The following is a 144179-nucleotide window of genomic DNA, read 5'->3' on the forward strand; positions in this document are numbered from 1 at the left end:
TGAGAAGGTGGAGGGGGTTAGAAGCTGGTGAAATGGACAGGAAAAGAGAGTGGAGGGAGAAAGTGGGCTGTCTCATTAGGGGGAGAGTAATTGGGAATGTGTAGCAAGGTGTATTTGGATTTTTGTGTGAGAGAGTGACTTGATTTGTAAACTTGCACTTAAAGCACAATAAAAATTATAAAAAAACAAAATACGTAGATGTTACATTTGGTCACATGTAACAAACCAGACTAGAGCAGCTAACCCAAATAGCGGCTTTATTTTTCCCCTCAAAGAGGAAGTCCAGAGGGAGGTGGTTCAGGACTGGTGGTACAGCAGCTGTAAGTCGTCCTTAGGGACCCAGGTTCTTTAGCTCTTTGCTCTCTGCTATCCCTCAAGCAACTTTGGGCTTCCTAGTCACACCATGGCTGCCCTCCCTCCAGGTACCTCTTCTGTACTCCAGGCAGGAAGAAGGGGATGGGTAAAAGGTGAAAGTTAAAAGACAGCGCCAGCAGTCTCTACTTATCCATTTCATCACATCAGGGAGACAGTTTTCGTGGATGCGCAACCCAGTGGACTTTGCCTACACCTTACCTGCTGGGAGTGACATGGCTCTCCCTGCTTGCAAGGGCATCTGGGTGAGAACTTAAGTGAGCACGTTACCTCTGTCCCCAAAAAGGGGTTTCTGTTAATAAGAGAGAAAGGGATAATAGAAACTTGGTAACTAGTAACTAGTAGGTCTGTCGTGCCTAAAGTAAATTATATGTGCTGAACACAGGGGAAAAAAAAAGAAATTTTCTGGTGATTTTGTGTGCTGTCAGGGATTGAATTATGTCCCCACTGAAATGTGTGTATTTACTCGGTTAGGCCATGATTCCTAGTATTCTGTGGTTGTTCTCCATTTTGTGATTGTAATTTTACGTTAAAGGGGATCAGGGTGAGATTGTAACACCCTTACCAGGTCACATCCCTAATCCAGTGTAAAAGAGTTTCCCTGCAGTGTGGCCTGCACCACCTTTTCTCTCTCAAGTGATAAAAGGAAAGGGAAGCTAGCAGAGAGTTGGGGACCTCATACTACCAAGAAAGTAGTGCCAGGAGTAGAGTGCATCCTTTGCACCTGAGGCTCCTGCGCTGAGATGCTCCCAGATTAAGGGAAGATTGATGACAAGGACCTTCCTCCAGAGCTGACAGAAAGAGAAAGCCTTCCCCTGGACCTGACGTCCTGAATTTGGACTTCTAGACTACCGGACTCTGAGAGAATAAACTTCTCTTTGTTAAAACCATCCACTTGTGGTATTTCTGTTATAGCAGCACTAGATAACTAAGACATAGGCCATTTTTCTCAGTGAGTGAACAAGGGGAAGCTGATGTCTGCTCCTGCCTACCTCTTTTTTATCAGCCTTTAGTTGGCCTAAATGTCAAGCAGCTTTTTAAAAACATGTATTTGTCATACAGAGTCCCTGGGTGGTACAAAGAGTTAATGCGCTTGGCTGCTAACCGAAATGTTAGAGGTTCAAGTCCACCCAGAAGCACCTCAGAAGAAAGGCCTGGCAATCTACTTCCAAAAAATGAGCCACTGAAAACCCTGTGGAGCACAATTCTACTCTGACACACATGGGGATGCCATGAGTCGGAGTCGACTTGATAGCAACTTGTTTGGTTTTTTATTTATCATGCAGCATAGCCCCAGAAACAAAGCCAGCCACTCCATCTGAGACCCGGCCCAAGACACAGATGTCTGTTCTCCAGACTGGAGGGAAGAGCACCCAGCTGTTAGGCCGTAGACAGATGGCATATATGTCTTCAAAGTGGCACATGTTTAAGAGACTTCTGAGAGTAATTTTGACTCCAGGCAGCTTCTACCTAGTACACTGACTTTAGTGTCCAAGACTGATGTATGACAAAAGTTCACTAAATATCTGGGTTAGGAACATAGCCTGTAAACAGAAGCGGCATTCATATTGGCTCACTGAGTTTGGAGGGACTAAGAAAAAGGGATGTGTTAGTTATCTAGTGCTACTATAACAAATACCACAAGTGGATGACTTTGACAAACAGAGTTTATTCTCTTACAGTTTAGTTGGCTACAAGTCCAAATTCAGGGGAAGGCTTTCTCTGTCGGCTCTGGAGGAAGGTCCTTGTTATCAGTTTTCCCCTGGACCAGGAGCTTCTCCACGCAGGAATCCTGGTGCTGCTTTCTTGGTGGTATGAGGCCCCCCTGTCTCTCTGCTCCCTTCCCTTTTATATCTCAGAAGAAATTGGCTCAAAACACAATCCAATCTCATAGACTGAGTCCTGACTCATCAACACAACTGCCATTGCCATTGCCAAATCCCATTGACTCACACACCCCCCCCCCCCCGGCCCACTGCTGAGTTGAAATAGTGCCCTCTCTGCCTGTCTAGGCACTGTGCAAAGGGATGATCCTGCACAAAGTTGTTTCTGCCTGTTATTTTCTCCCCAGACAAATCTAGTGTGTTCTATACAGCAATCTGCTTTTCATGACTGTCTTCTGCTTATCTAAAGTTTTGGACTTAGATTTTTTTTTTGTGAATGACCATTTTCTGAAATAGTTTAGCTTGGCATCTGAATACCATGTAAAGTTAATTATGTTACAGGGAAAGCCCACTGCTGATTGAAATGAATGAAAAATTAAACATCTAAAATTCACTGCTAAACATCTCTTTATTGTTAAGAAAAAAAAGCCTGAGTAGTAGGTCATTTGGAATACCGTACAGGCACACATTTTAACTTCTGGGGATGAAATATGAAAAATTGCAACATGCTTTTAGTGTAAAAATCAATTTATTATACAACAATCATACAGAATGCTTTTTATCTATGAAGAAAAATGGCTTCTCCTGCCTCGCTGTCCATCCTAATCATGATACTATGTTCTTAAGATACAAGTACTTTCAAAGGAAAACCAAACCAAACCAAAACAAAAACTGATATCCGTATTTTCCAAATAAGCCTCCAGAAGCATTCATAAAAAGATACGGTAATACCGAAAAGAACTAATATGATCTCTTACACACTAAATGCTGTTCCGCCCATCACAGGAAATTCCATGTTGCCTTAAATAAAGTGAATACCTCTTTGATGGTGGTGGAGAGGACTTTATACTGTAATATACCTAAATAATTCAATATATAATTCTGATAGGTTGAAAAATTCTGTTTGATTCCAGTCAGTAAACATTCTGTTTTGTTAGTTTAAAAAAACTGGGAAAATTATTAACAGATACGCTTATAGTATTCATTTAAGTGTTTTCATTTTCATGAATAAGAGGAAATTGATTTGGGAAAAATGTTTTCCACTTTTATTTCTTTGCACATATTATACAGATTTGTAACTTTCTTTTACAGTTCTGTTTTAGGAAAATTACATTAAAATAAAACACTTGTTTTTTTAAAGTTGCAACACTTAATGACAGGATAAAATATTAACCTGATTCAGTTTTTGTGGCTAAGATTTCAAAGCTGTGTCTGTGTTTTTGCCAGCCCTTGAATACTTTAAAATTATATTTTTAACTAAGCTTCACTAGAATTAAAGACCAAATTGGAAATAAATTCCTGAAACCTCTAACTAAACCTCTAGCATTAACATGAAGGAATAAACTACCCAAGTTTTTCACTTTGATCCAAGGGGTTTCAAGGTGCCTTAACTTATAGCTGCTTGACTTCGTCATCTGCTGAAGGACGACCTTTGTTCCTTGCTAAACAGAAGGACATGAAGGCACCTGAAATGGCAGGTACAGTGCTGAACGGTGGGACTTGATGGCCTCATGACAATGAAGAATCATGTGAATACAATGAATGACCAGTCCTGTCTGTCTTCTCTCTCTCAAGTCGTTTTTCACTTGGAATGCACTTTGGTGATAGACTTTAGCCCACGCTTAAGACGTAAAACGGAACTAGAGTCTAGGTTCTCCACAGTCCAATCTGTGATTTGCCATATAGGAGCAAAAACAACCATCCTTGAAGCTAGCCTTTGTTTTAAAATGAATTGCTGGGAGAGAACAGTGTACTGACTGCAGTTATAAAGCAATGCAAGATGGCAGCATTACGCACCCCAGAGCAAGTCAGTTTTAGGAAACTGTTTAGAAGAAGAAATACAGGAGTGAGTGTGCATTAGACAGGAAGATGTATGTTCAGTAGAAACGGGTGAACTGTAGAGAAGGGGATACCACAGCTCATTCACCCTGGAGACTACAATAAGAGTTAGTCACCTTTCCAAAAGTCGGCCAGAATTCTGAGAAGGGTAGTTTACATGAATTAAAAGTTAGAGAAGGCAGTACAATCCTTTCTTTACAGGGCAAATAATTTTAAAACTACAGCTCAGAAAGAAAAATGTCAAGAAAGGCATCTCAAATCGACTGCAGTGTGTTAAGACAACGGGAGACACCTTTCTGATGCTTATACATTTGACGTTTGCACTCTGACCTCAAAGCTTACTTGAAAAAGCTAGGAAAGAAGATAAAGTGTCAAAGTTGGCAAGTCTCATTTTATAGGGTGTAAGTAAATATTCATCAGATCTTCAGAAAATGTTTCCACTCTTAATAAAATCTAACATAAATAATAGGGAGGGAGGAGATAGTCACTGCTCGGTTCTCAGTAGAGACAGCAACACCTGAGCAGGGAAGGGATGTGCTGCATTTGCCAAGTTGGCACTTTTCATTGTGGCTCATATCGCAGGGGTGAAATTTTCCCAGAGTGCTCCACCTTTTTTCTTCCTATTTTCAAAACTTAACCTGCAAACCAAGCTAGGCGGACAGAACGGGAGGTAGACGTGAATGTACGACTCACTGAGGAAACCATATTAAAACGGAGGCATTATTCCTATCCAAAGCCCCTGAGTTATGAGGATTTGGCAGAGGATGTTTTCTTTTTAGAAAAACGAATCTTGAAAATAAAAAATAAAAATTTTATCACCACATCACTAAGTTTAGAATCAGGAGTGGTTGTGGGAATTTGACAGACTCTGGCTGAAGAGTGAGTTTTGCTAGATTTTTCTGTCTTCTATTTATGATCCCATTTTAATATCTTCTGAGGTTGACTCCTAAAGGAACAGATGGACTGATTACGCACTGGCAATTATTGCTTAATATAGACTAGAACATACCCTGTATGTAGAAGATAATTAACATTTTGGTGTAAACATTTTAATCTGAACAAAACTCTTTATTTGAAGACTTCCTGTAGGGTGGGGGGACTTAGGACCTGTATAAGGCATCATAAAGAAAATTTTTGGTGAGGGGGTAAGGGTGTGTGGGAAGGTTGGGAGAGAGGAGCTGCACCAGTGATGAGGTCTGCAGAGTTCGGCATCATCTCAGTGCTGTCCAAAGCATTTCATTAACACGCTAACCTAATAGCAATATAGTAATACATTCTAGGTACAAATGCTTTATAAACTCAAAAGAAATTTGCAGACGCTAAAACATATATAACTTCCAATTCAGTCTGTGCTTGAAAACAAGCGAATCTGTCAGGCTATTTTATCTGCTTTTCCTGTTACTGTTTTTATTGCGCTTTCTTGCTCATCACTCCATTAGCTACTGCGAAGTAGGCTTTGGAAAAACCGTTTTTAACTTCTTTCTCTGCAGGCAGCGCTTCCACAACTTTCTTCATTGGCTTTTTGCGGTATGTCTGTTGGATGTGCACATTTTGAAGAGAAAAAAGAAAGAAAAAAGGATTCTTTAATGAGAATTAAATGTTGTCTTTAATGCTGCCTATAGTCTCAAACAACGCATGATTTCGTTGGGTACTGGCCTTTCTAATAAGAATTCTTGCTTGTTTGTAATATGATAATTTTTAAACCTCTGGTTAAAGATAAAAATAGGATAAAACCCAAGGCAAACGCACAGACTTCAGTGAAGGGTGGTTTCTCTCGTCTTATGGACTACTTAGGCTCCAATGGCATGTTATATGATCAGCATTTGAATTATTCTGCATTAGTCACTTGCTTGGGAAAGATTATAATTAAAAAAAAATTCAAGTGACAAAGCACTATTATTTTCAAAGTCCTAGTACCTGGTGCTGAAGAGGAAAATTAATAACAGACGTCTTCACTTTGATTTTAAGATTTTTCTTGTCCACAAAACCAAATATTAACCATAAAAAGCCTGACCTAAACTGCAAAAGCCTGTCAGAAACTGCTCTACAACAATGTAACTGTCTTATCCTGGTAGCAAGGAACAGCTGTCAAACCATTACCTCCTAATTTAAGCCTCAAAAAGCCTCCTGGCTGCAGGTGGGTGGAGACCCAAATTATCAACAGCCAGGCCAGAAGTGACCTGATGTCAGCTGATCTCAGTAAAGGGGAAAGGCAGGGTTCAATCAATCATGTTAAGATTAGCCAAAGGTTGATCATCTGTATTTCTCCCTCCTCTTCTCTTTATAAACCTTGGTAAAAGGTTAGCCTAACCACAGCAGGCCATAATCACAAAGGCCAACTTGTTTGTCAGAATCTAGAAAGCTTCAAACAATAGGAAACTACATTAAAGTAGCCAGACAGAGTGCTCTAACTGGTTCAATGGACAGTGGGTGTGCATACCAAAAACTAAATAACAATTTACCCCAGGAAGTGGTTAAAGATCTACCCGGTATTATGCCCAGCCCATGTAACAAATAATAAAAAAAAAAATCCATCATATGACTGACCCAGGACCTCTGAGGCAAGAAATGAATTGTTAGAAAAGAAAAACAAGAAAGGGTTACCCAATCATGATCTTAGTTCTTTGTAAGTAACTTACTCATAATGAATCAGCACCCATCAAAATTGTATAAAAAGCACTTATAGACCGTACTTCTTTGGATTTTAGTCTGCTTATATCCTGAGTGCTTACAGCAATTTCCCACCTCTGTTTTCTGATATGTCACAATAAAAATCTCTTTGTTGCAGAAGGCTTTGGTCAAAGTCGTTCCTCTACAACAGCCTCAGTGTACCTAGCTTCTTCTAGCCATTTGCTTTTTCTGGAATCAAAATGGTCTCCCTATATGCACATAGGATGACTGCTCAGAATAAGCCTTGTGTTCACATTTTGTTGAGTTTGGGTTATTTTTAACACTGGGATTCAGGATTGGTTTCGTTTTCTGAAGTCTTAAATTCTGGGAGCTGAGCAGGAAGCCTCATTTTTCCTTGGCTTCCCTCCTGAGCTTTTTTTTTTTAAGCAATAGTATCAACAGAGGTCAAGACTTGAAACTATAAATTCAGTTTACAAAGGACAAAGATTCAATCTGAACCAGCGTGTAGGATTAAAGCTTCCAGCGCCATTACCTACCCTGGCTCGGCTACCTGCTTCTCTTCAAGTTTTAACACCAAAAGGATTCCCTTAACACTCATATTTTTGTGGCTTTGTTTCTTTCCATCACTGCTTATTTCTCTAAAAGGAAACTTTTAACTCTTATAAAAGACAAAGCCTAGCCAGTCCAGTTTCAGAAATACAAGAGCTGAAAAGCTGTCAAAAGCTTTGTTCCCACAGTTGTACTTTGTATAAAACCACCATGGATGAACTTTCAGCAGATGCAAAAGAAAAAATAAGAAAGCACTTCCTTGTTTGTCTGAAGAAGAAAATACAGCTGAATACAATTTCCAAAGTCCTGTTTTGAAAATGAATGTACTCATTTTTTTCATGAAGAGTTCTATTTCCCCAGCCCTCAAAGGAGAGCAATTTAAAATCTACAACCATCTGATGTCTGTGTGCTGCTATTGCTTTCTTCAGTTCTTGTACAATAAAGTCAATTTAAGACTGCATTTTGAAACTCTCTTCATGTAAATTGTTAATTAAAAAGGAAATGACCCTTGATAAAAGAAAAGTAAATGTGACCTTCCCACACTGGTTTGTCGAAAGGAATTTTTTCTGAATAAGCAGTGAGTCTCTAGCATCACACAGTAGCTGCTATGGGAGTAAGTTTTTTAAATATTAATTAAGCCCATGGTTTTTTTTTTCCATTCATATAAATTTCCTCGATCTGTCTTACTATACACGGTGTTTAACTTTGAGATGTTAGCCTTTGGTTCCATGATGTAAATACATAATGCAAACTGAGAACTGCATGTCTGACCCAATGGTATATTTGATAAATCTTTATGCACTGAATAATGTTTAAAAGAATACACACTAAACTATTAACAGTGGTTATCCTTTGAGGGGGAAGCCCTGGGGAAAGGACATAGGATTGCCAGTTTCACTTCTTACTTTATGCACCTCTGTTATTTTAGTTGTCAAGAAGCAGAAGATCCTGCAGGACCGGGCAACGTTTGTTCTGTTATACATAAGATCGCCATGAGTCACAGCTGACTCAACGGCACCTAACAACTATAATTTTTAATCAGTAAAATTAAACAAATACGTAATGCAAAAGTACATAATCTCTTGTTAGACCAATGAATATTTGCACTTCACTTACCTGGACATAAAAATTCAAGAACAGGATGACTAAGGTAAGCATGTAGGAAGACTGGAAAATGAGACACCCGAAGGGGAAGCCACAGGGCCTGACAACAGCGCTCATGGTGTGCGTGATGGTGAGCACAAACTGGACCTGGGGGAGCGATGGAGAGCGTCACTAGGAGGGGACCCTGGGCTGGGCTCTTGCAGCCACATAACCATTCTGAACTTTTGTAACAATTTAGAAATCAACTACCATTATGCCATACATTTTGCAGGAATGAAACAAACACAAAAACACTGAAGGCAGCCCACTATTCTATCCATACAGCTTATTTGAAATTATAGTAGTATGTAGAAATGCCCATTATAAATTTCATGGGAAAGTAGAGGTTAAAATGATTTAAGTAAAAATGATTTAAATAGGTAAAAATAGATTTTAAAATGTATTCATCTCCATTTCAAAATAAGGCACATCTTATTACAGTAGTCCACCCTTAACCGTGGGGGATACGTTTGTGCCTGAAACCACAGATAGGACCGAACCCTGTATATACTATGTTTTGTCCTATATGCACATACCTATGACAAAGTTGACTTTATAAGTTAGGTACAATAAGAGATTAACAACAATAACTGATAATAAAATAGAACAATTGTAACAATATTCTGTAATAAAAGTTATGTGAATGTGGTCCCTGGGCTGGACGGTGTGAGATGTCATCACGCTACATTTAACATTTTGGGACCACGGTTGACCACAGGTAACTGAAACCGTGGCTAGCAAAGCCACGCATGGGGTGGGGGGACACCAGTATCCACAAAGGACACTTTCATACACAAAGTTTAATTCTTAAAAGGCCAGTTTTAGAGAAAAATAGGCAGCCTTTATCACACATAGAAAAGCTCTGACTTCTAAGAAGATTGAGATTTCTGCTTCCTCTCCCCCATCCTTGAGAATATTTAGATGTTTCCCAGGGAGAAGAATTGAAAGAAAGGTTAACATACCAGTTGAGCCTGTGTGAGATATTTCTTCCACCAGAGATACTTGTGCATAGATGGAAACACAGAAAGTCCATAGTAGGAATACATGAGAATGTGGATGAAACTGTTCAGTGTTGGTCCAAAGAAACCTATAAAAGAATGGTGTGAAAATTACTAGTCGTTGAAAAAGAGGGATTGTCCATTCTTCTCTGCCAAATGAGGTTCTTCCTGTGCATCGCAGCTGAAAATGGATAAACAAACATGGCACTATCATATAGCAAAGCCATGCTGATTGATATACTCTCCCTGAAGACTGTGCTGTTACTCCAGGATTCAGCAAAAACTCCCCAGATAGGACTAAACTGGGGATGGTTTTTCAGTCAGAATGCCAGCCAAACAGTTAATTCCTGATTTGCAAAGGTTTCACTGTCTCTTTAACTGTCACTACTATCAGCTAATCAGAGGAGAGAGAGAGGGGAAAATGTTTAAAGCTAGTGGCTAACTTTCTCTGAGGGAGAACTGCCTTCTCTTTAGTAGAGCCTTTACTGAGCCATTTTAACTATATAGAGATAGCTTTCAGTACTTGGCTGAACAGGGTACTAGAGAGGCAAAGAAATGTTACTCTTCATAATTAAGTAATTAAATTCTACTGGAAAGGGACCTAGGGACCAGGAGATGCTGAGGAAGCTGAGAGAACTTGGGAGAGAAAGAAGGACCAGGAAGATGGCGGGAGGCTGGGACTGAGAAAGACTGGCCAGTGAGGCCTTCTCAGTGGCCAGTCCCCCTCATGGACTTGTAGGAAAAGGATACCTAAAAGCCAATTTTAGGATATTTGCTGCTCTGAACTGTGCTGTACCACCACCCTTCCCCTGTCCCCGGCCGCCATCTTCATTAAAAGTCTCCACTAGAACTGCTGTCAGTACTGGTTGAGGACACCAAGAAGAAAGGGCTAGGTTCTATACTGGACCAACTGAGAGTCATATGTGAGAGACGGGTTACTTGTTGGAAATATGGAACTCACTGTTTTGAGGATGAAATAATATACTGTACAGTTCTTAGAACAGTGTGTGGCTCAAAGTGTTAGCTTGGGATCTGTGTTGCTGTTCTATGGGCCATCAATCCTATGGTGGAAGAGACTGTGGAGTCAGAAGACCACTAGTTAGCCATGACACCTTGGGTACGTTACTTTTCCTTGGTGAATTTTTCTCATCTGTAAAATGGCTATCATAATAACAACAAAAAACCCCAAACCTGTTGCCATCGAGTTGATTCCGACTCACAGTGACCCTACAGGACAGAGTAGAACTGCCCTATAGGGTTTCTGTGCAGTGGCTGGTGGATTCAAACTTCCAACGTTTTGGTTTACAGCTGAGCTCTTAACCACTGTGCCACCAGGGCTCCAACAGTAACAATAACTACCTCCAAAGGTTGTGACAGGATTAACCCAGGTAACGTAAAACTACATCAACTAAAAAGCACTGCACATATGCTGGTCAACTAATTTAAATTCTCTAGCTTAGTTTTCTAATCTTGGATTAGGTATCTGGATAGATAAATACAAATCAATGACTAATAAACAAAAGGTACCATACTATGCATGTAGTAAGTGCTTAACAAATACTGGCTGGAGTAAGCTGTTAAGGCACTTGAGTTTATATGAAAGCACATAGTACTTTTTTCACAGGAATCCTGTATATGTCTACATAGTGATTACTTGAGACTGAGTTTTACATGCTTAATGATCTGTAATGAAACTGTTGACTATCATAAAAACTACTTAGCCTTAATAGTTTTCCTTTGATATTATCAATTAGTCTTCCTTCCTTAACTCAAGAAACTGAATTCTGCACTTATATAAAAGACAAGAAAAAAGCAAATGCATAGAGACCAAACTTTATTAGTGGTTACTAGGGGTGACAGGGAGGGGATAAGAGGGGCTAACAGTGACGGAAAAAAATCACATTGGTTAAGGGTTAAGGTTGCACAGCCAATTATTGTAATTGCTGTCAATAAGTTGTATACCTGTAAAAAACTGAACTGGTAAAAGTTGTGTAATAGCTATATATACAATGATGACAAAAAGAAAAAAAAAAGAGTAGCTCTGAGGTTGCTTATGTACAACCAAATACCTCATGGGTTTCTAGGTTTGGAGGTTTAGGGTCATGGTTTCATGGGATATCCCAGTTAATTGGCCTAATATTGTATTTAGTGCTTCTGTTCTACCTCCTCGTTCACTGCATAGTGCCTGGGGTCTTAAAAGCTGACAAGTGGCCATCCAAGGCACAACAATTGGTCTCTATTCACACGGAGCAGCAAAGGAAGGAGTGAGGAATAGGAGGAATATATGGAATGTGTTGGTAAATGAGTCTATGAACAACTGCCTCCTTTTCCATCAGACCAGAAGAACTGGATAGTGCCCAGCTACCAGTACTGAACATTAGATCAACCATTCCATAGATGAATCCTGATCAAAGGGGGAAAATACAGAACAGAATTTAAAATTCTCATGGACTCTACACTTTCTAGAGCCACGGTGGGTGAATAAACCCCTGAAACTATTTCCCTGAGGTAACCTTTGAACCTTGAACCAAAACTATCCCCTGAAGTCTTCTTAAAACCAAATAATAGTTTAACTTAACTAGTAAAAAAGGTCTGCCTTGATTAAGCATTATGCTCTTTTTAGAACTATCTGTATGGGATCAAACTGACAATAACAACTCGAAAGACCGGATGGGAATCTTAAGAGGCAATGGGTTTATGTTAACAAGAGAAGGAGGTTGAGAATGGTTGTAGAACTCGAAGAACATAATCAGTGTCACTAAATTGTACATGTAGAAACTGTGACTGATGTATGGTTTGTGTGTATTCTCAACAACAACAAAATAAATAAAATTTAGGAAGAAAGAAAGAAAAAAAAAAAGCCTGGATTCTGTCACAGTTTAGGAGAGGTGCAAAAAGCATCTCTCCCTGCCCACTTCACTCCTGCCAGTTTCCTTCTTCACACTGTGGTTTTAACTGCACTTTCACAAGTACTGGTCTACTCTGAACAGACTACTCTGAGTAGACCAGTACCTGTGAAAGTGCAGTTAAAACCTTAGAGTTTTTCCTAGTGTCATCTCTACAAGATTCTAAATCCTAGGATGAACTCATTTTGACTTAAGTTTTACCTGTTCTGACTTTCCACAGAATATTCTGGAATTCTTGGTTTGAGACAAATACCCAACAGAAAGTACAGCTCTCTCTAGCTCCCTGTTTCTCAAACTGCAGGTTGTAACTGACAGATTAGTGAACTGTGAAATTACAATGTAGCAAGTTGTCACTAGCTTTCAAAAAAGATGAAATAGAATTAAACAACAACAACAACAACAAAAACCCCACCAGAGTGCATCACACAGAGCCAGGGTAAATCCTGTTTCATGAAACTTCTGTTTTGTACAAAACATACACATTATGAATGAGTACACTGGGTTGTCATATAAAATATACTTCTTACTGCAGTTCTCTAAAAAAACTTGAAAGCCACTGCTCTGGTGGATCACACAGAGACATACACAAGATCTCCACATGATGTTCCACAGGAGACTGGAAAAGTAACACAGTCACTTACTTTGTCCACAAGGTATCCAGTTCAGGACACACCACCAGATGTTAAACATAGAGGCATGGTGATATACGTGGAGAAAAGTTATCTGACTGGTTTTTTTCCGCAAAACAAAGAAAATTGTGTCCAGGAACTCTATTAACTTGGAGAAGTAGTACCACCATAACACTTTGGCTACCTATAAGAATTTTAAAAAGAAAAAAAAAAGTGATAAATAAAGATGTTCCGCGTGCCCGTCCCTCTGTGTTTCGATCTCCACCTGTGCCTTGCTGGTGTGCACTTGCTCCTGATACTGGAAAAGCCTCTTCCCTGCTCTCTCTGCCACTGGTCTCCTTACTGGGGGCAATCCACCCCACTGTAACGAAGGATGAGTTACCTTTCTCAAATACCTATCTGATCCAGTTAATCTTCCGCATCTACAGAACTAAGTCTTGATGACTTGCTTGAGTACGTGGCATTTCACTGTCCTGTGCTGGCTGATATTTCCACCATGATTCTCTGAGCACACCGCCAACGTATCCTGAGTGCTAGTGGGATGGCCTGTGTACGCTTCCTCGTGCACCTGTTGCCCTTTCTCTCCATGTCCAACAGTCCTTTCCCACTTCATGTCTGGCGAATTGCCAGCCATCCTTTTATACCCTTTCTCTGGAGTTTTACCTAACTCGTTCAACTGCTTCTTCATTTGTGTTCCCAAGTTAACTATGCACCCATTGTCAACAGCCATACTACAGTGTAGTCAGTGCCATGGATCTGCCCCTCCCAAAGACAGCGTCACGGAAAGGCAGAGACTGTCTCCTACCTTTGCTCACTGCTCAGCGCTGAACAGGAGACCATAACTGTTCGTTACACTCAACTGTGATTTTTCTCTACTACCACGTACCTATTATCTATGTGTTATCTGTAAGCATTATACTAACCAAGGAGTCTGAGTTCTTCTTTTATATATCTTCCTTGGATGGCAAGATTAAACGTCCAGATGATCTTCATCCCTAACAGTGGTCGGTCATGATTAGCACCTCATTTCCCTTCTAAGTCCCTCCTACAGTCTCATCTACACGGAAACACTTCTTCAGTTAAAGGCGCTGTGTTTTTGGCACAAACACTGAAAAGATGCTTTTGGAGACATTATATAATGTTGTTGTTGTTAGGTGCCGCGCACGTGGATCCTGACTCATACCTGAAATTACAGTACAAAGGTCTACTGTCTGCCTCCCAAGCAGATAATCATAAGGTGTCGTGTGAAGTATCCATCAATGTTTGATGGAATAATTATCCTTCAAAAGCATTAACCAATCAATCAATCAATCAATCACAATAATGACCTTTAGAGAACTGTATGGTAACCCAAGTGTGCTGGTCTGTGATAATGGATTATAAATACACCAGGTATACAGAAATCTATATATATCTTACTTTATTTGTATTATACCTTTTTAAAAATGTACACCTTAATAAGGATTTTAATAAAAAAGGTTTCTACCATCTCTCTTAGTAATAACCCATGTTTTTTATGGAACTTTTCAAACATTCACCTGTTTGAAACCCTGTGGTATGTACCTCTGAACTTTAAAAAAATTTAGTAATATTCCAATCTAGTCTCATCAATCCTATTTCCTACCACTGTTTTTTGGAGAGGGGAGGAACGTACAGTATTATAAGCAAATCCAAGGTACCATATTATTTCACATAAAAATATTTCTGATCAGGAAACATTTTTGTTGTTTTAACATAGCTAAAATGCCATTATCTTGCCTAATAAAATTAATGATTCATTAACATCATCTAATAACCCAGGCCATGTTCAAATTTCCCTGAGTGTCTTGAAAATGTCTTTTTATAACTGACTTGTTTAAATCAGGATCCAAACAAAGTCACCTTGCATTTGCTTAAGTCTTTTTTATAAATTTTTTTTTATTGTGGTAAGATATATATAATACTTGCCAATTCAGAGTCCTAAGTCTCTTTTAACCAGTAACAGTACCCTCTCCTTCCTCCTGCTTTTTTCACATCTTTTATTTCTGGGAGAAACTAGATCAACTGTCTAGAATTGGAGTATTAGGGATTTGGATGATGGTTTCTTTGCAGTGTCATTTAACTTGCTTCTCTAACCCCCACATTTACTGTAATAGCAGTGAGGTTAAGGATCTTGGGTTTGGTGGTGCACTGGTTAAAGCACTCGGCTCTGCAGGAGACAGATGTGGCAGTCAGCTTCCATAAAGATTACAGCCTTGAAAACCTTGTGGGGCAGTTCTCTGTCCTACAGGGTCACTTTGTGTCGGAACTGACTTGTCGGCAATGGGTTTCTTTCGGTTTGGCGGCGCAACAATTAAGCGTTGGGCTGCTAACCAAAAGGCTGGAGGTTCCGAACGTGCCCAGCAGCTCCAGAGAAGAAAGACTTGGCAATCTGCTCCTGTAAAGATTACAGCTTGGGAAATCTTATGGGGCAGCTCTACTCTGTTACATGGGGTTGCCATGAGTCAAAATCGATTTGACAGCAGCTAACAACAGCAGCAGCAGTTAGATTCAGGTTTAATATTTTTTGGCAAGAACATTTCAGAGGTGGTGCTGTGTGCTTCGTGTTGCGCCACATCAGGAGTTACATAAATCCTAGTGGTTCTGCTTTAATACGAAGCTTGAACAGTGAGTTCCAGGTGTTAGCAGCCTAACCAAGCCTTGTGAACTCTCCAATCAGCTTCTACCCAACAGTTTTATCGCTTACAGATGACTGCTGCCTAGATCCATTGTTTCACTAGGAGTTGCAAAATGGGCTTTTCTAATTCTCCTGTGGCTTACTCATTTCTTGGGGGGCATTCTCTTCTGTAGAGAAGGACTCTCCCTCTTCATACATTTGGTTACTTTGAAATTCACATATGAAAAGCGAGATAAACGTTTAATTCTTCCCCTTTGTTTTTATTTTTTAGAATAATGCTTTAGTACCCTAGAAATCATTAAAAGGTGATGAGATTCTTTCAGTATCATTTTAAATTCATGGCTTTTTATATATTTAATATGTTTCAACCCATTCTAGTCACTATTCTTTTTGATACTCCAATTTTCCTGCCTTTCTCCACTGGGAGTCCTCTCTGGGTCATGACCCTAGAAGTCTTGGATAGCTTCCTTGCTTTCTGGCACAAGATGTCCTGGCTCATCTTACACATTTCCTGTCCCAAGCCCAGAATCCACCAAATTCTCTAAAGAACTTTGAATTCCTTCTGGTATAAAATTATATTTAGAGACCACAATCTGGGTTTTCATTGCTCATTGCCACTGGGTTACCACTGACTAAGCAGACCTATTCTGTGGATAGTTTCAAAGTAAGTTTTTTGTTTTTAAGAAAGAATAAAGTTAATTCTAATATTTTCCATTTGAACTTTCAATTACAGGGTTTTAGTTTAACTTCTTTATTTTTGTTTTGCTTATTACTAATAGACTATTTTTTCAAGCAATTTTAGGTTTGTAGACCACTGGGTAGCTAGTACAGCGAGCTCCCATAGGCTCCCTCTACCCCCCTCACAGTTTCCCTGTTACCATCCTGCATTAGTGTGGTATACCTGCCACAACTGATGAACCCGTGCTGACACACTGTGATTACCTAAAGCCCACAGTTCACATCAGAGTTCATTCCCTGTGTATGCACCATTACAGTGTCATACAGGAGCGTTTCACCGCCTTAAAAATCCCATGCGCCACCTGTTCATCCCTACCCCCTCTCCCCCACTCCTGGCAACCACTAATCTTTTTACTTTCTCTACAGTTTTGACTTTTCCAGAAAGTCCTATAGTCGGAACATAGCGATGTAGCCTTTTCAGACTGGCTTCTTTCACTTCACAGTCCGCACTTAAGGTTGTTCCATGTCTTTCTGTGGCTGGATAGCTCATGTCTTTCTACTGCTGAAAAATCTCCACTGTATGGATGCATCACAGTTTATCCACTTTTTTTTTCTAATTTTATTGTGTTTTAGGTGAAAGTTTATAGCGCAAATAAACTTTTCATTAAAAAATTCATACACAAATTATTTTGTGAGTTGGCTGCAATCCCTGCAATGTGTCAGCCCTTCCCCTTTCCCTTTACACCCGGGGTTCCCCGTGTCCATTCAGCCAGGGTTCCTGTCCTTTCCTGCTTTCTCGTCTTTGCTTTTGGGCAGGTGTTGCCCATCCGGTCTTCTATACTTGGTTAAACTAAGAAGCACGTTCCTCACGTCTGTTATTATTTGCTTTATAAGCCTATCTAATCTTTGGCTGAAAGGTGGACTTCAGGAGTTTGCTTCAGTTCTGAGTTAGCAGGGGGTCCGGTGACTAGAGTCTTGGTGGTTCTTCCAGTCTTCTGTCAGACCAGTAAGTCTGGTCTTTTTTTGTGAATTTGATTTTTGTTCTACATTCTTCTCCCGCTCTGTCCAGAACCCTCTATTGTGGTTCCTGTCAGAGTGGTTGGTGGTGGTAGCCAGGCACCATCTAGTTCTTCTGGGTTCAGGCTGGTGGAGGCTGTGGCTCATGTGGTCCATAAGTCCTTTGGACTAATATTTTCCCTGTGTCTTTGGTTTTTTTCATTCTCCTTTGCTCCGAATGTGATGGAACCAATAGATATATTTTAGACGGCCACTCTCAAGCTTTTAAAACCCCAGAGGCACTTACCAAAGTAGGATGTAGAACATTTTCTTTTATGACCTGTTGCGCAAACTGACCTAGATATCTCCTGAGACCATGGTCCCCAGCCCTCAGACCCAGTAACTCAAGGTGTTTCGATGTGTCTAGGAACCTTCTATGGCTTTGCCTTGGTCAAGTTGGGCTGACTTCCCCTACACTGTGTGTTGTCTTTCCCTTCACCAAAGTTAACACTTGTCTACTACCTAGTTAGTGATTTCCCCTCCTTCATTAACTTCTTTATGTTTAAGTGCTGTATCTTTTCTTCTGTGTTTCAAATATGAATTCTGAATGAGATTAACAATACTATATACTTACTTTATCTTACAGTGTACCTGTAACAGTCTCAAAAAAGCAATACCCATATTATTATTAACGATAGCAACAAAAAATTACTGAATGTTAAGATATAGCCCACTAGGGGGGATGTCCAGTCAAATACTCCTTTAAAGTCAGTTGAAACAATGCTTCTTATAGATCTTGTAGAGATCTTCTTCATTCCACTTTGTAGAGCCATGGTTTATCCAGTCTGCTGCCTAAAGATGGACGTCTGGAAAACCCATTTTTGGTATCAATCATTTCAGTTAGAGCAGGAACCCCTTCTTATCCAATCCCAGCTCCCTGCTCCTATCTGGAAGGAGAAAGCCTTCTCCCCTTCCCAGTGAGAACCGGTTATCAGGGTTGCTGCTAATGGCTCACCCGGATGTCAGCGTCCCCTGCACTGGTAAGATCCTGGCACTGTAAGTTGTAGCCTCCTTCCCAGCTGGAGAGAATGAGCTGCCCAGGAAACAAGAAAGGAAGAAATCAACACAAGGATTTGGACACAAATCGAATCTCCCGTTCATGTTTCTGATCCGCATCTACTCAAGGTTTGAACAGAACCCTCCCAGAATTTGACTTGATCCTGTCTTCAAACACATAGTATCAAAGGATCTAATTCTTGCTGCTGAACTGAAATCAACAGTTATTCTCCTTAAGTAATGCATGTTTACATAAATATAGTGCAGAATTAATTGAATGTAAAGAAATGTGCAGAAATGACACTAAAATTTGAGTAATATTTTATATTGGCTTATAATATATAAATATCTTATTTGATCATCTCAATTTTATGAAACAGGTATTTATTGCCATTTTATACATATAAAAATCAGGGCTCAGAAAGGTTCCTAAACTACGTTCCTTCATTGTATTTTTTGCTTGATAACTAAACACTCATTTCCCCTTTACTCTTAAAAACCAAAAAGCTCTCTAAAATCCGTGCCTTTTTTTTTTTTATCATCTTTGTACCTATAGCTCCTCGCCCAATGCCTGGCACACAGTAAGCCCTCAATACACATTTGAGGAGTAAATGATTTTCTCAAGATGGTTAGAAAATGGTAGAACAATGACTAGGGTTTAGACCTTCTGATTCCTCATCTAGCATTCTATCTATCCACAGTATCATGAGAAGATGAACATTTTATTCTATGAAAAAATACGAAAGTACTCTTCTCCCTTCTTTCTCATTGTTATTGTAGGAACTTAAAATTCTAGAGAATAAGGCATTTGGCGTTGATTGCCATCAGGTACTATGTGCAAAAAGCCCACTATTTTCTGCTGTCTGTCAGATGTATAAAGTAGAGCTCTGCTAAAGTGCATACACAGAGCAGTGACAGACGGGTGTTAGTTAAACATGAAAAAGAAATCAACTGAAAAATACCATTTACAGTATTCTAGAACCCTTGTGAGTATTCCCTCCACTGTCCTGATCTATTTCTTTTTCCTTCTAACAAAGGCACCTTTCAGTTAACATCATAATTGAAGATAATCAGAATGAACTAATCTAGTAGGAAAAAAAAGCATGCATTTTCCTAATGGGCCCTATTACAAACCAAGTCATCCCCCACTTCCCTGAGGAGCCTTAAACTCTGGGTTCTCCAGTGGGAACCACTGCAGGCTAGGGGGGTACCTAGGAATACCCTCAAATCTATGTAAATTTTTGAGTGTTAGTGTATTTTTTCAAAATAAGAAAGCTGTTGAACTTTCTGCAGAAAAATGAATTAAAAACCTTTATGGCCGGGCTGCAGTTCTGGAGTAAGGGGCTCTAGTCTCTACTTTGTATGCTGAAAATACAGAGGCAGAGGAACCCCTGAGCATGGAGACAGGGCAGGTCCTTGGTCTCCCTGCAGCATTTCCTGCTTTAGTCAGGTGTGTCCCAGCCGTCTCCATCTCTGTGGCACCTCTGCAGAACAACTTGACAGTTTAGTAACTGAAGGGCAGAATTAAGCATGAAGCTAAGGGAGGCCCTGCCTGTCTCACCCTGGACCACCCCTAATCCCATAGCCGGGCTGATGTGCATAAATCATCCAATCTATGTGTTGAAGAGTAGGAAATAAATAGCCTTCAAGAGATGTGGCCTAAATCACTCCAAAATATATCCACCAGCCTGTCCCTGTCTCTACCATCTAATCCAAGCCACTACCATCTGTGCCTGCAGTACTGGAATTCTCTCCCAACTAGACCGGTTTGCTTCCATCCTTGCTCCCAGCTCATTCTTGATAGTGTGGGTAGCAGCCAGAGTGATCCACTTAACTACAGACAGAGTGACAGAGCTGTAACTCAAATTCTGTGTCCACAACACTGAAGGAATACCAGCTGGGTATTAGAGGTGCTGAGGCAGATATACCTTCAGGCTGGCTCCTCTCATGCAGCTGCTACTTCTGACAACAAGGCAGGGAAGAGTGTCTTTTCCTTCGCTGTATATGGAAATTAACCCTGTAAATTGCTATCTATCTTGCAAGTTGACTTAGGAGGGAGTGAACTAAAATTCGCCTTCTAGAGAACTTAAAATAAAAATCATCCTTCCAGCATGGCTTTCCTGACCCCAAATTCCATCTCCTGCACTCTGACAAGGCCTAAAATCCCATTATCAGAGTTTCAGCACATTCTTTTAAGGCAATGTCTATTATCTACTATTGGAATGGTGCATATTAGAATAATTCACAAAATAAACTTTATAGGTGAGAGAACCTACATTTTAAGGTAAGGATTGATTTTCTTTTAGAATTCAAGTATACCAGGAAGAGAGTTTATACTTGTGCCATTAACAGACACTTATACCTTGTAGGAACGATTTTATTTTAACTTTTCCCTAAGAAAGATTCTGGTAGGTTTTTGTTCTCTTTGTCTCTCTCCTGCTCTCATTCTCTTTCTTTGCTAGCAGAGGCTCATTTAACATGTTTAGATTTCTGCTGTATTACAGTAAAATACCTTTGGTTTTATAGGCAGGGCAATTGTTACTTTGTCGTAAAATTACTTGGGCTTGGTGCCTTACAAAGGATGGGAAGTACATGATGTCACGTGGGCGGCTAGAGCCAAGCTGCAATGCCACTCAGACCTCCCGAGCTCAGTCCTGAGAAACCGCTCTGCCATTGCCATGGTGGTCCAAAGATACAGGGATCTACTTTAAGGGGACATATATTTGCATTTTAGTCAAACTAACTGTGTCTAATGTTTAAGTCAATTTAAAAATTACTGTTACTAAACAGCTGTCTATTCTCAGGCAAATGTGTAACATTTCCAAGGCTCACTGTCATAATCTGTACAAGGAGAGAACTGTAACACAGGATCTTTAAAGGCCCTTTCTGATCTCAATTGTAATTCTAAATTACAATGAAAAAGACTAAACATCTCAGAGGAAATTCAAGTTAGAGATAAGGTCTTCCAGGCTTCCTGAAGGCATAAAACCAAACAATGAAACAAGTCCTTGAGGTCTTGAATGGTTTTGATAGCAACCTTGGATAGTTCAGGTATGCTAAATTCACTTACTCCTAAGAGTTGCCCAGTTACTGGCTTGGAGCCACATAAACACTAACCTCTGCCAGCATATATACAGAGAGAAGTGTGATTCCAAGGTTATACAAGGTGAGGATACCCCTGAGAGAAAGAGCAGGTCTGTTCTTCATGTATCTGTTGCCCAACCATATGGAAAGCAGGTACATGACAGTAAGCAAAAGGGTAGGTAGGTAAGAGTCCAACATGAACCATCCTCTGACTCGAGAATCTGAAAAGAAACACAGTCGTGAAAATCCTGAATAATAACAATTGTGTTCAGTCTGTAAAATACCGTCACGTGTATTTTATTTGTACGTACCAAACACAACAGGAACAAATATGGCACATCATTAAGTAAACTGGGTTTAGGTTGTAGGAGTTCAGAGGAAGAACAATGGTGTTGGGGGCGGGGGGCCGCTGGGATAATTAAGGAAGGTTTTGTGGAGCAAACAGGGCTTGACGGAACACAGACAAGGAAAGAAATAAAAGGTGGGAAATGACAGGTCTTGAAGGTCTACTTTGGAACAGTTACTGTGTTCATTCTAACTGAGTTCATATGAAGTAAGTAGCTGCTCTGACGCTCTTTTCTTGTTCTCCTCGGCACTCCCACAGCAGTCTCAGTCTGTCTTCTTGAGCTAGCCTGCCCTGTCTACCAGCAGTCTCTCTTTAAACTGCACCGCCCTACAGATGGCGCGCCACTTCTACAAGAAAAGTGTCTTCTCATGTTTTACCTGTCCAGTCGCTGACACTGTAAAGTTCTTCTGTTTGTGGCAGAGATGGAAAGGTGAGAACGGAGGGCCTGTCTTCACTCATGTGATTCACAGGTAGGACAGGTCATACATCCAGCTATGCACTTGTCATAAACATGTGTCAGTCTCTGTATGTCCATCCTCAAACCAATCTCATCCTTTAACGCCCAGATGAAGACCCCACCTTCTGAAGGGAGCCACTTTCTACTGCTCCTTCATAACTACAGCTCCTCATTTGCATAGCAAAATAAAAATGGCCATTTTACACTTTATTATAACTAACATTTACTGAGCACTGTGCCAGGACCTGTTCTAAAGCTTTTTCCATGTGTTAACTTATTTAATTCTCAAAGCAACCCTGTTATATAGGTGATAGTATTATCCCAAGGAGCCCTGGTGGCACAGTGGTTAAGGCGCTCAGCTGCTAACTGAAAGGTTGGCGGTTCGAACCTACCAGCTGCTCTGCGGGAGAAAGATGTGGCAGCCGTAAAAGTTTACAGCCTTGGAAACTCTAAGGGGCGATTCTGCTCTGTCCTACAGGGTCACTATGAGTCAGAATTGACTTGATGGCAGTGGGTTTCATTTATTATTACCCCCAGTTTACATGTGAGAAACCCTGAGCCACAGAGAATAAAAATTAAATAACTTGGTAATAAAAAGGTAAATAAAGGTAAACACAAAATAACAATTGTGTTCAGTCTGTATTTTGATGTTATTTTGATGATGTTGTGGGTTGAATTGTGTTCCCCTAAAAGATATGCTGAAGCCCTAAGCCCTAGTACATGTGAACATGCCTTGTTTGGAAATTGGGTCTTTACAGATGTGAGCAAGTTGAGATGAGGTTATGCTGGCTTAGGGTGGGCCCCAAATCCCATGACTGCTGTCTTTATAAGACAGGACATAGAAAGTTCTAGAACACCATATGAAAACACAGGCAGAGGTTAGAGCATTGCCCCTACATGTCAAGGAGTGCCAGCAACCACCAGAAGCTAGAAGAGAGGCATGAAACAGATTCTCTCACAGAATCTTACAGAATTGTGAGAGAATAAATATCTGTTGTTTTGAGCCACCCAGTTTGTGGTACGTTGTTACAGCAGCCCTGGGAAGCTCATACACATGGTTTCGTGCTTAACTGCTTCCCAGCAGTTTCAGATGTGTCAGCTTTACCTCCTCAACTAGAGTGTACACGCCAGGACACAGAGATTAGGTCTTATGTTTCGTCTGTCTCGCTTATGACATACCTACTTGGCACCGAGGTGAGAGGAAACATTCGTTAAATGGAGTCAAGAGCATGTTGTAAAACCAATACAACACATAAGCTTTTCTTTTTCTTTTGTCATGGACCTGTAAATGTTGGCTGCAGTTGTCAAGGACGATCAGAATTGTTCCATCCATAATATGGGAGCAAATACTTGCAATGACACTTATCTTTGGGATTTGAAAATTGTTTGCTCTGCCTGTGTGTCAGGCATGTGCCCAGAACAATATCCCTTGATGGTTCTAGTATCACATAGGTAAAATCAGAAAACATTGGCAGCCACCTAGAGGTTTACTTTTCTCACTTTTAAGAAGGAGAGAATGATTCCTGGCCTAGGTGCTAGAAATCCTGTCACTGAGGAGGTCCTCTGATTTGGTTATTAACTGTCAATTTTACAATCTTCTTCCTACAAGGAAACTTCCACAAAAACGACCAGCTGAGTAAACAACTACAATCCCATCGTTAATTGATCCCATATCTGCATAATTCCAGATCTCACATGACCTTACTGATGGCAAAGTTCAGTCTGAACTCAGCTTAGAGATATTGTTGTTTAACTCTCTAATGGAAAGCCAAATTCACAAAGAAATGACAGTTCCTCCATGTATCCTGCATGCCTAAGTTACAGGGTGATGCCTGCTACACCAGGCCATTCTCTTTCCTACCCACTAGAGCTTATAAGGTAGAGAAAATATTAGCATAGATTACCAAAGTAATCTCTGTCTACTTCCCAGAACATCATGACAATAAAATGAAAAAAACAAAAAAGCTATGTGGAAGTATTTAAAAAAAATAAACTTTATCATTACTGAGCATCGTTATATTAAAACTATATTAAAAAAAAACCATTCACTTGGAATAGTTTATGGAGCCTGTCTTGAAACTGGAGAATGGTCTCCACGACCCTAAGTCTCTATGCGAGTCTGTTTGATGATTCTGAGAAACAGGAAAAACTCATTCACAACATCACACTCGACAAACCAACAACAACAACAAAAAAAACCAAAGCCATTGCTGTCGAGTCAATTCTGACTCATAGCGACCCTACAGCACAGAGTAGAAGTGCCCCACACAGTTTCCAAGGAGAGCCTGGTGGATTTGAACTGCCAACCTTTTGGTCAGCAGCCGTAGCTCTAACCACCAAGGTTTTCATAGTGATTAGGAAATAACCTGAAAAGAATTACGGATTTTGCACACTTTTGTGAACCAGCTAGGCTCAAAGTAAAATGAGACATGTGGTCTAGAATCTGTTCATTTATTTGTAAGATATATGGGTGGTACCCCGCCATGCGTCTGTCAGTTTGTCATACCATGGGGGCTTGCGTGTTGCTGTGATGCCGGAAGCTATGCCACCGGTATTCAGATACCAGCAGGGTCACCCATGGAGGACAGGTTTCAGCTGAGCTTCCAGACTAAGACAGACTAGGATGAAGGACCCGGCAGTCTACTTCTGAAAAGCATTAGCCAGTGAAAACCTTATGAATAGCAGTGGAACACTGACTGATAAAGTGCTGGAAGATGAGCCCCCCAGGTTGGAAGACACTCAAAACATGACTGGGGAAGAGCTGCCTCCTCAAAGTAGAGTCGACCTTAATGACGTGGATGGAGTAAAGCTTCCGGGACCTTCATTTGCTGATGCGGCATGACTCAAAATGAGAAGAAACAGCTGGAAACACCCATTAATAATCGGAACCTGAATGTATGAAATATGAATCCAGGAAAATTGGAAATTGTCAAAAATGAAATGGAATGCATAAACATCGATATCCTAGGCATTAGCGAGCTGAAATGGACTGGTATTGGCCATTTTGAATCAGGCAATCATATAGTCTACTATGCTGGGAATGATAACTCGAAGAGGAATGGTGTTGCATTCATCGTTAAAAAGAACATTTCAAGGTTTATCTTGAAGTACAATGCTGTCCGTGATAGGATAATATCCATATGCCTACAAGGAAGACCAGTTAATACGACTCTTATTCAAATTTATGCACCAACCACTAGGGCCAAAGATGAATAGAAGACTTATATCAGCTGCTGCAGTTTGAAACTGATTGAACATGCAATCAAGATGTATTGATAATTACTGGCGATTGGAATGTGAAAGTTGAAAACAAGGACGAAGGATCAGTAGTTGGAAAATATGGCCTTGGTGACAGAAACAATGCCAGAGATTTAATGATAGAATTTTGCTAAACCAACGACTTCTTCACTGCAAATACCCTTTTTCACCAACATAGACGGCAACTATACACATGCATCTTGCCAGATGGAACACACAGAAATCAAATTAACTACATCTGTGCAAAGAGACGGTGGAAAAGCTCAATATCACCAGTCAGAGCAAGGCCAGGGGCTGACTGTGGAACAGACCATCAATTGCTCATACCCAAGTTCAAGCTGAAACTGAAGAAAATCAGAGCAAGTCCATGAGAGCCAAAATATGACCTTGAGTATATCCCACCTGAATTTAGAGACCATCTGAAGAACAGATTTGAAGCATTGAACACTAGTGACCAAAGACCAGACGAGCTATGGAATGACATCAAGGACATCATCCATGAAGAAAGCAAGAGGTCACTGAAAGACAGCAAAGAAAGAAAAGACCAAGATGAATGTCAGAGAAGACTCTGAAACTTGCTCTTGAGCATCGAGCAGCTAAAGCAAAAGGAAGAATTGATGAAGTAAAAGAACTGAACAGAAGATTTCAAAGGGCCTCTCGAGAAGACAAAGTAAAGTATTATAATGACATGTGCAAAGAGCTGGAGATGGAAAACCAAAAGGGAAGAACACGCTCGGCATTTCTCAAGCTGAAAGAACTGAAGAAAAAATTCAAGCCTCCAGTTGCCACAGTGAAGGATTCCATGGGGAAAATATTAAACGACGCAGGAAGCATCAAAAGAAGATGGAAGGAATACACAGAGTCATTATACCAAAAAGAATTGGTCGATATTCAACCATTTGAATAGGTGGCGTATGATCAGGAACTGAAGGAAGGAAGTCCAAGCTACTCTGAAAGCATTGGCGAAAAACAAGGCTCCAGGAATTGATGGAATATCAATTGAGATGTTTCGACCAACCGATGCAGCACTGGAGGTGTTTACTCGTCTATGCCAAGAAATATGGAAGACAGCTTCCTGGCCAACTGCCTGGAAGAGATCCATATTTATGCCTATTCCCAAGAAAGGTGATCCAACCAAATGTGGAAATTATAGAACAATATCATTAATATCACACGCAAGCAAAATTTTGCTGAAGATCATTCAAAAACAGCTGCAGCAGTATATCGACAAGGAACTGCCAGAAATTCAGGCCGGTTTCAGAAGAGGACGCGGAACCAGGGATATCATAGCTGATGTCAGATGGATCCTGGCTGAAAGCAGAGAATACCACAAGGACGTTTACCTGTGTTTAATTGACTTTGCAAAGGCATTCGACTGTGTGGATCGTAACAAACTACGGATAACACTGCGAAGAATGGGAATTCCAGAACACTTAAGTGTGCTCATGAGGAACCTTTACATAGATCATGAGGCAGTTGTTCGGACAGAACAAGGGGATACTGAGTGGTTTAAAGTCAGGAAAGGTGTGCGTCAGGGTTGTATTCTTTCACCGTACCTATTCAATCTGTATGCTGAGCAAATAATATGAGAAGCTGGACTATATGAAGAAGAACGGGGCATCAGGATTGGAGAAAGACTCATTAACAACCTGAGTTATGCAGATGACACAACCTTGCTTGCTGAAAGTGAAGAGGACTTGAAGCACTTACTAATGAAGATCAAAGACCACAGCCTTCAGTCTGGATTGCACCTCAACATAAAGAAAACAAAAATCCTCACAACTGGACCAATGAGCAACATCATGATGTGGAGAAAAGATTGAAGTTGTGAAGGATTTCATTTTACTTGGATCCACAATCAACAGCCACGGAAGCAGCAGTCAAGAAATCAAAAGACGTGTTGCATTGGGTAAATCTGCTCCAAAAAAAAAAAAAGGAACTCTTTAAAGTGTTGAAGAGCAAAGATGTCACCTTGAAGACTAAGGTGCGTCTGACCCAGGCCATGGTGTTTTCAATCACATCGTATGCATGTGAAAGCTGGAAAATGATAAGGAAGACCAGAGAAGAATTGAGGCCTTTGAATTGTGGTGTTGGCGAAGAATATTGAATATACCATGAACTGCGAAAAGAATGAACCAATCTGTCTTAGAAGAAGTACAACCAGGATGCTTCTTAGAAGCAAGGATGGCGAGACTGCGTCTTACATACTTTGGACATGTTGTCAGGAGGGATCAGTCCCTGGAGAAGGACATCATGCTTGGCAGAGCACAGGGTCAACGGAAAAGAGGAAGACCCTCAACGAGGTGGATTGACACAATGGCTGCAACAATGAGCTCAAGCATAACAATGATTGTGAGGATGGCGCAGGACTGGGCGGTGTTTCATTGTTGTGCATGGGGTTGCTATGAGTTGGAACTGACTCAACGGCACCTAACAACAACATGGGTGGTACAAATGGTTAACACACTCAGCTGCTAACCAAAAGGTTGAAGGTTCAAGTTTACCCAGAGGTGCCTCTGAAGAAAGACCTGGCCATCTACTTACAAAAAATCAGCCACTGAAAATCCTAGGTTGTAGTTCTTCTCTGACACACACAGGGTCACCATGAGTTGGAGTCAAACTGACAGCAACTTTTGTTTTTCTTTTTTTTTTAATATGTTCCTAAGACTGTGATAAAATGGTGAGCAAAATGGTCATGGTTCCTGAGCTCACAGGAGAATGAGATAACTACAATAATGAACTACATGAAGAAAATAAACAGACGTTGAGGTAGAGAATAATGAGAGGCCTGCTTTAGATCACGGAAAGCCTATCTCAGAAGGTAATAGTTAAGCCGATACCTGAAGTATGAGAAGGAGGTAACCATGTGGGGGGTAGGGTGCAGCAGGAGATATTAGGGAGGAATTCCAGGCATAGGAACAGCACAGAAAAGAATCTTAACACATTTGAGGTGCTAAAAGACGTCTAGAGCGGCCACGTCAAAGTAAGTGAGGAAGAGCTGAGTTGTAGAGAACGGACGGGGCTCAGTAACACACGGGTATGTAAACAGGCCTATGTAATCCATGACAGGAAGTTTGGTTTTTATCTTAGGGCATCGGACAGGCACCAGTGAGTTTTACGCTAGAGTGCCACACATGATTTCAGTTTCCAAAATATGATTTTGGCTGATGGTTAATAAATGATGACAGGAGGGGAGACTAGTTAGGGGGCCACTGCAGCAGTGTCAGGGGCTGGCGATGGAGGAATGACTGAGCAGCTCCTAAACTGACCCCAATGGCCCTGGGCAGAGAAGCTCGCACATCTTCAGCGGGCATTTAACTAGATAGATAAAGGCAGAGATGTGACGGATGGTGAGGAAGGTGGGTGAATGGGTGGTGGAGAGAGGAAAAGAAAGAAGAGAAATAATTACAAGGAAAGCTACAGCCTGGCTTTAGTAGCCAGAGGAAAGTACTGTAGTTCATTCCCTTCCTGCTTCCTGCTCCACAGAACTTCTTTAATCCCAGGAGAGGGTGGGCAGGAGAATTAGGGGGCCTTCCATATGTTCTGGGAAAAGTACATCAAAGGTGAGGAAACTTAAGTTTCTAAAGGCTAAGTACCATGGTATTTTCAAGACATCAGAAATTACATAAGCCTCTCTGTAACTAAATGTATTCTTGTTTTCCTTCCACCTTAAGCTCTCAAGTAGCTCACTTACCTCGAGGTCCAAACATATAGTCCAAAAAAGCATTGATTTCACCATCAACAGCCTTTAGTTGTTCCTTAAAAGATAAAGAAAAAACGATTTAAGTAAGTTTTTGGAAAACTCTCAAAATAAAGCAACAACAGCATGTAGTTGACAGAACCTCCAAAGGTCCCTGCTCCAAGGACTTTTGACTACAAAGATGTAAAGGAAATGGACAGATAAAGGTGGCCTCACCTTTCACAAGCCTGAAAGGGTTTGCAAGGAAATGACTGCTCTTTCATTTCCTTAGGCAAGAAGAGTCCTGGAAAATAGGCTTGATGCATTTAAACATGCAAAGGTTAAAAAACAAAACAAAACAAAACAAAACAAAAAAACCCACTGTCTTGGAGTCTGACTTAAAGTGACCCTATAGGACATTTTTTTTGGTTTATAGAAGACAGTCGAACTGCTCCATAGGATTTCTAAGGAGCAGCTGGTGGTTTCAAAGAGCTGGTTGACCCAGTTTCCCAGCCAGGGCCCTAGGGCCCAAGGGTGGTGGGATGCACTGTACCACCAGGGCTCCTATTAAATTGTTATTGACCTTAATTCCACTAACTTATAAAATGTTTAGAGCATAAGCTGTTCCATAAGCAACTTCTATTGTTCCAATAAACAGGAGTTGTGTATTTCAAATGACAATTCAGCTGAAACCAAAAAAAAACCCACCCATTGCCGTCGAGTTGATTCCGGCTCATAGTGACCCTACAGGACAGAGTAGAACTGCCCCATAGTTTCCAAGGAGCGCCTGGAGGATCTGAACTGCTGGCCCTTGGTTAGCGGCCATAGCACTTAACCTGAAATGTATTTCAAAAAGCTCAATCTAAAGCTTTAAAAAGGACTTCAAGTGAGGAAAATTGAGCACTACAGGTGTTTTTTCTATTGCCTTTATGTTTTGTTTTCAAAATATCTTTTATACATTAACAAAGACTTAATATTACAGTAAATAGTATCACTTGGGTTGCCAGATTATTATTTTAATTGAATTCAGGCTAGAGTGGAAACTTGCTGTTAAGAATCTTTAAGTTGATAAGGTAGGTGCTGCCTCTTGGTTTAGCTCCTATTTGTGCTGGTCAGCTATTACATTGCTCAAAATACCTGCTAAGGATTTCTACACTCCTGCTACGAAGACCCCTTTAGGCTCCAGGTCTGGAGCATCTCCTTCAGCAAAAGGAGGAGAAGACAAAGCGCGACCCAGGATTCCTGGGAAAGGATCTAATGACGCTCTTGGGACCGCGGATTGGTCCCTGGCTATATGTGAGCTGCAGATGATGGTCCCCCGGACGCTCATAAACAACATGCTCTATATTCAAGACCCGGAGTGCAGGCAAGACACCAAAACCCTCTCAGTCTCAAAGCAAATGGAAGTGCCAAAAAGGAGAATTAATTTACTGCTATCTGAAGAGAATCTGCTCGTTTAGTGACTGGCACATACCACTGAGACCTATTACTGCTTCCTCACTGTCATCCTGGGATAAATTTCAAGGAAACAAGGGTCTCTGGACATTCTGCTTGGGAAGGAGGATGGGGACTGAAAACCAAAAACCCAAACCCATTGCCGTCGAGTTGATTCTGACTCCTAGTGACCCTATAGGACAAAGTTGAACTACCCCATAGGGTTTCCAAGGAGCAGCTAATGAATTCGAACTGCTGGCTTTTTGGTTAGCAGCCAAGCTCTTAACCATTGTGCCACCAGGGCTCCAACATTGATTAAAAAAACGAAAATCAAACCCGCTGCTGTCAAGTCGATTCTGACTCATAGTACCCTATAGGACAGAGTAGAACTGCCCCACAGTTTGCAACGTGCGGCTAGTGGATTCGAACTGCTGACCTTTTGGTTAGCAGCTGAGCTCTTAACCACTATGCCACCAGGGTTTCCAGAACATTGATTAGCACTTACTACTTCTGGCCAGTGCATTGGGGACTTTATTTTCATTATTTCATATCTTTATAAAGTATCTGGGCTAAGCCAAGCCTGAAGTTTTTAAACAGTGATTCTGTCTTTGGTTTCTATACAGGACTTTGCCGGAGACCGCTGGACTTGAGAAAGGTCATTACTAACATCTCAGCGTGGCAGAGTATGATCTGTGTTGCTGCAGCAAAAAATGTTAACCTTACAGAGGTGCCCACTGTCAACCAATGAAATCGTCCTTCCATTGCCACATCTACCCACAAATGTTTACACTTTTTTGGTTTGTTTGTTAAGGTTCAAAACCCATTTTCCAACATCTGTAGAGCTAAGAAAACTCCAATTAAAGGTCACAAAGCTTGTATTACTTCTATAATCTTGCAGAAACTTACAGTGCAAGAAGAGTAGAAACAAAAGAAAGGTAGGAGAGCAAAGGATATTTAAGAGGGAGGAATATATGCAGAGCTGAGAATGAACAGCGAGAAGCAAGAAGGGGCATTCCATTCTTTCATTCATTTATTTATTGGTTCACTGACAAATTATTTCAGCATTACCTGTGCCAGCACATTAGACACTGAAACACAAAGTCAAATGAGACATGGAACTTATCTTCACATAGTTTGCAGTCTAGAGAGCATAACTAAACCAGTTGCCATTGAGTCAATTCTGATTCATGTCCACCCCATGTGTGTCAGAGTAGAACTGTGCTCCATAGGGTTTTCAGTGGCTGAAAAGTACATCACCAGGCATTTCTTCTAAGGCACCTCTGGGTGGACTTGAACCATCAACCTTTCAGTTAGCAGCTGAGCATGTTAACCGTTTGCACCACCCAGGGATTCCAGAGAGCATAATAGACAATAAATAATTATGGTACCAGTGTCTTAAGTATTATGAGAGAGATTTACAGAGTACTGAGGAAGGAACTTTAATTTAGAGGCTTATCTGATGCTGTTGCTGAGTTTTAAAGAGTCTAGGAGGTTGTCTGGATGGAGGAGGAAAGAAGATTCCAGGAAGAATCAGCATATACAAATACATTAAGGCAGGGCTCACCTGGGGAACTTTTATGGCCAGGGTCTCTAGTGATCTGTATGATAAGATGAATAAAGCCAATGCTGGGGGAAAAAAAACTGATAAAAAACTATCTTCCTATGTCTCAGTTATTTAATATAGTTAGCAAGGATGTAGTCTTAAAAGATAATGTGATGAAATCAGATGAATAAACCAAGACTTACACTGGATTAATAAGTACAGAGAGCTTGGTAGTACTAGGCTTCCCAACTGAAAATGAAAACTTAGCACAGGATGAGAGAGCACGGCTCTGGGAAGTAACAGCTGTACACTAGGTTCTATATGTGTAAATGTAAAAAGCATGCTGGAAAATTTCTCCAGACTAAAACCATAGCCTACAAGCTAAGAACAACCGACAAACATCATGCAGCCATTTCAGTTACTCAACCAACGTTTTTAAACAGCTATTGTATACATAATACTTGGTTGTAAATATGAAGAAAAAAGTGACAGAGTGTTTGACTCAAAGGCTTGTAGACAAATGGGGAAAGTGAGACATGTAAGTAGAGAAAGGTAAATAGCATACAACTGCGAGGAAGGAGATATACAAAACTGCCACAATGATGGACGACATCATAGGAGTGTGGACCTCAGATGAATTTTTTTTTTTATAATTTTTATTGTGCTTTTTTTTTTTTTAAGTGAAAGTTTACAAATCAAGTCAGTCTGTCACATATAAGCTTATATGCACCTTACTACATACTCCCATTTACTCTCCCCCTAATGAGTCAGCCTGCTCCCTCCTTGCGGTCTCTCTTTTCGTGACCGTTTTGCCAGTTTCTAACCCTCTCTACCCTCCCATCTCCCCGCCAGACAGGAGATGCCAACACAGTCTCAAGTGTCCACCTGATACAAGTAGCTCACTCTTCATCAGCATCTCTCCAACCCATTGTCCAGTCCCTTCCATATCTGATGAGGTGTCTTCGGGAATGGTTCCTGTCCTGGGCCAACAGAAGGTTTGGGGACCATGACTGCCGGGATTCTTCCAGTCTCAGTCAGACCATTAAGTCTGGTCTTTTTATGAGAATTTGGGGTCTGCATCCCACTGTTTTCCTGCTCCCTCAGGAGTTCTCTGTTGTGTTCCCTGTCAGGGCAGTCATCGGTTGTAGCCGGGCACCATCTAGTTCTTCTGGTCTCAGGATGATGTAAGTCTCTAGTTCCTGTGGCCCTTTCTGTCTCTTGGGCTCATAGTTATCAAATGCATTTTTAAAGATGGTTAGAATTTGGACAGATTAGAAGGTGCCCTTAGATCTGGCAAGAGCAGCTGTTGTTCTGAACTCCACACTTCAGAGGGCTCCACTCTAGTCCTCCTGTAGCCATACCCCGCCATAGAGGAAAAAAAATTTCTTCCAGCCAAGGGAACATGCCTACCCATGGCCACAATTTCTACCTCCCAAACTATGCTCCAGGTTCCCCAGGGCATACAAGTCTCTGCCCAAACAACCCTGAGCCCACATCCTGGACAGCTTTAGTGAGTTATCCTTGCTCACATAATAAAGTCCATGTTCCCTGGCTTCGGATTCAATTTGGTGGCTATGTGTAGCAACTGTTGGAGGATGCAAAAATTGGAAGCTAAGAGGGCCTTATCTGTGTATCCCTGATAACCTATCAGAGCTGGTACAACCATTCTGGAAAACACTTTGGCAGTTTGGTTAAAAATGTAAACATAAACCTACCATGGTGCAGTGAATTATTTAATATGACCCTTCTAGCCCTAGTCTTGGAACTCTGGTGGTGTAGTGATTAAGAGCTTGGCTGCTAACCAAAATGTCGGCAATTCAAATCTACCAGCCGCTCCTTGGAAACCCTATGGGGTGGTTCTACTCTGTCCTATAGTGTTGCTGTGAGTCAGAACCAACTCAACGGCACCCAACGACAACAGCCATAGTCTTTTTAACTCCCACTAAATGACTGGGTGGGACTATGCTAATGAGGGGATTGGCCAGTTTTGCCATCCTGCTAGCATTAAAGGGAGACACAGAGAGAGAATAGGGGCTGCAGCACAGAAGACAGAGGGAGAGCTGTAACACCAGGAGACAAACAGTGGCAGAGAAATGGCAGCAGCAGAACCAAGAGACTAGCAATAGATGGCACAGTGGGGTTCCTGGCCCATGGAGAGAGAAAGCTGAGTGCCTTTGGGCAGGAGGCTTGCGGGCGGAGTAGGGTGCCTTTGGGCACTTGGGGAGCTAGGTTTGCTGATCCAGGTAGCTAGAGTCAAGTGCCTTTGGGCTGATCTTACTGGCGGACTGGGGTGCCTCAGGACACTTACTGGCAGAGCTAAAAGAGCTTTGTAACACTTGCCCAAGCAGGGTAGAAGCCTGGCCAAGGGGCTGAGGGACCGAGGGCCAGAGAGAGTCCTGCCTGCAGGCATGGCTGAGAAGAGGCTGTCCTGATGGAAGAACTGTATCCTGAGCTTTCCTGAACCTGAATTGTAACCTCTTACTTCCCTAATAAACCCCATAATCATGTGTATTGTCTGTGAATTTTGTGTGGACATTGCAACAAATTATCAAGCTCAGCAGAGAAGTAGGGAGTGCTATGTGAGGGATGGTTGGGATGAGAATTGGTAAAAAGGTTGGAGGGTGGAGGCATGTCTGACCTCCACCTCATAGCAATCAGCCTTAGGCTGTTATCTTGATTCTCCTTCCTCCTTGTGAAGTTAGATGAGGTCAGATGCCCCTGCTGTACCATTTTTACAGTTGGAAAAAAAAAATTTTTTTTTTTTTTTTTTTAGTCAGGAGTGGGATTTGTTGCAATGGCTCCAGGTTCATGGAAGCATGAGACTTAGGAAGTGAAAGAATGAAGGGGCTTGGGAAGTGAAACTTTTGATTCTTAGATGGTTACTTTGGTTCTTATTTGTAATGGCTGAAAGGAAAAAGAGATGTTATGCTACAGCTGAGCGTAGAAAGCCACATCAGGAGTGGCTCGGGGCAAGGGCCAGGCCAGTTAAATGGGATGACTGATAGGGGGTCAAGGTCTTCTGGTTCAGCCCAGCCAGAAGCATGAGGTCATATGCATATGGACGAAAAGACAGTCAAGGAGTGGAGAAGATGAAACTGGAGTGTTTAAAAAAGGGTTATATGTTTAGGATTATGTGTACAGTTCAAAGTACTATGGACATTGACCACCACTCATCTGTCAAGTTTGTCATTCTGTGGTGGCCTGTGTATTGCTATGATGTTGGAAGCTATGTCACCAGTATTTCGAATACCAGAAAGGTCACTCACGATGGAGAAGATTCAGCAGAGCTTCCAACTAAGACAGAGTAAGATGTTAAAAAAAAAAAAAAAAAAGATGTTTACCAGTGTTTTATTGACTATGTAAAGACATTCAACTACGTGGATCATAACAAATTATGGATAACACTGCAAAGAAAAGGAATTCCAGAACACTTAATTGTGCTCATGAGGAACCTGTACATAGACCAAGAGACAACTGTTCAAATAGAACAAGGGGATGCTGCATGGTTTAAAGTCAGAAACGGTTTGCGTCAGGGTTGTATCCTTTCACCACACTTATTTAATCTGTATGCTGAGCAAATAATCTGAGAAGACAGGCTATATTAAGACTCATTAACAGTTGATATGCAGATGACACAACCTTACTTGCTGAAAATGACAAGGGCTTGAAGCACTTACTGATGAAGGTCAAAGACTATAGCCTTCAGTATGGATTACACGCCAACAAAAATCCTCATAACTGGATCAATAAGCAACATCATGATAAAGAGAAAAGATTGAAGTTGTCAAGGATTTCATTTTACTTGGATCCACCATCAACAGCCATGGAAGCAGCAGTCAAGAAATCACAGGATGCACTGCATTGGGCAAATCTGCTGCAAAGGCCTCTCTAAACTGTTAAAAAGCAAAGATGTCACTTTGAGGACTCAAGTGTGCCTGACCCAAGCCATGGTATTTTCAATCACCTCATATGCATGTGAAAGCTGGACAATGAATCAGGAAGACTGAAGAAGAATTGATGCCTTTGAATTATGGTGTTGGCGAAGAACAAAAAATATACCACAGACTGCCAGAAGAATAAACAAATCTGTCTTAGAAGAAGTACAGCCATAATGGTCTTTAGAAGTGAGGATGGTGAGACCTTTCTCACATATTTTGGATATGTTATCAGGTGGGACGATTCCCTGGAGAAGGACATCATGCTTACCATCATGGATTGAATTGTGTCCCCCAAAAATATGTGTATCAATTTGGCTAGGCTATGATTCCCAGTATTGTGTGATTGTCTACCATTTTGTCATCTGATGTGATTTTCCTATGTGTTGTAAATTCTACCTCTATGATGTTAATAAGGTGGGATAGGCAGCAGTTATGTTAATGCGCAGGACTCAACCTACAAGATTGGATTGTGTCTTGAGACAATCTCTTTTGAGATATAAAAGAGAGAAGCAAGGAGAGATGGGAGACCTCTTACTGCCAAGAACGCAGTGCTGGGAGCAGAGCGTGTCCTTTGGACCTAGGGTTCCTGTGTGGAGAAGCTCTTAGTCCAGGGGAAGATTGATGAGAAAGACCTTACTCCAGAGCCGACTGACAGAGAAAGCCTTTCCCTGGAGCTAATGCCCTGAATTTGGACTTCTGGCCTACTAGACTGGGAGAAAATAAACTTCTCTTTGTTAAAGTCACTCACTTGTGCTGTTTCTATTATAGCAGCACTAGATAACTAAAACACTTGGTAAAGTAGATGGTCAGTGAAAAAGAGGAAGACCCTCAACAAGATGGATTGATAGTGACTGCAACAATGGGCCCAAACATAGCAAAGATTGTGAGGACAGTGAAGGACCAGGCACAGTATTTCATTCTGTTGAACATAGGGTCACTATGAGTCAGAATCGACCTGACTTGATGGCACCTAACAAGAACAATAACAAGGATAATGAATGTTTCTATTACCTAGTGGTTGTAAAACAAATGTAATGTATGATAGAAATGAATATTGGGTACTATAGATTACAGAGAGCATGTAACTCCACCTTGAGCCAATACTTGATTGGATATGCTAAACAGGGAAGTAGGGTTTGCCTGAGGAAAACACAGGTTGTTTACTTCAATGCAGTTGTCCTGTGTTTACCTGAGCCCCACCCTAACCCTTCCAGGTCTGGGAATTTTCTATTTGCAAAGACATGCAGACCTACCCAGAACTGCTGAGAGAACAGAAGATGTGCATTTGAAAGAGAGACCTACAGTTAAAAAAAAAAAAAAAAGACTGTTTTGCTTTTTCAATTTCCAGCAAACAAGCTGTTTGCCTTTGGGTGCACTGAGGCAGGAAAAGTCAGTGCCCATCAGAACACTCTTCCAGGCCTGGAGTTTAAAGGCAGCTGGTAAGTAGACAGTCTGGTATGTTCGCCTTGGGTGACCACCTGGGTCTACTCAATGAGTGGAAGTGGGGAAAGTGCAGCAATGAAGAAAAAAAAAAAAAAGGAATGAAGAGACGGGCTTATTTTGGGCATGTTCCAGTTACCACTGTCGGCCTAGCCCACAAAGACCTGGGATGAGAGTGAGAGAGAAAGGGCTGGCTGGCCAAAAGTGCAGGGAGTTGTGTGGATTCCTGAGCTTACGGGTGGTGCCTGCTGACCGAGACCACAGGGGCTAGGGATAAAAGATGGAGCTGGCTGGTTTGAAGTGCAGGGAGGTGTGTGTGAACTCCCGAGTCTATAGCTGGTACCCACTGAGACCTAGCTTGGATGGCCAGGGATGAGCTGACCAGAAGCCAACCAAATGAAGAGAAAGGTGTTTGACATCGTGCACTGATGTAGAGTGTTGTAATTTGATGGCTTGTTCTGCACAGGACTTTACTTATAGATACAGATGCTCAAAGTTCCAACTGGAACAGAAGGTTCTGAGAGAACTGGTTTGATTGGTATGGGCAATTTAAACACTGGCTATCTAAAACAGGGGAAGATAAAGGCATGAAATTGCTTACATGCTTTTGTGGGTGTGCTTACACTCAAAATGAGGGGGACAAGGGAGGATCCCCAATGAATAGATTGCTTCATTCTTGATGGGTCTGAGGAAGAGAGGGTTGAGGAAAATGTTGATAGAATTATATGATTCAGTTGTGAGTACTGATTGTTAAGGGTTAAATGTGATTGTAAAATCTGTAATTATAGAAGCCGTAACTGTGAAAGAGTGGACTAAGGGGGAGATAACTGCTGGACTGGAGTGTAGTGGCTGAACCAAAAGTCTTTTAAAGATTTTGCTATACTGACACTCATGAGGCTCAGAGCAAGGGAGTAATCTTCTCTCAGTTAAACTTTATCAGACACCAGGAAAGGTGAGGATAAGACAACGTTTGGAGAACCTGAACAGATCACATGGACACCTGCAGCAGACCTGAATGACTGGTACCTGAATAACCTCACCCTGAGAACTCTGCCCTACTGAAGGACTAATTGTTAATGACTGTTTTAAACTAGTAAAATGATTGGGAGAGGGAAGTTAATCCTTCAAGTATGAAAGGGTCAATGGCTAGAAAGAGCCAGGGGGTGGCCTGTGATGCAGTGAATTACTTAACATGGCCCTCCTAGGCACAGTTTTTGTAACTCCCATTAAATGACTTGGTGAGACTATGCAAAATGAGGTATATGGAACCTTAATGAGGGGATTGGTCAGTTTTGCCATCCCTCTAGGCTTAAAGGGAGACACTGAGACAGAGAGAGAGAGAGGAGCTGTAACATGTAAGACAGAGGTAGAGCTGTTTAACACTGGGAGATGGTGAGAAGTGGTGGCAGAGAAACAGCAGCAGGAGAGATCAGCAGGGGACAGCACGGTGGGCTTCCCAGCCCATGGCATAAGAAAGCTGAGTGCCTTCCAGCAGGAGGCTTACTGGCAGAGTGAGGTGCCTCTGGGCACTTGTTGGAGCTAAGTTTGCCGACTCATGAAGCTAGACAGCTGAGCACCTGTGGGCAGAGGCTTACTGGCAGAGTGGGGTGCCTTGGGGTATGTATTGGCAGAGCTAAAAGAGCTTTGTAACACTTGCCTGAGTACGGCAGAGACCTGATTGAGCCACTTCATTTCTAGGTATTTACCCAGAAGAAACGAAAGCATATGCATATGTCCCTGCAATGACTTCAACAGAAATGTTCACAGCAGCTTTATTTTTAATAGCTAAAACTGGAAACAACCCAAATGTCTATCAACAGGTGAAAGGATAAACACATTGTGGTATAGCCATATAATGAAATACTACTCGGCAAAATAAAGAAATGAACTACTGATACACACAAGATGGATGACACTCAAAATTATGATGATGCATGAAAGAAGCCAGATTCTCCAAAGAGTACATACTATATATGATTATATTTATATAAAATTCTAGAAAGTACAAGTTTATATATAGTTACAGAAAATATAAGTGGTGGAAAAGCAGATAAGTGGTTGCCTGGGACTGCAAAGGCAGGGAGCAGACAGGGAGGGACTTACAAAGGGGCACGAGGGAACTTTTAGGGGTAATGGATATGTTCACTATTTTGATTGCAGTGATGGTCTGACAGGTGCATACATACGTCAAAGCTTATCAAACTGTATGCTTTAAATGTGTGCAGTTAGGCATGTCACAGGCAAATTGCTGAAAACCAAAGATAAAGGTAAATTATTTAAAGGGGGGGAAGGGTAAGAAACATTTTGTACGGAGAAACACTGATGAAAATAATTGCTGACTTCTCAGAAAAAATAGAGACTAAAAGGCAGAGAAATGATATCTTTCAAATGCTTAAAGAAAAAAAAAAAAAACTAAACCCTGTAAACCTAAAATCCTATATACAGTGAAAATATTCTGCAAAATTGAGGGTGAAATAAGGACTTTTCACATATGCAGCAGTGAGAGGCTCTGTAGCCAGTGGAACAGCAGTACAACATATGCTAAAGGATATCCTTCATGCCAAAGGGAAAAGATTCCATATGGAAAGTGGAATTTATAGGACAGAATCAAGAGCACCAGAAATGCAACTATCTATAACTTAGAGTACCCTAGAGCAATCTATCATCCACCCATCTGTTACTGCCAGCACCACCACCACCTCTAACACCATACCCATCCCTACCTCCAGAAATAGCTATGCATAACATCAAGGTAATGTCCTACACCCGTTCCTTGTTCTCCTGGTGGATTGGATCACCATGCACTCCTACCTCAGCTACTATTTTTTGTGGGTACCTGGGAAGCAAGACAGCCATGATGGGCACGCCCAGTTCTTCGCCACCATGATGCTGATTGAGATTCCCACCAGGCCAAAACTGCAACAGTTGGAGCTCAACATAAACCAGGAGCATCTCAGATGGGAGGCTATTCCCTGGTCTGTTACTGAAGGTGTGAATTTTGTGCTTCATCCTAGACAGCTTGATGGCCCAGCTTCTCTTTAGCAAAGGAGGCCTTGCAATCAGAATTGCTATCACCAGGATTAAGAGCTATATTCTACAGAAGCTGAGATAGGAAACAAGACAGAAATGAACACCACCACAACTCTGCCTGTGCTTTCTCTGCTCTCTAAGTAATAGACTCCAAGCTTTTTTTCCTCTCCTTCCTCTCCTTTTTCAGTTCCTTTAACTTCCCGGTTCTCTTTTTTCCTTCTTCCTTTTCTTTACTTCTTTTATTCTAGTTTTTCTTCCTCCCTTCCTCCCCTTCCATTCCTCCGTCCTTTCCTCCCTCTCTCCCTCCCTCTTCTCCTTCCTTCCTTCCTTTATGTCTTAGGCATTCTGTGGTTTTCAGGATTAGTTACAATGAGTATTATATAAAAATCCAGTGCTTCCAGATCCTGGTGTTTGTCCCGTTTTGCTGATACAGTTTTACAGAACATTTTAAAGATGCATACTCGATCAGAATAGCTGTTCCCCACTGCCAGCTCCCTCCCTTACTGCTTTTAAAAGTGAACCAAACTCCATTAAGACCTCGAAACAGACTACGTTTGAAAGAAGACACAATGACAAAATCCTTATTTTCTTCTTTTTCGTCTACGTCAGAGCAAACTAAATATATCTGAAGTGTTTGATGACAGTAAGTTGGGATGGAAAACCCCGCCAGCTTAGGAATATGTATCATATTTCAGGCTAACCAAATGCAACTCTGACAGCTTCCCAGGATCCTCAGGATCAAGGCTGAGCTGTACAGAACTGAGAGACGTGGCGGCGGCGTCTCCCCTCAGCGGCAAGGGTCCCATCACACAGTGGGTTCACTGTTGTTCTCGGGGCTTGGGTTGTTGACAAATGTTGAAACCTTTTTTGGCTGACTCCTGCAGGATTGTTCCCGGTCAGTCTCTCACGTGCCTGAAGAAACTAAATGTATTCACTTTTGTGAATGACATTAGGTTTAGAATATGGCTAAAAGTGGACATAAAAAATACCTACAAAATTCCTTGGCTTTCAAGCAGCTGATTTCACGCAGTGTGTGCTGATGCACATTTTACACTGATGCCCCTAAACAGCCCCATCTCCCCACCGCTGTACTTTAGAGGGAGCAACAGACTAAATGAGGCTGCAGGCAGGCAGCGGCAGGGAATCCCCACACGTGCATGGAAACTGAATTGTTGGAATGTGTCTTATTGGATAATTTTCATAAGATTGAAACTCTCTAACTTAGGTTTTGAAGAATCTGGAGAACATCTATCTTTGGTTACCACAACTTTAGCTAGATATAAATGAACAGCAATGGTGAGCAATATTAGCTACTGTTTATCAAACACTTAATACGTATCAGACATTTGATGCATGTTGTCTATTATTTTCACAAATGCCTTGCAAGTTGGGCAATATTCCCAATGTACAGATGTGAAAACTGAGGCTGCATGCTCACGAGTGGCAGGATAGTGTAACATCTGACTGAAAATTGCTGTATTTTATATACATTCAGATTGAAAGGTTTCAGAGCTGGATAGCAGAGGAGGGTCTCTGTGTAGCTCATGTTCGCATTTCTTAAGCTGTAGCACATCTTAGGACACTACGCCAACAAAGACAATAGAGGTTCATTTCATTTCCACTCTGGGTAACCCCGAGGCTGTAGGATGGTTCCACTCAATCAAGCGGATAAAAACCCTTTTTTAGGACAGGAAATATTACTGCAATTTATTTTTTTACATTCTGCTTCCCCCACCTTGGTTCTCTATCTCAATTCACTCAGTATCTGGTCAAATGGCAACTCCTGCGTGTTTCCCTGGTCCGTCTCTCATGGGCCTAATTACAAAGGAGCAGGGAGGTTTCTGCTCTCTGACTTCCTAGTCTGTGGTGTATTCTCTATCCCCTGACCTGCTCTATTTTTCTTCATAGCACTTACTGTTACTTGAACTTTCACTGTCTAGTTAACTGGTTTATTATCAGGGCCCTCCACTAAAATGTAAGCTTCATCAGGCCATTGTATCCCCAGTTACGAGAACAGTGCCTAGCACACGGTGGATGCTTAATATTTGTTGAATGAATTACTCAAACTGTCATTCTTCTGAGCCTTGACAATACTCACTTGATACTTATTTCATATTATTTTGCATCCCTAGTTAGTTACACTTTGATATATACGATGTTTTCCAAGTATTTTGAAAGATCCTTGATACTCAGTATGTCACCACGGTTCACTGGATCCAATTTTAGTTTTTGACTTTCTTTTTTGAACTCAAAACAAAAACTTTGGAAGTTTCTTTCAAAGAACAAAGAGGCACTTTATTAAAAAAAAAAAAGTAGAATAAAACTCATTCTATCTTGCAATTAACGTGGGTCCAATGGCATCTTTTTATAAATTGAAGATACATTATGGAATCTTAATGGTCTTCATTTTCCTGTATTTTAAAATGTTTTGCTATTTCATCATTCTAGGAATTTTCTCATCAATACTCATCAATCATTCCAGTTTATGTTAAAAAAGGAAAAGAAAACATAAGAATTATGGAATTGCCTAGAAGAACAATGCAATAGTCGAATAAGTCACCACTGGTGAATTATTAAGCCCCCTGGGTGGCACAGACGTAACGGGTTACGCACTCGGCTGCTAACTCAGCTCCGTTGGGTTTTCGCAGTCAGGAAAACCCCGTGCACTTCTACTCTGATACACGTGTGGTTGCCATGGGTCAGAGCTGACTGGACAGCAGCTGGTTTTTTCGGTTATTGCACCATCATTTTTCTTACTACTTTCCTCAAAGTATCACATCATGCTTCAAGAAGATATAAAAGAAATCTGGAGACAAAATATCAATTTTCTTAAGCTTTTACTGAACACAGGTAAGAGTTCAGTATTTTTCATGCTCTGCCTATAATGACAAAGAGAAGAAAACTGACAGAGAAAGACATTTCAGACTTGTTAGATAATCAGAAGACGAATGCAAAAAACAGATAACACTTTAGACTCTAGCGATGATGGTGAAAGTGAAAATAAAAGTGAAATTCCAGACTGAGTTTTCAGATGACAATATCCCCGATGGATTTTCTCAAATCAAGAATTGATGAGTGAACAATACATTGCTAAGAAAATATGGTATTCTCATTCAATTAGTCATTCAACAGGACGCACTTCGTCACACAAATATTTTGTGATAGGATTCTGGATCATCCTGTTTTGCTAAAATATATGTACAATATATATAATAATTTTTTAATCTTTTATGATATTGGGGCATCAAGATTTATTTAATATGGTGAAGTGAACAAATGCTGAAAGTAGGTGTATACAAAAGTGACTGGAAGAAAACAGACAATGTAGAAATGAAAAAACAATTGAATTGTACATTCTAATTGATTCTTATAAGTCTAAAAATGTAAATGCTTTTGTAATTATGGAGAAACAAAGATGGCTTTTTTTTTCAACAAAATTTTGAGCCATCAGAGATATTAAAAACAAAAATTCTTCAAGTATTATGTCTGACAATGTAAATTCAAGAAGAATCAGTGAGGCTGAGAAGCTGGAACCTATTAGAAATGTTATTTGAAATCTGGAGTCAATATTTAAAAGATGGTACGTTCCAGGTCATGCATGAGTATTCATAAGCAGTTAGTTGCACTCTGAAGACACTGCATATTTCAAATATTTATACCTTTAAAATCAAGAAAACCTGGAATAAAAATTTGGACTTGCTGTTTAAATTCTTACTAATTTTTTCTTTGGGGGGCTGGGCCATAAATTAAGGTTACTTTAATCTTATAAAGACTGGCTTCCAAAATGGCAGCACCAGCGTATTCCCTGACAATGCATGAAGAGTCCTGGATCCTCATGCCCTCACTGACACTTGGTGAGTTCTTATTAATGCTATTAATGAAGTTGTTTTCACTATCCCTTTATCCTAATTTCTGTAAATTATTCATCAAGTGACTTGAAAATATAAAAAATAATTAAAGTCCATTGAACCCAGATGGCAAATGAATATTATTTTCCTGGCGTACTGAGAATTAAAGCATACGACTGCAGCATATGTTTTTCTGTACCCCCAAACAATTACTTTCATGTGATGAGTCCAAAAATATTTATTAACTGCCTAATTGTATTATAAAGTAAGAGAAGCACACAGATTAAAGAGCTTTACTGACCACTGGAGCAGAACTTGTTCAGTACCTTCTTTCAAACCACTCAACCCTTGGAATTGTCTCTGTACAAAGATAAGAAGATCCTGGACCAAGTATGGCAGGTCTAATGCTGTTAGCTGCAAGATCCACTGTTTAGTTGATTTTTCCTTAGCTTTAATACTGCCAACACTACAGAAAAAAATCTGAATCCCCCCTCTGCTCTCAATACTTCTGCACCATACACTAAGAAGCAACAAACCAGAAGCATTGTGATTTAATGCAATGCTGTGCCATGAGAGACAGAGCTGGCAAACATCTCTAGCAGCCACCCTCCTTTCTAGACCATTACATTTGTCTGAGTACTGCAGGCCATGACAATAATGCTCAGGATTCAGGGAGCTGCATGCTCAAAAAAAGGGGGCTGTTAGTTTAGTTTCTGCTCTAGAAATAAACATTGGCACTGTGCAAGGTAAAACACCCTTCAAAGTCACAGATAAAACTTTAACGGAGAAGTCTACTGATTGCCTTTTGCAAAACAGAATGAAAAAAATATATATGACAAGATTCCTAATGACCGTTAGTTGTATCAATAGATAAAGTATATATATGATGCTGCAGATTATGAAGTAATTTAATTTAGATCAGTGCTCCTTAAATCCTAATGTTCATATAAACCACCTGGGAATTTCTCATTGGTTGGTCTGGAGTGGGGCCTGAGAGTATGCATTTTTAACAAGCTCCCAGGTGATGTCAATGCTGCTGGTCCATAGGCCACACTTTGGGTAGCAACAATTTGGACTGTGGTGTCCTGAAATTTGTTTGGATTATAATCAAAGTATTCATTTTTTGATGTGCTTTTATTATTTAAAAAAAAAAAAAAAAAAACAAGTACTTGCTTACTTTCTACGAGTCTACCGAATATTTTATTATATATTTTACTCTATGAAATTCAAACTTGTTATATACTTATTACGATGCCATTTATTTCACAGATATTTAGTTTGTATTAGTGGCTATGCAAACCCACTTTGTATCCACATTGCTCCTAACAGAAATAAATAAATCACTGTATATTTTCTGTATCTGAATACAGTATTCTGAAAGTAGTCTAATCAGGGATGGGTACAGAAAGATTGGTACCCCTCTTGATCAGGACATTATATTTGTATTAAAGTATTGTAAGACAGCATCCTGACACTGCACTGGCCCTTGTCAACAAACATCACTGGGTCGTTTTCATGTTAATTGCTGTCAAATTCCAGCCTTACCCATTCTATACTTATGCCAATGATTTTTTTTTTTTTAACTTAAATTCAATTTTAAACTTTTATCCCTTTGAATTTTATGTTGCTCACTTCGGCCTCACCTTTGCATCCAGGTAACTCCAAATCCCTAAATATGAATTTGTTTTCCATTCAGGTTTAGTGTATTTAAAAACGTTGATGCCTTTATTCAAATTACTAATAAAAAGAAGTTGAATAATCTGGGGAAAAAAAAAAATCCTTGAAGAATGCCTTTCTAGAAGCATTAAAGAATGCCTTTCTATAAGAAAGGAAGTCTTGACTTGAAACCAGCTAACATAAAGCACAAGCTTCATGTTAAGAAAGCTGGTTTAGCTAAATCAGTTATTTCACAAAGTCCAGACTATTTGCGTGTGCACGTACATGTACAAGTGTACAGCACATGCACAGGAAATGCTTTGGAAGGACACACCTCCAGCTGTTAACAACGATTACTCCTGGGAGGGAAGGAGGATGGCGGGGGTCAGGGAAGCAAGGGGAAGGAGAAACTGCTACTTACTCTGTATACATCTGTAATGTTCTAGCTTCCAGCAATAAATCTTTATCAATATATCAATTGTATGTTACCATAAAACTCTAAGGGAAAATTGTTACTAGAATGACCATACAGGTGAGTTGTACAGTTTCTTCCAGGAGTCTTGAAAAAAAGTTTTTAATGAGTTAGAGTCTCTGTCTAAAATAAAAGGTTACAGGGGCCCTGGTGGCACAGTCGTTAAGTTCTACAGCTGCTAACCAAAAGGTCAGCAGTTCGAATCCACCAGCTGCTTCTTGGAAACCCTACAGGGCAGTTCTACTCTGTCCTCTAGGGTGATACGATGACATCAGATGACTAAAAGAGGGGCTGTATTTGAGAAATTCTTGACTAAGTACATAATACTTGTACAAGTAACTTAAATTTCCATCACATACATATTTGATTACATTGTATTGATTAAAAAAAAGATTAGTGATAATAGTAATCAGCCCGACTGTCTACAGAAATTGGCATTAAGCATTTAGTTAAATTTTGAATCTCACATTACATACTCTAAGCTACCAAAACCCAACCACCTTCAAAAGATCAGTAAAACCAATAGCTGCCTACTCTAACCCTTCTCTATGGGGCTTTCAGACATGTTCAGAAGAGATACAAGAGGATGTTTAAATCTTCAGCTATTTCACTCTGCTTTATGCACTAACACAATAGGAATGAGGTGTCTGGATGAAAAATGACTCCATCCCTACCCTGAGAAGAGTTTTTCTTTAATCAAAACAAGCCCATGTAGGGCTTCCCTCAGTAAATCCTATAGTAGTCTGTCCTCAGAGTATTGGTCAGATTACCATTTTGTTAAAGGTAAAAAGATTTTTTCCCCCTAGTAGGTTAAAACTGGTCCCCAGGTGGTGCGAATGATTATGCTAGGCTACTAACCTAAAGGTTGGCAGTTTGAACCCATCCAGTGGTATGATGTAAGAAAGGCCTGGCAATCTGCTTCCATAAAAATTACAGCCTAGGAAACTCTATGGAGCTCAGCTCTACAGTCAGAATCGCCTTCAGTCACAATTGATGGCAATGGGTTTGGTTTTTTGGTTTTAGGAAAATTACACAAAAATCAAAGCCCCAAAGCAAGCCTAGGCTAATGACCACCTCATTACTTTTATCATTACAAGTGTTTCTGTTCTTATTATTATCAATATCCGAATTCAGTGAAAAAATGCAGCACAAGCAGCACTGCCCAGCAAGCAGTTATCACCCCACAGACGTGGTGATGGAGGCTCAGTGGATGTGGCAACACCCAGGGAAGCAACAATGTTACCCCAGCAGAAGGGGATCTAAGCAAGAAAGGGCCATCCCCACAGATGGTAGGAAGTAACTAACCAGGATTATCCATGAACCACCTCTGAGAACATCTCAAAATAACTTCTGGGAATGTGTGTATGTCAGGGACCTTGTAAGAATCTGGGGTAATGACTGCTGAGACGTAAATGAAATATACACCAAGTATTATGAGTTAATACTCAGATTTGTATCTCTGGAGCACAGGCTGATCCATGGTCATCAAAGAAAGACATGAGGTAAGCATATCTCATTGTTAAGTCTCAAAAATAGATTTAAAACACTTAAAAATATATTCACAAGGGGGTAAATGATTTGTGAATTACTTCATTGGAGACACAGAAATTTAGCAAGTATTTAAGAAACTGATTGTTTTACAAAATAATGCATAGTTTTAATAAACCTGTTGCCGTTCAGTTGATTCCGACTCAGTGACCCTACAGGACATAGCAGAACTGCCCCATAGGGCTTCCAAGGCTGTAATCTTTACCAAAGCAGACTGCTACATCTTTCTTCCACAGAGTGACTGGTGAATTCAAACCTCTATCCTTTCGGTTAGCAGCTGAGCACTTAACCACTGCAACACCAGGGCTCCTTTACTCTTAATAGTGAACATAATAATGTTACTTTCTTTCCAGTCATTTTTGAAGTATGGCCTTCTCTTCAAGCGTATAGAAATAAAATTCAAACACATTTTAATTTCATAATATTCCAGTCTCATTAAAAGATACTACACTTGGAAACCCTATGGGGCAGTTCTACTCTGTCCTATAGGGTCACTATGAGTTGGAATCGACTCGATGGCATTGAGTTTGGTTTGGTTTACATTTAGGGGAGGGTGGCATCAGCATAATGTCTGTGTAAGCAGCTTCACACTCCTGTATTACCATAAAAAACACCAAAAATCAAGCAGAAACTGATAGGACTCAAATTTTTCCCGAACTCTAAAAAACAGACTAAGGTTTAGAGCAACAAGGTGAATGATCAATCGAGAAAAAGGTAACTTCAAAATGATAGGAGAGCTTTGGTTTTCTACATGCCCCCAGCCTACCACCCCCTAGGGTGAAGTTGTTGTTAGGTGCCATCGAGTCGGTTCTGACTCATAGAGACCCTATGCACAACAGAAGGAAACACTGCCCGGTCCTGTGCCATCCTTACAATCGTTGTTATGCTTGAGCTCATTGTTGCAGCCACTGTGTCAATCCACCTCATTGAGGGTCTTCCTCTTTTCCACTGACTCTGTACTCTGCCAAGCATGATGTCCTTGTCCAGGAACTGATCCTTCCTAACAACATGTCCAAAGTATGTAAGACACAGTTTCACCATCCTTGTCTCTAAGGAGCATTCTGGCCGCACTTCTTCCAAGACAGATTTGTTCCTTCTTTTGGCAGTCCGTGGTATATTCAATATTCTTTGCCAACACCACAATTCAAAAGCGTCAACTCTTCTTCGGTCTTCCTTATTCATTGTCCAGCTTTCACATGCATATAATGTGATTGAAAATACCATGGCTTGGGTCAGGCACACCTTAGTCTTCAGGGTGACAGCTTTGCTCTTCAAGACGTTGAAGAGGTCTTTTACAGCAGATTTGCCCGTTGAAATGCGTCTTTTGATTTCTTGACTGCTGCTTCCATGGCTGTTGATTGTAGATCCAAGTAAAATGAAATCCTTGACAACTTCAAACTTTTCTCCGTTTATCATGATGTTGCTCATTGGTCCAGTTGTGAGGATTTTTGTTTTCTTTATGTTGAGGTGTAATCCATACTGAAGGCTGTGGTCTTTGATCTTCATTAGTAAGTGCTTCAAGTCCTCTTCACTTTCAGCAAGCAAGGTTGTGTCATCTGCATAACACAGGTTGTTAATGAGTCTTCCTCCAATCCTGATGCCCCGTTCTTCTTCACATAGTCCAGCTTCTCAGATTATTTGTTCAGCATACAGATTAAATACGTATGGTGAAAGAATACAACCCTGACGCACACCTTTCCTGACTTTAAACCAATCAGTATCCCCTTGTTTTGTCCTCTTAATCTATGTAAAGGTTCCTCATGAGCACAATTAAGTGTTCTGGAATTCCCATTCTTCACAATATTATCCATAGTTTGTTATGATCCACATAGTTGAATGCCTTTGCATAATCAATAAAACACAGGTAAACACCTTCTGCTATTCTCTGCTTTCAACCAGGATCCATCTGACATCAATGATATCCCTGGTTCCACGTCCTCTTCTGAAACTGGCCTGAATTTCTGGCAGTTCCCTGTCAATATGCTGCTGCAGCTGTTTTTGAATGATCTTCAGCAAAATTTTGCTTGCGTGTGATATTAATGATATTGTTCTATAATTTCCACATTCGGTTGGATCACCTTTCTTGGGAATAAGCATAAATATGGATCTCTTCCAGGCAGTTGGCCAGGAAGCTGTCTTCCATATTTCTTGGCATAGACGAGTGAGCACCTCCAGCGCTGCATCTGTTTGTTGAAACATCTCAATTGATATTCCATCAATTCCTGGAGCCTTGTTTTTCACCAATGCCTTCAGAGCAGCTTGGACTTCTTCCTTCAGTACCATCGGTTCCTGATCATATGCCATCTCTTCAAATGGTTGAATATTGACTAATTCTTTTTGGTATAATGACTCTGTGTATTCCTTCCATCTTCTTTTGATGCTTTCCGCGTCATTTAATATTTTCCCCATGGAATCCTTCACTATTGCAACTTGAGGCTTGAATTTTTTCTTCAGTTCTTTCAGCTTGAGAAACGCCGAGCGTGTTCTTCCCTTTTGGTTTTCCATCTCCAGCTCTTTGCACATGTCATTATAATACTTTGTCTTCTCGAGAGGCCCTTTGAAATCTTCTGTTCAGTTCTTTTACTTCATCAATTCTTCCTTTTGCTTTAGCTGCTCGACGCTCACGAGCAAGTTTCAGAGTCTCCTCTGACATCCACCTCGGTCTTTTCTTTCTTTCCTGTCTTTTCAGTGACCTCTTGCTTTCTTCATGGATGATGTCCTTGATGTCATTCCACAACTCGTCTGGTCTTCGGTCACTAGTATTCAATGCATCAAATCTTTTCTTCAGATGGTCTCTAAATTCAGGTGGGATATACTCAAGGTCATATTTTAGCTCTCATGGACTTGCTCTGATTTTCTTCAGTTTCAGCTCGAACTTGCATATGAGCAATTGATGGTCTGTTCCACAGTCGGCCCCTGGCCTTGTTCTGACTGATGATATTGAGCTTTTGCATCGTCTCTTTCCACAGTTGTAGTCAGTTTGATTCCTGTGTGTTCCACCTGGGAAGGTCCATGTGTATAGTCACTGTTTATGTTGGTGAAAGAAGGTATCTGTAATGAAGAAGTCGCTGACCTTACAAAATTCTATCATTTGACCTCCGGCATTGTTTCCATCACCAAGGCCATATTTTCCAACTACTGATCCTTCTTCTTTGTTTCCAACTTTCGCATTCCAATCACCAGTAATTATCAATGCATCTTGATTGCATGTTCGATCAATTTCAGACTGTGGCAGCTGATAAAAATCACCTATTTCTTCATCTTTGGCCCTAGTGGTTGGTGCATAAATTTGAATAAGAGTCGTATTAACTGGTCTTCCTTGTAGGCGTATGGATATCATCCTATCACTGACAGCATTGTACTTCAGGATAGATCTTGAAACGTTCTTTTTGACGATGAATGCAACACCATTCCTCTTCGAGTTGTCATTCCCAGCATAGTAGACTATATGATTGCCTGATTCAAAATGGCTAATACCAGTCCATTTCAGCTCGCTAATGCCTAGGATATCGATGTTTATGCATTCCATTTCATTTTTGACAATTTCCAATTTTCCTAGACTCATATTTCATACATTCCAGGTTCCGATTATTAATGGATGTTTGCAGCTGTTTCTTCTCATTTTGAGTCGTGCCGCATCAGCAAATGAAGGTCCCGCAAGCTTTACTCCATCCACGTCATTAAGGTCAACTCTACTTTGAGGAGGCAGCTCTGCCCCAGTCATCTTTTGAGTGCCTTCCAATCTGGGGGGCTCACCTTCCAGCACTGTATCAGACAATGTTTCACTGCTATTCATAAGGTTTTCACCAGCTAATGCTTTTCAGAAGTAGACTGCTGGGTCCTTCTTCCTAGCCTGTCTTAGTCTGGCAGCTCAGCTGAAACCTGTCCTCTATGGGTGACCCTACTGGTACCTGAATACTGGTGGCATAGCTTCCAGCATCACAGCAACACACAGCCCCCATAGAACGAGAAACTGACAAACACGTGGGGGGCAGGATCTAGAGCAGAGCTAAAGAGAGGAAGAGGCAGAAAAAAATCTATCAAGAAATAATGGCCAAAAATTTCCCAAATTTGATGGAAGACATGAATCTATGAATCCAAGAATTTCAACAAACTCCAAGTAGGACAAACTGAAAGAGATCAAAACCAAGACACATTATAATTAAACTGTCAAAAACCAAACCTAAAGAGAAATTCTTGAAAACAGCAAGACAGAAGTGAATTGTCACATATAAGGAATCCTTCATAAGATTAACAGTCAAGTTTCTCATCAGAAACCATGCAAGCTAGAAGACAGAGGCAGGACATATTTAAAGGGCTGAAAAGAAAAGAAAAAAAAAAAACTGTTAACCAGGAATTCGATATCCACCAAAATTTTCCTTCAAAACTGAGGGCAAAGTTAAGATATTCCCAGGTAAACAAATGCTGAGGAAGTTTGTTACCACTAGACTTCCTCCCCGTCCCCACAAGAAATGCTAAAAGGTGCTCTTTCAGGTTGGAAAAAAAAAAAAAAAAAAGGATACAACAGTAACTCAAAGGTGAATTAAGAATAAAGATCTCTGGTAAAGATCAATTCATCAGCAAATATTAAAGCCAATTTTATTGTACTTTTTTGTTTATAACTCTTATTTGATGTATCCACCATAATTTAAAAGACAAATTCATGAAAAGTATAATTTTAAGTCACTGGGCAAACAATGCACAAAGATGTAATTTGTGACAACATAACCTAAAGAGGGGGAAAGGAGTTATATAGGCACAGAGACTTTACATGCTATTGAAGTTACTGGAATCAATTTAAACAAGGTTGTTATAAATTTAGAATGTTAGGGGTGATCATCATGCTAACCACAAGACAAACCACAAGGATAATGCCTAAAAAAATATCATTGTTGTAAGTTGCCACTGACTTGGCTCCATCTCATGGTAACCTTATGTATACACAAAAGGAGATGAGAAAAGAATAAAAATGGCTCATTACAAAAAAATCAACTAAACACATACAAATAAAGACATTTCACAGGGAATAAAGGTAAAAATAAGGTATAAGGCACACAACAATCAGAAAAATGGCAGAAGTTTAAGTACTTCCTCCTTAGTAATTACTTTAAATATAAATTGATTAAACTGTCCAATCAAAAGGCATAGATTGGTAGTTGTTGGCTGCCGTTAAGGACTGACTCTTGATCCATATACAGGTTCTGCATGAGCACAATTATGTGTTTTGGAATTTTTTGCTGGCTGATTTTTGGAAGTAGATCATCAGGGATTTCTTCCCAGTCTGTCTTAGTCTGAAAGCTCTGCTGAAACCTGCCCAACACGGTTGATCCAATGGTATTTGAAATACTAGTGGCATAGCTTCCAGCATCATAGCAACACACATGCCACAACAGCATGACAAACCGACAGGCGGATAGTGTGTAGTGCTGAAAAGTTTGGCAATTCCTCAAAAGTGAAACATACAAATAAAACAGTTGCCATTAAAAACAAACAACAACAAAGAAACCAGTTTCTGCCCGTTTTGACCCACAGTTATCACATGTGTGTGAGACTAGAACTGTGCTCCATAGGGTTCCCAATGGCTGACTTTTTCAGAAATAGATTGCCAGGCCTTTTTTCTGAGGTGCCTCTGGGTGAACTCAAACCACCCATCCTTCAGAAAGCAGCTGAGCATTTAACCATCTGCACTACCCAGAGATGTCAGAATTACTGTTGTTGTTGTTAGGTGCTGTTGAGTCAATTCTAACTCATAGTGACCCTATGTGCAAGATAACAAACACCACCCAGTCCTTCACCATCCTCACAAGCATGGTTATGTTTGAGGCCACTGATGCAGCCACTGTGTCAGGCTGTCTCATTGCGGGTCTTCCTCTTTTTTGTTGATCCTCTCCTTTACCAAGCATCATGTCCTTCTCCAGGGGCTGGTCCCTCTTGATAACAAGTCCAAAGCACCTGAGATGAAGTCTTTCAGCAACATCATAAATCAAAGGCATCAATTCTTTTTCCGTCTTCCTTTATTCCTCTGCTTTCTTCATTTCGCATGCATGTGAGGCGACTGAAAATAACATGGCTTGGGTCAGGTGCACCTTAGTCCTCAAGGTGACATCTTTGCTTTTTAACACTTTAAATTGCAGCAGATTTGCCTAACGCAATACATCCTTTGATTTCCTGACTGCTGTTTCCATGGGCATGGATCCAAGTAAGATAAAATCCTTGACAACTTCAATCGTTTCTCCATTTATCATGATTTTGCTTATGCGTCCAGTTGTGAAGACTTCCGTTTTCTTTATATTGAGGTGTAATCCATACTGAAGGCTGTGGTCTTTGACGTTCATCAGTATGTCCTTTACTTTCAGAAAGTAAGGTTGTGTCACCTGCATATCACAGGTTGTAAATGAGTCTTCCTCCAACCCTGATGCTGCATTCTTCTTCATATAGTCCAGCTTCTCAGGTTATTTGCTCAGCATACAGACTGAATAAGTACGATGAAAGGATATAACCCTGAGGCATACCTTTCCTGATTTTAAAACACAAAGCATACCCTTGTTCTGTTTGAACAACTACCTCTCGGTCTATGTACAGGTTTCTCATGAGCACAATTAAGTGCTTTGGAATTCCCATTCTTCGCAATGTTATCCATAATTTGTTATGATCCACACAATCTAATATCTTTGCATAGTCAACAAAACAGAGGTAAACATCCTTCTGGTATTCTTTGCTTTCAGCCAAGATCCATCTGACATCGACAATGATATCCGTCATTCTGCATCTTCTCCTGATTTGAATTTCTGGCAGTTCCCTGTCAATGTACTGCTGCAACCACTTTTGAATAATCTTCAGCAAAATTTTACTTGTGGGTGATATTAATGATATCGTTTGATAATTTCCACATTCTGTTGGATCATCTTTCTTTGGAATGGGCACAGATACGGATCTCTTCCAGTCGGTTGGCCAGGTAGCTGTCTTCTAAACTTCTTGACATAGATGAGTGCGTGCTTCCAGAGTTTCATCTGTTTGTTGGAACATCTCAAATGGTATTTTGTCAATTCCTGGAGCCTAGTTTTTTGCCAATGCCTTCAGCAGCTTGGACTTCTTCCTTCAGTACTATCATTTCTTGATCATATGCTACCTCCTGAAATGGTTGAACACTGACCAATTCTTTTTGGTACATTGACTCTGTGTATCCCTTCCATCTTCTTTTGATGCTTCCTGGATCATTCAATATTTTGTGCATAGAATCCTTCAATATTGCAACTTGAGGCTTGAATTTTTTCTTCAGTTCCTTCAGCTTGAGAAATGTTGAGTGTGTTCATCCCTTTTGGTTTTCTAACTCCAGGTCTTTGCGCATTTCATTATACTTTACTCTGTCTTCTTGAGTTGTGCTTTGAAATCTTTTGATCAGTTCTTTTAATTCATCATTCCTTCCATTCAATTTAGCTACTCTGTGTCCAAGAACAAGTTTCAGGGTCTCTTCTGATATCCATTTAGGTCTTTTCTTTCTTTCCTGTCTTTTTAGTGACCTTTTGCTTTCTTCATGTGTGATGTCCTTGATGTCATCTACAACTCCTCTGGTCTTTGGTCATTAGAGTTCAATGCATCAAATCTATTCTTGAGATGGTCTCTAAATTTAATTGGGATATACTCAAGGTCATCATTTGGCTCTCGTGGCCTTGTTTTAATTTTCTTCGGGTTCAGCTTGAATTTGCATATGTACTGCAAGTTCATAAGCAATTGGTGGTCTGTTCCATCGCTGGCTCCAGGTCTTATTCTGACTATTCTGAAGTACAACACTGTCAGTGATAGGATAATATTTATATGCTTACAAGGAAGACCAACTAATACGACTGTTACTAAAATTTATGTGACAATCACTAATGCCAAAGATGAAGAAATTGAAGAATTTTACCAACTTCTTCAGTCTGAAATTGATCCAACATGCAATCAAGATGCATTGATAATTACTGGTAACTGGAATGCAAAAGTTGGAAACAAAAAAGAAGATCAGTAACTGGAAAACATGGCCTTAGCAAAAGAAATGATGCTGGAAATCACATGATAGAATTTTGCAAAACCAACAACCTATTCATTGGAAATACCTTTTTTCAACAACATAAACAGAGAACATACACATGGACCTCACAAGATGGAATACTGAATTACATATGATCCAGAAATTCCTATCCTAGGCACATACCCACAAGAATTGAGAGCAGGGACTTAAATAGGTACCTGTACACCATTGTTCATTGCAGCATTATTCACATTAGCCAAAAGGTGGAAATAACCCAAGTGTTCACCAATAGATGAACAGATAAACAAAATGCAGGGGATACTTCCAAGATCCCTCCATAGATGCTTGAAACAGCAGACAGTACGGAACCCTATATATACTGCTTTGTCCTAGACACACATACCGATGATAAAGTTTATAAATTAGGCACAGTAAGAGATTAACAATAATAAGTAAAATAAAATAGAACAATTATAACAATTTACTGTAATAAAAGTTATGTGAATGTGGTCCGTGGGCGAGATGGTGCAAGATTTCACCACGCCACTCATTTAACATTTTCGGACTGTGACTGACCTCGGGTAACTGAAACTCTGGAAAGCAAAACCACAGATAAGCGGGGACAACTAGTAGTACAGTGGTTAAGAGCTCGGGTGCTAACCAAACTGTTGGCAATTCAAATTCACTAACTGCTCCTTGGAAACCCTATGGGGCAGTTCTACTCTGTCCTATAGGGTTGCTATGGTTGGAATTGATAGAATATTAGTCAGCCATTAAGAGAGACACAGTTCTGAGACATGCTACGGCATGGATGAGCCTTGAATACATTATGTTACTTGAAATAAACCAGACACAAAATGACAAATATTGTACGGCCCCAATTACAGTCGTTCCTTGTTACCTCCAGGGGATTGGTTCCAGGATCCCAGCAGATACCAAAATCTGTGCCAGCTCAAGTCCCTTATATAAAACAGAATAGCATTTGCATATAATCTATGTGCATCCTCCCGTATACTTTAAATCATCTCTACAATACTTCTGTTACTAATACAATGTTAATACTATGTAAATAGTTGTCATACTGAATTGTCTAGGGAATGACGACAAGACTTGAGGCGAACAATACTTAAACAATGAGTGCTGGAGAGAGACTGAGGATAACGACAAGACACCAGGTGAACAGTACTTAAACAATGAGTGCTGGAGAGAGACTGAGGATCTGTGAAATGGCGGGAGGCTGCAGCAGGGGATGCCTACATATCCCTTCAGCCCATTGCATTCAGCACAGTGTACAACGCGTGGCAAATTCAAGTTTTGCTTTTTGGAACTTTCTTTTTTTTTCCTCTTCCTGAATCTTTTTGACCCACGGTTGGTTAAACCTATGGATGCAGAATCTGTGGCTAGGGAGAGTTGGCTGTATATACAGTATCTAGTATAGGCAAATGAACAGAGACAGAAAGTAGATTTGTGGTTACCAGGGACTGAGGATGGGGGCGGGGGTGGGGAGTTATTGCCTATTTGGTACAGAGTTTCTACTTGGGTTCATGAGAAAGTTTTAAAAATAAGTAATGGTGATGGTTGCACAACATTGTGATTATAATTTATGCCACTGAAATGTACTTAAAATGGCAAATTTTGTGTTACATATATTCTGCTACAACAAAAAAAAGACAGGGGAGAGGAAGTGTCCACATTAAGGAATATAGAAATTATTTACCAAAAAACCCCCCAAAACTGTACTTATAGTCAGATGATTTTGATTTAAAATCCAACTCTGTAACTTAGTAGTTTGCATCGCTGGACAAACCATTTAGCCTAAGCTTAACAGTTAAAAGAAACTTAACAACCTGACAGGACTGTCAACCTCATAGGACAATAAGGCTTAAATAGAATATTGTATAGGAAGATGATTTATGAATTATATTGCTTTCCTCAAATACTGGTTATAATTTTTTTATTGTGCTTTAAGTGAAGATTTTACAGAACAAATTAGTTTCTCATTAAACAATTAATACACATACTGTTTTGTGACACTGGTTCCTAACCCCACGTGTCAACATTCTCCCCTTCTTGACCTTGGGTTCCCCATTTCCATTTATCCAGCTTTCCTGTCCCCTCCTGCCTTCTCATCCTTGCCCCTGGGCTGGTGTGCCCATTTAGTCTCATATACATGGTTGAGCTACGTTTATTACTGCCTGTTTTTATGGGCCTGTCTAATCTTTGGCTGAAGGGTGAAACTCAGGAGTGGCTTCAGTATATGGTGTGTGGGGGCCATACTCTTGGAGTTTCTCCAGTCTGTCTGACCAGTAAGCTTGGTCTTTTTGTTGTTGTTGTTAGAATTTTGTTCTACATTTTTCTCCACCTCTATCTGGGACCCTCTACTGTGACCCCTGTCCAAGTGGTTGGTGGTGGTAGCTGGTCACCATCTAGTTGTGCTGGACTCAGTCTGGTGGAGGCTGTGGTTCATGCATTCCATTAGTCCTTTGGACTATCCTTTCCCTTGTGTCTTTGGCTTTCTTCATTCCCCCTTGCGCCAGACGGGTGGGACAAGTAAACATATCTTAGACGGCCATTCACAAGCTTTTAAGACCCCAAACACTACTCATATTGGTTATAATTTTAAAGCCCCAGGTCATGAAGGTATTGAAGAGTCAGAACCAGAACTGGAAGCCCAGGCTTACTCACTCTCAGTTCTGTAGGTTTGATTAGAGGCTGGCACTACTTGGATCTACTAGGTTTCTTGTAGGGCCAGATGTGGTCTAGAGTGGTTACAGCTCATGGGCGAATCCACTGTGGCTGTAATCAGGCTTCTCCATTTTCTCCAAGGTACTGTACAAATTTAACCCTTTCTACTTGTTAGAAGTCAATCTGAAGAAACTCATCAATGTTCTTAAATGTTCCTTAAAAACCTTGAAAGAGGAAAAACAAGAAATACTTAAATACATGAGGAAAATAAAATGGCCAAAGAGCTCACAGCTCAAAAGTCTCCAACCAGGGCATGCATCTTTTACAGTGTAACAATGTACACTTTGAAAGTGAAGTTCAAAAGCATAATCAAAAACTCCAGATACTGCTTGAACTACACCAACAACATGAAATGTAACTGCCCAGAAAATCAATGGAAGAGGAAAATATTGAATAGAAATGAATAAGAAAGTTCCCAAAGTGCATGAAAACCTCAGTCTTACACATCAACACCTTGAATCCTACAGGAGGATGGCCAAGACCGGAAAAGCAATTGGCAAGCACCATTTCCTTCAGTCAAAGGTAGATTTAGCTCCCATGAGAAAACAGCACAAGACAATTGGATGGCAGTTGTATTAGATGAGAGAAAACCCAATGATCTAGGAAAATAAAAAGGTTATAACAGGCAAAATTTGGCAGAACTAGTGCTGGAGGTGTTCACTTGTCTACGCCAAGAAATTTGGAAGACAGCTACCTGGACCATCAGCCGAAGAGGTCCATATTTGTGCCCACTGCAAAGAAAGGTGATCCAACAGAATGCAGAAATTATCAAACAATATCATCAATATCACACACAAGTAAAATTTTGCTGACAATCATACATCAGTACATCGACAGGGAACTGCCAGAAATTTAAGCCTGATTCAGAAGAGGATGTGGAATGAGGGCTATCATTGCTAATGTCAGATGGATCTTGGCTGTATATAGATCAAGAGGCAGTTCCGACAGAATAATGGGATACTGCATGGTTTAAAGTCAGGAAAGGTACGCATCAGGGTTGTATCCTCTCACCATACCTATTCAATCTGTATGCTGAGCAAATAATCAGAGATTATTTGAATAATCAGAGAGTATATGAAGAGGAATCTGGCATTAGCATTGGTGGAAGACTCATTAACAACCTGCGATATGCAGATGACACAACCTTGCTTGCTGAAAGTGAAAAGGACTTGAAGCACTTACTGATGAAGATCAAAGACCACAGCCTTCAGTATGGTTTACATACACATCAACATAAAGAAAACAAAAATCTCACAACTGGACCAAAAAGCAACATCATGATAAATGGAGAAAAGATTGAAGCTGTCAAAGATTTCATTTTACTTGGATCCACAATCAACACCCACAGAAGCAGCAGTCAGGAAATCAAACAGTATATTGCACTGGGCAAATATGCTGCAAAAGCCCACTTTAAAGCATTAAAAAGCAAAGACGTTACCTTGAGGACTAAGGTGCGCCTGACCCAAGCCATGTTATTTCAATCACCTCATATGCATGCAAAAGCTGGACAATGAATAAGGAAGGCTGAAGAAGAATTGATCCCTTTGAATTGTGTTGGTGAAGAACACTGAATATACCATGCACCGCCAGAAGAATGAACAAATCTCTCTTGGAGAAGGTACAGCCAGAGTGCTCCTTGGAAGCGAGAATGGCAAAACTTTGTCTCATGTACTCTGGACATGTTATCAGGAAAGACCAGTCCCTGGAGAATGACATCATGCTTGGTAAAGTAGAGGGTTAGCAAAAAAGAGGAAGAACTTGGATGAGATGGACTGAGACAGTGGCTGCAATAATGGGTTCAAACACAACAATGAGTGTAAGGATGGCGCAGGACCAGGCAATGCTTCGTTCTGTTGTACACAGGGTCACTATGAGTTGGAACCAACTTGATGGCACCTAACAACAACAACAGGGTTTGCACCTACTATTCCACATGCAGCCCAGGGCAGTGGCCCAAGAAGGTCAGGGCACTCCCCATGTCCTTGGGTGCCCAGTAAAGTAGGAGGGGTGAGCTGTGAGGGAACAGGGACGCAGGGAGACAGCAGGTTTGATTCAGGCTTACAGCAGCCAACCCTGAATATGCACACACATAGCAGAACATCTGGTTTATTTTCTCTCTTTAAATTAATTCTGACTGATGTCTTTTTAGTTTTACTTCTATTATTTAATAGATGCTATATTTGCTCTTACTAAAGTTTTATATAAGTACAATTCCTACTGTTTCCAGAACACAGATTATTTAACGTAATTCTAAGAATACATATTTCTATTTCACTGGATCCTCTAGAATTAGATTATGTAAGTATTATATTTAATATTTGATTAATCATTCCCCTCTTACTTAAACTGTATTTGAAGTCTGACATGACCAGGTGCTGCTGTCTGAAATATTAAAGGCCATTTCTACAGGCTTATGAGGTATGCTAAGAAATCCGTGCAAGTAACCTCATATTTACCTCAACAAATGTTAATTGGTTTTAAAAACAACAACAAAAAGCAAGAAACTAAATCAATAACAACCACTTTCCCACCTGAGCTTATTAGTATTTTTATTAGTTTATCCCTAAATTCACTGATTCGCCTTGGGGAGTTAGAGTTGACATTTAGCAAGAATTTGTTTCTTATTGTGTGTGTGTTTTTTTCCTTTTTTAATCTTACGTTGTTTGTAATATTATTTGATATTTAAATGCTTCTGAATTTTATGCAATCAAAATAAATTATGCTTGTATAGAAAAATATTAAACACTTTGCCTTAATTTCAAGCAAATAAAATCTGCTCTACAGAAAAACAAAGAGCTTCAATTTCACAATTAGATTCAATTTCACAATTAGAAGATAAAGTCATTCAGTAATTCCATACTGAATATGTGAGAAGCAAAACAGCTAATAGTTGCAATTGAAGATATCTGTAATGATTATTACAACTTCTGCTTTTACAGGAAGTGGTGGGTGAACATAAAACTCCGTGGAGATTTAATCCAAAGCCAGATATCCGTATTCAGGACACCTTGGAACGGCACCAGTTTCTGGATTTGGGGACATGGGGAAGAATAAAGCTCTTTCACAATTAACAGCAGCAATGAAAGGAGATTCTGTTTGTATGTGCTCTGGTTATCAAGCACTGAGCAGAGGAGAAACAGGTTGGCTATTCTGCATGTACAAGTGGGATCCTTTTGAATATGAAAACAAAGGAGAGCTTTTATGATTTCCTGGAAAAAAAATATGGGCCAGATTTATTTCTCATTTTTTAACCAACATTTGTGTCTATAGCATTTCAATATAAAACCAACCCACTGCCGTCGAGTCGATTCCGACTCATAGCGACCCCATAGGACAGATATGTATGGTAAAGTTAAAAGATGTGTGCTTTAACTGCTAACACAGAGCGAGAGATTTGTGAGTCACACGCATAGATCGTTTTATGTTTTCCTTCTTTCAAGCTATAAAACCAACCAGTATGGAGATCTACTGAGTAATCCAAATTCTTTCCCAGCTGAACAAAATCCTCTTCATACACTTTCTGTGCAGCAGTATATTATCACTCTAAAGTGTTAGCTGATCCACGTTCCATGTGTAATGTCTTGTCTAGGAGGTGAAGGAAAGTCATACCTTCCCCTTAGCATTTTAATCCGGACAATGTCAGTTCAAATGAAAGCATCATTAGCAGCCTCTAAAAGGAAACTAAATTATCAAAAGGCAAGTAAAGCCTGGGCTGTGTGTGAAAAACGGGAAGGGCATCCCACTGTGCCTTGGCGATGGTTAGAGTTTTACAAACTAACTTTTTTGAATCTCTTGTTGTTTTGAGCTTCTTCTGAGACAGACATCACCTTAATTCATTCCAGTCAAGTCAACATTCAATCATCAGCCCAACGTAGTCCTCCAGAACACAGGACTGATGGATAAAGACAGACAATTCTAGGGGGTGGGAAGAAAGAAGTGACAAGGTAGCTATTTTATAGGTGATAAGAAGCAGATGATAAAATGATTTATTACAGGCTATATAGTGTGTGTGGCTAAGCCTCATTGCCTTTACCAAGATACTGTGTCAAAAAAGAAAATTAGGTTTCAACCTGCTTCAGTGACTCCGAGGGAGAAAGACCTGATAGTTGGCTCCTGTAAAGATTACAGCCTACGAAACCCTATGGGACAGTACTTCTTTGTCACATCGGGTCGCTGTAAGTCAAAATCGATGCTGATGGGAAGAAGAAGAACAAGCCTCTGATCCTTCCCCCTCCGTTTTTTTAGCATGTCACATAATCTCTTCTCTGGGTTCTTCTTGAGCTATTATTTCGAATTGACACTTTTATGAAACATTACTTACCCTTTTTTTATTGATAGATCCTTTCTATTCAATGGAGAACAGAAAGCATTTTGTAGTGTAAAATGTCCTTTAAGTAAACATAATAATTTTATTTCTCCTATTATTAGGCCTCCTGAGACCACTACTTTTTGTGATAACAGTAGGAAAATATCCACATACATCTCTAATTACCTGGTATTATTGAATACAATAATCCAATGCCCTTTCTAGTTCTAAACTTCTGAAGAAACAATGATAATGACATTATCCCTCTGTTGTCCCAATCCTTCCTGTCCTTTCCTCCTCTCTCTTCTACGGTCTCAAAGCCAGTAGGCAGAGCGCCAGATTCATACCAAAAAGGAAGAATCAGCTCTAAAATATTGTTGACCAAATTGCAGTAACTGATTAAAATGAAATTCTCATGGGCTTTGGAACAAAAAGTACAAAATTCAGCAAAGTGGCCTTGGCCTAAAATGGCTTTTTGGCGATCAACTTGGTTAAGAGAAGGAAAGCATGAGATTGTTCCTAAAGTTGCTTTGATTTCCCACCTACACATGTGAAAGAAACTGCTACACATTGCTTCTTCCCTATCTGCAGCTCTGAGAGTTCAGGGAGAAGGGTGCACATTTTCCCCTTGGAAAATGAAGATTTCACGGGCTTTGGAGAAGCCAAGCAGAAATGGCATTGTGCAACAGAAGCACAAAGAAATGGTTCTGCAGGGACTTCAGCGCTCTCCAGTCATTTCTAGCAGTTCTTTGAAACAATTTATATCTTCCTAATTTTTTAAAGCGCTAAGTAATACAGCCTGAAGCCCTACCTCCAGCCCTCACCCTCTACAGCTGCTTCTAACCAGATGGCCATCCCATTCTTTTCCTATATAAAAAAATCTGAAGCTACTGTTGGAAATAAGGATATAAAACATATAATAAAAAATAACTAAATATATTTTCAGCTTCCTGTGTGGTGCCAATGGCCAATGTATGTAGGACTAATGCAAAATTTGGAACTGGGGAGATGGAGCTGAAACCCGTGGAAATCTGCAGCTTTTTAAGTTAACACTAAGTGATTTCTGTCAGGTAACTTTTCATACATTTTCTGTGCGGCAGTATATTATCACTCTAAAGTGACAGTTGATCCATATTCCATGTGTAACGTCTTCTAGGAAGTTACTTCAGTCATTTCCTTCATTCAACAACTTTTAGGTCAATTACATGAAAGCAAGGTCTTTGTTTCAAAGCTTATCTCGAGTCTGTCTTTAGTAGTCCAGAAGCAAGGTTTTAAATGTACAAATGCTTATTTGAAACTCTGATAAATGTATTATGAAAATGGAGTTAGAGAAGCACAGGCATTCTCAGTCCTATACATAACTTAAGACAATATACCCAAAGTTCCTTTAAAGTCTGCCTCAATCTGTTCCCTTGTCTATCAAAGGCTACTTGATATCTATAAACACAAAAATGTACTAATTATTATTTTCATAATTTTGTGATTTTTAAAATGTTTTCTTGGCAGAAGTCTTTACCTAAGTTCTTAGCCTTTCAGCCCTAAAGAATTGATTTTTTTCTTTTTAGATATAGCTTGTTAGAACTGTCATCATTACAGAAAATGTTAACTACTGTAATTAACGCAGTTATAAAAGATATATAGCGTTTTCTGTCCCGCCCTGTAAAAAAGAAAGGATAAATTCAATATGAATAATGGGTAGTGCCTCTGGGCAGGGGAAGGAGTGGGTGAGAAACACTCCTGAGTTATCTTTAAGAAGACATTTGAAGCAGTCATGTTTTCAGAACAGTACAGTGGAAGTAGCAATTGCAAGAGCTCGTTATAACAGCATGGCTTCCACTCGGGTAGTGAGCTCAGCCCGATTTGCAGTTCTAGTTGTTTCTCAGATGGTACCAAAATTAGGCCCAGAGAGGTAAAGATTTAAAGTTTGCTGGTCTGGCTGTGTAAAAATAAATGCGCGTTGGGTTTAGATATATTAGAAAAGTTAAAGTCGGAGATGATGAACTATGGGGTCTTTTTTGTTTGTTTATTTTTTTAAGGACAAAGTCTGGGCAACTTATTTGCATAGTTTTAAAATAGGCAGATGGTTGAAAAGGTAAAGGGTCCCTGTAGCCATCAGCAAGCTGGGTAAAAGGCCAGGCAGTGCTGGGCTGGGCTGCCAGGACGTCAGGACGTACTGGGCAGCATGTGGTAGGAAACCTTTGTGATCCTTCTTGAACAGGAGAGGCAAGCCCCCTCTTACACCCTAATCCCAGGTTTGGGAATGAAGTGTCACATTACAGACATCTGGGGCACCTCTTAAGTAGACAGCCTCCTTTGTTTCACTTGACAGTCTAGGATTTGTGGGAATACCAGAGCTGTTTATTAGTATTTTTTTTTTTTTATGTCTATTGTCTCATTAGTACAGGAGAGTCTTCAGTCTACAAAGAGCTTTATCATGAAGGTAGCAGCTGGCAGCAATCAGGAAGGAAAGCCTTACAAATGCGACATCTACATGTAGTATTCTCATCTGCTTCTTTAACTTTCCACTTTGAAGAACTGGAGTGGGAAGGAGTCTGGTTTTCACCTAATTGTTCATTGTAGCTGGCTATTCTTTCAATCTCTACAATTCTCTAATATAGGAGTCGCTTAAATATATTCACAGAGAAAGCTATTTAACTCCAAGACAGCTTAGTGTAAAATTTTTAGAATAAAACATATTCCTATCAAACCCATAAAAAGAGCAGCTTGCATGCACTTAGCAGAATGACATCAGAATACAGAGTGAACTTAATATATATTAATTTAAAATTCTATTTAACCAAAATACCAAAAAAACAAACCAAAACTGTTGCCATTGAGTCGATTCCAACACATAGCAACCCTACAGGTAGGACAGAGCAGAACTGCCCCATAGGGTTTCCAAGGAGCGGCTGGTGGATTTTAACTGCCAAGCTTTTGGTCAGCAGCCGAATGCTTAAGCACTGTGCTGCCTGGGCTCCATTTAACCAAAATAGGTCTTCCCAATTCCACGGAGCCTCTTAAAAGACCTGCCCATATGTTCAGCTACTTAGTGAAGATTACTGCTTTACTGTAAAGCTGGTAATCCCCACACCAAGGCAGGATGAACTGGAATATGCACTGACACCCAGGGTCTTGTCTTGACTCTGGCATCAACAAGCTTTGTGGCCGTGATCTCAATTACATATTACAAAAATCTCCCTTTCGTCTGAGTTAGCTGCTGTTGTGTGTCACTTACCTAAAAACGATGATTGTAAAAGACAAATGCGAGATTCATGAGGATATAACAAATTCTCACTTTTCACTTCAGTTCTGACACCAGCCACCCATGCAGCACTTCTTCCTCTAACCCTAGCCACCCAGAGCTAAGGCAGACCTCACAAGTTAAAGGCCACGGTTCTCCAGACTGCCAAGCAGGCCTAAGACTTCGACACCCTCACTTCTGACCCGCTGGCTACAAATTCAGGGGCTCCCCTGTACCTCCTCAGGATGCCAGCTCTAAGCTCAGCCACTTCCATAGCTCACACTTCTGACCTGCTGGCTCCCACTACTCTCTTGGGTTTGATAATTTGCTGGAACAACTCACAGAACTCATGAAAAGCTGTATACTTGTGATTACAGCTTTATTATAGCAACAACAAGAAGAAAGGATTCAAATTGAAGAAGTGCATAGGTCAAGGTCTGAGAGGGTTCCCAACGCAGAGCTTCCACGTCCACAGGACCTGTTACCCTCCCCTATGCATGGATGTCTTTCACCAACCAGGAAGCCCCTGGAGCTTTCATGTGCAGAGCTTTTACTGGTGGTCTCATTTGTAAAGCAAACTCCAGTCCTTCTCCCCTGAGGATGGCTGATATTATAAGGTGATAACAAGGTATCATACGGTAGGTCTTTCTGGCCTGGCCAGCCCCCACCCCAAAATCACATCACCTCACCTAACCTGTTAATTAGGTGTGCTCTTAATTTTTTTTTTTTTTCTTAGAGACTTTACAGAAGATATTTAAATTCCAAGGTTTATTTATTTATTTTTTTTAGTGATTATCAGAAACCAAGGGCAAAGACTAGTCTTCGTGTGAAGTATTCAGGGAATGCTGACATGCCTCAAGATGTCCAGCTACATTTTAGAATCAGTAAAATAAGTATATCTTGATGTTGTTATTCATCTGTAATTGCAACATAATGATTGGGTTAATGATATGAAAATTCGTCTTTGGCCACTCTTAACACAAAAAGTCTTTATACACATCCATCACATGGAAAAAAGAATAATAGGATTTACTGCCAGCTGTAAGTCTTCATATGGACATCAACACAGCTGTTTATAGTATTATCATATTGAACAAAATAATGATCTTTATTTAGAGATTTAATATGTTTTAAGTAAAATGACATTTCTGTTTCTTAAACTTACCCATCTGTGTGTGTGTGAAAAATAACTTCTTAAATATCTCATGTAAAAACTGATGTTTATTATAAAGGTTCCTTTCCTATCACATAGCACCACAAATGTTAAGAATTAGCTCTGCCTGATCCATACTTCTAGTTATGGATGGAAGTGAGCTCACGTTAATAATGAGGCCATTTATTGGCTTATAATATCCAGAGAATCATAAACATCTAATTCAACTTTCCTCCCAAAGTGTAAATCTGCTTGTTACAGTAATTCTGACAGACGTCCACCTACCTTTACTTGAAAAACTCTAATGACAGACCTCTATTTTGTAAGATATCACACACTGCATTAAAACATTTTTTTTTCCATTTTTCTTTTAGAAAGCCATTCCTTATTTTGTGCTCAAATTCTTTCTCTGCTCAACTGTTACCCATGATTCCTAGTTTCCCTGGAGTCACACAAAACTAATATTTTTCTTCCACATGAGAGCCCTTCAGATATTTTAACATAGCCATCATTTCACACCAACGCTTCACCATTCCTAGCTGAACAGCCTCCATAAATTCAATCTCACATTATCCTCTCATCCCGATTCCATAATTTTTTGCTTAACTTTTCATACTTTCCTTCCTTCCAAAAACATTAACTGAATATATACTAGATATAAGGAGCCCCAGTGGCACAGTGGTTAAGTGCTCAGCTGCTAACCAAAACATCAGTGGTTTCAACCTACTGGCTGCTCCTTGGAAGAAGGATATGGCAGTTTGCTTCCATAAGGATTACAGCCTTGGAAACCCTAGGGGGCAGTTCTACCCTGTCCTATAGGGTTGTTATGAGTTGGAATCGACTTGACAGAAATGGGTTTGGATTTTTTTTTTTTTTCATACTAGACATGGATACATGTCCAAATACATGACAAAACCTCGAGATCCTAAACACTGTACGTTTCATACCCAAGATAAGCTATTGTTGGGCTTTATTATTTATCTCTTTGATTCGACCCACGTGAACAGATTTTAATGTTACCATAAGCAAGTGTGAACACACAGACCTATCTTTTTGGTTGGATGGCTTTCAGTCCAAAATAACGTCAGTCAGAAGAGCAAAACGCCTCCAAGTTGTTAAGCAGTTGTAGGTTTTTTTCCTTTCTTTCTTACTTGTTGGTTGGTTTATATAAAGAAAAAGATTACATTCTCCCTCATAAAGCTTGCTCTCTCTTCTTTTTTTTTTTTTTTTTTTTCATTTAAAACACTATATCAAGGAGCTCCCAATTCAAAATTACCCCGACACTGATTTCTTCATTATGGAAACTAAAGATAACACTACTACTACTAAACAAAACTAGTTAGAATGTCCTTAGTAGGTACCAGCCACTGTATTAGGCATATTATATACTATTATCTCATTCAGTTCTCTCAGCTACTATATAAGACAGGTGTTTTCAAACCCTTCTGACAGATAAGGAAAGTGAGGCTTAGTGGTAAAGCAACTTGACCAGTCTTGCTAAATGACAAACAACCAGTGTTCAGAAGAATGCTGCATCATTACTCACTCATGTGGTGATTATCTTTAGCTAGTCCTGTGTCTGGTGGGTATGTGAGAAGGTCACTCAGACTATCATCAAAAGAGGTAGCATTAAAAAAAAAAAAGACATAGCATGAACAATAAAAAGACAAACAACCCAATCAAAAAATGGGTAAGGACTCAAACAGACATTTCACCAAAGAAGAAATTCAAATGGCCAACAAGCACATGCCCTTCCATAAAATGCCTTTGGTTCTCTAAAACTGTATGGCTCCCAGTCTGACCCGGTAAGGCCTCTGAGGTGTTGACTCACTGGGCGAAGAAGAAGGGATTAGGATCTAAGGAAACCGTGCGGGGCTCTCCTGCCCTGTGGCTCATCTGCCCTCCGTGAGCTGTTCTCAACAAACCACTGACCTGACAGTCTACTGCAGATCCCAAATCCAAATCCATTTTTAATTTGGAAAAAAATATAAAGGTGTAAAAATATAGAGAAGAGTAAAATAAACACACATGAACGTTTAAAATGCATCATATTTGCCTCAAATCTTTGAAAATTAGTTAAGTAAATCCAACAAATATTTATCGAGTATTGTGCTGGGGAATGAGAACTCAGATACAACCAAAAAAGCTGTCATGGCCTTTGTACGTAGCCTAATCCTTTGTCCCTTGTTGCTTCCTCAGAGACAACTGTTGTGATAAATTTGGTAAGAATCTTCTGGCCTGTGTTTTTATATTTATATAGATATTCCCAAACACGAATAATATTGTTTTGTACATTGTAAGGACTTATATAAATTATAATATACCATACTTATTTTCATGCACTTATTTTGTCATTTAACATTGTATTTTTGAGATCTATTCATGTAGCTGGAAACACTGGTGGCATAGTGGTTAAGTGCTATGGCTGCTAACCAAAGGGTCAGCAGTTCAAATCCACCAGGCGCTCCTTGGAAACTCTACAGGGCAATTCTACTTGTCCTATAGGGTTGCTGTGAGTCGGAATCGACTCAACGGCACTGGGTTTGGGTTTTTTTTTGGTATTCATGTAGCTACATGTAGATCCAGGTCATTCATTCTAACTGCTGTGTAGTATTCCAACATATGAATACTGTCTGTATATGTTACTCATCCATTTCCTTACTGATGGTACTTTAGGTTGTTTCCGTCTTCCTTTTTATTACAAAGAATACTGCTTTATAAAAATTTCCTTATGCTCATGAGTAAGAATTTCTTTAGGAATAAATCTAGTCGTTGAATTGCTAGGTTGTTTGGGGGAATAAGTTTGTAATTGTAGGTAAATTTTTACAAAATTTACGGGACTTCCTAATGCCAGACTCTTACAATTTGTGCTAAACTAATGGGTGTGGCATGGTTTTAATTCGCATTTCCTTATTGCCACTGCAATTGAACATGTCTTTAAATGTTTATTGGCTATACATGGATCCTCCTCAGTGAGCTGCCATTTAATAACCCTTACCCAGGTGTCTAAGGAGCCCTGGTGGTGTAGTGGTTAAGCACTTGGCTGTTAACTGAAAGGTCAGCTGTTTGAACCCACCAGCTGCTCTGTGGGAGAAAGATGTGGCAATCTGCTTCGTAAAGATCACAGCCTTGGAAACCCTACGAGGAGTTCTACTCTGTCCTACAGGATCGCTATGAGTCGGAATCAACTCGACAGCAACGGGTTTAACCCATTTCTATTGGTTTGCTTGTCTTCTGTTAACTGATTTATAAAAGTTATTTGTCTATTCTGGATACTAATCTTCTGTTAAATATATTTCAAATACCTTTTCCTACTCTGTTGGTTTTTTAAACTCTGCCTATAGTGTCTTTTGTCATCTCAAATACAACAAAATTAAAATCTTTCAGATGACAGAAGACACTTAAGCAGAGTTAAAAAAAAAAAACACTTTTTAAATTTATTTTTTAAGTCTTGCATAAGAAATTATTCACTACTATAACTCTATCTTCTAACAGTCTTAAAGCTTCATTTTTCTTTAGGTTTTTAAAACAATCTGGATTTCTCTTTATTACATGAGATAGAGATCTAATCCAATTTATTAATATGGAAGGCCATCAATCAGAGCACACATTCTCAACAGTCCTTTCCACACTGATTTGGAACACCACCTCTATCTTATAGCACGTTAAGAGCTACAGCTGCTAACCAAGAGGTCAGCAGTTTGAATCCACCAGGTGCTCCTTGGAAGCCATATGGGGGAGTTCTACTCTGTCCTAGGAGGTTGCTGTGAACTGGTATCGACTTGATGGCAACGGGTGTGATGTTTTGGTTTGGTTTGGAGTTGCCCCTGGACTTTCACTGTTTGCTTCACTGATCTAGTTGTCTATTCAAGAGCTCTCTCTACATCACTACAGCAAAACCAAAGATGTTTTTCTTGTAAAGATCAATGAACTAGAAGTCAGAAGACCTGGCCCTGGCTTTACCTTTGCCACAGGCTGTGCTGGAAAAGTCACTTTTTCTGTGCTTTACCTTTGCCATCTATATCGTAGGGTTTATAATATTTGATCATTTGGCTCCTTCACAAGGCTGAGGTCTTATTTATGAAACAACTTCAAAGTCATGAGGAAAGTTTTCTCATCCTACTATTAAATTGCCTGATTCATTCTCCTAATAGTTGCCCAAATTAATTTTAACATCGTTTTATACAATTTACATAAAGGTTTTCTTTCCAAAAAAGTAAACAGTGTAGGAGATTGAAATAGGGACTACACCAAAACCAAAAACCAAACCCACTGCCATCAAGTCAATTCCAACTCATGGAGACTCCATGTGTTGCAGATTAGAACTGAGCACCACAGGGTGTTCTTGGCTGTAATCTTTACAGAACCAGATTGCCAGGCCTTTCTTCCATGGCACCACTGGGTGGGTTCAAACCTTCAGCCTTTCAGTTAGTAGCTGAGCACAAACCATTTGCACCATCTGGGGATCTAGGGACTCTACAAAGGCCCACAAAAATCTAGGATTAAACTCTTCATTTTTTTCTTCTCCACAGCTGAGATCACGAATAAATCTTGGAAATCTAACTGCAGACACCAAATATATTTTCACAATGAAAAAATGATAGCCAAATATCCCTCAAATGATTAAAAAGCATACAGAATTTAAGGTATGTTTGTTACCAGCAAGCTGCTCTACTTTAACATACTGTTCAGGAAAGTAATTTGTAAACTTTTGGTAAATATCAATCAGATTAATTTCTGAAAAGTAAGTCTATCGACTAAATTATTCTATGAAAACCTTAGTTTAGCTGTCTTCTATTTTTTTTTTTAACTGCATTAAACCCTTGTTGCTGTTGTTAAGTGCTGGCAAGTCGGTTCTGACTCATAGTGACCCCATGTACAACAGAACAAAACACCGCCTGGTCCTGTGCCATCCTCACAATCATTGTTACTCTTGAGCCCACTGTTGCAGCCAGTGTGTCAATTCATCTTGCTGAGGGTCTTCCTCTTTTTCTCTGACCCTCCACTTTACCAAGTATGATGTCCTTCTCCAGGGACTGATTCCTCCTGATAGCATGTCCAAAGTATGCGAGATGAGGTCTTGCCATCCTTGCTTCTCAGGGGCATTCTGGCTATACTTCTTCCAAGACAGATTTGTTCATTCTGGCAGTTCATAGTATATTCAGTATTTTTCACCAGCACCATAATTCAAAGGCATCAATTCTTCTTCGGTCTTCCTTATTCACTGTCCGGCATTCACATGCATATGAGGTGACTGAACACCACAGCTTGGGTGAGGCGCATCTTAGTCCTTAACATGACATTAAATCCTTAGGTATTCCAAGTTGGCAAAATGACAGTTAAGTTTTGTTGTTATTGTTTAGTTATTTTTACCAGTTAACACACACACACACACACACACACACACAACATGTACACATATTTACCTTTAAATCTTATTTGGGAGCTTGACTATGCATTCCTCAACGTAATCTACATCTTATTTTCAGTTGCTATAAAGCAACTTACTGCACAAAAGTGTTCTTGCACAAAAGCCCCACAAAATAAAAAGATAAAAAGAGCATGACCGAAGACTTTAAAGTAATATCTCCTTTTAGGAACATGTGGAGAGTTCCTCTGAAGTTACATACAAATTGAAGACGTGATGGTTCTATTTTATTTGAAAATGAGCTAAGGAGTCAAGCCATACCAGGCAAAATGCTTCTCCCAGGAAGAAAGAATTTGATCCTGGAAGGCATTTATAAACTATGATGGTGTAATGGATTGAATTGTTTCCCTCCAAAACATGTGTCAACTTGGTTAGGCCAGGATTCCCAGTATTGTGTGGCTGTCCTCCATTTTGTGATTTTCCTGTGTGTTACAAATCATAATCTCTGCTTGTGGTTAAAGAGGATTAGGGTGGGATATAACACCCTTGCTCAGGTCACAGCTCTAATCCAAAGTACAGGGAGTTTCCCTGGGGTGTGGCCTGTACCACCTTTTATCTTACAAGCAATAAAAAGAAAGGGAAGCAAGTAGAGAGTAGGGGGACTCATACCACCAAGAAAGCAGTGCCAGGAGCAGAGCACGTCCTTTGGACCCGGGGTACCTGTGCAGAGAAGCTCCTGGTCCGGGAAAAGACTGATGAGAAGGCTGACAGAGAGAGAAAGCCTTCCCCTGGAGCTGATGCCCAGAATTTGGACTTTCAGTCTACTTTACTGCGAAGAAATAAATTTCTCTTTGTTAGGTATGGCTGCTAACCAAGAGGTCGGCAGTTTGAATCCGCCAGGCGCTCCTTGGAAACTCTATGGGGCAGTTCTACTCCACGGCAGTGGGTTTGTTTTTTTTTGTTGTTAAAGCAATCTACTAGTGGTATTTCTGTTATAGCAGCATTACATGACTAAGACATGTGGAGACCTGGAAATTTTGTTCAGTTTGGCTCAAAGCACTTCTCCAGCCTTGCTTTCAATTAGTCCCCTATTCTGCAACTTCACTCCAGCCAAGCTGTTGTATTCACTGCCCTGACATGTCCAATATGTCTTCGTCTTTCCCATCTAATCATAGCCTCTACAAACACTGCCCCTTTGTCATAGATAGATCACTCAAAGTGAGTCCTCTATTCTCTACTAACTCTGGTTTTACCCATACACATCAACGTCTATTAAATTCCACTACTTTCAAACTGAGGGAGGCAAAGTAGGAAAAGAAGCTATGTATGGATGTGCACATGTGCGTGTGTGCATGTGTGTTTGTGACTGAAATAATGAGGACCCAGTGGGAGAGACAGAGAGTGGAAGATATATTTTCTTGTAGGGTAAATTTTTAGGGCCTAAAGTATTAGGTTAAAAGCTATTAAGAAACCGAAAACCTAGGCAATGGGATTTAGATGGTTGGAAAACTGCTGAACTTTAATCTGATTCTGTGGAGCTCTTGGGATTTTAAAGTTGAGATTCAAATCAATGAAATGATTTTCAAAATACATTTAGTTTTCTAATATGAGTATATCTACAGGTGAGAACTATTCAATCAAAAAAATTGGAAATAAGCACATATTTTAGTTTTCCATTTTTCACTCATTATTCTTAACAGAACTCATTCGGTCTAAAGAAATATAAGTCAGAGAATGAAATGTTTATCATTTTTTCATTCTCCCTAGAAAAAACCTTGAATGTTAAGCTACAACTCATTATCACTGGAATATGATTTTTAAAAAGTGTAAGGACATGCAGATGTTCCAGTTAGTTACAAAAATATCTATTAAGCACCTAGTCTCTTGCCAGGCATAGAGAAAACAGTTAAGTGTAAAGATGAGTATGACTAAGTTTCTATGGGTAATAGCTACCAGTTTTGGGTATCTACTATCAGTTTTTTTTTTTTTTACTATCAGTTAGTTTCTGTATTAGAAAGGGGTTTATACACATCACCTCATTGACCCAATCCTCACTACGTGTTATTATACCTATTTTACAGATGAGAATACTGATGCTCAAATGACTAACAACCAGTAAGAAACAGAGTAAGGAACTGAACCAAAGGATATGCAATTGACAAGACGGTTTCTTAAAAGCTGACAATACGAAAATAAATGAGAAGAGCTGACACAGTGGATCAGTCCCTCCACAACCTCCTTATCCAGGTTCTCCCAACCCCAGATCACAGGCACCAGACTAATCTAAGTGATAATTTTATCATGTGAACAAAAACAGAATTGTTCTCTATCTACAGAAGCTAGTAGAAACTTCTTAGCTTCAAATCCAAGGCCCTTCAAAACCTAATTGGCTGTACTCTCCCCGGAATGAATGCCTTAATCTTGCTGTTCCACAGCCTTGACACACTGTAACGAAAGTTTGCAGAGTGCCCAGTCTCTGCAGAGCCTGCGAAAAAGACACAGGCCTTGTCCATAGCTTGCTGGTAGTATAGTGTTTCTCAAACATATCTATTACTGCCTTTTGGGGCCATACCCAGTTATTTCCCTTAAATGGAATGCTCTCCCTGATCCTAAACACCTCCTTTTTCCCATATATCAAAATCCAACCCATTTTTCAAGATCCAACATTGATGCCAACCCTTTCATAAAGCATACGGTAAACATTTTTGCCAGAAAGTGGTCCCTCATTCCTTCAAGCCCCTAAAGCACTAGATTTTAAACTGGAGGGTACTTGATTCCTGGCATGCATATCCTAGGCCCCTCAGTCAGAGGTTCTGAGTCTACAATCTGACTTCACCCAGCCTGGGAAATTTAAGTATGTCTGTCAGATTCCTAAATCTATGCTCCTTCTACTATATCTACTTCTCAGACAGCTGGCCTGATTTTTCTCCTGCTCTCACTGAATTGATTAGTCTGCTGAGTGCTTTGGTGTCAAAGACAGTCTTGATCTCAGCTTTATCAATCCTGATGATTTTGGCTCTTCAGTTACCAGCTGCCTCCTGGCCCTGACTACATTCTGGCAAGATAAAGAGGTAAAAGTTACCTGTGCTGCAATGTTTAGCTCTATTTAAGTAATTACTTTATTTTTGTAATAATATGGCTAGTGACCTTATTAGACAAAATCTTTCTATTCAGTAAAATGTTACATAGACGCGGAAGCAGGTTTACTAGCCTGAGTGACCTGGAGGCTCAGCCACTGACTTGTATGTACGCCTTATACTGGGGGAGACAAAAATTTTTTAAGTATCTGTTTACTTTCATCTCTTTCCCATTGTACTACGGATTTCTTGAGGCAGGAACTGTCTTTTATAGTGCCTACCAAGGAGCTTGGGTAGCCCAAAGGATTTACAATTGGCTGCTAACCTAAAGGTTGGCAGTTGGAACCCACCCAGTGGCTCCGTGGAAGGAAGGCCTGGTGATCTGCTTCCGTAAAGATTATAGCCAAGAAAGCACTATGGAGTAGTTCTACTCTGTAACACATGGGGTCATCATGAGTCCAGGGCCAAACTGACAGCAGCTAAAAACAGCACCCATTGCTGTCGATTCCAACTCAGAGCGACTGTCTTAGTCATCTCGTGCTGCTATAACAGAAATACCACAAGTGGATGCCTTTAACAAAGAGAAATTCATTCTCTCACAGTTTAGTAGGCTACAAGTCCAAATTCAGGGAGTCAACTCCAAAGGAAGGCTTTCTCTTCTCTGTCAGCTCTGGAGAAAGGTCCTTGTAATCAATCTTCCCCCGGCCTAGGAGCTTCTCTGCACGGGAACCCCGGGTCCAAAGGACGCACCCTGCTCCTGGTGCTGCTTTCTTGGTGGTATGGGGTCCCTCCTCTCTGCTCAATTCCCTTTCATCTTTTTTTAAGATAAAACGTGGTGCAGGCCACACCCCAGGGAAACTCCCTTTAAGTTGGATCAGGGATACGACCTTAGTAAGGTTACAATCCCACCCTAATCCTCTTTAACATCACAAAATGGAGGACAACCACACAATACTGAGAATCATGGCCTAACCAAGTTGACACATATTTTTGGGGGACACAATTCAATCCATGACAGCAACCCTACAGGACAGAGTAGAACTGTCTCATAGGGTTTGTAAGGCTGTAATCTTTACAGGAACAGACTGCCACATCATTCTCCCTTAGAGTCACTGGTGAATTCAAACTGATGACCTTTCAGTTGTGAGCACTTAACCACTGTGCCACCAGGGCTCCTTCAGCAACAGCACACTCCCTGTTACTGGGCAGCATTGAGCAGTCCATGCTCTATACATTTTTGCTGAATCATGACTCAACGAGTATATCTAACGAAAAGTTTACTGAGGTAATATATTGTATGTCTTCTCAGACATGAGACAAGAATATGGTAGCAATTTTAGGGAATATGTTATTTAATGTGGAGAGTGTTATAGCTTTCCTTAAAAGAACTAATGCAAAATATTAAGCCCAAAGTTTGTATTAGGATTCAGTGCTATTGCAGATACTTGTTCTATCTTATACAAAGCAAGTGCTGAGAAAACTGGTGCTCTTTTCAGAAATATATTACTACACGGATATTCCTACTTACTTTTTAAATTGTAAAAAGGGAAAGACATATGAGAGTAAATCTAGTTTAAAAAAGGAACGTGGCAGTATTTTAGTGGCAGTGGCAAGACCTCTAAGGGGTTAACCAGAAACATGGCTTAAAAAACAAAGTGAAACTACTGTTGTTGCTTTGCACTTGAGTTTGAAACAGACTTCAAGCAGTAAATCTCCAGATGACTTGTGATACATGCTTATCTTGTTAAGAGATGGAATGAAGAAAAGACCAAAGGAAAGGGGTTACACCTTCCTTGAAAATACAAAGGAAAAACAATTTCCCCAGCCTATGGAGAGTGAGAGGGAGCTCTGGTGGTGTGGTAGTTAAGCGCTCAGCTACTAACTGAAAGGTCGGTGGTTCGAACTCACTTGCCACTCCATGGGAGAAAGATGTGGCAGTGTGCTTCTGTAAAGATTATAGCCTTGGAAACTCTATGGGGCAGTTCTACTCTGTCCTATAGGATGACTATGAGTCAGAATCAACTGTATGGCAACAGGTATGGACAGTGAGATGTGAAATAGCCCCCAAGTGCAATTTTGACTGCACTGCCCTAGAGGAAACTATAACCACCAGCTGAGTATTTTTCAGACAGCTCAAGTCATCCTTTTGCTTTAGTATAACTTCACCACTGACATTAAAACACTCATGAAATCTGCATTTCTGATACTCAAAAAAGCTGTCAGTCCAAGAGATGGAGCCTTCTTTATCAATTTAAGGAAAGCCTCTAAAATGAGAACAAACAGGGTCAAATCACAGGCTTCTCCTGTCTTCCTACCAGGCCTTGGAAAACACTTCATACAGGTCTCCTGTATGCAAGTGTAATGGTTAAGGCTGTGTGTTAACTTGGCTGGGCCATGAGTCTCAGTGGTTTGGCTGTTATGATGTAGTTCGGCAGTTACATAATGATGTAATCACCTCCATGATGAGATCAGATATAATGTGATCACCTCCATGAAGGGATATGCTGTGAGTAGCCAATCAGTTGAAAGGGAGTTTCCTTGAGGGTGTGGCCTGCATCCAAAATAGGTGGACTTTCTGTCAAGGCTTGCTGGCTTTTGCTCTCTCTGGATCCTACAGCTGACTCCTGTTCATCTAACCTCTAGTTCTTGGGACTTGAGCTAGCAGCTTACCTGCCTATCTTGGGATACGTCAGCCTCCATGGTCTGGATCTTGGGGTCACCAGCCCCTACAGCTACGTGAGTCAGGGGAAGCCTCCAGCTTTATCCACAGATTTGGAACTTTCCAGCCTCTACAACCATGTGAGCCATTTCCTTCATACATATCTTTCTCTCTCTCTCTCTATAAAAACCTGTTGGCGGAGCCAAGATGGCGGAAGAGACAGATGCTTCCAGCGAGCCCTCTTTACAACAAGACCCGAAAAAACAAGTGAAATGAGTGTATTTATGACAAGCTAGGAGTCCTGAACTTCAAAGGCAAGCTTAGAAAACAAACTGAGGGGCAGGCGGAAGAAGAGACGGTTCAGAAGCAGAGAGGAGTTAACGGACCCGAATCACGGGGAGCCCTCAGGCAATATTTGTGGGAGCGGCGGCAGCAAGCTGGTACTAGCGTTCGGATGCAGTTTCCTCAGGGGGAAGCAGCCAGCCACAAAGCCTACTTACACCTCCGGAACCAGAGAAGAACGGCGCTCTTGGCAAAAGCTAAGTACTTGCATATATTTTACCACACCCACCACCCCCTGCTCCCAAGCCGGATTCAGCGGCTGACTTCCCTGGGCCTGAGATAGGCCCTGTTGAGCGCCTAGAGCCATCCTCCCAGCCTTGGAGAAGGAAGAAATTTGCAACTGGGGGAAAAGATAATTTGCCAGCTCCACTAACTGGGGGAGCTCAGGACAGAAGCGGCTCCTATCCAGGCATAAATGGTCCGTGGACTTTGAGTACCTTTTCCCTCTGCATGGACCTGCGTGGGCCTATTTCAGGAGAACAGACCCTTCTTGGTAGACTCCAACTGTTTCAGCTGTGTGGCAGAGAGGTGGCCGTTTGATGTTTGAAATTGCTTTCCCTATTAAACTTTTTTTTTTTTTTTTTTTTATTAAACAGGGTCCTAACCTACCCACATCAGGGTCCTAAGGACTGCTAGCTCCACTCAAGTCACCCAGCCACCGGTGACAGGGGTCCGAGGATAACTGGTACCTCCCAGTCCTTACAACCAAAAACACTGCGTGCCCACAGTCCATCTGCAGAACCCACCCACCTGTACGCTCTAGGGAACAGGGACACACTTTCCTCAGAGACACATGGGGGATGATTCTCAGCCCCCTGCCTTGTTTAGAGCGTGACCCTCTACTGCGACCAGATACCGATACCTACACCATTCACCCCTGCCCCTCTAAGACTGTAGGACAGAGCCTGTACCACATACTTGATGATCAGCTACCTGGACACCTGAGCTGAATTCATACAAGAAAGGTGAATGGACTCCTAGGCTGATACACCTAATAACAGCTCTAGTCAGCTGGGGACAAGACGTCAGAGCTCCAAAGGTGAAAATAATCAAGCTAGCTCACTCAAGCAATCCACCTGGGCATATCAAAACAAAGCAAGAAGCTACGACACAGTAAGCAAACATAAAATAAACTAATACAATAACTTACAGATGGCTTGGAGACAACAGTCAATATCAAGTCACATTAAGAAACAGACCATGATCGCCTCAACAAGCTCTTAAAACAAAGGATCAAGGGATCTTCTAGATGAAAGTGCCTTCCTGGAATTACCGAGGCAGAATACAAAAGATTAATATACAGAACCCTTCAAGACATCAGGAAGGAAATGAGGCAATACGCAGAATGAGCTAAGGAATACACAGACAAAGCAATTGAAGAATTTAAAAAAGTTTATTCAGGAACATAATGAAAAATTTAATAAGCTGGAAAAATCCATAGACAGACAGTGATCAGAAATTCAGAGATTAACAATAAAATTACAGAAGCAGACAACTCAATAGAAAGTCAGAGCAGCAGATTTGAGCAAGTGGAAGGCAGGATTTCTGAACTTGAAGGTAAAGCACTTGGCACTAATATATTTGAAGAAAAATCAGATAAAAGAATTAAAAAAAATGAAGAAACCTTGAGAATCACGTGGGACTCTATCAAGAGAAATAACCTACAAGTGATTGGAGTACCAGAAGAGGGAGGCATAACAGAAAATACAGAGAGAACTGTTGAAGATTTGTTGGCAGAAAACTTTCCTGATATCGTTAAAGATGAGAAGATGTCTATCCAAGATGCTCATTGAACTCCACATAAGGTAGATGTTAAAAGAAAGTCACCAAGACATAGTATAATCAAACTTGCCAAAAACCAAAGATACAGAATTTTAAGAGCAGCTAGGGATAAACAAAAAGTCACCTACAAAGGAGAGCCAATAAGAATAAGTTCAGACTACTTGGTAGAAACAATGCAGGCAAAAAGGCAATGGGATGACTTATACAAAAAATTGAAGGAAAAAAATTGCCATCCAAGAATCATATATCCAGCAAAACTGTCTCTCAAATATGAAGGTGAAATTAGGACATTTCCAGAAAAACAGAAATGTAGGAAATTTTTAAAAACCAAACCAAAACTACAAGAAATACTAAAGGCAGTTCTTTGGTTAGAAAATCAATAATATCAGGTATCAACCCAAGACTAGAACACTGGGCAGAGCCATCAGCAGTCAACCCAGACAGAGAAACCAAAACAATAAATCAAAATTAAAAAAAAAAAAAACCCTCAAAACAGGGCAACAGCAATGTTATTATGTAAAAGAAGATAACATTAAAACAATAAAGAGGACTAAGAAATGTGGTCATAGATCTTGCATATGGACAGGAAGACAAACGAGATACAAAGAAATAAAAGTTAGGTTTAAATTTAGAAAAATAGGGGTAAATAATAAGGTAACTACAAAGGAGAAAAACTACCCTACACATCAAAATAAAATACAAGAAAAAAAAAAATAGAGAATCTGCAGAAACAAAATTAACAACAACGAGTATGAGGAAAGGACAATATATAAAGACAATCTACTCAGCACATACAATTAAGTGGGAAATAGAAACTCTCAAAAACACACACAAAAAGGCATCAAATGATAGCACTAAATTTATACCTATGCATAATTACCCTGAATGTAAATGGACTAAATGCACCAATAAAGAGACAGAGAGTGGCAGAACGGATCAAAAAACACGATCCATCTATATGCTGCCTATAAGAGACACACCTTAGGCTTAGAGATACAAACAAACTAAAACTCAAAGGATGGAAAAAAATATATCAAGCAAACAATCAAAAAAGAGCAGGAGTGGCAATATTAATTTCTGACAAAACAGACTTTAAAGTTAAATCCATCATAAAGGATAAGGAAGGACACTATATAATGATTAAAGGGACAATATACCCAGAAGATATAACCATATTAAATATTTATGCACCCAATGACAGGGCTACAAGATACAGAAAACAAACTCTGTCAGCATTGAAAGGAGAGACAGACAGCTCCACAATAATAGTAGGCGAATTCAACACACCACTTTCCGTAAAGGACAGGATATCCAGGAAGAAGCTCAAAAGACACGGAAGATCTAAATGCCACAGTAAACCAACCTGACCTCACAGACATATACAGAACACTCCACCCAACAGCAACCAAGTATACTTTCTTTTCTACTGCACATGGAACACTCTCTAGAATAGACCACATATTAGGTCATAAAACAAGCCTTAGCAGAATCCAAAACATTGAAATATTACAAAGCATGAGGCCATAAAAGTGGAAATCAGTAACAGAAAAAGCAGGGAAAAGAAATCAAACACTTGGAAACTGAACAATACCCTGCTCAAAAACGACTGGATTATAGAAGACATCAAGGATGGAATAAAGAAATTCAGAGAATCCAATGAGAATGAAAACACGTCCTATCAGAAACTTTGGAACACAGCAAAAGCAGTACTCAGAGGTCAATTTATATCAATAAATGCACACATACAAAAAGAACAAAGGGCCAAAATCAAAGAATTATCCTTATAACTTGAACAAGTAGATAGAGAGCAACAAAAGAAACCCACAGGCACCAGAAGAAAACAATAAAAATTAGAGCAGAACTTAATAGAAAACAGAATAACGATTGAAAGAATTAACAAAACTAAAAGCTGGTTTTTTGAAAAAAAATCAAGAAAATTGATAAACCGCTGGCCAAAATGACAAAGAAAAACAGGAGCAGGAGCAAATAACCCGAATAAGAAATGAGAGGGACGATATTACAACAGACCCAACTGAAATTAAAAGAATCATATCAGATTACTATGAAAAACTGTACTCTAACAAATTTGAAAATCTGGAAGAAATGGATGAATTTCTAGAAACACACTACCTACCTAAGCTAACAGAGAGGTAAAACCCAAAAAACCCACGGCTGTTGAGTCGCTTCCGACTCACAGTGACCCTACACAACAACTAAATAGACCCATAACAGAAGAAGAGATTGAAAAGGTAATCAGAAAACTCCCAGGAAAAAAAGCCCTGGCCCGGGAAGCTTCACTGCAGAGTTCTACCAAACTTTCAGAGAAGAGTTAACACCACTACTACTAAAGGTATTTCAGAGCATAGAAAAGGACGGAATACTCTCAAACTCATTCTATGAAGCCACCATATCCCTGATACCAAAGCGAGGTAAAGACACCACAAAAAAGGAAAATTACAGACCTATATCCCTCATGAACTTAGATGCAAAAATCCTCAACAAAATTCTAGGCAATAGAATTCAACAACATATCAAAAAAAAAATTCACCATGACCAAGTGGGATTCATACCAGGTATGCACGGATGGTAAACCCTGGTGGCGCAGTGGTTAAGTGCTACGACTGCTAACTAAAGGGTTGGCAGCTCAAATCCGCCAGGCGCTCCTTGATGAGTTCTACTCTGTCCTATGGGGTCACTATGAGTTGGAATCGACTTGACGGCACTGGGTTTGGTTTTGGTTGGATCCAGGGATGGTTCAACATTAGAAAAACAATTAATGTAATCCATTATATAAATAAAACAAAAGACAAGGATCACATGATTTTATCAATTGATGCAAAAAAGGCATTTGACAAAGTTCAACACCCATTCATGATAAAAACTCTCAGCAAAATAGGAATAGAAGGAAAATTCCTCAACATAATAAAGGGCATTTATACAAAGCCAATAGCCAACACCATCCTAAATGGAGAGAGTCTGAAAGCATTCCCCTTGAGAAAGGAAACCAGACAAGGATGCCCTTTATCACCGCTCTTATTCAACATTGTGCTGGAGGTCCTAGCCAGGGCAATTAGGCTAGATAAAGAAATAAAGGGCATCCAGATTGGTAAGGAACAAGTAAAAGTATCTCTATTTGCAGATGACATGATGTTATACACAGAACACCCTAAGGAATCCTCAAGAAAACTAGTGAAACTAATAGAAGAGTTCAGCAGAGTATCGGGATATAAGATAAACATACAAAAATCAGTTGGATTCCTCTACACCAATAAAAAAGAACATCAAAGAGGAAACTAGCAAATAAACACCATTTACAGTAGCCCCCAAGAAGATAAGATACTTAGGAATAAATCTTACCAGAGATGTAAAAGACTTAGGCAAAGAAAACTACAATACACTTCAGCAAGAAACCAAAAGAGACCTACGTAAGCAGAAAAACATACCTTGCTCGTGGATAGGAAGACTTAACATTATAAAAATGTCTATTCTACCAAAAGCGATCTATACATTTAATGCAATTCTGATCCAAATTCCAACGACATTTTTAATGAGATGGAAAATAAAATCACCAACTTCATATGGAAGGGAAAGAGGCTCCAGATAAGTAAAGCATTACTGAAAAAGAAGAACAAAGTGGGAGGCCTCACTCCACCTGATTTTAGAACCTATTATACTGCCACAGTAGTCAAAACAGCCTGGTATTGGTGCAACAACAGATACATAGACCAATGGAACATAATTGAGAATCCAGACATAAATCCATCCACATAGGATCAGCTGGCATTTGACAAAGACCCAAAGTCAGTTAAATGGGGGAAAAGACAGTCTTTTTAACAAATGGTGCTCGCATAACTGGATATCCATCTGCAAAAAAATGAAACAAGACCCATACCTCACTCCATGCACAAAAACGAGCTCAAAATGGATCAAAGACCTAAATATAAAACCTAAAATGATAACGATCATGGAAGAAAAAATAGGGACAATTCTAGGAGCCCTAATACATGGCATAAACAGTATACAAAACATTATTAATAATGCAGAAGAAAAACTAGATAACTGGGAGCGCCTAAAAATCAAACACCTATGCTCATCCAAAGACTTCACCAAAAGAGTAAAAAGACTACCTACAGACTGGGAAAAAGTTTTTAGCTGTGACATTTGTTTGGCGCCTGATCTCTAAAATCTACATGATATTGCAAAAAATCAACTACAAAAATACAAATAACCCAATTAAAAAATGGGCAAAAGATATGAACACACACTTCACTGAAGAAGACATTCAGGTAGCTAAGAGATACATGAGGAAATGCTCACCATCATTAACCATTAGAGCAATACAAATCTAAACTATGATGAGGTTTCATCTCACTCCAATAAGGCTGGCATTAATCCAAAAAACAGAAAATAATAAATGTTGGAGAGGCTGTGGAGAGACTGGAACTTATACACTGCTGGTGGGAATGTAAAATGGTACAACCACTTTGGAAATCGATTTGGCACTTCCTTAAAAAGCTGGAAAAAGAACTACCATACAATCCAGCAATCTCATTCCTTGGAACATATCCTAGAGATATAAGAGCCTTTACACGAACAGATATATGCACACCCATATTCACTGCAGCACTGTTTACAATAGCAAAAAGATGGAAGCAACCAAGGTGCCCATCAACGGATGAATGGATAAATAAATTATGATATATTCACACAATGGAATACTACAGTGATGAATCTGTAAAAGATTTCATAACATGGAGGAATATGGAAGGCATTATGCTGAATGAAATTAGTCAGTTGCAAAAGGACAAATATTGCATAATACCACCATTACAAGAACTCGAGAAACAGTTTAAACAGAAAAGAAAATATTCTTTGATGGTTATGAGAGGGAGAAGAGTGATATTCACTAATTAGATAGTAGACAAGAACTACTTTAGGTGACGGGAAAGACAGCACACAATACAGGCAAGGTCAACACAACTAGACTAAACCAAAAGCAAAGAAGTTTCCTGGATATACTGAAGGCCAGCATAGTAGAGGTAGGGGTTTGGGGACCATGGTTTCAGGGGATATCTAAGTTAACCAGGATAATAAAATCTATTAAGAAAACATTCTGCATCCCATTTGGGAGAGTGGCGTCTGGGGTCTTAAACGCAAGTGGCCATAAAATGCATTAATTGTTTTCAAACCACCCAGGGAAAAGGAGAATGAAGAACACCAAGGACACAAGGTAATTACGAGTCCAAGAGACAGAAAGGGCCACATAAACCAGAGACTACATCAGCCTGAGACCAGAAGAAGTAGATGGTGCCCAGCTACAACCGATGACTGCCCTGACAGGGAACACAACAGAGAACCCCTGAGGGAGGAGGAGAGCGGTAAGATGCAGACACCAAATTCTCATGAAAAGATCAGACTTAATGATCTGAGACTGGGAGGACCCCAGTGGTCATGGCCCCCAGACCTTATGTTGGCCCAGGACTGGAACCATTCCCAAAGCCAACTCTTCAGACAGTGATTGGACTGGACAATGGGTTGGAGAGGGATATTGGTGCAGAGTGAGCTTCTTGGATCAGGTGACACTTGAGACTATGTTGGCATCTCCTGCCTGGAGGGGAGATGAGAGGATACAGGGGGTTAGAAGCTGGTGAAATAGACATGAAAAGAGAGAGTGGAGGGAGGGAGTGGGCTGTCTCATTAGGGGCAGAGCAATTCGGAGTATGTAGCAAGGTGTATATAAGTTTTTTTGTGATAGACGGACTTGATTTGTAAATGTTCACTTAAAGCACAATAAAAATTAAAAAAAAAAAACTTGCTGCCATCGAGTCAATACCAACTCATAGCGACCCTACAGGACAGAGCAGACCTGCTCCGTAGGATTTCCAAGGAGTGCCTGGTGGATTCGATCTGCCAACATTTTGGTTAGCAGCCATAGCTCTGAAACATACACCATGAGACAGATGCTTCCCTGGTTTTGCTTCTCTAGAGAACCCAGTCTAAAACAGCCAGGAAGAAAGTAAGTTGATCAGAATCTGATTTTTTTCAGAAAAAGTGAAAATGGCTTGATTTTATTTTTGCATTATGGACACATTCTGTGTTCTTTAAGGCTTGAGCTAGTTAATAGCTCAAGTGTTTAACGAGTTAATGGTCAATAAATTTTTGATGCCACCAAAAAAAGAAGAGTACCCCCAAGTAGCCATAATATCTGTTAAATTCAAAACCCCATTGACTACATTCTGCTTGGTCACACACAAAAATCAGTACATTAAAAATTTTAAAGTATTAGCAATACACCCAAATGATGAGCTCTCATTATGAAGTACAAATTTATATGTAAAGCTACTATTGGTCAGTCTGATCAATGTCTTAATACTGTAATCATTCTACTCAATAACCTTGTAAATTAATCAACTGTCTACTGTATGAGCAGTCCCCTATTTATTGCACTAATAAGGGGATTAAGTTTAATATAGACGTATGCCTTTGACGATCACCTCCATTTAAAATAACACTTTACCTTGCATGTTCATTTTCCACATATGAGGCAGTTCTACTCTGTCACATGGTGTCGCTGTGGGTCAAAATCAACTTGATGGCACCTAACAACAGTATGTTGTTAACTGTCTCAGGGATAGGACTATATGGAATAGTGGAAGAGGTGGTGTCTTTGGAAACAGAAGGTTTAGGCCTGGTTTTGCCACCTCGAGTATGTGATCTTGGGAAAATCACTTCTGTTTTTTTTCTTGGAAAGTCAATTTTTTCACCTGTAAAGTAGGTATATTGGTACAGGCTTTGCCTCTCTCAAAAGTTTTTCATGAGGCTTCCAAAGAGACAATATGCTACAAATACTGAAAAACGTTTAACTTATTAATAAACATAAAAATGTTATTACTATGTATGTAGTGTGCTTAAGCAACAGCTAAAAGCCAAAAAAAAATTATACATAAAGCAAAAATACTCAGCAAATTCATGAACCATAACTTTGTTTATATTACTATTACAAAAAAATATTCATTTTTAATTTTGCTAAGAATTTAATGCTCTAATTAAAGCTTTTATTATATAGAAATAACAACATAACCTGGCCCTTTCTACAAATTACATTATGATATACAAATATAGAGAAATGCATACACATTTTAATTTCAGTAAGAATTTATGGTAAAGTTATGGATTTCATTGTTTAAAAATAATGATGTCACACCAATGTTCACTGCAGCATTACTCACAACAGCAAAAAGAAGGAAACAACCCAAGTGTCCATGAATGGATGAATGGAGTAACAAATTGCGGTACATACATACAATGGAACACGATGCACTGATAACGACAAATCCCCGAAAAATCTCACAATACGGATGAATCTGGAGGACATTATGCTGAGTGAAATATGTCAATCACAAAAGGACAAATATTGAATGAGGCCACTATTATAAAAAAGCAAGAATAGGATTAAACACAGAAAGAAACATTCTTTGATGGTTACTAGGGGTGCAACGAGGAGGGAAGGAAAATCACTAAATAGATAGTAGACACATGTTAATTCTGGTGAAGGGAAAGACAATTCTCAATATGGGGGAAAAGTCAGCACAACATGACCAAGGCAAAGGGAGACACTGAGAGGTACACAAAAACAAAGGGCAATTATGGTAAATACTATAACGTATACAACCCTGTAACAACAGTAATAAGAAACAATTTGTGAGTGGATACAAATGTAGACACATATGCTAAATAAATGTGGGAGGTTGCATGGGAGTATATCCACCCATATAGGTATGGTTGTAGACATTTCTACATACACATTTGTATGCGTTGCATGTATATTTATATACAAAATTTAAAATATATTGGGGGCCAAGTTACGGAAACTTAAGACATAACTAAATACCTTGAGGGACTGAGCTATAGGGCTTGAAGGCTAAGGACCATAGTTCTCAAGGGACATCTATGTCAACTAGCATAACATAGTTCGTAAAGATAATGTTCTACATCCTGGTTTGGTGAGTAGCATCTGGGGTTTTAAAAGCTTGTGAGTGGCCATCTAAGATACAATTATTGGTCTCTTCCCATCTGTGGCAAAAAAGAGTGAAGAAAACCAAAGACTCAAGGAAGCAATTCGTCCAAAGGACTACTGGTCCACATGATCCACAGCCTTTAGTCTGAGACTGGAAGAACTAAATGGTGCCCTGCTACCACTACCAATTAATAGAAGGTTCTGGCTAGAATGAGTGAAAAATGCAGAACAAAATTCAAATTCCTTGAAAAGAGCAGACTTACTGGTCTGATAGAGACTGGAGGAACCCCTAAGACTACTGCCCTAAGACACCCTTCTAACTTGGAACTGAAGCCACTCCTGGAAGCCACCTTTCAGCCAAATAATAGACTGGCCTATAAAATAAACAAGAACACCGATGAGGCATGTGCTCCTTAGAACAATCGTCTACATAAGACCAAAAGGGCAACATTTGCCCAAAAGGAAACCAAGCAAATGGAAATGGGGAACCCAGGGTGAAAATGAGGAGAGTGCTGACACACTATGGGGCTTGCAACCATTTGTGTATGAATTACTAAATGGAAAACTAATTTGTTGTGTAAACTTTCACCTAAAGCTAAATAAAATGTTCAATAAAAATAATGACATAACCTGGCCCCTTCCACAAATATAATGGTTGTGAAATGTAAATATAGTTGTAAAAATACATACACATTATGCTTTACTAAAAGGTTACAGTCACATGTGCATTGACAAAACAGCTATGTTACTGAAACACGCCTATACTGAAGTGATGAATTAGATAATCTTAAACACACCAAGGGAGATTTCTATTTGAGAAAACTGTATTGTGAACAGTTTTGCAAACACAATGTTCATTTCATTTGATTCTGAAAAAACAACAGACAAAATAAGACTCCATTTTACACTGAATAAACAGAATCTCAGATAGACTTGATCAAAGGGATAGAGCTGGTGAATAACACAGCCAGGACTAGAACCCAGGTTTTTTCACTCTTGGTCTTTCTTCAGTGTTGATATATATATATGTATATGCTCACTAGTCACAGAGAAAAGTGCTCCGCATCCTATAAAATACTATGTAAACGTAAGGTATCATTGTTGCTGTGGCTTGTGTTGCTATTAACCAGGTCCACTGATATTTCTTGAAAGACGGATAAAGCTCAGAATAATAATTTCATTTTTCCCTCTCTCCTTTCGTCACCTGTGCTTTCTTCATGGGTTGATAATTTTAATATCAGATTATCAGTTAAAATACATTTCTTTGCATGTTTGATAAAGGAAAGGTGTTAATCTTAGGAATATGCCATAAAATAGGAACCATTTATGACTTAACATAAAAAATCGCCGGTGAAAGAACGGAGAGAATGTAGAGTCTGGTGATTCTCCAGTGGAGAACTACATTTTTCAAGAGGCGCAGGAAAGAAGGGGCGATGGGAGGGATGGGGAGCTAAGCTACTAAATGAAAGTCATGATTCTAGCTTTGAAGAAAAAAAGAACCTCAAGCAAAAAAGTTAAAAACTAAGAGACTACAAAAGAGGGAACCTTGTGGAAAAGGCAAGATGGGAGGAAGAGGGGTGGAGAGAAAGAGAGACGAGACCTAAAGATATTTTCAAGTAAAAATATGTGAATATTAGACAATAAATATAAAACAGTAAGAATCAGATTTCAGCCACAGGAGACTGAAGAGCTGGTGGAATTACTACTAACAGTGATAGGGAACACAAAGGAGGGTCTGAAAGATGAGTAGCTTCCTTTTTGTAATGCGAGGTTTAAGGTGGCAGTGAGGTCCTCAAGAATGGAAAGGGTCTAGTAGATAAAAGGGACATTTGGAAGATGTGTATCGTCTAGAGCTGTCCTGTCCAATACAGCAGCCTCTAGCCACACGTGGTTATCGGGCTCCTGAAATGTGGGTAGGCTTTGTTGACATGTGCTACAAGTATAAAGATTTCATACCAAAAATATTGTAAAATATCTTCTTGATTACATGGTAAATTATTTGGATGGATTTGGTTAAAAAAATACAGTATTAAAATTGATTTAACCCATCTCTTTTTTTTAATGTGACAACTAGAAAATTTTTAATTATATATGTGGCTCGTATTATATTTCTATTGGACACTGCTGATCTAAAAAAATACTAAATATGCATTAAGAGGGATGAGCAAATGAGGTGAATCAAAGACAAAATTCTGAGGTGTCTCAACCAAAGATCGTCAGATACGGAAGGAGAACCCTTGTTATAATAGTAACTATTTACCAAGCACTCTAATCACCACACCAGACACGTCAAGTGCATCGTATTTATTTTAACCAACAACCTCATGAGGTAATATCATCTTCATTTACAAAACATAAATGAATGGCCTATAAAAGTTTATCTGCCCAACACCATATGGTTAAATGTTGGGATTCAAACCCAAGACCGACTCCAAATCTAAAGCTCTAAACGGTCACACCATCAATTCCAGAACAATTTACACTCTGCAATTTTAAAACTGTTGGATTTTAAATGGGTAGATTAAAACTAACAATTTATTAGGATGCTCCATTGTCAGAGTCAGCGATATACCAGTGATGTTCTAAGTAAACAAAGAACAAACACAAATGTATAAATTTGTAACTTTAGAATTATGATGAGCTAGCCCTGATGATGCAATGGGTAAGCACTTGGCTGCTAACCAAAAAGCTGGGAGTTCAAACCCACCTATCAACACTGATGATGCAATGGGTAAGCACTTGGCTGCTAACCAAAAAGCTGGGAGTTCAAACCCACCTATCAACACTACCTATCAACAACAACAGCGATACTGACATATTTTCACCATGTTGGACAACTTCTTTCTCTTTTATCAATGTCTACTCCTCAAGGTCAAAACCCCTCAAGTCAGATGGTACATACCTAATTGTCAGTGGAGATGGTTGTGGACACAACCCTGGATAGCTGGGCCCCCTTTTCTGGATATAACTAGATAAATGATGTAGACTTCATTTAAATTTACACAATACCTTCCAGATCATGGAAGTACCCAACTGTGACTAACATGAAGAACACTTTGCCTACAAATGTCTTGAACGCCCATTGCCTGAGAACCAAAAGTGAAGCTTATCCAACTGCAAACTTGAAAAATGAATTTTATAGTCCTTGAAAATGCTACACTTTGCAGAACAGAAAGAAAAAAGAGTTTGGTATTTTGACAGAAATCAACAGAGCAAAATCTCCTACAAATATAAATTGGAATCAAAAGAATAAAGGTGTCTTTCATTTATAATGTTTCGCTTGTTGGTTTAATTTCAAAGGCAAACTTCTCTTTCTTCGCTTTTTACCTTTAATTTCTACTACTTATCTATACAAGGGAGCCCTGGTTGTACAGTGTTTAAGCGTTCAAATGTTAACCACAAGGTTGGCAGTCCAATCCACCAGCTGCTCCCTGGTACCCTCTGGGGCAGTTTTACTCAGACCTATAGAGCCGCTGTAAGTCTGAATCGACTTGACAGCAATGGGTATAGGTATGCCAGGGGCCCTGGTGGTGCAGTGGTTAAGAGCTCAGCTGCTAACCAAAAAGGTTGGCAGTTCAAATCTACCTTCTGCTACTTGGAAACGCTATAAGGCAGTTCTATTCTGTCCTATAGGGTCGTTATGAGTCAGAATCCACTCTTTGGTTTGGTATGCCAGGAACTGTTGTCAGTACTGGAAACACAACAGTGAACAAAACGACGAAAATCTCTGCCTTATTGTAACTTACATTCTGGTAGGGAAAGACATTCAATAAAGATAAATAAAACGAAATATGTTGAGTAATAAGTGTGAAAGACAAGGAAAAAAACGACGCCAACAAGAGAAATATGACCCGTAGTGGTGAGGTGGGGAATACTGAAATTGTAGATAAAGTAGCTTAAAAAAAAAAAAGGCTTCACATATAATCGGGTAGGTAACAGCCCCTGGGAGGCACAAATGGATTCACCATGGACTACTAAAAGGCTGATGGTTCAAACCTACCCACAAGAGCCTTGGAAGTAAGGCCTGGTGATCTGCTTCAGAAAAGTCTGAGCCTTGAAAACGCTAGAGTGCAATTCTAATCTGCACACATGGAGTCGCTCTGAATCAGGAATCAATTTACGGCAGCTAACAAGTGTGCGCCTAAAGGGTTGTCGTTGTTAGGTGCCGGAGACGGGGCAAAAACTGGGACTGGTTACTGTTATACGGAGTGGGGAAAACAAAGGAGATTAGCATATTTTAACAAACCACGAGGTGGAGAGAAAACCACGGGGGTGGGGGGGGGTAGTTGGAAGAAAAGACAGAATACGGATCACTGAAGACAAAAGCAGACTTCACATTTTACAAAGGACTGGTCCTTCGCATGGCTCAATACACTTTCTCTTTTTGTAGCCACAGAACCAGCTTCTGCTGCTAAAACTCTCAGGTAAGTCACACAGGACCGAAGGACACACACACACACCCCTCTCCAGGAACACAGCTCTTAAAGCCGAGTAGAAAGCATTACGAATTCGCAGTCGAGGGCTGGCCTGGGAACAGTTGTGGGAAAGAACACACCAAAGGCCCCTACAGCCACCGTGCAAACCCAGGTAGACACAGGGAAACGCGCAGACACGCCCCCCGAGGGGGTAGGCACCGCCGAGGGGAAGGAAGAAGGCATCAATTCAACCGTTAGGACCAAAAAACTGAATTTCCCGAGGCGGAGTCACTGCCGCGCGAGGGAAACGCCGTTCCTTGGTCGCAGGAGCCCCTACGAGACAGGCGGGAGTGTGCGGCGGGAAGACTAGGCTCTGGGCCTGGGGCGTGAATGGCGGCCGGGCCAGGAGGGGCGATTTCGCCAGCGCCCCGCGCCCCGCCTGCTTGCCACAGGAGGTGGACGCGGGCGACCACCGCGCCTGTCGGCCCCGGGCTGCCGGGGCGGGACCCAGGACCGGACAAAGTTCCCGAGACCCGGCGCCCCGGGCCGGACGCGCGCTCTCGGCGGCGCCCGCCCAAACGACCACCACCCCTCCCCAAGCCGCGCGGGCCGGGCGACGGCCTCACGCCGGAGGGCGGGTTCCAGCGGTCGAACCTGCGGCGCCCGTGCTGCCGCCCGCCGGCCCTTTCCCGCCGAGAGCGTTGGGCCGGGAAAGAAAGGAGCGGCGGCGCGCGCGGCGCCCACTCACCATGGTGCGCGGCGTCTCGGCGCGGCGAGCCGGGCGGCGGCGGCGGTGCGCTGTCCAGGGTAGCCGGCGGCCCTCTGCCCGCGCTCCGCGGCGCCCGCTCTAATTACACGCTCCCCGCCCCCACGCGCGCGCACGCCCGCACCCCGCCTCTCTGCCCCTCGCTTGAGCTCCCCCCGCCGCTGACGCACAGCCCCCTGCGCGGCGCGCGAAGTCCTCAGGGCCGTTTCAGCCCCCTGCCGCTGCCCCGAGGGCGCTCGCCGGCGTTTGGCCAGCAGGGCCGCGGGGGAGGGGCGCCGGGGCGGGCGCGGCGCCCCCTTGCGGGCCCGCGACGATTTGCAGGCACAGCTCGTGCCCGCCGCGCGCGGCCCTCCAACGTTCACCGGGCGCTGCGAGGGGCCACCCGGCGCGGACTCGGTCGGCGCTGTCCCGGGGGCTGTGGTGGGCAGGAGCGGTGGAAGGGGTGTGAGGGAGTCGGTTCTGCTTTTAGTTGGTCTTGGTGGTTTTCAAACACACTTTCGAGGGGGAATGGTTCTTCCTTGTGCAGGTATGCAAGGTGTGTGTCTCTTTTAGATATGGGTGGAGGGTCCTTTTGTGGTGTGACAGTAACACCCTGAGCCGGAGACGCTTTGTTTCCTACAATCTTATCTCCAGAGGATGTTATGGTGCTTCTAAATTAATGCCACCAGTGGTTAGTTTATTAAATTCTTAATTGGAAAAGAAAGAACAGGATTTTAGATCCTGGGCTTTTTAAATTTGTGTGTCTTTGTGGCCCAAGTGAAGGTTGTCAGGAAAGGCAGACTTGTGTGTGTTAAACGGCTTTTCCTCCTTTTTAGCACTGAGAATTCTGGCTTTCTACGTGGCCGATGTGGTAAACTGAAATGCAAACAAATATGCTTCTTTGAGTGAGAACTCCACGTCTGCATCTGCATGGAGGGTCCTGCACTATACACCTTGGAGTAATGCAGACGGATTTGCAGGGTTGTGGAACCAAACAGAGTGAGTAACCGTAGATGCCAGGACGAAATCTCTTGTAATATAATCACCCAATATTTTGAGTTTCCTATAGTTGGAATGCTAAACGTCAGCTATGTATTTGTTTATAAAGGGTGGATAACCTTATGGCCATTGCCATTAACAGGAAGGTATTAACCAAGTCTCATAAAATCTCATTACTAATAGGCTCCGGAGTCAGCTCTGACACATACTAGCTGTGTGATTCTGGGTTAGTTGTCCAACCTCTCTGTGCTCCATTTTCCTGATCTATAAAATAAGGATAAAAATAGGACTTACATTACAGATTGTTTTAATCTGTTTTAGGATAGATTAATTTTAGTCAAATTAATAATGACTAAATTTTAAAACATGAAAGCAATGTCTGGCACATAAAGTACTAGTTATTGATGTTGTTATTAATCTGATACTTGTAGGAATCAGAAAGCTATATTAATGCTAGCACCAAAAAAAAAGAAAAAGCATCCAAAGAATGAATGAATCATCCCAGTTCCATTCATTCAATTTGTTCATTTACCCAATATTTGAGTTACTATATGGCAGGAAACCCTGGTGGTGTAGTGGTTAAGAGCTATGGCTGCTAACCAAAAGGCTGACAGATCAGATCCACCAGGCACTCTTTGGAAACCCTATGGGGCAGTTCTACTCTGTCCTATAAGGTTGCTGTGAGTTGGAATCAACCCAACGGCAACAAGGTTTTTTTTTTCTTTTTGGTGACTATATAGGGTCGCTATGAGTCGGCATCGACTCGATGGCAACAGGTTTTTTTTTTTTTTGGTGACTTTATGCCAGGATTTGTGGTAAGAGCTGGGGATATAGTAATCAACAAACACAATGCAGCCCCTGCCATCAGGAGTTTTCAGAACTTATAATGGTCTATATATGACAACTAGATACTAGAAGGAAATTTACCTAAATAGTTACAATACTAACAGTATTTGTCTCTGGATAGCACTATAATGGGGTGATTTTTTTTAATTATATTTTCTCTACATTTTCCAGGTGGATATTGATGTTTGGATATTCTCTGTATTTTATCCTAAGTAAATAAGCACAGGTAAGCCTGTGCTTACCTGTGCTTATTGGGTCACCTGCCCCTATCAAGGATTGTAAATTTGAAAAGAGGCTTTCATTCAGTAGGATGGTGCTGTAAGGCTGAGAGAGAGACAGAGGCCAGCCATACCTAGAAGCAGAATCTTTGATGTGAAAAAATGTGAAATCGTTCACTGTAGATGATCTGGTAGGCAAGATATGAACCACACTTACCTTGCCTATTGGATAATCCGCCCCAGCTTCTAACAACATTAAGGGAGAAAAAATTTAAGTGTGACAACCTCTAAGCATTCTGTTGCTGCTTACTTCCAGGATTTGTATAATTGATCACACCTATATCATGCTAGGAGCCCAGATGGCATAATTGTTAAGAGCTATGGCTGTTAACCAAAAGGTTGGCAGTTTGAATCCACCAGCTGCTCCTTGGACACCCTGTGGGGCAGTTCTACTTTGTCCTATAGGGCCACTATGACTCGGAATCAACAGCAGTGTGTTTGGGTTTTATTTGTACACCATGCTAAGAATGACTAAAATGAGAAAAAAACAGCTGCAAACATGCATTAATAATCAGAACCTGGAATGTACAAACTATGAATCTAGGAAAATTAGAAATAATAAAAAATGAATGGAATGTATAAAGATCGATATCGTATGAACTGGTGAGCTGAAATGGACTGGTACTGGTCATTTTGAATTGGACAGTCATATGGTCTACTATGCTAGGAATGACAGCTTGAACAGGAATGGTGTTGCATTCATCATCAAAAAGAACGTTTCAAGATCTGTCCTGAAGTACAACACTGTCAGTAAAAGGATAATATCCACACACCTACAAGGAAGACCAGTTATTATGACTATTATTCAAATTTATGCACCAACAACTAAGGCCAAAGATGAAGAAACTGGAGATTTTTACCAACTTCTGCAGTCTGAAATTGATCAAACACGCAATCAGGATGCACTGATAACTACTGGTGATTGGAATGTGAAAATTGGAAACAGGAAGGAGCGTATGTTAATCATCTAGTGCTGCTATAACAGAAATAACACAAGTGGATGGCTTTAACAAAAAGAAGTTTATTCTGTCACAGTCCAGTAGGCTACAAGTCCAAATTCAGGGCATCAGCTCCGGGGGAAGGTTTTCTCTCTCTGTTGGCTCTGGAGGAAGGTCCTTGTGATGCATCAGTCTTTGCTTTGTCTGGGAGCGTCTCAGCTCAGAAACCTCAGGTCCAAAGGATGCACTCTGCTCCCAGCACTGCTTTCTTCGTGGTATGAGGTCCTCAACTCTCGCCTAGCTTCCCTTTCTTTTTATCTCTTGAGAGATAAAAGGTGGTGCAGGCCACATCCCAGGGAAACTCACTTTACGTTGGATCAGGGAGGTGACCTAAGTAAGGGTGGTGTTACAATCCTACCCTAATCCTTTTAACCACAGGCAGAGTTTAAGATTTAAAACCTTTAGGAAAATCACAAAATGGAGGACAACCACACATGGCCTAACCAAGTTGACAGATATTTTGCGGGGACACAATTAAATCTGTTACAGGCAGTAGTTGGAAAATATGGCCTTGGTGATAGAATTGACATTGGAGATCACATGATAGAATTTTGCAAGACCAATAACTAACTTCTTCATTGCACATACCTTTTTTCACCAACATAAACGGCAACTATACACATGGACCTTGCCAGATGAAATACACAGGAATCAGATCGACTACCTCTGTGGAAAGAGACAATGGAAAAGCTCCATATCATCAGTCAGAACAAGGCCAGGGGCAGACTGTGGATCAGACCATCGATTACTCATATGCAAGTTGAAGTTGAAACTGAAGAAAATCAGAACAAGTCCACGAGAGTCAAAGTACAGTCTTGAGTATATCCCACTTGAATTTAGAGATAATCTCAAGAATAGATTTGAGGTGTTGAACACTATTGACCGAAGGCCAGACGAGTTGTGGGATGACATCAAGGACATCATCCATGAAGAAAGCAAAAAGTCATTAAAAAGACAGGAGAGAAAGAAAAGACTTAAATGGATGTCAGACGAGACTCTGAAACTTGCTCTTGAACGTTGAGTAGCTAAAGCAAAAGGAAAAAATGATGAAGTAATAGAGCCAAACAGAAGATTTCAAAGGGCATCTCAAGAAGATGAAGTAAAGTATTATGACGACATGTTGAAAGAGCTGGAGATAGAAAACCAAAGGGGAAGAACATGGTCAGCATTTCTCAAGTTGAGAGAACTGAAGAAAAAATTCAAGCCTTGAGTTGCAATACTGAAGGATTCTATAGAGAAAATATTATAACTACGCAGGAAGCATCAAGAGAAGATGGAAGGCATACACAGAGTCACTATACCAGAAAGAATTGATCGATGTGCAACCATTTCAGGAGGTAACGTATGATCGGGAACTGATGGTACTGAAGGAAGAAGTCCAAGCTGCACTGAAGGCACTGGTGAAGAACAAGGCTCTGGGACTTGACAGAATACCAATTGAGATGTTTCAACAAATGGATGCAGCACTGGAAGTGCTCATTCATCTATGCCAAAAAATTTGGAAGACAGCTACCTGGCCAACCGACCAAGAGAAATCCACATTTATGCCTATTCCGAAGAAAGGTGATCCAACCGAGTGAGAAAATTATTGAACAATATCATTAATATCACACGCAAGCAAAATTTTGCTGAAGATCATTCGAAAGCGCCTGCAGCAGTACATCGACAGGGAACTGTGAAAAATTCAAGTGGGATTTAGAAGAGGACGTGGAACCAGGGATATCATTGCTGATGTCAGATGGATCCTGGCCGAAAGCAGAGAATACCGGAAGGAAGTTTACCTGTGTTTTGTTGCCTATGGAAAGGCATTTGACTGTGTGGATCATGACAAGTTATGGATAACATTGCAGAGAATGGGAATTCCGGAACACTTAATTGTGCTCATGAGGAATCTACATGGATCAAGAGGCAGTCCTTGGAACAGAACAAGGGGGATACTGCATGGTTTAAAGTCAGGAAAGGTGTGTGTCAGGGATATATCCTTTCAGCACACCTATTCAATCTGTATGCTGAGCAAATAATCCGAGAAGCTGGACTATATGAAGGAGAATCGGACATCAGGAGTGGAGGAAGACTCATTAATAACCTGTGTTGTGCAGATAACACAACCTTGCTTGCCGAAAGTGAAGAGAACTTGAAGCACTTACTGATGAAGATCAAAGACCACAGTCTTCAGTATGGATTACACCTCAACATAAACAAAACAAAAATCCTCACAACTGGACCAGTAAGCAACATCATGATAAATGGAGAAAAGACGAGGTTGTCAAGGATTTCATTTTACTTGGATTCACAATCAACACCCATGGAAGCAGCAGTCAGGAAATCAAAAGACACATTACATTGGGCAAATCGGCTGCAAAAGACCTCTTTAAAGTGTTGCAAAGGAAAGATGTCACATTGACGACTCAGGTGCGCCTGACCCAAGCCATGGTGTTTTCAGTCGCCTAATATGCATGGGAAAGCTGGACAATGGATAAGGAAGACCAAAGAAGAATTTACGCCTTTGAATTATGATATTGGTGAAGAATATTGAATATACCGTGAACTGCCAAAGGAACGAACAAATCTGTTTTGGAAGAAATACAACCAGAATGCTGCTTAGAAGCAAGGATGGGCGAGACTATGTCTTACATACTTTGGACATGTTTTCAGGAGAGACAAGTCCCTGGAGAAAGAGATAATGCTTGGTAAAGTAGAGGGTCTTCGAAAAAGAGGAAGACTCTCAAGGAGATAGATTGACACAGTGGCTGCAGCAATCGGCTCAAGCATAACAACAATTGTGAGGATGGCACAGGACTGGGCAGTGTTTCCCTGTGTTGTGCATAGGGTCGCTATGAGTCAGAACCGACTTGATGGCACCTAACAACAACAATGGCATAATTAAAGAATCTTAAATCTAGGAATAGACCCTCTCTCTTAGACTGTCTCTCTTTTTTTATATTTTACAGGTTAAGAACGTGTATGTCGGAGATGTTACTGAGAACCGACAACGGGTGATGGTTCTAAAGCTCAGATCGCCTGAGTCCTGGCCCAGTGTTCTCATCACGATCACTACTGCCTCTCCAGTTCCAGCCTCCCAGACCTCGTCAAAATTATGAAGGAGGCAGACTTTGTTCTCCATGATTCCAGTCTTCTTGTGTAGTTTTCTTCTTCTGATCCGTCACTTCTTTTGACACATAAAACCAGTCAAACTCATAGCCTTTCTGTATTTTATCCTGAGAAAAACACTCACTTAAAACTTAATGTGACATTAAATCAATTGACTGCTTTCCCTCAGAGTTTCTGCATTTTGGGAGTAATAGTAGAAAGCCAGACTCTGGAAATCACATCCTTTCCTTAGCCATCTGCTCTGCCTTTGTGTAAGGAAAGCTCTGCCCTGTGAGTTTAGAAATGAAAAACAGTGAGATGAAGTGTAAGCCCAGACAAAAGCACACTGACACAGCTCAGTTGCTGCCAACAAACTTAGCGCATCGTTTACTCATCCTTTACTCGAAAGCATCCAGGTTAAGGATTTGTGACGAAAGTAATGTGTGTGTATATATATCACTTATTTGGTTGGAATAGAGTAGTGAGTGGATAGTCGTTTGTTGTTGTTACGTGCCATTGAGTCAGTTCCAACCCAGTGACCCTGTGTACAACAGAACAAAACACTGCCTGGTCCTGCACCATCCTCACAATTGTTGCTGTGCCTGAGCCCATTGTTGCAGCCACTGTGTCAATCCGTCTCATTGAGGATCTTCCTATTTTTCGATGACCCTGTACTTTACCAAGCATGATCTCCTTCTCCAGGGACTGGTCCGTCCTGATAACATGGTCAAAGTACGTGAGAGGATGTCTTCCCATTCTTGCTTCCAAGGAGGATTCTGGCTGTATTTCTTCTAAGGTGGATTTGTTTGTTTTTCTGGCAGTCAATGGTTTATTCAATATTCTTCACCAACAGCATAATCAAAGGTGTCAATTCTTCTTCAGTCTTCCTTATTCATTGTCCAGCTTTTGCATGCATATGAGGCAATTAAAAATACTATGACTTGGGTCAGGTACACCTTAGTCCTCAAAGTGACATCTTTGCTTTTTAATACTTTAAAGAGATCTTTTGCAACAGATTTGGCCAATGTAATACATCATTTGACTTCCTGCCTGCTGCTTTCATGGGTGTTGATTATGGATCCAAGTAAAATGAAATCCTTGACAGCTTCAATCTTTTGTCTGTTTATGATGATGTTGCTCATTGGTCCAGTTGTGAGGATTTTGTTTTCTTTCAATTGAGTTGTAATCCATACTGTTTGGCAATGGGTTTTTTAATCCATACTGGAGACTGTAGTCTTTGATATTGATCAGTAAGTGTTTCAAGTCCTTTGTGCTTTGAGCAAGCAAAGTTGTGTCATCTGCATATCGCGGGTTGTTAATGAATTTTCCTCCAATCCCGATGCTGTGTTCTTCTTTATATAACCCAGCTTCTCAGATTATTTGCTCACCATACAGACTGGCGTATCCTTTCGTGACTTTAAACCACACAGTATCTCCTCATTCTGTTCAAATGACTGCATCTTGGCCTATGTACAGGTTTCACATGAACACAAGTGTTCTGGAATCCCTGTTCTTCGCAGTGTTATCCATAATTTGTTATGATCCACACTGTCAAATGCCTTTACACAGTCAATATAATACAGGTAAACAACATTACAAGACAATCGTTACCTCATTTCAATTTAGGTAAAATGTTATTCATATTCCTTTATTCATTCAGAAGTATTTTTATGTTCTACTACGAAGAGCCCTGTGGTCCAGAGGTTGAACAATTGGCTGCTAACCAAAATGTTGGCAGTTCGAACCCACCAGCAGCTCTGCAGCAGAAATACGTGGCAGTCTGCTTCTGTAAAGATTTATAGACTTGGAAACCGTATAGGGCAGCAAAATCAACTCAACAGCAATGGAATGGGTTATGTTCTAGTACTACCATCTGCTCGTCAGTTTGTTGTACTGTGGTGGCCTTCATGTTGCTATGATGCTGGAAGCTATGCCACCAGGGTTTAAAATACCAAGTGGGTCACCCATGGTGGACAGTTTTCAGTGGAGCTTTCAGACTAAGGCTAGGAAGAAAGGCCTGGCAATCTCCAGAAATCAGCCAATGAAAACCCTATGGATCGCAACAGAAGATTACCTGACATGGTGCTAGAAAATGAGACTTCTAGGTTGGAAGGCATTACACAATAGCTGCAACGACGGACTCAAACATTCCAACAATTATGAGGATGTCGAAGGACTGGGCATTGTTTACTTTTGTTATACATTGGGTCACCATGATTTGGAGTTGACTTGATGGCAACTAACAACAATATGTTCTAGCATAACATTCTGGAGCAGAAGTTGGCAAACTACAGCTGCAGGTCAATTCTGGCCAGCTACACAGCCATGTCCATGTGTTTATTGGTTATGGCAGCTTTTGTGCTACAACAGCAGAGTTAAGTAGTTTAACAGAAGGTGTATGGCCTGCAAAGCCTCAAATACTGTCTGGCCCTTAACAACAACATTAAAAAAAAAAAAAAAATGTGTCGATCCCTGCAAAATCTAGAGAATATGAGTAAGGCCTTGAACAATAGATAGATCCCCTTCTTGTGTGAAGCATATATTTAATGGGAAGGTAGAAGACAATAAAATTATTTTAAATAGGGAAGTGCTATGAAGAAATAAACTATTGTGATACAGAGTGGGGGATGTTAGAGAGGGTGGTCAGGAATAGCCTCTCTGAGCAGGTGCTACCTGAGTTGGGATCTTAGTGATGAGGACAATCCATCCACCAAGCCCTGGGAAGATCTACAGGAAGTCCTTCCACGCAGAAGAAACAACAAATGAAAATTCCCTGAAATAGAAAAATTGGGATTCTTTGAGGAATACAAAGGTGTCCAGTACGTCTGGGAGTGTGTGAGTGGATTCAATGAGATATTCATATAAAGCATCTAGGATGTAACAAATGCTCAACAGGTGTTAGTTGTTCTTGTTACTGTCATGAGCCATTACATGATTTGAGCCTTCCTGGAGAAAGTCATTATATATGAGGAATCATATAAGAAAAATCACTTCAAAGAAAGACTCTTTAAATTTTGATTCATTTGTGATAACATCTTTGCACATTTAGGCTTTAAGATACATTAAACCTGCTACATTTTAGATCCAGTAACAATCTCTTGATCTGTTTATGTAGAAGGCAGATTAGTCAAACACAGCTTATGTTTGTTTTGTGTATTAAAAACTGTATGGAGAAAGAGGGAGGAGAGAAAGTCATTGCTGCAGCATGCTTGCCTTGTGTAAAAACGGCATGGGGGCAGTGTCTGGCCTCCTCCAGCCTCACAAGGGGGAAGGAGAACCAAGATTGATAGCACAAGGCTGATCCCCATGAGGCAGAGGCCAGACATGCCTCCTCTCTCCACCATCTTTACCAATTCTGCCACCAACCACCCCTCCCACGGTACTCTCTGCTGAGTTCAGTAATTCATTGCAATGGCCACACAGAACACACAAACCATACTCACGATTATGAGGTTTATCAGGGAAGTAACAGGTTACAGTTCAGGCTCAGGAACACTCAAGGATACAGTTCTTCCATCAGGACAGCCTCTTCCCACCTGCACTCACAGGTACGCCTCTACCTGGCCCTCTGTCCAAAGGCACTCAGCTTTCTCTGTGGGCTGGGAAGCCCACCGTGCAGTCTCCTGCTGCTGGGCCTCTGCTGTGCTGGGTCTCTCCTTCCGTGGCGGTGGTGGGCTCTTCTCTTTCCTGCTTCTGGGTGACTGATTTGAAGCCTGGCAAAATGGGAAAACTGACCAATCCCTTTGGTGGGCCACGATTACCGTATTTGCACAGTTCTGCCCAATCACTTGGGTGGGAGCTACAAGACCATGGCTAGAGAGGCCACACAAAAGCAATCCATGGCACTGCGGGCCACCCCCTGGCTTTTCTAGCTATGACTCTTTCATACTTGGAGGATAACTTCCCCCTCTCAATCATTTTACCAGTACAAAACAGTCATTAACAATTAGTCCTTAAATAGGGCAAAGAGCTCTCAGGGTGAGGTTACTCAGGTACTAGCCATTCAGATCTGCTACCAGCTTTCATTTCATCTGGTCAGACTCTCCAAAAGTCATCTCGGCTTCACCCATTCTGGTGTCTGATAAAATTTAACTGAGAGAAGATTATTCCTTTGCTCTGAGCCTAAGGAATATCAGCATAGCAAAACCTTTAATGGACATTAGGTTCGGCCACTGTTCTCCAGTCCAGCAGTGCCTCCCCCTTAGTCCACTCTTTCACACTTACAGCCTCTACAATTACAGTTTTTACAATCACAATTAACTCTTAACAATCAGCACTCACAGCTGAATCATATAATCCTATTAGCATCTTCCCCCACCCTCTCTTCCCCAGACCCATCAGGAAAAGAGGAATCTATTCAATGGGGTTTGTCCCTTTTCCCCCTCATCTTGAGTGTAAGCACACCCACTAAAATGTGTAAGCCAGCCATTTCATGCCTTTATCTGCTCCCTGTTTTAAATAGCCAGCATTTAAATTGCCCATCCGTATTAAACCAGTACTTTAAGGACACAAGCATGTTCCTTGGTCTTGAAGAATCTTTAGTTCCAGTTGGAACCTTAAGCACCTGTATCCATAAGCAAAGTCCAGTCCAGAGCAAGCAGTCAAATTGCAGCAATCTACACCAGCTCACAGTGTCAAACATCTTATCTTTCCTTTGGGTTCTGGTCAGCTTATCCCTAGCCATCCAAGCTAAGTCACAATGCGTAGCAGCCTCAGGCTTGAGAGTTCACACACACCTCCCAACACTTCAAATAGTCCCATCACACTTTCATCCCTTTGGCTAGGTCAACAGGTTCTACCTGTAAACTTCAGGAGTCCAACAACTCCTTTTACTTCTGATCAGCCAGTCCTTCCTCTTACTGTCATTCCTAGCCCCGTGGGCTAGATGAGTGGTGTCAGTGGAACACGTCCACACTCAGCCTGTCTCTTCATTACTGCACTTCCTTCACTTTCACTCATTGAGTGGACCCAGGTGGTCACCACAAGTGAGCCAACCAAGCTGCCCACTCTCCAACTGCCTTAACTTCCAGTCCTGGAAGGGGCTCTTTCTGATGGACACTGATTCTTTCAGTCTCAATGCATCCAACAGCAAACTGCTTGCTTGAAATTCAAAAAGCTAAACAGTCTCTTCTTCTGTGCAGGTCCTTGCTTCAAGTGCAAATCTCCTGTTCTCTCAGCTGTTTTGGGTGTTTCCACATGTCTTTTCAAATGCAAATCTGAGTGGGGATCAGGTTTTTGACCTAAGCCACTATTCTATGCACAGGGCTACTGCATTCAAACATTCTGTGTTTCTTCAGGCAAATTTCAGTTCCCTTTTTAGCATATTTAATCAAGTATTGGCTGAAGGTGGTGTTACACACTGTCTATAATCTATAATACCCAATATTCATTTTTATCCTGCTTTTAGGTCTGCTTTACAACACTAGATAGGAGAAACATTCAATATCCATGGTACATTCAATTAAACACATAATCTGAAACACAAAACCCTTTTTAAAACATTCCAGTTAAGTCTTCTCCACACCTAACTACCTTCATATTCATATGCATATGGCCTTGGGCCTCTAACTGGGTGGAACCAGAAGACTCTGGCCCCCTGGCCCTCAATCAATCATCCTGCTCACCTGACCTGGTTTTTGACCCAGGCCACGCAGGTAGGGCTTTTTTTCCTTCAGCTGCAGCATAACCTCGTTAGCCATTATAAGGCAACAACAACCAAAGCAACCACCTAAGAATCTAAAAATTCCCCAAGCCCCTTGCATCTTTCTCTTACAAAGTCTCATGCTTTCATGAGTCTGGGGCCATTGTAAAGAATCCCACTCCTGACGCCAACTGTAAAAATGGCATAGGGGCAGTGTCTGACCTCCTCCAACCTCACGAGATGGAAGGAGAACCAAGATCAATAGCACAAGGCTGACCCCCATGACATGAAGGCCAGACATGCCTCCTCTGTCCTCTGTTGTTACCAATTCTGCCCCTAACTGTCCCTCCTGTGGCACTCTCTACTTCTCTGCTGGGCTCAGTAATTCATTGCAGTGGCCACACAGAACTCACAAACCATACTCACGATTACAGGGTTTATTAGGAAAGTTACAGGTTACAATTCAGACTCAGGAACACTCAAGGATACAGTTCTTCCATCAGAACAGCCTCTTCCCAGCCATGATCGCAGGCACGCCTCTCCCTGGCCCTAGGCCCCTGTCCATAGGTACTCAGCTTTCTCTCTGTGGGCTGGGAAGCCCACCATGCTGTCTCCTGCTGTTGGGTCTCTGCTGCTGGGTCTCTCCTCCCTTGGTAGTGGTGGGTTCCTTTCTTTCCCACCTCTGGGGGGCTCATTTGAAGTCCAGCAGGATGGCAAAACTGACCAATCCCCTTGGAGGGCCACAATTACCATAACTGCACAGTCCTACCCAGTCAGCGAAGAATATTGAATATACCATGGACTGCCAAAAGAACAAACAAATCTGTCCTGGAAGAAGAATGCTCCTTAGAAGCAAGGATGGTGAGACTGCGTCTCACATGCTTTGGACATGTTGTCAGGAGGGATTAGTCCCTGGAGAAAGACACTGTGATTGGTAAAGTACTGGGTCAGTGAAAAAGAGGAAGACCCTCAAGGAGATGGATTGACACAGTGGCTGCAACAATGGGCTCAAGTATAACGATGATTGTGAGCATGGCGTGGGACAGGGCAGTGTTTTGTTTTGTGGTACACTGGGTCGTTATGAGTCGGAATTGACCCAACAGCACCTAAAAACAACAACCCAGTCACTTCAGTAGAAGTTACAAGACCATGGCTAGAAAGGCCACACAAATGCAATCTGTTGCACCACACATTGGATATTGAAAAGGAAAAGAAATTGGGAAAGGAGGAGTAATCCTATTTTATTCTATAAAATCTTGGAAAAAAATAATTGGAAAAGATTATATATTTAATCCTCACATATATTGTCTTTTTTTATTTTACAAATGAAGACTTAGAAAGGTTGAAGGAAGTGAGGTGGGGCCAAGATGGTAGAGTAGTCAGAAGCTTCCAGTAATCCCTCTTACAACAAAGACTTGAAAAAACAAGTGAAATGATTACATTTATGACAAGCTAGGAGCCCTGAAAATCAAAGGCAAAGCTACAAAACATACTGAGTGGGAGGGGGAGGGACAGACAGTTTAGAAGCGGAGAGGAGTTGCTGGACCTGAATCGGCAGGGACCTTCAGGCACCATTCCTGGGAATGACTGCAGTGGGCTGGCGGTACTGTGCCAGCTGCAGTTTCCTCAGGGAGAAACAGCCAGCTGCACAGCCTACTCACACCTCTGGAACTGGACAGGAATGACGCTCTTGGCAAAAGCTAAGTACTTGCATATATTTTACTGTACCCTCAGTCCCCAAGCCAGCTCCAGTGGCTGCTGATTCCCCTGGGCCTGAGATAGTTTCTACTTAGTGCTCTGAGCCATTCTCCTGGCCTTGGAGAAGGAATAAATTCACAAATGGGGCAAAAGATAATCTGCCAGCTCCACTAACCTGGGGAGCTCAGGACAGAAGCGGCTCCTGCCCAGGCACAAATGGTCCATGGACTTTGAATACCTTTCCCCTCTGTATGGACCTGTGTGGGCCTATTTCAAGAGAATAGGGCCTTGTTGGCAGACTGTAACTGTTTAAGCTGTGCGGTGGAGAGGTGGGTGTTTGATGTTTGACACGGCTTTGCCTATTAAACAGGGTCCTCACCTACCCACATCAGGGGCCTAAGGGCTGGTGGCTCCACCCATGTCACCCAGCCACCTGTGACAGGGATCCAAGAATAACTGGTACCTCCCAGTCCTTACAATCAAAAGCATTGGGTGCCCATGGTCCATCTGCAGAACCCATCCACCTATGTGCTCTAGGGAACAGGGATGTGCTTTCCTCAAACACACTTGGAGGACAATTGTCAGGCCCCTTCCTTGTTCAGAGAGTGACCCCCTGCTGCAACCAGATACCTATACCTACACCAGTCACTCCTGCCCCTCTAAGACTGTAGGACAGAGTCTGTACCACACACTTGATGACCAACTATCTAGACACCTGAGCTGAATTCATACAGGAAAAGTGAATGGACTCCTAGGCTCATATACCCGATAACAGCTCTAGCCATCTGGTGACAGGGCATTAGATCTTCAAAGGTGAAAATAATCAAGCTAGCTCACTCAAGCAACCTTTTGGGGCATATCAAAACAAAACAAAGCAAACATAAAATAAGCTAATACAATAACTTATAGATGCCTTGGAGACAACAGTAAATATCAAATCACATAAAGAAGCAGACCATGATCACTTCAAAAAGCTCTCAAAACAAAGACTCAAGGGATCTTCTGGATGAAGGTATAATCCTGGAATTACCAGATGCAGAATACAAAAGATTAATATACAGAACCCTTCAGGACATCCGGAACAAGATGAGGAAGGAGATCAGACAATATGCAGAACAAGCCAAGGAACACACAGATAAGCAATTGGAGATATTAAAAAGGTTATTCAAGAACATAATGAAAAATTTAATAAGCTGCAAGAATCCACAGAGAGACAGCAATCTGAAATTCAGAACATTAACAATAAAATTACAGAATTAGACAACTCAATAGAAAGTCAGAAGAGCATAGTTGAGGAAGTGGAAGGCAGAATTAGTAAGACTAAAGATAAAACAATCTCACCAATATATTTGAAGAAAAATCAGATAAAAGAATTTTAAGAAATGAAGAAATCCTACAACTCATATGAGACTCTATCAAGAGTGATTGGAGTACCAGAACAGGGAGGGATAACACAAAATACAGAGAGAGTTGTTAAAGATTTGTTGGAAGAAAATTTCCTTGATATTGTGAAAGATGAGAAGATGTCTATCCAAGATGCTCATCAAACTCCACATAAGGTAGGTCTCAAAAGAAAGTCACCAAGACATATTAATAGTAAATCTTGCCAAAACCAAAGATGAAGGCAAAATTTTAAGAGTGGCTAGGGATAAACAAAAAGACACCTACAAAGAAAGTCAATAAGAATAAGCTTGGACTATGTGGCAGAAACCATGTAGGCAAGAAGGCAATGGGATGGCTTATATAAAGCACTGAAGGAAAAAAATTCCCAGGCACAAATCATATATCCAGCAAAACTGTCTCTCAAATATGAAGGTGAAATTAGGACATTTCCAGATAAACAGAAGTTTTGGGAATTTGTGAAAACCAAACCAAAACTACAAGAAATATTAAAGGGAGTTCTCTGGTTAGAAAAAGAATCATATCAGATATCAACCCAAGACTAGAACACAGGACAAAGGAACCAGATGTCAACCCAGATAGGGAAATCACAAAAATACATCATGATTTAAAAAAACGCTCAAAACAAAGAAACACTGATGTCATTATGTAAAAGGAGACAACATTAAAACAGTAAGGAGGAACTAAGATATGTAATCATAGATCTTTCATATGCAGAGGATAATAAGGTGATATAAAGAAATAAAATTTAGGTTTAAACTTAGAAAAAAGTTTAAACTTACTACAGGTAAATACTAAGGTCACCAGAAAAGATACTAACAATCCTACACATCAAAATAAAATACGAGAAAAAAATATAGACTCAGCAGAAACAAAATCAACAACGAATAAGAGGAAAAGACAATATATAAACTACTCAGCACAAAAAATTAAGTGGGAAAAAGAAACTGTCAACAACATGCAAAAAAAGACATCAAAATGACAGCACTAAACTCATACCTATCCATGATTATGCTGAATGTAAATGGACTAAATACACCAATAAAGAGACAGAGAGTGGCAGAATGGATTAAAAAAAAAAAAAAAAATGATCTGTCTATATGCTGCCTACAAAAAAACACACCTTAGACTTAGAGACACAAACAAACTAAAACTACATGAATAGAAAAAAATATATCAAGCAAACAACAAACAAAAAATAGCAGGAGTGGCAATATTAATTTCTGGCAAAATAGACTTAAAAGCTAAATCCACTACAAAGGATAAGGAAGGACACTATATAATGATTAAAGGGACAAAATACCAGGAGGATATAACCATATTAAATATTTATGCATGCACCCAATGACAGAGCCGCAAAATACATGAAACAAATTCTAACAGCATTGAAAAGTGAGATAGATAGCTCCACAATTATAGCAGGAGAGTCCAACACACCTCTTTTGGTGAAGGACAGGATATCCAGAAAGAAGCTCAGTAAAGACACAGAACATCTAATGCCACAATCAACCAACTTGACCTCATGGACATATACAGAACACTCTACCCAACAGCAGCCAAGTATACTTTCTTTCTAGTGCACAGGGAACATTCTCTAGGACAGACCATGTATTAGGTCGTAAGGAAAACCTTAGCAGAATCCAAAATATGGAAATATTACAAAGCATCTTCTCTGACCATAAGGCCATAAAAGTGGAAAACAAGAACAGAAAAAGCAGGGAAAAGAAATCAAACACTTGAAAACTGAACAATACCCTGCTCAAGAACAACTGGGTTATAGAAGACATCAAGGATGGAATAAAGGAATTCAGAGAATCCAATGGGAATGAAAACACTTCCTATCAGAACATTTGGGACACAGCAAAAGCAGTGCTCTGAGGTCAATTTACATCAATATGTGCACACATACAAAAAGAAGAAAGGGCCAAAGTCAAAGAATTATCCCCACAGCTTGAACAAATAGAGAGCAACAAAAGAAAACCTCAGACACAAATAATACAAATTAGAGCAGAATTAAATGAATAAAGAACAGAAAAACAATTGAAAGAATTAACAAGACCAAAAGCTGATTCTTTGAAAAAATTAACAAAATTGATAAACCATTGGCCAAACCGACAAAAGAAAAACAGAAGAAGAAGCAAATAGCCAGAATAAGAAATGTGTTGGGTGATATCTCAAGAGACCCAACTGAAATTAGAAACTCATATGAGATTACTACGAAAAATTATACTCTAACAAATTTGAAAACCTAGAAAAAATGGTTGCATTCCTAGAAACACACTACCTACCTAAAGTAACACAAACAGGTAGAACAACTAAATAAAGCCATAACAAAAGAAGAGATTGAAAAGGTAATTTAAAAATTCCCAACAAATAAAAGCACCAGCCCAGATGGCTTCACTGCAGGGTTCTACCAACTGTTCAGAGAAGAGTTAACACCACCACTACTACTAAAGGCATTTCAGACCATAGAAAAGGATGGAATGCTCCCAAACTCATTCTATGAAGCCAGCATATCCCTGATACCAAAACCGGGTAAAGACACCACAAAAAAAGAAAATTACAGACCTATATCCCTCATGAACTTAGATGCAAAAATCCTCAACAAAATTCTAGCTGATAGAATTCAACAACATATCAAAAAAATAATTCATCATGACCGAGTGGGATTCATACCAGGTATGCAGGTACAGCTCAATATTGGAAAAACAATCAATGTTATCCATCATATAAATAAAATAAAAGGCAAGAACCACATGATCTTATCAATTGATACAGAAAAGTCATTTGACAAAGTTCAACATCCATTCATGATAAAAATTCTCAGCAAAATAGGAATAGAAGGAAAATTCCTCGACATAATAAAGGACATTTATACAAAGCCAACAGCCAACATCACCCTAAATGGAGAGAGTCTGAAAGCATTCCCCTTAAGGATATGATGATAAAAGGAACCAGGCAAGGATGCCCTTTATCACCACTCTTCTTCAACATTGTGCTGGAGGTCCTAGCCAGAGCAATTAGGCCAGATAAAGAAATAAAGGGCATCCAGATTGGTAAGGAACAAGTAAAAGTATCTCTATTTGCAGATGACATGATCTTATACACAGAAAACCTTAGAGAATCCTCAGGAAAACTACTGAAACTAATACAGGAATTCAGCAGAGTATTAGGATACATGATAAACACACAAAAATCAGTTGGATTCCTATACACCAACAAAAAGAACATCAAAGAGGAAATCACCAAATCAATACTATTTACAGTAGCCCCCAAGAAGATAAAATACTTAGGAATAAATCTTACCGGAAACATAAAAGACCTGTACAAAGAAAACTATGAGATGCTACTGCAAGAAACCAAAGGAGACATACATAAGTGGAAAAACATACCTTGCTCATGGATAGGAAGACTTAACATTGCAAAAATGTCTAGTCTACCAAAAGTTATTTATAGATACAATGGAATTCTGATCCAAATTCCAATAACCTTTTTAATGAGATGGAGAAACAAATCACCAACTTCATATGGAAGGGAAAGAGGCCCCAGATAAGAAAAGCATTACGGAAAAAAAGAACAAAGTGGGAGGCCTCAGACTGCCTGATTTTAGAACCTATTATAATGCCACAGTAGTCAAAACAGCCTGGTACTGGTAGAACAACAGATACCTAGACCAATGGAACAGAACTGAGAATCCAGACATACATCCATCCACATGTGAGCAGCTGATATTTGATAAAGTCAGTTCAATGGGGAAAAGACAATTTCTTTAACAAACAGTGCTGGCATAACTGGATATCCATCTGCAAAAAAATGAAACAAGACCCATACCTCACACCATGGACAAAAACTAACTCAAAATGGATCAAAGACCTAAATATAAAATCTGAAACAATAAAGATCATGGAAGAAAAATAGGGACAACTCTAGGAGCACTAACACATGACATAAACAGCATATAAAACATTGCTAACAATGCACAAACACCAGAAGAGAAACTAGATAACTGGGAGTTCCTAAAAATCAAATACCTGTGCTCATCCAAAGACTTCACCAAAAGAGTCAAAAGGTTACCTACAGAGTGGGAAAAAAGTTTTTGGCTATGACATTTCTGCTCAGTGTCTTATCTCTAAAATCTACATGATACTGCAAAAACTCAACTACAAAAAGACAACCCAATTAAAAAATGGGCAAAGGATATGAACAGACACTTCACCAAAGAAGACATTCAGGTAGCTAACAGATACGTGAGGAAATGCTTACAATCATTAGCCTTTGGAGAAATGCATATCAAAACTACAGTGAGATTCCATCTCACTCCAACAAGGCTGGCATTAATTCTAAATCACAAAATAATAAATGTTGTAGAGGTTGTGGAGAGACTCAAACACTTATGCACTTCTGCTGGGAATATAAAATGGTACAACTACTTTGAAAATCAATTCGGTGCTTCCTTAAAAAGCTAGAAATAGAGCTACCATACGATCCAGCAACCCCATTCCTCGGAATATATCCTGGAGAAATAAGAGCCTTTACACGAACAGATATATGCACACCCATGTTTATTGCAGCACTGTTTACAATAGCAAAAAGATGGAAGCAACCAAGGTGCCCAGCAATGGATGAATGGATAAATTATGGCATATTCACACAATGGAATACTATTAATCAATAAAGAACCATGAGGAATCTGTGAAACATTTCATAACATGGAGGAATCTGGAAGGTATTATGCTGAGTGAAATTAGTCAGTTGCAAAAGGACAAATATTTTACGAGACCACTATTAAAAGAACTTGAAAAATAGTTTAAAAAGAGAAGAAAATATTCTTTGATGTTTACTATAGTGGGGAGGGAGGGAGGGAGAGGGATTTTCACTAATTAGATAGTAGATAACAACTATTTTAGGAAGGGAAAGACAACACACAATACCCAAGAGGTCAGCACAACTGGACTAAACCAAAAACAAAGAAGTTTCCTGAATAAACTGAATGCTTCAAAGGCCAGTGTAGCAGGGGTGCGGGTTTGGGGACCATGGTTCCAGGGGACATCTGGGTCAATTGGCATAATAAAATCTATTAAGAAAACATCGTGCATCCTACTTTGGAGAGTGGCTTCTGGGGTCTTAAAAGCTGGCAAGCAGCCATCTAAGATGCATCAATTGGTCTCAACCCACCTGGAGCAAAGGGGAACGAAAAGCACCAAAGATACAAGGTAATTATGAGTCCGAGACAGTAAGGGCCACATAAGGCAGAGACTACATCAGCCTGAGACCAGAAGAGCTAAATGGCGCCTGGCTGCAACCAATGACTGCCCTGACAGGGAACGCAACAGAGAACCCCTGAGGGAGCAGGAGAGCAGTGGGATGCAGGCCTCAAATTCTTGTAAAAAGGCTAGACTTAATGGTCTGACTGAAACTAGAAGGACCCCGGAGGTCATGGTCCCCAGACCTTCTGTTGGCCCAGAACAGGAACCATTGCCAAAGCCAACTCTTCAGACAGGGATTGGACTGGAGTATGGGATAGACAATGATACTGGTGAGGAGTGAGCTTCTTGGATCAAGTAGACACATGAGACTATGTGGGCAGCTCCTGTCTGGAGGGGAGATGAGAAGGCAGAGGGGGACAGAAGCTGGATGAATGGACACGGAAATGCAGAGTGAAAAGAAGGAGTGGGCTGTCTCATTAGGGGGAGAGCAGCTAGGAGTATATATCCAAAAAACCCAGTGCAAGGTGTACATAAATTTTTGTGTGAGAGACTGACTTGATTTGTAAACTTTCACTTAAAGCACAATAAAAAAAAAAAAAAAAGAAGAAGAAGAGGACTTAGAAAGATTAAGTAAATTATTCAAAGTCCACACAGAAATGTGGTAAGTGATAGAGCCAGGACTGAAGTCTCCATCCATTTGACATAGAACCTACATGTTTAATCGTCACACTCTACTGATCCGTCCCTACAATGGAATGTCGTGCAGCCACTGGAAATCATTCTACAGGTGCATATTTGTAGCTGTGGAAAGATGTTTAAGATTGCATGTTAAGTTTTAAAAGCTATTTAAGAAACAGTATGTATAGTATGATCCCATTTTGGGAAAAAAAATTGTAATGGAAACAATGGAAAAACATCTAAGGTGATATACTGCAAAATGTCAAAATTGTGATGAACTGTGGGGGCAGACTTTTGGGTGATTGTAAGATTTTTCTCTTTTTATATCTGAATTTTATAAATGTTCTGCAATGATCGTGGGTTGTTGTCAGCTCCATTGAGTTGGCCCGCAACTCATGGCGACTCCATGCACAACAGAACTAAATGCTGCCTGGTCTTGCACTATCCCCATGATCAGTTATGGATCAGACCTCTGTGATCCATAGGGTTTTCAATGACCAGTTTTTGAAAGTAGATTGCCGGATCTTTCTTCTTAGTCTACCTTAGTCTGGAAGTGCTGTTGAAATTTGTTCAGCATCGTTAACAACACATAAACTTCCATTGACAGATGGTTGGTGGCTGCATATGAGGTGCATTGGCTGGGAATCGAACCCAGGTCTTTTGCATAAAAGTCGAGAATTCTACCACTGAACCACCAATGCACAATAAGCATGGGTTACTTGTGTAATAAACATTTTATACAGGACAACTGTTCTTCTTAATCTTTTACTGTACCAGACAGTTTATGATGCCTCTCGTTTTCTGAATGTTTTATTGAGATGGCTCTTTAAAGGAGGCGCCTGGGAGGCTTGAGGTGTGACTACAGATCTCAGCCTTGACTTTGTTTGGTTGTCAGGCTCAGATGTGGTTTCCAGAATCTAATTAGAAAGGTCCGTCATCCCTCTCACTAACACTTGTAGATAGATACCCACGTATCTGTTGACACTGAAGCTATTAGCCCCTGTCTTGAAACTCTACCTGTGAGGACCTCAGCCCCAGGGAACACTGGTCCTGGAAGAACATTCTCACCTGGTGTCTACTGGACTGGTCAGCTGAGCAATCTCAGTCAAGAAACCCTAGCGGGCCCATTCCTTTATGCTCTTACAGCTGTTTCACTTTATTTTCTGTCTTTGTTATGCTCCTTTAACGGATCTTATTTAAGCTCTCATTCACTTTAGCATCTTTCATATATGCTATCTTAGCTAAATTTTGGTTATAGATTTTATTTTAATACATTAAAAAAATCTTTTATAAATGATAAGTAACACGAGTATAAAGTGCGATAACTTATTTCGTAAGGAACCAGACAACATGCAATAACCTTTCCAACTGACACTATAGATTGGTATGCCTTGCTCAGGTTGGTGTACCCTCTGAGATGTTGTTAGTTGCCATCGACTTAATGGCAACCCTAAGTACAACAGAATGAAACATTGCGTAGTCCTGTGCCATCTTCGTGATTGCCGGTATGTTTGAATTATTGCAGCTCATCTTCCAGCACTACATTAAGCAATATTCTGTTGTGATCCATAAGGTTTTCACTGGGTAATTTTTGGAAGTAAACCACCAGGCCTTTCTTCCTAGTCTATCTCAGTCTGGACACTCTGCTGAAACTTGTTCGCCACAGGTCACTATACTACTATTTGAAATACTGGTGGCATATCTTCCAGCATCTTAGCTGCATGCGTGCCACCACAGTACGACAAATTGACAGATGGATAGTGGTAAACCCTAGGAAGTAGTTACCAAACTATTTTTGTTGCAAAGCTACTGTACAGAAGGCTTGAAGCCTAGAAATCAATAGAGGAAAGGGAGAAATTGCTGCTCAAAGCCAACCTTTCCGGACTCAAGGAGGAAAACATTGTACAAACTCCCGCTTTGTGTTTCCCATTGTCAGTGAGGTATCATTGTGTGTGTGTGTGTGTGTGTGTGTATTAGCGGGTGTCTAGATATACACCCCTCACTGCCAGCAATACCCCTGGTCTGGAATGAGAGTGGTGGGCCAGTGACTAGAGTCTCATATTCAATTGTTTTGGAGTTAATAATTTTCTGGCGTATAGTTAACACTTCGTCAGAAGTATCTGATGGCTAACAAATCATTTTAACATTATTGATGATGTTGACAGTGTGAAGGCAGGTGGTGGATGAATAAAACATAGTGACTCCTCCCTGGCTTTTTTGCTTCATCTTAGACTGATTTATCCTGCATATTCTTTCTACCCTCATCAAGAAAAAAAAAAGACATTCAACATTAAAACCATATATGCTGTTATGGATTGAACTGTGTCCCCCCAAAATGTGTGTCTGGAAACCCTGGTGGCATAGTGGTTAAGATCTACAGCTGCTAACCAAAAGGTCGGCAATTCGAATCCACCAGGTGCTCCTTGGAAACCCTATGGGGCAGTTATACTCTGTCCTATAGGGTCGTTATGAGTCAGAATTGACTTGACGGCAATGGATTATGGGTTAAAATGTGTGCTGGAAACCTAACCCTTATACCTGGAGATGTAGTTCCATCTGGGAGGAGGGTTTTATTTTTTTATGTTAATGAGGCTGTGTCAGTGTAGAGTGTGTTTTAAGCCAATCCTTTCTGAGATATAAAAGGACCAGCTTAGGTACAGAAGCCAGCACGAACCGGGAAAGGATAGATGCCACATGGAGATCTGTAATGATCACCGAGAAGAAAGGATTTTCCCCCAGGGCTGACAGAGAGAGCCTTCCCCTAGAGCTGGTGGCCTGAATTTGGACTTTGGGCCTCCTAGACTGTGAGAGAATAAATTTCTGTTGGTTAAAGCCACCCGCTTGTGATATTTCTGTTATAGCAGCACTAAGAATCTAAGATATATGCCAACAAAAGTTTCCATTCAAGAAGTTTGTAGATTTCATCTAAATGAAGGTAAGGTATTTGAAGATGATAAGCTGATTCGAAATAGCTGGAGGAGTATAGTTTTATTAAAAAACAGCCACTGCATTGTTCTCTTGTATTTGTCCTTAGTTTTCTCACTGTATTCAGTGGGAGTGCAGAATAAGCACAGTGTCAATGTATTTAACTTTAATTTTACCAGTAAATTGGTGAGTGGAGCCTTCTAGAGGAGACAGAGATGAGAAACCTAAAAGAAGTTCAGGAGTTTGAGGAGCCATTTACTTGGCACTAGTTTCAACCATGTACATTGTTAAAACCTAAGCAACTTCAACACCTGGAAAAGAGACTACAGGGACCTTAAGCTTAACCCAGAAGTCATACCAGACAGTCTCATCTTATTACCTCCTCATTCTATTAACTCTGGACAGGAGCTGCTTCTATCCTGAGCTCCCCAGCTTAGTGGAGCTGGCAGCATATTTTTTCCCCCAATTGTTAATTTATTCCTTCTCCAAGGCTGGGAGAATGGCTCAGAACACGCAGCAGAACCTATCTCAGGCCCAGGGAAATTGACAGCCACCGAAGATGGCTTGGGGGCTGGGGGTGTGATAAAATAAACGCAAGTACTTAGCTTTTGCTGAGAGCGCTGTTTTTCTCTGGTTCCAGAGGTATGAGTAGGCTGTGCGGCTCGCTGTCTCTCCCTGAGGAAACCGCATCCGGAACACTTCTGCCAGCCCCGCCATGGTCACTCCAGGGGATCGTGCCTGAGGGGTGCTGGTTTCCGCAGAGTCAGGTCCAGCAACTCCTCTCTGCTTCTGAACCGTCTCTCCCTCCCCTGCTGCTCAGTCCATTTTCCTAACTTTGCACTTGATATTCAGGGCTCCTAGCTTGTCATATGTGTAACTATTTCACTTGTTTTTTTGAGTCTTTGTTGTAAGAGAGATCACCGGGAAGCATCTAACTACGCTGCCATCTTGGCCTCACCTCCCTGTAGATTAATTTCAAAGTTAAAGCCTGGAAGGGAAGTTCTTCTGCAATGTTTTCTGAAGGATCCAAAATTTAAACTCCTGCCACACTGATCCTTGATGAGTATTAAAGTCTGTAAGAGCAAAAGAAGTGCGAGTCCTCCAGTGATTTGACTTTTTATTTATTTATTTTTGATTACGGAAAATTTCGAACATCTAAGAAAGAAGACAGACTAATGAGCCCTCACTTATCTGTCACTCATCTGCAACAATTATCCATTCACAGCCAATCATATTTTATCTGTATTCCAAGCCACTTCCCTCCATTCTATTATTTTGAAGCAAATCAGATATAATATTTTGTCTGTAAAAATTTTAGTATCTATCTCTAAAAACAAGAATTAAAGAAAATCACAGTACCATTATCACACCTTAAAATTAGCCATTATTTCTTAATGTCATCAATTATACACAATGCACAGAATTCCAATTAAAAAAATTTTTTTCAACAATGTAATTGGTTGATATATCTTTTAAATCTCTTTTAATATGCAGTTCCCCTCCCCCATCTCTTTTTATTTTCTTGCAATTTATTTGTTGGAGAAATGACTTGTTTGTGCTGTGGAATTTTCCACAGTCTGGGTTTTGAGGATGGCATCCCCCGCAATACAGTTTCGCATGTGCTCTGACTAACATACGTTCATAAATTGTTAACTGTAACTGGCTCTAGAGCCTTGATCAGATTCAGGTCAGGTTTTCTTTTTTTTTGGCAAGAACAATTTGTAGGTGATAGTGTATTTTTTTGTCAGGAGGGCACAGTATCTCATTGACACTCTTTTTGTGCTGTTGGTGATTACATTGACTCATTAAGGGCTGCAAAATTGTGATATTCTAATCCTATTTTCTTCATTTACTAGCTAGAACACTTTAAAGAGAAATTTCCTCATCCACCATTTGAGTATATAAGTGGTATAGTTTGTATAGGAAAGACAGGATAAATGCTAATTTCAAAATGAAGAGTTGGCTCACTGTCAACTAAAAATGCAGAAAGTAAGCCCAAAATTTTGATAGAGACAAGTTAAGAATAAGTAGCATTTGGAAGTACTCCTGCTAGCTGCCGATATCAACAATGCCACGTTAACTGTTTTTGCCCAATTTGTTTGTTTTTTTTTAACAGCTACCATGTTCTGTCTGAAAATAGAGTGACAAAGAATGTTTCTTATACTAGCTCTGAAAAAGAAAAAAGTAACAGATGACTTCAATGTGGTTGGTCCTTTTCAAGGGAATAGGTCAGAACTCAGAAGGAGAATGAGTCATGAAAAAATTTTTTGAGTAAATTATTTATCTCATAAGCTTTGTTGTTGTTAGGTGCCATTGAGTGAGTTCGGACTCATAGCCACCCTATGTACAACACAAAGAAACATTGCCCTGGCCTGGGCCATCCTCTCAATCGTTATGCTTGAGCCCATTGTTGCAGCCACTGTGTCAATCATTAAGCTGGTTGGATGGAAAGCTATATATGCCAATAATCTTGGGGAAAAATATAATCTGTTACCAGAATATAACTAATTAAGGGTAAATTTTGTAATTAATTTAATTCTACAAATATTCAGTTCATTTCAGTATTTAAAATATGTTAATTCTGTCTTTATTCTGGAACAGAGTAGGCATTTAGTTAAAATTTGAGACAGGCTGACCCTGTTTTAGCACATGCTACCTAAGGCTTCAAGGAGCCTTGGTGGTGCAGTGGTTAAGCGCTCGGCTGCTAACCGAAAGGTTGGCAGTTCTAACCTGCCAGTTGCTCCTTGGGAGAAAGATGTGGCAGTTTGCTTCTGTAAAGATTACCACCTTGGAAACCCTATGTGGAAGTTCTACTCTGTCCTATAGGGTTGCTGTCAGTTGGAATAGACTTTACAGCAGTGGGTTTGGTTTAAGATTTCTGTGACATCTAATAAGATAATCTAAAATGTCTCTGGAAAGTATATTACTATTACAGAATTATGGAAATATTATTATAATGGAAATGTAGCCACTGAATAAATGCAAGTCTAATTACATCATTTATAGAAAATAAATATCATGAAGAAATGTGGTCATTGTGCTTCTGAGGCCAGCATCAAATCATGTCAGCCCTGAAGTGTATACAAAAGAATGTGACACACAGTTCCGGTCATCACAAGGATAACAGACATGCAAAAAACAGTTAAATAAAAATGATAATTGCAACGTTTGTTAAGCGTGATGGCCATATTAGGAGTTTGTGTTTCGAAGGTTCTGGCATTAACTGCACATTAGGGCAACGGAACGTGATGCAAACACTGAAGAAACCACCACCTGCCTAGTGCCAATAGGGCCTGTTGAATGCTAGTAGTAGCTGTAATTCAGTGAGCTAGGAATTCACTTCCAGGAAACTTACATATGTTAGAGTATAAGGTTAACCAGCAGGTGTGGGGCCAAGTATGTCATTTCTTATTAGCAATATAAGAAGTAAACTTCCAGTTAATTTGCATTTTTATTTTTTGTCATTAAGGACTCTTCAATCCATAGGAACCTATCCCCATCACCTCCCCCTGTACTGGAACGGAATGAGCATGGTAATGCTTCCACATCAAATTTGTGTTCACCTGGTCTTTTAATGTCTGCGGCTTTAAAAGGTGATATGCCAGTAGCTGAAAGAATTTGTGGTGCAACGATTTATAGTCCATCTTTCTGAAGAGCCTAAAAAAAAAAAAAAAAATTTTTTTTTTAAGCCACTAAAAATTCCTGAACTTGGATACCAAGCAGCCGTTAAGGACCCCACTATGCAACTTTCAACTCATCCTGTTCCCCCAACCCTCACCTCGACTCACCCCCCTCCAGTTCTCTAATGAGTATTGCATAGCTTTGGAGCTTGCTAGGTGAACCCCTCCTGCTGACACTATGTACTTTTACCATCTAGATCAAGCCGTAATCAGTAGCTGCACTATCTACCTCTTGCACCTTGAGCGTACTCTTTCATAACAGCACTCAGAGCTAGTGGCCTCACTACGGGGATGCGGGGATAGGACTGCACCCAGTGAGTCTGTCAGAAGGGTAATGCCAAAATAACTGTCTATAAAATTTTTGTGCAGTGTTTCAGCAGAGATTTATTATTTTTTATAAAAATATCCCTATAGTTAGTTATAACAACAAAAACATTTTTTGTAAGCCCCATACCAATATACCTACAAGGCTAAAACTCTATGCTAATTTACTTTATGAACCTTCTAACGCGCTCCAGAAATCTTGGTGGCTTAGTGGTTAAGAGCTATGACTGCTAACCAAAAGGTTATGTATGCCAGGAAGGCATACATAAGGATCACCTGGTTTTTTGGGGACCTTGTTAAAATGTAAATTCTGATTCAGTATATCTGAGGGTGGAAATGGAAAACCGTGGTGGCATAGTGGTTAAGAGGTATGCTGCTAACCAAAAGCTACTGGGTGGAAATGCAAAATCTCAGCAGGGAACTTGTTAAAACTGCCAGTTCTCACCAGGGGTTTGAACCAGTTTGAAGCCCTGATTTAAATCAAGCAGCATCTCCTAGTATAGGCAAGTGGTTGGTGGTGGTGGGGTGGTCTACTCAGAACATGCCCTCATTGGGTTTATTAATGGATGTTCACCTGCACTCTGAGTATTTGTCTGGCAGTGTTATCCTGAATTCATTGAGTCATCAAAAGCATAATGGAGAGAAGGCATTTTTATGGGAATGTCTTATTTTGTAGTTTAATCTAAATCCACCCCTGCTTCAAGCCTGATTTTTAGAAAACTGGGGACACAGATCAAATCAAATTTATCCTCACTAAATTGTTTTACTCACTTGAACTTTGCATGATGCCATTATATCATATTAAGGAACACAAAAAAAAGCAGCCCTATAGAATATTTTTATCATGCTTATCTTAATATGGGGAGCCCCGGTAGTGACGTTGATAAGTGCTGGCTGCTAACCAACAGGTCAGCAGTTCAGATCCACTGGCTGTTCCTTGGAAACCCTATGAGGGCAGTTCTCTTCTGTTCAATAGGGTCACTATAATTCAGAATCAACTTGTTGGCAACAAGTTTGGTTTTTTGGTGCTATCTCGATATAAAATATATATATATATATAGCTGTCTTTTTTTTCCCCCTACTGGAAGGAACCTGAGATAGAGATACTTCAAAACTAATTTTTATCTGGCTCTAGTATGTATGGTTTTACTAAAATAATTTTTACTTGCTCTAGTTTCTAGAATAATCATCAAGGTAAATTTTAAAGAGTTAATCAAGTAGCAAATACCTTTGGGGAAGTCCAAACTTCATTCATTCAATAGGTATTTACTGAGCACTTTTCATGTGTTTCCTTACCACTAGTATGCCCTTTTTTGTGAAGAATCTCTTCAATTCTCTTATCCATTTTTAAATGGGTTGTTTATTATTATTATTATTGAGTTTTATGAGTACAAGTCCTTTATCAGATATGTGTGTCCCAGTATTTTCTCCTCATTTATAGCTTGCTTTTTCTTTCTCTTGGAAGTGACTTTCAATTTGATCAAGTTCTACTTAACCTTTTTTTCAGTTGTGCTTTTGGTATTGAATATAAGAAATATTTACCTTCCAAAGGTCACAATGTTTTCTCTTATGCTTTCTTCTAGTAATTCATAGTTTTAGGTTTTACATTTAGGTCTATGTGATCCATTTTCAGGTATTTTTTGTATATGGTACAAGGTGGGGGCGTATCTTAATATCCAGTTGTTTCAGCACCATTTGTGGAAAATATCTTTTCACCAATACCGTGCTGTCTTGATTGCTTTTGTTTTTGTATTTATCCTGCTCTGGGTTATCTGAGCTTCTTGAATCTGTGATTTGATGTCATTCGTTGTTTTTAGGAAACTCTCAGCGAATTTGGTTCTTTTTGTTTTTTTCTTTTAAAAAAAAATTTTTGTGTGCTTTAGGTGAAAGTTTACAGTGCAAATTAGTTTCTCGTTCAAAAATTCATACACAAATTGTTTTGTGACATTGGTTGCAATCCCTGCATTGTATTGACACTCTACCCCTTTCCTTTTCCACCCTGGTTCCGTGTGTCCACTTTTCCTGTCCCTTCCTGCCTTCTCGTCTTTGCTTTTGGGCAGGTGTTGCCCATTTGGTGTTGTATACTTGACTGAACTAAGAAGCACGTTCCTCATGTGTATAATTGTTTGTTTTATAGGCCTGTCTAATCTTTGGCTGAAAGGTTCATTTCTGGATTAGCAGGGTGTCCAGCCAGTCTGTCAGACCAGTAAGTCTGGTCTTTTTTTGAGAATTTGAACTTTATCCTACATTTTTCTCCTGCTCTATCTTAGACCTCCTATTGTGATCCCTGTCAGAGCCATCAGTGGTGGTAGCTGGCACCATCTAGCTCTTCTGGGCTTAGGCAGGTGGAGGTTGTGGTTCATATGGGCATTAGTTCTTTGGACTAGTATTTTCCTTGCGCCTTTGGTTTTCTTCATTCTCCTTTACTCCACATGAGATGGGACCAATAGATATATCACAGAAGGCCACTCACAAGCTTTTAAGACCCCAGATGCTACTCACCAAAGTAGGATGTAGAACATTTTCTTTATGACCTATGTTATGCCAGTTGACCTAGATGTCCCCCAAGACTATGGTCTCCATCCCTCAGCCCCAGTAACTTGGTCCCTCAAGTTGTTTGGATGTGTCTAGGAAACTTCTATGATAGTGCCTTGGTTTTTTTTTTTAACTCTTTTTTTCCCTTGTATTTCAGTTTGGGTAATTTATCTCCAAGTTCACTGATTCTTTTCTCACCTATGCCAAGTATACTATTGACCCTGGCAAAGGTGTTCTTCAGCTCTGTTGCCATGTGTTTTATTTCTAGCATTTCCATTCAGTACTTTCTTATGGTTTCAGACCATAGCGATTCTGACTCATAGCGACCCTGTAGGACAGAGTAGAACTGCCCCATAGAATTTCCAAGGAGTGCCTGGCGGATTTGAACTGTCGACCTTTTGGTTAGCAGCCGTAGCATATAACCACTACGCCAGGGTTTCCATAGTTTCAGACACTTAGCTGAAATTCCTCATCTCTTTATGCATATTGTCCTCCTTTTCCACTCAAGAGTTTAACATAGTGATCATAGTTAATTTAAATTCTCTGATAGTTCAAACATATGCTCATCTCTGCTTCCAGTTCTGTTGATTTTTTTGTCTCTTGACAGTGGGGTTATTTTTGGCTTGCTTTTTTGAGTGTCTTGTATTCTTTGATTGACAGCCAGACCTTATTTGTAGGACAGTTGGGACAGGTAAATAGTATTGATGCTCAAAATCAGCATGCCTCTTCTTTTCTGGGCAATTAGATTTAGGGTAGAGTCAATTTGGTCAGGAGTTGAGCTATGTTTGTGTATTATTGTTGCTCTAGTTACCCTCGTGGCACAGTGGTTAAAGCACTCAGCTGCTAACCAAAAAAAGATCAGTGGTTCAAACCCACCAGCTGGCTCTGTGGGAGAAAGATGTGGTAGTCTGCTTCCATAAAGATTCCAGCCTTAGAAACCCTATGGGGCAATTCTCCTCTGTCCTACAGGGTCACTATGAGTCGAAATCTACTCGATGGCAGTGGGTTTTTTTGTTGTTGTTATTGTTGTTCAGGGCTGGGATAGTTGCCTTCAGTGCAAAACTGCCTTCAAAATTGTCTATTGTTACCTTGTGCTTAGCGAATGACCTCCTTCAAATTTTTCTAGCATTACATTGTATTTAGTTAGGGGAGGTGCTAGTTTGCCAGAGAGTGTTCCAACTTTACTCCTACACTGCAAAACTGTGACTCAAAGAAGGCCTTTCTCCATGTTCTTGCCCCTCCCACAGTGGTCAACTGCTGTTGTTGTTACTTGGTGCTTGCTAGCTTGTTGTTGGGGGTAAGCAGTTTTCTGTTGTCTTTGTCCAGCCTCAGCCTTAGGCAGGCCCAGTTTCCCTGGGTTTCAGGGGTAGAATTTTCTCAGTGCTTTTGCCCTCCCCTCCTCCCACATCCAGAGATTGGAAACCTTTTGCTTCTCTCTCAGTGGTAGATTTTTTTTTCCCCATTTCTTTTCCTCCACCCACAACGGATCTTTACCTGTGCCCTGGGGATGAGAGGGTTTGCTGTCTTTCCTGCAGCAGCTTAAGGCTTTTCTTTCCTATAAAAGAAGGGTCTGAGTGAGGTTTTATGCTGTAAGTGACTGCTGCTCCCTCTTCCAGGCCTGAATCACTGAGGCAGGTTCTCTGATCTCCTACCTTGCCCTCAGTGATTTTCAAGAGTTCACAATAGAGGTCCACGGAAAACCAGCGTGAGTATAAACACAAGTGTCTGTGGCTACCAGGGGTTCTATACTCTATCTCACACTTGGCCTTTAGAAATTTGTTAAAATTTTAAACTGAATCCTGCCTACCTGCTTGTATGGTAACCTTGTCTTCCTCCTATTCTCTGGCCACAGGTTAAGCCAGGGTTTGTATCGAATCTCTCCTAGGAGGTTCCTGTCTTTCTTTAGACTTCAGGTTAGTTTGAGGCCCAACAACATCAGCTCTCTGATGGGTTCAAGAAATCTTACAGCTTTGCAGATTATCTGACTTTTACTATTGTTTAGTTGAGAGTGACGCTTTTTCTAGTTTAATGTGTTCTAGGCAGAAGCTGGAAGTTTTGTTTTAAGAGGGAATAACACCCCATATTTGTAGTTTTTTCAACAATTATGCAACAAGAAGATCAAGTTAAATATAAAACAAAGCGTAGTATAAAGGCCACGTGGAGACGTCAAAAATTTTTGTTTTTCCGCTAAGGAAACTTCCCAAATAGTTCATATGTTTAAGTTAGGATATGCAGAAATGGAAATGTAAAAGCTCCGTTTCTTGCTTTGGTCTGAATAAGGTGAAGGAAGAAATTGCTGATTAATGTATTACTTAAAGGGAAGTACTACTATCAAGGAACTTGTGGAAAATATTTTGACATTTATAGTTAATAACTTAATATTTAAATTAATAGTATAATATGCAAAAAGAGGGTATTTAACTCCAGAAATAAATTTTAGAAAGATAATAAATAGTGTTGCGATAAAGACTTATTGAATGAATGACTGAGTGAAAATAATAACTGGCCAGCTTGTGATCTTTCAGTATTTGTTAACCTAATCTAAAATGTCCTACATGTAGGATCTGCAAAGTAAGCCTTCTAGGTATTAGAGATGACTTAACCTAGCATTTCTATAAAAGGAAATGGTATAAAACATATATATATATATATTTTTTTTTTATAAAAGAAAACACTAGGGTATCTTATGTAGACATGGTAACTATACTTTCATGAAATTTTGGTAAGTGTTATTTCATGCCACACATGTCTGTCAGTATGTCATACTGTGGTGGCTTGTGTGTTGCTGTGATGCTGGAAGCTATGCCACTGGTATTTCAAATACCAGCAGGGCCACCTTTGGTGGACAGGTGTCAATGGAGCTACCAGGCCAAGAGACTAGGAAGAAGGACCTGGCAGTCTACCTCTGAAAAAAATGGCCAGTGAAAACCTTATGAGTAGTAGCAGAACAGTGTCTGGTATAGTGCTGAAAGGTAAGCCCCTCAGGTTGGAAGACGCTAAAAATACCACTGGGGAAGAGCTGCCTTTACAAAGTAGAGTCTACCTTAATGACATGGATGGAGAAAATATTGAAGTTGCCAAAGATTTCATTTTACTTGAATCAATAGTCAATGCCCATGAAAGCAGCAGTCAAGAAATCAAACAACGCATTGCATTGGGCAAATCTGCTGCAAAAAGACCTCTTTAGAAGGCAAAGATGTCACTTTGTTAGAAAGCAAAGATGTCACTTTGGGGACTAAGGTGCACCTGACCCAAGCCGTGGTATTTTCAGTGACCTCATATGCGTAAGAAAGCTGGACAGTGAATTAGGAAGATGGAAGAAGAATTGATGCACTTGAATTGTGGCTTTGGTGAAGAACATTGAATATACCATAGACTGCCAGAAGAATGAACAAATCTGTCTTGGAAGAAGTACAGCCAGTGTGCTCATTGGAAACGAGGGTGGCAAGACTTTGTCTCACATACTTTGTATATGTTATCAGGAGGGACTGTTGTACGGTAAAAAAAATCACAAATTTTAATAAAGCAGAACAAAAGTTTTATTTGGCATACATTCAAGACAAAAGTAGGAAGTCAGAAAAGCATGCTGCCAGAGCCATGTCTGCCCAAATCCAAGGAAATTACAGAATAGACGAAAGTGGGAAAACGGATGTTATGGGTTGAATTATGTCCTCCCAAAAATGTGTGTATCAACTTGGTTAGTCTATTTGTGGTTGTCCTCCATTTTGTGATTGTAATTTTATGTTGAGAGGATTAGGTTGGGATTATAACATCACCCTTACTCAGGTTACCTCCATGAGCCTAGGTAAAGGGAGTTTCCCTGGGGTGTGTCCTGCACCACCTTTTATCTCAAGAGGTAAAAGGAAAGGGAAGCAATCAGGGAGTTGGAGACCTCATGCCACCAAGAAAGCAGCACCAGGAGCAGATCGTGTCCTTTGGACATGGGGTCCCTGCGCCTGAGAAGCTCCTTGACCAGGAGCCAACAGAGAGAAAAAGCCTTCCCCTGGAGCCGATGCCCTGAATTTGGACTTGTAACCCTCTAGACTGTGAGAAAATAAATTTCTATTTGTTAAAGCCATCCACTTGTGGTATTTCTATTATGGCAGCACTGGATGACTAAAACAGACTTCATGCACGCTGCCAGAGCAATGTCTGCCCGAGTCTAAGGAAATATTACAGAATAAGCAAGAATGGGAAAACGGACAAGAATGTTGCTGGAGCCACATCTGCCCAAGTTCAAGGAATGTTACAGAATGACCGGGATACATTAACATTACAAAATGGGCATAACCACTGAAAGCTTCACCTTTTAAGAGATTGGCTAGAACCTGTGATACTATATTTTGAATTGTCTTTCTTAACAATCATTAATACAGGTTTCAGTAATGACAGTCAGGAGGGTCTTTATTGGTCCAACAAATTTTTTATTCACTAAATACTAACAAAAAAAGATAAGAGTGGAAAGTCTTTTGTGTTCTGTTTGATTGGTTTATGTGAAAGTTTCCCTAAAAGATATTTTCCAAGATTGTCCTAGCTATTGTCTTTATACCTCAGGGCCCAGTTGATGTGTCCTTGTGAGTCCAGCTCCAGCTGGGTCACATCCTCTGTGCTCGAGACAGGGAATCATGACTCCAATATTGTTCCCTAAATCAGGACCAGTCCCCAGAGAAGGACACCAGGGTTCTTAAAGTAGAGGGTTGGTGAAAAAGAGGAAGACCCTCAATGAGGTCTGACACAGTGGCTGCAGCAATGGGCTCAAACATAGCAATGACTTTGAGGATCACACAGGACCAGGCAGTGTTTCTTTCTGTTGTTCATAGGTTGCTATAAGTTGGAACTGACATGATGGCACCTCACAACAACAATAATTAAATAAGTTTGAAAAATAAAAACTTGCTTTAGTGATATCACTGAGAAGCCAAAAGGTACTTTTTGCTCCTTCATTTTCAAAAATACATAGTCTATTATCCTGAATAGTAAGTGTGATCATTAAGGTTGTGTGTCAACTTGGCTGGGCCATGATTCTCAGTGGTTTGGCAGTTATGATGTAATTTGGCAGTCATATAATGATGTGATCACCTCCACGATGGGATCTGCTGTGACTGGCCAATCAGCTGAAAGAAAGTTTTCTTGGGTGTGTGGCCTGCGTCCAGTATAGGTGGAATCTCTGGCAACGCTTGCGAGCTTTTGCTCCTTCTGATCCTGTAGCAGGCTTCTGTTCATCTGTCCTCCAGTCCTTGGACTTAAGCTAGCAGCTTACACGCCCTCTTGCCTGCTGATCTTGGGATCTATTGGCCTCCACAGCCTATGAGTCAGAGACTTCCTACCTGACCTACCTGACCTACCTGATCCTGGATTTGCCAGTGCCTGTGGCTACCTGAGTCAGGAGAAGCCTCCAGCATGACACACGAACTTGGGACTTTCGAGCCTCTACAACTGTGTGAGCCATTTCCTTTATATAAATCTCTCTCTCTATATATATATATATTTATGTGCTGCACTGGTTTTACTTCTCTAGAGAACCCAGACTAGGACACAAAGGGACAGATACTAGGACATGTAGTAAAAGCAAACCTTTTTATATTTTGCCAGATAGCATCAAACTTAGGTTTCTCAAGACATTTTAACTGATAAAACAGCTTTATTTTCGTTATATTCTACCACATTTTCCTACTATATGTTACAGAGCTTTCCTGATTAATCAATAAATATTCAAATAAAATCATAATTTAAATAATAGTAATAGTGGTGTAAAAGAACTGAAAAGAAGATTTCAAAAGGCGGCTTGAGAGGACAAAGTAAAGTATTATAATGACATAAGCAAAGACCTGGAGATAGAAAACCAAAAGGGAAGAAGAGGTTCAGCATTTTTCCAGCTGAAAAAACTGAAGAAAAAGATTCAAGCCACAAGTTGAAATATTGAAGGATTCTTCTAGGGAAAATATTGAATGACGCAGGAAGCACCAAAAGAAGATGGAAGGAATACACAGAGTCACTGCACCAAAAAGGATTGGTCAGCATATGATCAGGACCTGATGGTACTGAAGGAGGAAGTCCAAGCTGCACTGAAGGCATTGGCAAATAAACAAGCCTCCAGAAATTGATGGAACCATCAACTGAGCTGCTTCAACAAACGTATGCAGCACTAGAGGTACTCACCCATCTATGCCAAGAAATTTGGAAGACAGCTACCTGGCCAACTGACTGGAAGAGATCCATACTTATGCCTATTCCCAGGAAAGGTGATCCAACAGAATGCAGAAATTATCAAACAATATCATTAATATCACATGCAAGTAAAATTTCGCTGACGATAATTTAAAAAAAAGGTTGCAGCAGCACATCCACAAGGAACTGGGAGAAATTCAAGCCAGATTCAGAAGAGGACGTGGAATGAGGGATATCATTGCCAATATCAGATGGATCCCGGTTGAAAGCAGAGAATACCACAAAGATGTTTCCCTGTTTTTTTATTGACTATGCAAAGGGCTTCGACCGTGTAAATCATAACAAATTATGGACAGCATTTCAAAGAATGAGAATTCCAGAACACTTAATTGTGCTCATGTGGAACCTGAACATAGACCAAGAGGCAGTCATTTGAACAGAACAAGGGGATACTGCATTGTTTAAAATAAAAAAATGTGTGTATCAGGGTTGTATCCTTTTACCATACTTATTCAATCTGTACGCTGAGCAAATAATCCAGGAAGCTGGACTATATGAAGAACAGGCATCAGGATTGGAGGAAGACTCATTGACAATCTGGGTATGCAGATGACACAACCTTGCTTGCTGAAAGTGAAGAGGACTTGAAGCACTTACCGATGAAGCTCAAAGACTACAGCCTTCAGTATGGACTACATCTCAACATAAAGAAAATGAAAATCCTCACAACTGGACCAATAAGCAACATTATGATAAATGGAGAAAAGATTGAAGTTGTCAAGGATTTCATTTTACTTGGATCTACAATCAATACCCATGAAAGCAGCAGTCAAGAAATCAAAGGATGCATTGCATTGGGCAAATCTGCTGTAAAAGACCTCTTTAAAGTGTTAGAAAGCAAAGATGTCACTTTGAGGAGTAAGGTGTGCCTAACTCAAGCCATGGTCTTTTCAGTGGCCTCATATGCATACAAAAGCTGGAAAATGAATGAGGAAGATTGAAGAATTGATGTATTTGATTATGGTGTTGGTGAAGAATATTGAATATACCCTGGACTGCCTGAAGAACAAACAAATCTGTCTTGGAAGAAGTACAGCCAGAATGCTCTTTAGAAGCGATGATGGTGAGACTTTGCCTCAAGTACTTTGGACATGTTATCAGGAGGGACCAGTCCCTGGAAAAGAACATCATGCTTGGTGAAGTAGTTGTGGTTAGATGCAGTCTAGTCGGTTCCAGCTCATAGCGACCCTATGTACAACAAAAATAAACACTGCCTGGTCTCACGCCATCCTCACAATCGTTGTTATGCTTGAACTCATTGTTGTACCTACTGTGTCGACACATCTCATTGATGGTCTTCCTCTTTTTCGCCGATCCTCTACTTTACCACCCCCATGCATCTGTCAGTTTGTCATAGTGTGGGGGCTTGAGTGTTGCTGTGATGCTAGAAGCTATCCCATCGGTATTCAAATACCAGCAGGGTCACCCATGGCAGACAGGTTTCAGCTGAGCTTCCAGACTAAAACAGGTTAGAAAGAAGGACCCGGTGGTCTACTTCTGAAAAGCATTAGTCAGTGAAAACCTTATGAATAGCAGCAGAACATTTTCTGATATAGTGCTGGGAGATGAGCCCCTCAGGTTGGAGGGCACTCAAAATACGACTGGGCAAGTGCTGCTTCCTCAAAGTAGAGTCAACTTCAGTGACGTGGATGGAGTCAAGCTTTAGGGACCTTCATCAGCCATGGTGGCACGACTCCATATGAGAAGGAATAGCTGCAAACATCCATTAATAACTGGAATGTGGAATGTGGGAAGTATGAACCTAGGAAAATTGGAAATCATCAAAAATGAAATGGAATGCATAAACACCAATATCCTAGGCATTAGTGAACTGAAATGGACTGGGATTGGCCATTTTGAATCAGACAATCATATGGTCTACTATGCTGGGAATGACAACTTGAAGACGAATGGCGTTGCATTGATCTTCAAAAAAAAATTGAAGATCTATCCTAAAGTACAATGCTTTCAGTGATAGGATAATATCCATACTCCTACAAGGAATACAAGTTAATATGACTATTATCCAAATTTATGCACCAACTACTAAGGCCAAAGATGACTAAATTGAGGATTTTTACCAACTTCTGCAGTCTGAAAATGATCAAACATGCAATCAGGATGCGTTGATAATTACTGGTGATTGGAATGCAAAAGTTGGAAACAGAGAAGGAGCGGTAATTGGAAAATATGGCCTTGGTGATAAAAACAATGCTGGAGATCACATAATAGAATTTTGTAAGACCAATGACTTTTTCATTACAAATACCATTTGTCAACGACGGAAACGGTAGCTCTACACATGGACCCTGTCGGATGGTATACACAGGAAGCAAATTGACTACATCGGTGGAAAGACACGGTAGAAAAGCTCAATATTATCAGTCAGAATAAGACCAGGGGGTGCTTACAGAACAGACCATCAATCGCTCATGTGCAAGTTCAAATCAAAGTTGAAGAAAATTAGAACAAGTCCACGAGAGCCAAAGTACAACCATGATTATATCCCACCTGAATTTAGAGACTATCTGAAGAGTAGATTTGACGCATTAAACACTCATGACCGAAGATCAGACAAGTTGTGGGATGACATCAAGGACATCACACATGAAGAAAGCAAGAGGTCATTAAAAAGACAAGAAAGAAAGACCAAAATGGATGTCAGAAGAGGCTCTGAAACTTGCTCTTGAATATCGAGTAGCTAAAGCAAATGGAAGAAACGATGAAGTAAAAGAGCTGAACAGAAGGTTCCAAAGGGCGGCTTAAGAAGACAAAGTATAATGACATGTGCAAAGAGCTGGAGATAGAAAACCAAAAGGGAAGAACATGCTTGGCATTTCTCAAGCTGAAAGAATTGAAGAAAAAATTCAAGCCTTGAATTGCAACATTGAAGGGTTTTATGGGAAAATATTAAATGATGCAGAAAGCATTAAAAGAAAATGAAAAGAATACACACAGCCACTATACCAAAAAGATTTGGTAGAGGGTCAATGAAAAAGAGGAAGACCATCAAAGAGATGGATTAATACAGTAGCTGCAACAATGGACTCAAACATAGCAAGTGTTGTGGTATGAGGATGGTGCAGCACTGGGCAGCATTTCGTTCTGTTGTATATAGGATCGCTATGAGTCAGAACCAACTTGATGGCACCTAACAACAACAAAATGGTGGTGTTTTAAAGATATTGTAACAATGTATCTTGATATTAGGTATGATTCAATAGTGCCAAAAGGAACCCTTTTTCTCATCTCCACCCATTCTACACTCACGTACCCACTATCGCACAGTGATACTTCTAATTTCTTTCCCAGGGTAACACTCATGCCACAATTAGAGATAAAACTTAAAATACGAATTGTCTCTGCAAGAAGGAGCACAGTAACAAATTCAGATGAAAATGTAAATGACCAATAAAAGATCTTCTTCTGAGATTTTTGATAGGAGAGAAGAAAATCAGACAACAGGATGTTGTTCTCAGTACATAAGGAAGAGAGAGGCTGATGGAAGAGGAGAGGATAAAAATACTGAAAGAAAAATCTGGGAGCATGACACGACTTCAACTTAACAATTTTGCCCAGCATGGTATATTTATATGAGATTTCAAATATTTTACCTGAGTTAGATATTCTCTTATTATTATTATTATTTTTTTTTAGATATTCTCTGTTTTAGTTATCTAGTGCTACTATAACAGAAATACAACAAGTGGATGGCTTTAAAAAAGAGAAATTTATTTTCTCACAGTCTAGTAAGCTAGAAGTCCAAGCTCAAGGCGTCAATTCCAGGGGAAGGCTTCTCTATCTCTTGGCCCTGGAGGAAGGTCCTTGTCATCAGTCTTCCCCTGGTTGAGGAGCTTCTCAGAGCAGGGACCTCAGGTTCAAAGGACATGATATTCTTCTGGCTCTTGTTTCTTGGTGGTATGAGGTCTCCATGCCTCTCTGTTCATTCCTGTCTTTTATATTTCAAAAAGAGATTGGCTTAAGACACAACCTAATCTTGTAGATTGAGTCCTGCCTCATTAACATAACTACTGCTGGTCCTACCTCATTAACATCACAGAGGTAGAATTTACAACACATAGGATAATCATATCAGATGACAACATGGTGGACAGTCACACAATACTGGGAATCATGGACTAGCCAAGTTAACAGATATTTTGCAAGGACACAATTCAATCCATGACAGTCTCTAAAGATGAATCTGTAAATTCCTTTCCTCCCCATAAGCACATCAAGAGGTGGAGTGTACTTTCTTGAGGTTCACCCTTCATCCAAAGATTAGACAGGTCTATAGGGCCATCGGAGACCCTAGTGGTGTAGTGGTTAAGAGCTATGGCTGCTAACCAAAAGGTGGGCAGTTCGAATCCACGAGGTGCTCCTTGGAAAGCCTGTGGGGCAGTTCTACTCTGTTGAAATCAACTCAACAACAGTGTTTTGTTTTTTTTTAAATAGGGCCAACAATAACCTACTTGAGGGACATGCTTCATAGTTCAATCATGTATACTACACTAATGGGCACACCAGCCCAAAAGCAAAGAAGAGAAGGCAGGAAAAGGCAGGAAAACTGTATGAATTGATACAGGGAACATGAAGTGGAGAAGGGGAGAATGTTGACACATCGTGGGGTTGGCAACCAATGTCATGAAACAATTGTGTATTAACTGTTCAATAAGAAACTAATTTGCTGTGGAAACATTCACCTAAAGCACAAAACAAACAAACAAAAAAAGAGGTGGAGTGTACTTCCCATTCCCTTGAATCTGAGCTGAACTTTTGACTTGCTGTATCAATGAATGTGCAGAAGTAATCACGCGCCAATTCTGAGTATAAGAGGACTGGCAGTTTCTGCTTTGACTTGAGGAAGCCAGCCACCTTGATGTAAAGAAACTCAAGCATACTACCGAGTTATGAGACACCATGTGAGGAGAAAAAAGCCCATGGAAAAACACCAAGGTACCGGGCATGTGAGCGAAGCCTTCTGGAACCTTCCATCCTAGCCCAGCCACTATCTAAATTCAGTTGAGAGAGTGACTTCTGCAGATTTCACAAAGAGAAGAACCACCCAGCTGATCCCTGCCCCCATCACATGGTCATAATAAAATTCAGACAATTTTTTAGTCCATTTAAAAATTCTCGACAGACAATGCACCCCCTTACTGCTTTCACCCAGGTTGGGCTGCTCTGTCCCCCCTACTGATATGCCACTGCATAAGAGTGGAAAACTTGAAATTATATAGAGTTAATTCTGCTTTCTAGTAATTCAGCATTGTAAGATCTCCACTAATTGATTGGAGTAGGAATAGTAAATTTTCTAGGTACTTCTATGTATTAAATACAGTTTACAGCTTCTCAGTTACTCTCACCAAGGCTTCAGATACTACTAGCATTTTTATTCAGTGAACAAGAATCTTGTATTTTTTCTTCATTCGAATTATAAAGTATGTTGTGTATTATGGATTGTGGAAGAAGAGAGTAAAGGGTGTTATATCTCCAGATGAAATTGAATCACTACACTTTGGCTGCAAGCCTTTAACTGGTTATGCACATAGATAGCCAAAGCATGGTTCCTGGGCTTAGCATGATGAGGCTGTCTTGTGACATGGAACCAGAAGCTTGCATTCAGCTTTAGGAGAGAAAAAAAAAAAAAAAACCAGCTGAGATAATGTGTTAAAGTGGTTATCTAGGAATTTTCAGTGTTTTTATTTACTTCTACCTTCCTTTCAAAGAAGATTTCAAAAGAAAGCAGCTCATTATCAACCTGAGGAAGGAAGCATACGAGTGAGAACGTGCACCTCACTTATTTGTATGCACTTTATAGAATGATAAGGAGCCTCGGTGGTGCAGTGATAAAAGAGATCGACTGCTAACTGAAAGGTCAATGGTTTGAAACTGCCAGCTGCTCCATGAGAGAAAGATGTGCAGTCTGCATCCGTAGAGATTTACAGCCTTGGAAACCCTATGGGGTTGCTATGAGTCAGGATGGCAGTGGGTTATTTTGGTTCTGGTGTTAGAATGATGAAATGTTTCCTCAAGTTAAGAAATGGTAAGTAAAGAAATAAAGAGAAAGACAAGTAAAGTAATAGAAAGAAAGACAAATTTTGAAATGCATACAAAAATAAAATACTTGCTGTCAGACAGCCTTCATTAAGAATATTAAAGACTCTAATCCAAAACACACAAAATAATAAATGTTGGAGAGGCTGTGGAGAGATTGGAACACTTATACACTGCTGGTGGGAATGTAAAATGGTACGATCACTTTGGAAATCAATTTGGTGCTTCCTTAAAAAGCTAGAAATACAACTACCATACGATCCAGCAATTCCACTCCTTGGAATATATCCTTGAGAAATAAGAGCCTTTACACGAACAGATATATGCACACACATGTTTACAATAGCAAAAAGATGGAAGCACTGTTTACAATAGCAAAAAGATGGAAGTAACCAAGGTGCCCATCAACAGATGAATGGATAAATACATTATGGTATATTCACACAATGGAATACTACACGTCAATAAAGAACAGTGAGGAATCTGTGAAACATTTCATAACATGAAGGAACCTGGAAGGCATTATGCTGAGTGAAATTAGTCAGCTGCAAAAGGACAAATACTGTGTAAGACCACTATTACAAGAACTTGAGAAATAGTTTAAACTGAGAAGAAAACATTCTTTCATGGTTATGAGGGGGGGGGGTGAGACAGGGGCATTCACTAATTAGACAGTAGATAAGAACTACTTTAGGTGAAAGGAAAGACAACACACAATACAGGGGAGGTCAGCACCATTAGACCAAACCAAAAGCAAAGAAGTTTCCTGAATAAACTGAATGCTTTGAAGGCCAGCGTAGCAGGGGCAGGGGTCTGGGGACCATGGTTTCAAGAGACATCTAAGTCAATTGGCATAATAAAATCTATTAAGAAAACATTCTGCATCCCATTTTGAAGAATGGAGTCTGGGGTCTTAAACACTAGCAAGCAGCCATCTAAGATGCATCAATTGGTCTCAACCCACCTGGATCAAAGGAGAATGAAGAACACCAAGGACACAAGGCGATTATGAGCCCAAGAGACAGAAAGGGCCACATGAACCAGAGACTACATCATCCTGAGATGGTGCCCAGCTACAACTGATGACTGCCATGACAGGGAACACAACAGAGAACCCCTGAGGGAGCAGGAGAGCAGTGGGATGCAGACCCCAAATTCTCATAAGACCAGAATTAATGGTCTGACTGAGACTAGAAGGACCCCAGTGGTCATGGCCCCCAGACCTTCTGTTGGCCCAGGACAGGAACCATTCCTGAAGCCAACTCTTCAGACACGGATTGGACTGGACGATGGGTTGGAGAGTGATGCTGGTGAGGAGTGAGCTTCTTGGATCAGGTGGACACTTAAGACTATGTTGGCATCTCCTGCCCGTAGGGGAGATAAGAGGGTGGAGGGGGTTAGAAGCTGGTGAAATGGACACGAAAAGAGAGAGCAGAGAGAGAGAGTGGGCTGTCTCATTAGGGGGAAAGTAATTGGGAGCGTGTAGCAAGGTGTATACAGGTTTTTGTGTGAGAGACTGACTTGATTTGTAAACTTTCACTTAAAGCACAATAAAAATTATAAAAAAAAGAAAAAGAATATTAAAGACTCAGAAAACAACAAATGCTGGAGAGGTTGTGGGGAGATTAGAACTCTTACACACTGCTGGTGGGAATGTAAAATGGTACAACCACTACAAAAAACAGTATGATGCTTCCTTAACGAAATAGAAATACCAGTCTCACTCCTAGGTACGTATCCTAGGGAAATAAGAGCTGTGACAAGAATAATCATATGCACACCCATGTTCATTGCAGTATTACTCACGATAGCAAAAATATAGAAACAACCTAAGAGCCCATCAATGGATGAATGGATAAACAAACTGTGGTACATACACACAATTGGAATACTATGCAATGATAAAGAATAATGACAAATCCACAAAACATCTCACAACATGGATGAATCTGGAGGACATTATGCTGAGTGAAATAAGTCAATCACAAAAGGACACATATTGTATGGGACCACTATTATGAATAGTCAAGAAGAAGTTTACACACAGAAAGAAATATTTTTTGATGGTTACCAGGAATGGGAGGGGAGGGAGGGAAAATCACTAACTGTAGAGAAGATATGTGTTAACTTTGGTGAAGAGAAGGGCAGTACACAATATGGAGGAAGTCAGCACAAAACGACCAAGGCAAGAGAAGATACTGAGAGGTGCAAAAGAATAAAAGACAACGGTAGTAAATTCTATAACATATACAATCCTACAACAACAGTAATAACAAAAAATAATTTATGAATGGATACATAGGTAAATATGTATGCTGAATAGATGTGGGAGGGCATATGGGAGTACACCCATGTGCATATACAGGTTTGGTCTTGGATATTCCTGCATATGTATTTGCATGTGCAGCATGTATATTCATACATATATAACAGAGCACGAAGAGGGCACAATCATGGAAACATCCTAGACATAACCAAACACCTCCCAGGACTCGTTACAGGGCTTGAAGGCTAAGGACTGTAGTCTTGGGGGACATCTAGGTCAACCAGCACAACACAGTGCATAAAGACAACATTCTACATTCTAGTTTGGGGTCTTAAAAGCTTGCAAGTGGCCATCTAAGATACATCTATTGGTCTCTTTCCAGCTGGAGCAAAGGAGAGTGAAGAAAACCAAAAACTCAAGGAAGCAAATAGTCCAAAGGACTAATGGACCACAGGAACCACAGCCTCCACTAGCTTGAGACCAGAGGAACTAGATGATGCCCAATTGCTCTGACTGGGATCACAATAGAAGGTCCTGGTTAGAGTGGGGGAAAAAAAAGTAGATCAAAATTCAAATTCATAAAAAAGACCAGATTTACTCGTCAGAGAGAGAGTGGGGGAACCCCCAAGACTATGGACCTTCGACACCCTTCTAACTTGGAACTGAGGCCATCCCCAAAGGCTACCTTTCAGCCAAATAATAGGCCTATAAATAATAACACATGTGAGGAAACTGCTCCTTAGAACAATCATCTACATGAGACCAAAATGGCAACATCTGCCCAAAACCAAAGATGAGAACTCAGGAAGGGGCAGGAAACCCAGACGAATGGAAATGGGGAATCCAGGCTGGTAACGGGGAGAGTGCTGACAGATTGTGAGGATTGCAACCAATGTCACAAAACAATTTGTGTATAAACTATTGAATGGGAAACTAATTTGCTCTGTAAACCTTCATCTAAAGCATTCACACACACACAAAGAATATTAAAGATCCAGTCATCGTACTTCGGATGGAATAAATAAATGTGATTTGTTACTCACCAATATTTACCATTATTGATGTCTGCTTTTTCCCTGGTTCCCAAAGACGGTTGAATTGAGGTAGCTGAATCTGTCTCTGGACTGTCCTCTTTTGCCCTGGTTACACCCACATCTAATGACCCGTCAGTGTTGGGGTAGAAAGGCTCTCTTGCCCTCATTCAGGACAGTGCCCAATCCTGTGTCCTTCAGTCCCTCACAGGCGTTGAATCCAACAGCACTTCAAAGAAAAATTTCTCTATCTCAGAGGCTGCTTCCCAGGGGAAACCGACCCACAATGAGTATATTCAGGTAGTTGAATATTTATGGAAAACTCCAAAATTTCAAACAAATGAATTCCCATGTGCCCATTACCCACCTTCAACAATTATCAACTTACCAATCCTGTTTCATATAAACCCATACTAGCTTTCTCTAATCCCCACCCCACCATAGATTATTTTGAAACAAATCTCAAATATTGTAAAATTTAATCTGTAAATCCATCAGGATGTATCTTTAAAAGACAAGAACTCTTCTTTATAAAACCACAACTGCAATACCATGATCACACCTTAAAGAATTAATAAATTATGCTTTAACACCATCAAAGAAAATCAGTTGTTCAGTTAATTTGAATCAAGACGTAGAGAAGGTCTCATATGTTGCATTTGATTGTTGATTGATACAACTTTTTATTCTCTTTTTGATCTGTAGCTTCTTTCTCCTAAAAACCACAGTTTTTAAACAGTATATACTTTGCAACTTCTGTGATTACTATGCTTGGAGGTTCAGTCACAAGAACTTGTGACACTGCATAAAATACTAGTGATAGCTGCCTTTCAAGGCCTTTTTATGACCCAGGCACTGCCGTAAGTGTTTTGCACCTATTATCTCATTTAACTTTTACGACAACCCACTGAGTTAGGTACTATCGGCCTCATTTCATAAAAAAGAAAGATAAGAGTGTGGAGATGCAGTAATTTTCCCAGGAATACATAGTTAATAAGAAACAGAGCTGAGATTCAACACCATTCTGACTCCAAAGCCCATGCTCTTAACCTCTAGACTATCCTGCGCCAGTAAATGCATTAGAAGAAATGAACGCCAAGCTGAGTGTGGGCCATGTTATTCTCAGTATTTTCATGGGTGTTTGGAGTATTTCTTGCTTAACAAAGAAAACTTGTTGTTGATAGGTGCCGTCGAGTTGGTTCCAACTTATGGTGAGCCTACGCACAACAGAATGAAACACTGCCCAGTCCTACGCCATCCTTACAATCCTTATTATGCTTGATCCCATTGTTGCAGCCACTGTGTCAGTCCACCTCCTTGAGGGTCTTTCTCTTTTCCACTGACCCTGTAATTTACCAAGCATGATGTCTTCTCCATGACTGATCCCTCCTGACAGAACGCCCAAAGTATGTAAGACTCAGTCTCACCATCCTTGCTTCTAAGGAGCATTCTGGTTGTGCTTCTGCCAAGACAGATTTGTTTGTTCTTCTGGCAGTCCATGGTATATTCAATATTTTTTTGCCAACACCACAATTCAAAGGCATCAATTTTTCTTCAGTCTTCCTTATTCATTGTCCAGCTTTCACATGCGTATGGTGCGATTGAAAACACCATGGCTTAGGTCAGGTGCACCTTAGTCTTCAAGGTGACATCTTTGCTTTTCAACACTTTAAAGAGGCCTTTTGCAGCAGATTTGCCCAATGCGATGCATCCTTTGATTTCTTGACTGCTGCTTTCATGAGTGTTGATTGCGAATCCAAGTAAAATGAAACCCTTGATGACCTCATCTTTTCTCCGTTCATCATGGTGTTGCTTACTGGTCCAGTTGTGAGAACTTTTGTTTTGTTTATGTTGAGGTGTAATCCATACTGAAGACTGTGGTCTTTGATCTTCATCAGTAAGTGCTTCAAGTTCTCTTTGGGCAAGCAAGGTTGTGTCATCTGCATTATGCAGGTTGTTAATGAGTCTTCCTCCAATCCTGATGCCCCATTCTTCTTCATATAGTCCAGCTTCTCGGATTATTTGCTCAGCATACAGAATGAATAGGTGTGCTGAAAGGATACATCCCTGACACACACCTTTCCTGACTTTAAACCACGCAGTATCCCCTTGTTCTGTTCTGAGGACTGCCTCTTGATCCATGTACAGATTCCTCATGAGCACAATTAAGTGTTCCAGAATTCCCATTCTCTGCAATGTTATCCATAATTTGTCATTATCCACACATGTCCACAGACAATTAAATACAGGTAAACATCTTTCTGGTATTCTCTGCTTTCAGCCAGGATCCATCGGACATCAGCAATGATATCCCTGGTTCCACGACCTCTTCTGAATCTGGGCCGAATTTCTGGCAGTTCCTGGTTGATATACTGCTGCAGCCGCTTTGAATGATCTTCAGCAAAATTTTGCTTATATGGGATATTAATGATATTTTTTGATAATTTCCACCTTCTATTGGATCACCTTTCTTGAGAATAGGCAGAAATATGGATGTCTTCCAATGGGTTGGCCAGGAAGCTGTCTTCCGTATTTCTTGGCATAGATGAGTGAGCACTTCCAGTGCTGCATTGGTTTGTTGAAGCATCTCAATTGATATTCTGTCAATTCCTAGAGCCTTTTTTTTTTTTGCCAATGCCTTCAGTGCAGCTTGGACTTCTTCCTTTAGTACCATTGGTTCCGGATCACATGCTACCTCTTGAAATAGTTGAACATCAACCAATTCTTTCTGGTATAATGACTTTGAATATTCCCTCCATCTTCTTTTGATGCTTCCTGCGTCGTTTAGTATTTTCCCCATAGAATCCTTCACTATTGCAACTCAAGGCTTGAGTTTTTTCTTCAATTCTTTCAGCTTGAGAAAAGCCAAGCGTGTTCTTCTGTTTTGGTTTTCTATCTCCAGCTCTTTGCACATGTCATTATAATACTTTACTTTGTTGTCTCAAGCCACCCTTTGAAATCTTCAGTTCTTTTACTTCATCATTTCTTCCTTTTGCTTTAGCTGCTCAATGTTCAACAGCAAGTTTCAGAGTCTTTTCTTGGTCTTTCTTTTTCTTCCTGTCTTTTCAATGGCCTCTTGCTTTCTTCATGTATGATGTCCTTGATGTCATTCCACAACTGGTCTGGTCTTTGGTCATTAGTGTTCAACGTGTGAAATTTATTCTTGAGATGGTCTCTAAACTCAGGTGGGATATGCTCAAGGTTGTATTTGGCTCTCAAGGACTTGCTCTGATTTTCTTCAGTTTCAGCTTGAACTTGCATGTGAGTAATTGATGGTCTGTTTTTCACAGTCTGCCCCTGGCCTTGTTCTGACTGATGATATTGAGCTTTTCCATCGTCTCCTTCCATAGATGTAGTCGATTTGATTCCTGTGTGTTCTATCTGGTGAGGTCCATGTGTATAGTTGCCATTTACTTTGCTGAAAGAAGGTTTTTGCAATGAAGAAGTTGTTTGTCTTGTGAAATTCTATCATTCAATCTCCGGCATTGTTTGCGTTACCAATGCCATATTTTCCAACTACTGATCCTTCTTTTTTGTTTCCAACTTTTGCATTCCAATCACCAGTAATTATCAATCCATCCTGATTGCATGTTCAATCAATATCAGACTGCAGCAGCTGATAAAAATCTTCAGTTTCTTTATCTTTGGCCTTAGTGGTTGATGTGTAAATTTGAATAATAGTCGTATTAACTGATTCTCGTAAGGCATATAGATATTACCCTATCACTGACAGTGTTGTACTTCAAGACAGATACTGAAATGTTCTTTTTGATGACGAATGCAACACCATTCCTCTTCAAGTTGTCATTCCCAGCATAGTAGACTATATGATTGTACAATTCAAAATGGCCAATACCAGTTCATTTCAGCTCACTAATGCCTAGGACATCAAAGTTTATGTGTTCCATTTCATTTTTGACAATTTCCAATTTTCCTAGATTCATACTTCGTACATTCCATGTTCCAATTATTAATGGATGTTTGCAGCTATTTCTTCTCATTTTGAGGCATGCCACATCAGCGAATGAAGGCCCCTAAAGCTTTACTCCATCCACATCATTAAAGTCTACTCTACTTTAGGGAGACAGCCCTTTCCCAGCCGTCTTTTGTTTGCCTTCCAACCTGGGGGGCTCATCTACCAGCACTATATCAGACAGTGTTCCACTGCTATTCATAAGGTTTTCACTGGCTAATGCTTTTCAGAAGTAGACTGCTGGGTCCTTCTTCCTAGTCTGTCTTAGTCTGGAAGCTTGGCTGAAATCTGTCCTCCATGGGTGACCCTGCTGGTACCTGGATACCAATGACATAGTATCCAGCATCACAGCAACACGCAAGACCCCACAGTACCACAGACTGACAAGACGCAT

At 40.4% G+C, this 144179-nt stretch overlaps 1 protein-coding gene and 1 non-coding gene across 2 annotated transcripts; both read right to left on the reverse strand.

The window, feature by feature from the left end:
* Nucleotides 1-3349: 3349 nt before the first annotated feature.
* On the reverse strand, nucleotides 3350-94015 carry ELOVL2 (ELOVL fatty acid elongase 2). The gene is made up of 8 exons (XM_049883604.1): nucleotides 93934-94015; nucleotides 29176-29239; nucleotides 21454-21641; nucleotides 18296-18373; nucleotides 12963-13134; nucleotides 9380-9504; nucleotides 8391-8525; nucleotides 3350-5627 (listed from the first exon to the last, which is right to left on the reverse strand). Exons 1-8 carry the CDS (start codon nucleotides 93934-93936, stop codon nucleotides 5502-5504), a joined length of 891 nt encoding a protein of 296 aa, XP_049739561.1. The 5' UTR covers nucleotides 93937-94015; the 3' UTR covers nucleotides 3350-5501.
* A 21381-nt stretch (nucleotides 94016-115396) lies between these two features.
* Nucleotides 115397-115467, reverse strand: TRNAK-UUU (transfer RNA lysine (anticodon UUU)). Its single transcript has one exon. It is a non-coding gene; the product is annotated as a tRNA-Lys (tRNA).
* Nucleotides 115468-144179: the final 28712 nt, after the last annotated feature.

This window comes from Elephas maximus, chromosome 1 (assembly GCF_024166365.1).
Source record: "Elephas maximus indicus isolate mEleMax1 chromosome 1, mEleMax1 primary haplotype, whole genome shotgun sequence".
Classification (NCBI taxonomy): domain Eukaryota; kingdom Metazoa; phylum Chordata; class Mammalia; order Proboscidea; family Elephantidae; genus Elephas; species Elephas maximus.

Excerpts from the sequence above, each read along its gene's own strand:
- ELOVL2 (XM_049883604.1), bottom strand. Across the intron at positions 21,642-29,175 it reads CTATATGTTTGGACCTCGAG|ATTCTCGAGTCAGAGGATGG; the intron begins GTAAGTGAGCTA and ends GTTTCTTTTCAG. Across the intron at positions 18,374-21,453 it reads CTGTATATATGCTGGCAGAG|CTCATTCTCTCCAGCTGGGA; the intron begins GTTAGTGTTTAT and ends TTTCCTGGGCAG.